We start from the raw sequence: 144,179 nt of genomic DNA on the forward strand, positions 1-144,179 counted from the left end.
TAGGAACAACATCTAAGTCTGAAAGCGAAACTTGGAGACCTTAAAGTAGCATGTAGATCTTATTATCTTTGGAGAAACTGACCAGTGTTGCCTTTAGTCTTATCCTTCTCTGACACACTTTTTTTGCTAAAGAATGTAGTTAATTTAGTATGAAGAAAAAGAAAGGTTTAATGCCTTCTCATTACACCGCACTGTTCTCGCACAACAAAAAGCTGTTTAGTTCTGCATTAAGATTGAAGAATATATTGTACCTTAAAGTATATCAGAATAAGCCAAATATATCAAGAAAACTTTTGTGATGAGAGAGTTAGGCCTTTTGTAAAATACCTGATTCATGCATTGCCAATCATATTCACTAAATTTCAAGAATTTGAGATACATATCCATCCCTAGAGTGTATATGGGGTAAATATTTGACAAGCGCAATGCAGACAGAAACTATTTGACAGTGGTATAAATATAAATTTTGCTGATACAGGACTAGAAAATAAATTCAGTTGGCAATATCAACAACTTAATGGGAAGCAAAAGAGTGAAATGTAAGTTTGGAAGAGAAAACAAGACTGGGTATGTGTGCATCCAAAGGTTTTCAGCTTGCTGTCACACGGGACATAAGCTTAACAAGTATAAGAACAAGATCGAACAAAGAAACAGAGACCGGCAAGTTGGAGTGAAAGAGTGAAAATGTATATTGCCTGTAGGCACTGGCATTTAAGATTCATTATAAGCAAATCATGTCTGTCTCAAGACAGAGGCTCACCTGTCACCCTGATGTATGATAGCAGTCTTTCCCCCTACTTTCTGATGGTCTAAAGTAATTTAATGCTTAACAAGTGATATTCATCTGCCCTCTTTCTCCTTCTCCCTTCTACTCTATGTCACAGCCGCACATTGATATTCTGGCCAGCTTTAAGGAGCTTGTGTAAATAAGTAAGATAAAGTCTCTCTGCCTTTGTATTTGAGAGTGAAAGCGATACCCACAGCCTTTCCATTATTTGATCTGGAGTGACATCAGCTCCCACCAGCAGGTAGACGGCGGCTTTCAGGGATTGCAGAGAACATCTATGACAAGACTTGACAATCGTGCTGCTCGTTCGGATGGGTGGCCTGAATTTAACTATCTGCGGAGCTACTTTGAGAAAAAAGTCAGTGTGTAAGAATGAGAATGAAATGTCTATTTAATACAGCTGAGTTTTGACTGCAAACTCTAACTGAAGGAAGTAAAGACAATTTAATTTTTGGTTTATCTATATTTCATTAACCTTATTACGAGTATTTAGTTTGCTCTGGTTCATAGAATCTCCAAAATGGCATTAAATTGACATTTTAAGCAGAACAGGGGCGAGAATTTGGGATGAAAAACATCAAAACATCAAATACCAGTAGGTCTGAAAAAAAATCAGAGGTGTAAAAACTAAAAAATAACACTCTTTTCCTATTCTCTGAAACATTAGGGGTTAATAACTAACATATTAATGCCAGATAGACTTTTTACCATATTGACATCAAATAGATCTGTGGCTCAACATTTGGTTTAAATACATGTTATAAGTTGAGCCATTTCACCCATAATTTTCCCTATATTTTTTTCCCCATATTCAAAATTGCTGAATTCCTGAGTATTTTTTTTCTTATGTTTCTGAAAATCATTAACTTAAATAAATTCTCCTCTCTTACTCTTACTTTTAATGGCTACAATGCTTACAGGCTTTATCTGTAGCTTTTCTGGGATATCACAACCCAAGCCTGGATTTGGCATCCCAGTATTTATTTTGTGATAATGTTAGCATAAATAAATATTACGACTGTGCACAAGTGCATGTGTGGCAGGACGACTGAGGTTTGCTTACACACATTCACTTGGCATGAGTGGCGGTAACCCAAAGAGGATGTTTGAGTCTGCAGTGACTTCCTCTTGAGCTTACTGCATTTTTGTCTGGTGATTTTTCCCAAAAGATCCTTGTACCTGTGAAGTAAACAGGGCTCAAATCGGAGCAGCTGCATCCTTTGCTGTGGGCTATGTGGCACAGATATGAAGGCAGGGCCATTGTTCCTCCAAACAGGCTGTTGTCATTAACCCCCAAGGAGAGTGTTGCATAGTCTGACATGGCAAATGTCTTCTGGTTGCCTCAAAATTTCTCATCATCATTCCTCACCTGGGGAGCTAAATCCAGCCATTGATGCAGAAATGAAAAGAGAGAAAGACAGATATGGTGAGAAAAAGATGAAACTTTCATGAGGTGCACCGTTGGTGAGGGCAACCACAATGAAAATGCAAAGAATGAACTTTTCTTCAGGATTGAGGGTGGTGTGATGAGAGTAAAGACAGCCAAAAGGCGCGGGGATGAGGGAAGGAAAGGCAGGTGAAGGATTTATTGCTGGGCTTTTTATCCCGACATTCCTTTCTTTTTCTTGTATTGTTTACCCCCTTTAATCTCTCCTTCTCTGTACTTCCCACTGGCTTCATTTTTCATTTGAACTCCTTACTATGTCATAATGTTTTATTCTTCACCATTGCTGTCAAGATGTAGTGCATGCAGGAACAAGAACTGTACCGCATGCTAGAGAAAGTGTCGCTGTAGTTTCAGTGGAGTTGGGCAGGATGACGCAGTAAAAGCGCTAAAAATTCAGACTAATGAATACTTGCCAGAGGCTAAATACTTATAGTAGGCTATCTCTGCCAGAATCAGCTGCTGATTTGTTCAGTGATAGGATGCCACTAGTTACCTAGTGGTTGGCAGCGGAAAATGAGAAGACAACTACTTATACAGTCGTGGCCAAAGGTTCTAGACATCGCCAGTCCAGGTTGGAGTCCCTGCCCATGGCTCTTAGTTGCATTTTCCTCTCCCTACTCACTTGTATATATATATATGTGTGTGTATGTATACATGTATAAATAAAAGAACACACTGGATCATCTATTGATCAACAGGGCATTAGCATGGAGTGACAAACAGCTAGCATCTCTAAACTGACTCTCTGGATTAGATACTGTCTCAGCTGGGCATTAGAATGGAGAGCTGGCTATTGGCATTTATAATGCCAAGGCTGACAACCGACTAAATTGTCTACTTATTAGGCTACTAGCTTGCCAAACTTGATTGGATTAAGTGCTGAGTTGGCCTGTCTTTTTATCTGTTTAGCAGCAGAAGGTGTGGTATGCTACCACTGCTACTGACTTGGCTGTTACTGCAGTCTGTAGCTGTCACTAGGAAGCAATTTCTAGTGGATCTCTCTTGCAAAAGACATCCATGATTTTAATGGGTGTTCCTACAAAGGCTAACAAAAAATACATCCCTAATTAATTTTTTTAGCATTGTTTGGATCAGCAGCTTTGGTAAGGTTATAGCCTCCTGCTATAATATCCTCTGCTGAGTGCTCAGTAATCTTAATTTTGGCCTTTTTTACTGCAACGTAGATGGATTTCTTGTACAGAAACATTACTGGCTGTGTGCACTGCCAGAATGCATACATGCAGTTTCATATATTTCTGAATGATCTTACCTGCTTGTTGACATTGGTAGTGTGGCACTGATTACAGTTTTGCACAGATTATATTGTCATTATCAAATATACTGAGAAACTACCAAATTGCAACACTCTTTCTGAACATATCAAAGTGAATAACTGCATTTCCATAAATAAATATGTCATGAAGAAGATTAGTGTTCAAGCAAAGGAAAATCTGTGTGCATACGTGTCCTTAGGTGCATATAAGTATGTTCACTGTGTTTTTACAAGAGTTAGTCTTATGACAATAGATAATAGTTTTGTAGTGGGAACTGCAGAAAGACTTTGCTGTCTTTAGGATTTACTGAACCGCAGTCAGTCTGACTTTTTTCTGTACTGGATCCACAATCTTATTCCGCTCCTAGCAAAGGGGTGGGATTCCGCCAGGGTACTGAACAATGTCCAATCTTTCTTTTTTGTGTGTGATTGGTACATTTAACTGCCTTATCATCTCTGTTTAAGTTCTGCCAAATAAACCAGGATGAGCACTGCATTTTGCCCCTTAGCTGCACAGAAACTTATCTATAGGGCATTGTCTCTGGACACTTCTGAGGACATTTCCAGGGTGTCTTTCTGTCCTCTGTCCTGTACACAGCACAATCATATACACACACACGTACACACACTCCGCTGCCCTCTTTTTCCACTTCAGTTTGCCTGCCTCTTCCAGGAAAAGTGTGTTGCCATGTTATGATTGATGGGTTACGTTTAGAGATGGAGCAGCCCCCACTGTTTGTTTGTCTCTGTTACGCCCAGCTACAGAGTGACAGCTGGGACCAATGCGTGGTTTTGCGTCTGGCTGGCAAGAAGTGTTTTGCTCCCTTAGTTTAACTCATCCTTAGATCCAAAGAAAAAGATAAAAAATTATATTTTAAGAATCAATTGACTTAGAATACTCGTTTATAAGCACTATTCACTCTGCGCTCTTGGGGTATTGTGAATGTTACAAACCACAACTTGAATTTTTGTAAGCTTATTTTTGTACGATTATGCAACAACATAACTTAAAAGAATGTTGCTGATGACAACAAGAAAAAAAAGGGGCAGAGGTGTGTTTAGCATGTGTGAAAAAATGATCGGCAGCAATAATAGCTCCTTGCTGTGTGTTATTCTGTGTCGACATACAGGCCATGCTAATTTGTGCATTGTACATTTGTGTGTATTTGCAGTGCAGAAGCATGAAAAGTCAGCACAGTGAAAAACACACACAGATATGTTTTTGATCAGGAAGTCCAACTCTTATCTGATTTAATCTAAAAATAAATTCCGCTATTAAAGACCCAAAATGAAATCCCAGCATTTCCTAATCATTACTGAGGATGATTCACTGATTCACTAATTACTCATTATCTATCATCTTGGCTTGGTGTATTGGAAATTAACCAAAACTACCCTGATAAAAGCCCACACAGCAGCCACTATTCTACAACTAATCCTATAACAACTTTTCCTGTGTCATCTATTTCAGAGACAGTTCTGTCTCTGGACAGTTCTGTGAGGCATTGAGAGATTTAACAAACAAGAACAGCCAGGTATGATTTGCTTTCAATTTCCAGGTTGGAATACACATTGTCAAAACATAGCAACATTCTTTTCATACTGTGCCTGTCTATATAAATTCCTCTCATAAATTTCATATTAGAAGAATATATTTGTTTATCCAGCAGATGTTTGAGGGCTTTGAGAAAAACAACTAACTTTTGCATCCAACAATATGGTTTACTGAATAGTACGATATCAGGAGAGCAGATGTGGGCTGGTCAGAAGCGCCTGTTTGAGCTGACCAATCAGAGCAGTTTTTCATGATTTGGGTTGCTTCCCCCACCGTCTGTTTTTAGAATGATAAGGGAAACAAATAGCACTTCATCAGCAGCCCAGTCTCATAAGAAAACATGAAATATGTACATACGAAAAATAGAAATAAGTGTCACGTCTTATTTTATCAGGAGCCATTTCATGGAAACTTTAGTTCTAAAAATGTCCCAAAGTAGTGTGTTGCAGAGGTGGTGAGGACCCATAAGCAGACTAGAAGCAAGCTGACGAGGCTGAATAATTTAAGAAACTTTAAAAAAGGTGTGCGGGAAGCACTAGACTATTTAAATCTAAGAATGTGGTAAAATACAACAAAAATAGTCATCAAAATGAATCCCATCGGAGCATGGGACATGCAGAGAATATAGCAAGTAACATAGCAAATAACAAAGCTTTTGTAAACGGATTCATGCAGAGGGAGCTAATGACAAGTGAAGGACAGGTGTGATAATTAGGAAACTAAGACCTGATGTGTGGGAAAGCAGAAAGCAAACAAACTGCAAAAAGCCAGGAAACAGACTGAGAATGTGAAACAGCAAACCCTATACAAACTAAATGAAGCATCACACAGAAAAACTGACAAAACAACACGGAAAAACTTAGATAGATTCACAAGATAACAAAAGTTAAAAAAAAGGCTGAAAGAGGCCAGAGTGGAATACATTTTGGAATGGTTTTTTTTCATTTATGCGTAACCAAGACCAAACTTTTACGCTGAAACCAGAACAGGATTATCCCGATGCACCACATCAGTCAACAGACTTGGGCTGAATTATTTACAGGATTTTGGATGAAGAATGAGAGTTTATATGAAGTTGTGCACCTTGAAATGATTAGTTTTTTGGGAAAAAAAATACAGAACAACTGAACATATCGGAGCTTTGAACAGTCCCATTCCTTCTCATACTCAGACAGACATCAAAGATTTTCTCATCACAGTGGGGAGCATTTTGAAGCTGGTTAAAATTCTACGGTTGAGCAGCAGTTGTTGTATCATCATATCGTCATCTTCATGAAACATACACAGAGAAAAAAGCCGGCTGCTGCAGGATATACCCTAACGTCATGGTTTCTTCTGACCGATAATGCAGAAACAGTGTCACTCTCCAACTAAACATCCTGTCACGGAGGGCTGGAGGTTGTAAACTTGGATATGAGCATGATAGATTCTGCAGTTTTACACAGTGCATGCTACATACAGATACAGCACACATGTATTCATTTTTCACCATATTACACACACTTACATTGATGTATTGCTTTATTTGAGATAATTGTAATTGATGTATATACAGATATCACCATTGCATAGGCACTTATGAACACATCCCATTGTACTCCAATGTAATACCTACAAAAGGAAATAGATGACCAACAGGATTCATACAGAAGAATATAATAATGCATAAGCATACAAAAAAATGTATACCTACATGCAGATAGTACCTACACTTTTCTCGGGCACACACACACTTGTATATGCAAATGAATCCCTCCTCTCCTGAGACTCCTAGACATAAATACTTGCACACATTGCAGCATTGCCCGGGGTTTTCTGTACACCTATCTTCTTAACCTTGATGTTCTCTCCAATTCCCACACAGCTGCTTAACACGTGTAGCCCTGAGCATTCACCTGCACCTGTCAAGTGAAAGAGGAGAGAGGCAGAGGGAAGGATTCTGGGGATCAGATATCTTCAGAGCCTCTGATTGCCATTCATAAGCGGAGACTCTCGTCTTCATGCCCAGTATCCCTTAGAGCATCACCTTTCCTTCACGTAGTGTGAGGAAATGGGCCTTAGTGCTTAAATGTACCTTAATGCATGTCCTCAATTTTTCTGTGACGCGAAAACCTCAGTCAAAGTGGTATTTAGTGAGTTGTACTGTGAAGATTTTTTGTTTACTGATAACCTGGCCTTAACTTGATTTAGTAACAGCTGAGTTTTAATGGTGAAGTTAATTTGAACAGATCTAATGCAGTCAGTATTCACACTTTGACAGAATAATCAAATAATGCTCAGTGCATGCGTGGTCTAGTAGTTCTGGGATTTATCTATTATTTTTATGTACATAACGTGCAATCACTGCTTTGACATTTTCTTCTTTGACAGAAACTGCTTTGACATTTACAGATATGTGGCTTCTTGGTGATGTGTAGGTGGACAAAGCAGTGGTGATGTAGCCATCTATGTCTATTTGAATAACCCCAGGGACTAAAAGTGTAGGAAAGTGTACATAGAAATAACTAAAATGTCAATATATGTGCTCAAATAATATTTATAGCTGTTTTAGTGAAAGAGATTTGTACATTAAAAAACATAGGCCAGCGGTGACATAACATAAGGGAGAACTGCCAAGCCAAGATTAACAATCAGAAATTTGGATTCTGTCTACAAAAGTTATGAACAAAATCCGTAACAAAGGCCAGGGCTTCTCTTTGACACAGATGCTGCTCAGGGGCTGGCAGGTTTCCAGTGCAAAGGAGGAGAATTAGTACCTCAAAATCTGAGGCCATAGTCCTCATTCAGGGTTGGGAGTGAGTTAAGTGACTCCTCAAGTGGAGGACTTAAAGTATCTATGGGTCCTCTTGAAGTCAGGGTAGAATGGAGATGGACAATGACCAGAAAATTGATCTGCAATGATGCAGATGCTGTTCTGATCAATTGTAGTGAAGAGACAGCTGAGCCGAAAAGCTCAGAAATTTAGCCCAGATTTCCATTGGTTGATTTATTATTTGAACTACTGTCCAAGCCTTACCTGTGGAAATGAGCTGTGGGGAGTGACCAAAAGAATGAGTTCACAGTAAAAGTAGGAGAAAAGTGCTGCTCTTCTCCATCGAAAGAAGCCCGTTGAGATGATTTAAGTATTTGTTTGGTGCCTTCAAGACATCTCAAAGGGGGGAAGCTTTGGACATTGGACATACTGCCAGGTGCAGACCTTGAGGCAGACCCATAATTCTATCATGTTATTCTATTATATATATGTATATATCTTTGCTGGCTTGGGAACATGTCGTCATCGGTCTGGAGATCTCAGCTTAGACTGCTGCCCTGGTCACACAACCTGGTCTCGGATAGGCAGTAGAAAATGGATGAATGGATCCTTTTTTTGTCTTTTAATTTTAAATTAATATGATTTGATTGGGGGCTGCACAGTGGTGTGGTGGTTAGCACCGTCACCTCACAGCAAGAGGGCTCCGGGTTCGGTCCCCGTCTGGGGCCTTTCTGTGTGGTGTTTGCATGTTCTCCCCGTGTATGTGTGGGTTCTCCGGCTTCCTCCCACTGTCCAAAAACATGCATGTTAGGTTAATTGGTGACTCTAAATTGTCCTTAGGAGTGAGTGTGAGTGTGCATGGTTGTTTGTCTCATTTGTCTCTATGTGTGGCCCTGTGATGGACTGGCGACCCTGTACCCTGCCTTTCGCCCAATGACTGCTGGGATAGGCTCCAGCCCACCCGCTACCCGATTAAGGAATTGACGGTATAGAAAATGGATGGATGATTTGATTGGACTGCAATGAAATAATTTAATTTTGTCGTAATGCAGCGCTATATAAATACTATATAAATACTCCATCATACAGATATTTCTTAGTCACAGTTTTAGAGTTTTGTACCTCAAATATTAACTGTCAAGTTACCTGTAGAGAGGTTTTTATTTTATCCATGAAAGACATCCCATTTTTTAAAGGTCAGAAGAAGGACATTTTTAAACACAGACAGAGAGAAGCACAAAAAATAACCTTTTGTATTTTTGCTTCTGTATGTGTGTGTGTGTGTGACTGTGTATGTTAGAGCTGTTATTGCTGAGGGCAGAAAATCAAAGGGAAGAGAAAACAATAAGGGATATTCTCATTGTTCTATCCTGTGGCTCTCAGAGACCTGCTTCCCTGTAAATGCACCCTCACTCTTTTCATTATTTTCTTCCTTATTTCTGCTATTTTCTCTGAATTTTTCTGTGTCTGCGTTATGAAATAAAAGGTAACCGTCCACAGTTATTTTAGCCACTGAATCCCTGTAGAGAGGAGATCTGTCTTTTTTTTCTCTAAGTTCTGTATGTAGGCGAATTCTGCTTCTGCTGGTAACTTAAAACATTTCTAAAGTGCAAGAAGTGAACAGTGACATTCAAACGCAGGCAAGCTAAACACAAACAACTTCATCAACTTATTATAAGCATCCACATTCAAGTCATGCACCGTTGTAACAACACAGCCCACGATTCTTTCAACCACTTCACCCCAACTTCCAGCTTGGATAAACAGGACTTGACATTTTTTAGTGTCCTCTATTCTTCTCTGTTTTGTGTCTGACTTTGACATGAGTCCTCATATCTGCATTCTCCCGTTCCTTCAGCGTGAGGTGACTTTTAAAAGACAACAAAGGAAGTGTACAGGGTCCTCATGGACAGATTCATTCCTGTCCAACCATTTGTGGCTTCCATTAGCCTGGCCCATGCAGCTGCTCTGGTTTCACACTACATTTCCCTTCATTCACTTTATCACTTCATTGGGTCACAAAAATAAAGGGGTGGGATGTAATTGCATTTTGAGTGATGTTTGTGTCATTACCTTGCTTCAAAGTCAGCTATAAACAACCACAATTTGGCAACTCTCACTCAGCCTACCTTTAAGTCACAGCTGGTAATTTGGTGCAGGGATAGTTTTAATAAAAAAATGGATAAAGAAATAATCTGTTTCAAGAGTCACTTTCAGCTGTATTTAATTCTAACATGTATCCTATAAGAACAGGTTAAAGAGAACGGCCTGCTTATCCCCTTAAATCTGCTGAAAGTATGTAAAGTCCCTGTTGTTTTTAAAATTTTAAACATATTCTCAGAAAAATAATCAAAGATTGTTTGTGATGTTAGGCTCATGATACATCCTTCCCATGTACATTTATGTAAAATTGTTCCTTTTTTAAGAAGCCCAATATCTATTTATACCCACAGATGTCTATTCTAATATAATTGTACAATTTCCTGTGCTGTTAAGTTAGCATTCTATTTCAAAGCCTTGGCTAGCAAGCTATGCTAACTAGTGTCCACTAGGTTTCAAGACCTCCATCCATCCATCCATCCATTTTCTATACCCGCTTAATCCGTCAGTCGGGTTGTGGGGGGGCTAGAGCCGATCCCAGCGGTCATCGGGCGAGAGGCGGGGTACAACCTGGACAGGTCGCCGATGGTGAAGGCTTCAGATGTGAGGCTGTCTTGGCCAAAAGGCCTTTTTCAACTTTGTGTGGAGGTCTGAGACAACACCTGTGGATGCCTGTGGAGTGGCAGACTGGGGTGTTGTGCCCCAATTTTATAAAAGGGGACTTTTTTGCGTTCAAACTGTCTACTCAGCTCAGGAAAGTTTTGGAAAGAGGCTCCAACAAGTTCTTGAACCTCACATTGAATAGGAACAGTGTGGCTTTTATTTAGGTCATGGAACAGTGGACCAGATCTATAAAGTTACAGAGCTTAGATAGTCTTTGTAAGTATTTGCATATTTATGCAACCTGCAAAAGTGAAAATGTGTGTTTTTCACTGTTTGAGGGTGGTTGTGCTGTGCTTTAAAATGTTAATCTGCTCCGACAACAGGACCAACTGTTTCCAGAGGGTATGGGTAAGGACAGAAGGACCTTGACAGCAGGGGGATGCCTCCATCCACACTGACTGTTCGGCTTCTCTCACCACGTGACTGTCAAGACAATTATGATTGTGCCTGCAGCAAAGAATTATATATATATAAAGCTCAGAGGAGACAACTGCTTGAAATATACAAGCATTTAATGTGTAAGCTCAGAGACAGGTTGGACATTTTAGCAGAAAGGAGAAGAGTTCCGTTTTTTACATTAAAATAAAATAATTGAGCTCAAGTGAAAGACAGAAAAGCTAAATTGAGTGACAAGACAGAGAACAAGATAGCAGCATGACAGTGGGTCAAAGATGTCACGGTTTATGATTTGAAATTCTTGTTCAAATTCAGGTTCCTCATGTTTCTATGTTAATTTCTTGTCACTTAGTTCACTCAAGTCACCTGTTTTCTGTTTCACAGCTGCAAATCATCACCAATCATCTCCCCACAGCATATAGTTTCCATGTTATCATCACTCAGTGCAAAATCCTCACTTTACCTTCCACACTCACGTTAAGCCTGGTTTTGCTTCATAGTCTTGTTATTTATAAATCATAATCTTGTTTTATTTTGCCATAGTTCTTAGTTTTTTTTATATCTGCCTTAGCCGTTCTGTTCTGTTCTTGCCCTGTGCTTTGCTTTTGGAATAAACCTTGTTTACCTTTTTTAAGTCTGCATCTGGGTCCTCCCTTCCTGCACCATCGAACCTGACAAAAGACAGTATTGTTTGAGATAAAAAGAAGAGACATAGAGATGTGGGATGGCAGCCAGCGGTGGATCTGGTGGTCTGGAAGTGCTACAAATTGAACATCAAGCAGCTGGTCAGTCCATACTATTTTCTATATTGGCCTTAGAGCACTGCTGAGATGAAAGTCTGCAACAACCCTCATAGACACACATACACACAAATCCATATGCCATCCCATGAGCACATGTATCTGCACTCATGTGGCTAAAAGGCAACTCCAATTATCATAAACCAGATATTTGCTCTCTTGCTGGAACAATGCCACCTGGAAATCAGATTAGTTGAAATTCTTCTTCTCTGTCTTCTTTAATGTAGCACAGAAGAGAGAAAGAATTAATAAAATAAAGAGGGAATAAAATAAAAAATAAAGAGTGAATAAAAGGTCCAAAAGGATTCACATTTGTCAGGTCAGTCCAGTATTAGCAGGCCACATCACAAAATCACATGCATCAACTGTAATAGCTCTCATTTATCACAATGTTTACTGAGGAAGACCAACCATATGCTTGCAGTGCTCCCAGCCAAAGACTTATTGCTTGTTGTCAATGTAAGGGGCACTTCACAGATTAGATTCATTACTGACCTCATCAAGTGCACAAAGAAAACAAATAGGCTGAAAATGTAAAATGTTTATCATTAGTTGACACATGCCCTATTTTCCTCTCCCACTCGTTTCTCCCTGATTTGAAAAATCACCACCACAGTCTGCCACACAACGCAAAGAAATGCAACAGTGCTGCTGCAAGAGCAGGGGTTGACTTGTATCTAGACAAACAAATCGATAAGCAGTCCACTCTCTTCCATTATTGTGCAAAAAAGTTAACCACCAGCACCAACAGCAGGAGCGCAGCAGCAGAGGGGAAGTGCAAGGGGAGGAGGAACAAAATAAAATGAATTCCCAATTTATGTGGGAAAGCAAACACTTACACTGGCATCATATTGATTCAGGACAAGATGGGTGGAAACTATTACTGGTTTAATGCTGAATTCAGCAGTGCTTCCTCTGCAGTGTTACCACGACACTGCTAAAAATATCAGAAAATACAGAAGGAAACAATAAAGTTTGGGCTTAGTTTCATCAAGAGTTCACTTCAAACTTCAGGTCTAACTTGGAAAATTGATGTGATCTTTTTTTTTTTACATATATAATTTACAGTCAAACTGAAAAAAGCAAAACTCTTTTGTAGTTGACCGACTCTTATCTGTCAGGATATGATAAACCATCTGGTCCTCACACGATCCTATATAACCTCAGATGAAGCAACACAACATATTACATTGTTTCTGGGTTGCAAGAAGAAAGTTTCTCCTTTCTAAAACTCATTTTTGGTTTGCAGAAAATCGGCTCAAACACCTCATACCAACTGTCAAGCACGGTGGTGGAGGGCTGATGATTTGGGCTTGTTCTGAAGAATTCTAGTCAAATATGAGGCCATCTGTCTGACAGCTACTGCTTGGGAAAATGGGTGGTCCAACACTACAATGATCCCAATGAGCACAGCTGCATATCTCCAACAGAATGTCTGAAAGAGAAAAGAGCAAAGGTGTCAAAATGGTTCTGTCAAAGTCAAGACCTCAACATAAGTGAAATGCTGTGGCATTTCAGTGCTGAAGCAACACTGTAAAGAAGAGTGGTCCAAAATTCCTCAACAACAATGTGAAAGACTAATATCATCATAAAGAAAAGATACTTTTAGTTCTTGCTGCTGAAGACGGTTTATGAATAAATTGTAATGTGACATGTGTTGTTTTTATCTGAGGTTGGACGACATAGTTTTAAGCCATGGTTTCTCTTTCACATGACTGTATGCTGAAAGAACTTTACCTACAAGAACTGATTAATTATTTCTTTAGAAGGAGAGGTATAAGGAATGGGTACTTCCTGGAGCAACCAGACAATCCAACTATTATGTTCAAATTAAAAACTTTATCACTTCAAAAATGATGTGAGCTGTGTAGCTGTGATTTAGATGCACTCCAGGCAGTTGTTTGCAATGCCGTTGCCTCTGTACAAAAGGTCATTGCTAATCAGTCAAACCAGTAGGGGCATATAATCTCCGTCACCTACGCAACAGAAAGCTGTTGTGAGGGCCTCCTAAGGTGGTAAAAGCTCTCTCTCCCCCATTACTTGCTTTGCTCTCTCTCCTTTCTTTTGTATTTTCTTTTCTTATAATCAGTCTCTTGCGTCTCTCAAATCATAGCTGGTGTTACTATTTTTACTAGTCTAACAAGGTTGCTTGGCCACAGAGGACTGTGGGGAGTGGATATGGAATGAAATGCTCACTGAGATCATCAGTGAAGACGTAGTACTTTAGCTATGTCTGCCATTAGAATAATGGCCCAGGGCCTGAGAGTTGAGTCCCCTGAGACTGAGAAAGATGGGGGGGAAAAGGTGACAGAAGGGCAAGAGCTATTTCTACAGCCCAGGCGATAGTTAGAAAAGTTATCCTTGAAGACAGATGAAAAGGATCATCCAGGAGCTGAGTGAATATTAAGAAAATCATCGTTTCAATGAGAGTTGTATTGTGTCGTTTGGGGAGGAAAAGTCTGAACCTTTGAAAAGTCAAAAATGGGTAAAGACTTTGATGTAGCTCCTGAGTAAAGTGGAACTACAATGAGCTATCTGAACTAGTCCCACCTTCTCACAATGTTAACTTTATCCAGAGGCTTCGGTTGAACCAATAATTGCTTTGGATTTGTATGATCTGTCTGTGAACTTGTGGTACCTGATTTTACCCTTTGACAGAGTCAGGCTGTTTCCTCTTGTGTTCACACTACGCCAACCGATGCCTGGCTCATTTAATGGGCAGACACAAGGACAGAATCAATTCCCAGCTACCAGCAAGAAAGTTTAAATGTGTATTTTGTGCATCATTCAGTACATTAGAATACGCTGTGCTGTGATTAGAGTATTTTCAGAATATAAATATAAGTAAAACTGAGTGTTTTGATAACATGTCCATAGTTACTGAGAAACTACAAACATTGAATTTAGTAAATAGAAAATACAAAATAAATACAAAACATAGAACATACTCTGAACAGACAGACACCTTTTTCAGTTTTCAGGGTTGTGGTGGTGGAGCGAAAGGCAAGTTACACCTTGGAGAAGTTGGCAGTCTGTTACTGGTTGTACAGAATGCTTTTATTTTCTTAATTAAAATACATGTATTTACTTAAATGTATTAAAGGAGGTTTCATATGAAAAAAAGGAAGTACAGCCCTAAATGTTTTACAAATTTAAATGCATAAAATCCTGCCCTCCAGATAGGATACCAGTGATTTGAACCTACTGAGATGTAGCATTCTAACACACCTTTAGATGTGATGGATATACTTCATCTTCCATAGAAATACCTCTGCATGTGCAAGCAGGCTTTGAGGGGGTAAGTTATATGAAATCCAATATCCTCCCATTGACACAGAGGTCACAGTGAGCGTATGTGATATAAGCTATTGACTTCCATGTCATATGATGCTCCAAAGAGAGAAGCAGATGTCAATGCATGAGAAGTAATTTTCCATCACAACTGGATGCCCATTCAAAACCATTTCACTGTTCTCTTGGTCTTGTCTTCAAATGTCAGTGGAAGCTAGATCTAGCAGGGATAAACAATTAATTTGCTTTAATGATGGCACACATGGGTAGATTTTTTTTCTGTAAAATGGTGTGTTCCCAGGACAGGAAGTTCATTGAGCGATTTAGAACAAATTGAGTAGCTCTAGGTCACATAATATCAATATTAATAGATGTAAAGCTACACAGAGCTGTACTATTCCTCAAAGGTTAGTACCACAGACAGGTTGCATGACATAGCATCCACACAGTCTGCCTCAGAGACAGGAAGGTTATCATTAAAGATGACCTTTTTTGTGTAAATAAGTATAATTGAATTTAATTTTAATCATGTATTGTATGTCTCAGATTCCAATAGATTTTTCATCTACTGTACAACCAAAAACTTTGTGTTTACGTTCATACCAATGCTATATCTCAATGTAGAGAAAGGTTAAAAATCTCTGAATATATATACCACCAACACACGGCATTCATACATATTGCACAGATTGAATTTGGATCAGTGCATTTTTTTTTTGGATTTAATTCTTTTGCTTAAGCACTGATTTATTCACTCTTGATCGACCTACACAGCTGGTTATCCTCGGTCATCTGAGTCATCCTCAGCTATGCTGTGTGGCAATTATAAACAATTATCAGCATGCTAACTTACCATAGTAAGATTACAACCCAATCTGATAAATAGCTACATTGGTGCACAAAATGTTGCAGTTTCACAGTGAAAGCTTAAAAAATACAATATGGACAATGAGGCTACTTTGTCATGCGGGTGTGGATAAACATACCAAATACATGTTTTCTGCTGATCCAAAGATGAACGTCATCAGAGCAGTGTGTTTGTGCATGTCAACATAACTAATTAAACATTTGCTGTAGCATAATCACCACACTATCTGTAGTCTTAGCAAATGGTTAGACAACTTTCCTGATTCACAGTTCACTTTGATCGCTGTTTGAATAATATTTCTGATCAGATATCTTCTTCTTTTTTTGGAAGAAATATTTTATCTCATATCTACAGTGCTGCTGCATGATAAATAACCTCAAAGCAAAGTCATTCCAATCCCGTGCTGTGCAGTTTGCAAGTTCTTTGATGAACAGTTTATCTTCTTTTTATTTACTTGAAGCTGAAGTTTTTAATTAATCTTTCCTCTTTGCACTTGATACATCTTCTTCAGATGTTTCCACAGTTCCTCTTATGTCTTTTATTAACGATGATGTGTTTTGATAACTTGTTCTGCTTTTTAGCATAGCTTAATTTAAGGATCCTCAGTTACTTGGAGGAGCTATGATTGCTGAGTGTTACCACAAAGATTGAAAAGTCAGATTTTTATCAAGCTGCACACTCAATGAGAGGTCATACCAAACAAGTAAATTAAGACACAAATGTTTTACAAGTAGAAGAGTATCAAACCTTTGCACAATTTATATTTGCCTTTGCACTGTTTACACAAAACACTTGCTGCAGTTGTATCGACCTTAATATCACCTCTAAAATCACCAAAATCTGAAATTTAGCTTGGAGTGCTAAACCTTTACATGTAAGTTGATGCTGCACTTAAAATGCCACGAGTAACTTCATTATATGCTTGCTGTTCCAGTAAAGCAAGGAAAACACATTCTTTCACTTTATGGACAAAATGGCTTACACTTGTGTGTAACAACAAATCAGTTATCAGAACAAAGAGGACCAAAGTCAGTATTTTCATTCAGGTGTGCTCTACAATTAGCAGTTAAGTCATTTTAAGGAGAAAAATAAGTGTTGATTTCAACAGCTTTTTTCATCATTCCATATATTCTGTATAACGATTCTACAAATTACATTAGAATTCAAACGTACACTGCCTATGAAGTGGGTTTCCTGCAGGATAATGCCGGTGTTGTTTCATTTGCCTACGATCACTCTTAGTGCAATGCTAGACTAAATGAAGTGATGTATTTGTAGTGGAGCCTCATTAATCTTTTTGAAATGAGCAGAGATTACCAGTGATTATGTTCTTCCATCACAAATTAAATCTTGTGAATAGGATATTACCTAGAACTGTTGAAGGCCATGTTCTCAGTTCATTCTCGTTATCTCTCAGAAGTTGATGCCTTGTGCCATCTGTCATCCTGAGTACCACATGCTGTTTGATAAAGCTACTATGGCTACTATAGCTTTATATAAGCCACGAAAGCAAGATATTTTTAAAAGTAGCTTCTGTCTCCTGGAATTGAATGTGGTTAGATATCTGCATACTTATTGCATGTATGAAGTCTCATGCTGGCTTTCACATTCACTGGTGGTGGTGTGAAAGCAAACATGCATACCCCCCCCCCAAATATTTATAGAGCTAGTATTCTTTTGCTTATTGTGTGTGCTTATTCATTGTATATTAAACTAATTAGTACTACTAAAAGAAACTATTGTCATATTATTTTGTTCAACTAATTTTTGCATTCTATGTACAATTTGAATTTCTCACACTATTTCATATTTTGTATACAATGTTATCATCTTGTATTGTTGTTGCACAGTTCTTTGTGGATATGCAAATTTGCGACAAATAAAGCTTTTAAAACATATAAATCTCTATATGATGTGCAAATATGTTTCTACATCGTTTGACCGTTTCCCACTTTATACAGTGGTGTTATGCACTTTGTTGTAGAAATTTTCTCTTGGCTGACTTCCCTTTTCCTTATCCATTTGCCCTTTTACAGCTATGGCTTCACAGTGGACTGGCTGGTCTGTTTTCCCTGGTGGTGATTTAAGCTTTGTACATGATAAGAAGTGCAGCATTCCTCCGGGGTAAACTGCTTGATGTTAGAGCAGCTTAGTACGCTGGAATATGCCTATTTCCTCAGGAAAAACACACTCATAGTCATGCACATGTGAACAGGTGATTATAAAGCTTTTCATCCTCTGGGATCAAATACTGATTTCAGATCAACAACCAAATAACAAAAGTGAGTGTCACTATGTTTTTTAAATATTCCTACTCAAGGAATGTTTTGAGATTTTTTATGCTCTTAAGACCCAAGCTTTGATTTTGTTTGCATTTTTTATTTCTCTTGGCTATTTTGGATGAGTATAACCTGATAAGTATAATACTTGAGCACTGCCATTGAACAGGAAGTAGTTTTTGAGAAAAGTCCTAATGTGGGGCCAGTTGGTATTTCATGATATCCAGCATGGGTTAATAATTTTGTAACCTTTATGATCCTGACTGAGGTTGCTGATGCTTTGACTCATTAGTGGTAAATATAAATCTTGGCTTGTCTACAGATCTGCAAGTATCCTATGACACCCTTCTTAAAGCCCGTACCCTTAGTTACTGTTGCTATGCCTGACAAGTTTTCCATTCTAATACGGCACACTTGCAGATTACATTTTTACACTGAATTTGATTACAAAAAGTGATTTGTAAGGAGAAAACAGCCTCAGCATGCAACAGGGTTTGTGAATTTGCAGAGCAGGATAGTCTTAAACTATTCACTCAGGTCAAAGAACACACTGGCACCAGCTAACATGTAGCTTTTAAGTGCAATGGAAAGTGTGTAATTGGCATTCAGCACAGCTTTAAACAACTGTACACTAGTTGTGGATATCAATTGGTTTCAGCACCAATTTGCGTGATGAAAATAAAGCACCTGGGTGCCACTTTTCAAATAAGGTGCTGATATCGGTCCTGCATCTGACTGTAACACAGAAACTGACAGCAGCTCACAGGTAAAAAGGTGGATCAATTATATATCAGCGCTAAACCATAGATTTAGTTTTCACATGACATAAATTGCTTAGTGGTTTTATACCGTATGCAAAGATATAACTCTCTACCAGAATCAACGTATCTGCTCATTAGAGTAAAAAGGTGATCAGTGAATTTTAAGATCAATTCAAATTAAAGACTTTGTTGTAATTAGATGATGTCATATAATTAAGAAGTTTTTACCTTCAGCTCTTCATGATTGGGACAATCTCAGTCTTTCACACAAGCCGCACTCATGACTTGTGCTTACACATACTATTTATAGACCACTTGTTAGAATGCTGCAGTTTAACAGTGATTTGGAGATTTGCAAAATTCCTGCTCCCTCCCTATCTGCCACTTAAGTCACTTGTTGTATCCCAGTGGGAGAAAAAAAAACCTCCTTCTGATACCCTGGGGCATCGCTGTCAAAGACACCTGTCTGCTGCTGCGTTTCTCTGTGTAATATTGCACTTCAGTCAGCACGCTGCCTGATTACATAAAACACTGAGCACATGAGAGTGTCCTACAGCAGGACGCCTAAGGCTTGAGCAGACATGTTGTGCAGTGCCCACCTGGGCTCCTCCTCTCCCAGACTCACTCCACCAGCTGGCTGCTCATCTGTGTCTCTCTTCTTCTCTGTCTCTGCTGCTTAAACCTCAGAAGACGCAGGTGGAGCTTTTGTGGCTGCATGCTTGCTTGAATCTCCAGGCAAGTTACTATGGTCAGTCAATGTGTGTGTGTGTCTGTCTGTAGGAGTGACATAGAGGCCGACTCTAATTAAAGTCAGCAAGCATTTGTTGCCCCAGGGAATGGTAACCACTGTCGTGGCGACAGTCATCCTACTTGGTCCCCAAAGCAACAGATCTGCAGCTAATGAGAGAGAAAGACTCTCAAGGCTCTGCTGCAAGAGAAGTGTGTGCTGTTCTCAGTCTTATTTTATGTTTTCTGGCTTTAATCTGTTCTGTTGAGCTCATAAATGCTTCTGTTTTCAACTGTGATCTATCTCTCTTGCACTTCATTGTCATGTCTTCTAATTTCTGACATCTAATTTTTGACATTTCTCATCTTGCGCTTCTTTAATTTTGTTCTCATTAATGGTTGTGTGAGCATTTTCTTCCTCACTGCCTTTTCTTGCTTGTTTTCACATCTATGTAACAAACTACTTGACATTTCTGTGGTTTGCCAAGCTCTCTTTACTCCTCTCATCTCTCACTCTTCTTGATGAAACATGAATTAACACTGATAGGATGCTCGAATATCTTTGAAGTGTCTGTGAGCGTTATCATTTTGAGATCTATCTATCTGTCTGTCTGTGATCAGCAGCTTTATCTCTGTCAAATTAGCTCTGTTTGTCTGCAGAAATACCAACAATTTTACAATTTCTGTTGCAATTCAAATGCTAAAAGTTAATGATAAGATTACAGGTTAGACACTTAATGTGTCTTAGTGTGTTTAAATTATTAAGCCATCATTGTGACAAACGCTATGCTTAGGCTCTAACAGTATAACATTCTTGTCCACCTAGCTGCATTTTAGCCTGTGACAAAAATTTGTGACAAAAACTATTCCCTTTCCTTTTTTTTTAAAAAGAAACATTTTAAAATGATAAACAAAGATTGACAGGTTTTAAATCTGTCCAATACTGAGCAATACATTTACAAGTGGCAAAGATTGTTCTATTAACAGGAAGAGATATAACATGATAGTTTACAAGGTTCAGTGAATGGATAGAAGTGTTTCTATCCATTTGTTGCATTGACTTTGGCATGCCTCGTTAAAAGGTAGTCTATGGCTTGTAATGTCATTGATGTCACCACCTTAATATCCAAGAGATGTCTGATCACTACTGTGATTTTGGGTACAGTGTATGAAAAGTTATGATGCATCAATGCATTGCCATGATCTGGAAAAGCAAACAGTGGAGCCACTGCTTGTATTCCAACTCTATGTGACTTCTCTACTCCTTCTAATATCTCTGTTAGGTGAGAAAAAGTCTTCTCTGAAAAAGTCTTCTCTTCTTCTGATACATGGTAGACACACACCAATGTCTGCGTTAATGCTATCCCTAATTCAGAGGCAAGGTCAAGGCATTTTCCTCAGAGAAAGTTCTTCAGACAGATTATATCACGATAGTATAAGAACTGCCAGTGACAGTATTCATGCTCAGAAATTAATCGAATCCAAACATTTGGGTCCATAATAATCCTTAATATAATCCATAATGATAAAGTTTCCTTTCAACTTCATACAGACCAATTTTACTACTTTTTGTCCTGACTCTTTTTCTATCGGAAGTGAAGTCTAGCTGAACAATATAAACAGTTAAGCTGTAATTGAACAGCTATATAAAAAGTCCTGATGGGATTTTGACAATAGCAGGAATGTCTAATTACACTGTTGAGTTAAGAGCCACAAGGTTAGCAGTCTGCAGTCTGAGAATGATATTTTTCTTTGTCTACTATCAAGCTGTTGTTTTGGACTCTGCATTCGCTTTGTCTGTGTGTCAGTCATGCCCTCCCTAAAGATGAAAACCACAGTGTGGAGCTCAAAATAATAATTCACATTTCTTTGTTTCAGTACCAACTGCAGTGTATAATTTACTTACCAATCCAATGGGTGATATATAGAAAATATTGTTTAGTGTCAGAATTTGTATTTCGCAATTTTATTGTTTTCCTCCCACAATTACGTTATTTTGCTCTTCATTTAATGTAACCAGTTATCAGTTTGACAGAAATGCATAGCTGCTGTCTCTGCCTGGTCTACAATCACAAAAAACATATTCATGGCAACACTTTACAAATCTGAACAAAGAGTAGGAAGTTGTTTTTATTTTAATATATATTTTCATATGCTGTCATACATGTTATAGCAGTGTTGAAAATGTTCCAGTTCATTAAAGGTACATTTATCTGATTCCACAAAGCCTTCTGGACATCGGTTTGCAATCATTGATGAATTAACCTGGGAATTAACTTTTAAAAATGGCACTCAGAAATATGCAATACAAAGAACTGAGAGAACACTGAGATGGGATATATTTGAATATAATTGTAGAGCAATTTGTATAAATAATATGACAAATGTGGGACAACGTGCTAGTGTAGAGATGTGAACAGCTTTGACAAGGGTCAACTTATCATGACCAGTTAGACTATCATGAATGTCATTTATCAGACTCCAGGTTTTCAGTTGTGACAAACAGATTTATTTTCTGTCATGAATTTCAAATAGCCTCAATCTGGGAAAATAACTGCTTGAGTGATATAGGTCTTAAAGAGCCAATCTCTTGGTAGGCCTAAGCTTTTCTGATGCCTCTTCTGACGACTAACAACATTTTGGCATATATGACCAAATGTCTCAGTGGGTTTTTCTTTTTCAGTCAGTTTAAACCTCTATAAACATGCCCTTAGAAACAATGAAGGTTTGCTGAAAACTACCAAACTATAGACATTTGGGTGATCTATCTGGAGCTTTGGCATTTTGCAGTATGTCTGGTACTTTTAGATGCCAGTCAATATATCTTTTGGGGAGATTTGATCAAAATGACTGAATGTTATGTGTGGCTGAAAAACCTCCATGGAAAATCTTTCCCTCCAACCTGTGATTTCCCTCATTTTGGTGTCTTTCAGCTCATCGCTGACAAAGGTGCATCAGTCATGAGAAACCAGGTAGCTTAAGAGGGTTAAAGTAAACATAAATATATCATGTAGTTATAGTTACATTAACTGGACATTGCAAAGCAACAGCCAGGTACTCATTTGATTGGTGAATACAGATAAGTCAGTGTGGCCCAAAAATGTTATCCCAAAGTGAAGTGAATGACCTCGCTGGGCATTTCAAAATATCTCATGGAAAATTGGGAAGATTTTCCATCTTTCTTTTGTCGACTGTTCTGAAGTGTGTCAACGGCAACTCAAGCAAGAGAGTTCCATGAATTCTAAGTCATCCAACTATCAGTACTATTCTCAGGTAGCCTGGCATGGATTGCAGTCTCCTCTTAAGGTGAGTTTTATTTCCTGGGGTAACACATGTGCAGTCATCAAAGTGAATGATAGCCTGCTGTGCAACATTATGATATGATTTGAGCTATATTTAAATAAAGCACACATGCCACATTTAACATTGTGAAAATGTTAAAAGCTTCTCACCTTCTAAATTATTTAGGTGCACAGCACAGACAGAAGCAGTTAGAAAATGCCTTTAGAAAAGAAGGATATAGATGAACCTATGTCATGGCTGCATCTAAATACCCCCGCCTGTGCTCTTTATCTGCTACCAGGTAAGTCTGCAAGCTAAGTACACTTGGCCTCCGGTTAAATATATATGCTTTGAGTTAGATGTTTAAAGCCATAATCAGAGCTACAAATATTAAGTCCTGAAATCTATCACGTACTGCGCCATACTGTCATGCTGTTGATGAGAAGCTGCATGGCAATAAGCTAATGTGTTGATGGTATTATCTAAAGTGACAAAGAAATTCATCATGTGTGGGCAAGTAAAATCATTACTTATTATCATTGTAAATGAATTGACTTATCAATTAATCTTTTCTTCTTATGCACTGGTTAGGTTTAGGCAACAAAATCCTGAACAACTTAGTTTAAGAAAACAATTTTGTCTAAAATTTGGATCTTTTGGCTTAAAGCAGTGATAATATATGTTTATATTAGGCTATATTATTATATTATATATTATTATATGAGGCTTTCAGAAGTGTAAAATGGCACCGGGTTGACTTGGCAGTCTATTTCTACTGTCTTATTTCTGCCAGAGCCATGGTCAGTGTTTTGAGTAGTGCTTTTCCAACCATGACCAGTCAAAATTCCTGCTGTGTATAAAAAGGCTTGTTGGAGGAGTTTCTCCCTGTGTTTTACAAACATGGGAACCATGGACAGCTTCAGGACAACAGGTGGAGATGCAGAGAGAAAAAAAATGACATGCCTTTAGCCCTCAAAAGCTTATGGAATTTTATGAAAACAGAAAAAGCTGTGAGTTTAGTAGTAATTTCTAATTTAATTCAATTGTTTCCTTATACTCATACTCAGTTTTCAGACCCTTTGTAGTTTTCTGAATCTTGACTTATGGCAGTCTTTTCTAATCTGTGCACACACAGTTCTCCACAATCACAAAGCAGCAAATTATGGTTTTAAACTGCCATTTACATATGTCTTAAAACCCTTTATCAAAACACTTGAAACAAAGCGCTGGTACATCCTAGTTCTAGGACTGCTCTATGCAATGCTTGTACAGTTTTGGGGCACCATATAGATCAGTTGGTTCAGCCTATGTACAGAAGCTGGTTAGTTTCTCAACTCAGTCAGCCTGGGCTCAAGGTCCCAGCCTGAGGGGACTTTTTTTTTTCCAAAAGGCAATTTTTACTTTGTTGTTGTGACAAATTGATGTTGGATGATTAGTTTTAAAAAAAAAGAGAATTAATTAAGATGAATCTGAGACATAACAGAAAGTAGAAAATTTGAAGTTGTCTATTATTTTCATATTTATCAACTGTCTTCCATACAGCCATGTCAGTGAAAGGAAAACAGGAGGACAGAAGCGAACAATGAAAAAAAAATTGTTACAATTTTGATCTGTTTTTTGCTAAATTTTAATGACCTTTGATACAGTTCTACATATTTTTAAAAATATTTTACTTTAACATTTGTTGAGTAACTGTTTCAATATGTGGGAGCAGCTGATCAAACTTCCAAAAGCCCAATAAATGCCTGAGATAAGACAACAAATCCTGACAATTTGATGAGGGGATGTCTAGGATGTTAGGGAGGAGCAAAACAGAGCGATGAGAGGAAGAAGTTTAAACCGTTTCTTTAATTGATTGTCATGGAAAAATCTAAGGTCATTCAGTCACTCATTAATGTTCCATACCCACTTTATCCACTTCAGGTTCATGGGGAGCTGGGGCCTATTCCAATTGCCATCACTCAAAAGGCAGGGTACAATCTGGACAGGTTGCCAGTTTATCACAGGGCCAACACAGAGACAAATGAGACAACCACGTAAACTGCCACTCCTAAAATCAATTTAGAACAACCACAGGAGAAAATGCAAACCACACAGAAAATCCTCACCAAAGACTTGAACCAGGATCCTTCTTATTGTGAAGTGACAGTGTTAAACACCAGGCAGTCATGCAGCCACATATGTAAGGTAAATGACAAATAAAACTGACAAGCTTGGAGGGTTGACAAGCACACTGTGGAAATATTTAGAATGCATTATGTTCCACAAAGACATGGCTGCAGGAAAATATTCTGAACTCTTATGCTTATGGCTTTCAGACTATATGGGTGGACAAAGACTGCAGACAGAAGGATAAGAGTAAAGGGGGAGGGAGTGCATTACCAACAGATGTTGTGATTCTGGACATGTGACTGAGAAGGAATGTTCCTACACACCACATATCGATATGCATATTGATTTCAGAGAGAGTTCACCTGTGTTACCTTCCAAGACTGTTACATCTTCAGCTCACTTGCTGTAACACCTCAATGTATTCATGGCATCTTTGGAGATTTTAACCCCACCTCTCTCTTTGTAGCACTTCCAAAGTTACAGCAGTTTGTCAACTGATTTTTATTATTCATCTACTTGTCCACGGTAATTTATAATGTACTGCAACAGTATAATTTCCCTTGGGGGATTATTGAACCTTTTATTCAAGTCTGCCAGTATGACATCCACGACACAGCTACAACACATTTACAAAGCAAAGGAAATGTTCCTACTGGATTTTGAGCTCTAGCAAGGGTTTTAAAGAAAGGTCGAAGAAGGAAAAAGATGGAATTATCAAGGCAAAGAGGCGCAACAGAAGGTTCACTGAAATGTATGAATTACTTACAAGCTGCCCGAGGCAATAATATATCTGAGAGCCTGGAGTGCCAACGTCCCTTGGCATCAGTGTCTGTCAAAAAGCCCTAAAGGCCCAGAAATGCTGCGATTTTTGCCTTCTAATAATATTATTCAGCATTTCAACATTTACAGGTACCTGTTTGATCAGTATCAAAATGTCTCCTCGGAAAGATGAAAAATTAGACTGTAATTTCTATCACGCAGGGAGGCAACTGAAATGCGAGCCGAGGTGCCTGGAGCATCGCGTTTGTCAATGAACACTCCGCCGAGTTTCACCACACGGTGGCCCTGTGTCTCTCCTTCTCGCCGCTCCTCCTCGCCTCCGCCACCGTGAAGTACAGCCTCTCTCGTCCTCCCCCTCCTTCACCACCACCACCTCCTCCTCTACCACCCTCTACTTCCACTCATTCCTCCCGTCGAGCTGCGGAGAGCTACAGACGTGTCCTCCAGCTCTGAGCAGCCCGGTGCGAAGATGGTTGGCGGCTTGTGTGCGCGCAGGTTGGCCCGCCGGTCGCGGTCCGCCTTGATCGCAGCCCTGACGGTGCTGCTGGTGCAGACTCTGATTGTGTGGAACTTCAGTACCCTCGACTCAGAAGAAAGAGAAAATGCAGGCTCCAACGTGCGGGAGAAGAGGGACCGGGTCGCAGGCAACAAAGCCGCTGGCAGCGACTATTTTCAGCACGCAGTCCAGCTGCAGCCGGGGCAGCATCATCCTCCGCCTGGGAGGGGGACGTCTCGCCACATACAGCAGCCGGTAAGACAGAGGCGCTGCCGATGTAGTCATATCATGTCCCCGCTAGAAAGAGACTCCCTCGCTGGGGATGGAGTGGTTGGCAGACAGGTCAAAACATTCCCAATTTACGTTTTTGGAGACAAGCGCTCGACAGGGCCTCTAAATGAACGTTTGGTTGTTGTCAGTTGAGTGGAAGCTCTCTTGTAGGACAAATGTAAGGATGTCTGAAATTAGACAGATGCAAAGCGAACCCCTTTTACTCCTACAGTGCAAGGAGTCGGGCATCCGTGGCCGAATGCTTGCAACGAGCAGGAGCCACACTGCGCCGTTTGAATGAATGTACTCCAGTCCAGACTCCTGTTTAAAATGCCAAAGCTGAGTGTGAAATTTGGGCTTGCATGCTCACTCTAGGGCAGAATGGTTGCGAGAAAGGGCAAAATATTTCATGTAGAAGTAGCTGTGAAGATGCCTGGACAGCGGAGTCACTGTCTGGGGTTAAAGCCGATACCTGTCATGGTCTATTTGGAATTTCAAGCCAGCAGTAGACTGTCTGCTAGCTCAGCAGCACTGTCTCAACATAGTCAAAATGAAAACAAAACCTAATTTACAGAATTGTTTTCGATGGTTTCACAAAGATCTGCGTGAAAACGCAAAGCTCAAGGTAGAAAACAGAAAAAAAAGACAGAACAAATCATAATGAACATAATGTTGATAATGAACATCTTGGAAGAACAATCAACAGATCAGGCTGAACTTTGCCATTCAGAAGAAGGTGATTTGATATCATGATTTGAACATTTTAAAACTGCCCTCCTAAAGTAAAAAAAAAACATGGTTTAAGTCCACTGACTAAAGACACAGCATAGATGAATATATTGAGTATGTTCTGAGTGCTTCCACACAGAATGTGATTAATTTTTATGACCTAAATCAGAGTCTTAAAAACTGAAATTCTCACTAATGGCCTCAAGCAGTTAGGCTGCCTTGAAGAGGTTGGACGCAGTTTATCAAGCGTGGAATCGAGCAACAATTTTCCCTCATAAAGCTGCCAGCTACACAGGTGTAGAGGACTTTTCACCATGCAATCAGCAGGTAACCGACTTTGATGTAGATACACTATGTGACAGTCACTCATTTGGAGCCTCTGCAGACAATGATTCGCTCACTTCAAGAGGTGGGACACAGAGTCCCACCTGCCGGCATCTCCGCAGTGCAAAGTCATGCCAAGGACGGGTTATATTTGAGTCAGGTGTCTATTTTTTTGATAATTTAATAATAATCTTCTCACAGAACACTACTTTCAATATCCCTGAATGGATGGTGGTGCTCCTCAATTTGTTTAATTTTATAGATCTATGATCTATACTTTGATCCTGAGGCAAATTAAGGGAAATTATTGTATGAATTATGTATTACGTGACAGGACCTATATATTAAGTATGTCAAATCCTTTTCAGTTTGCATCAACACCAATTTGTCCAATTGTATTTCACTATTAAAGCCCATAGTGGGTCTGTATATGACCTTTTTCATCTATCGCCTCAAGGCACTTCACTCAGCCTGTAAGGCAGTCAGTCAACCAGTCAGTCAGCTCGTCTGCTGCCTGTCAGATTGTCAACTTACTCTGTGCAGTTCCGTAGCTCCTGGATGCCACGCACTCAATTCATCGCCGCTGGCCACATACACATTTCCCTCTCTACTTAATCACTGCATTGTCATTCTCTCTTCCCTTGTGAGTGTGTGTGTGTGTGTCTGTGTGACTTGGCAAGGCAGCCTTGTCCAGCCCAAGGGTGACGCATAAGCGCCAACTGATGCTATATGAGGCAGCGCGTCTGAGCGAGGGGAGAGCAGCACTTTGATCCAGAATAGAATGAGCCAGGAGCTAGGCTATGACAATAGCAGAATTTCTTTGTGATAACTTGTGTTGGATAGGAACATTATGCATAGCTTTGGATGTGTCATCCCAGCAGGCAGGAGCTACAGCTGTCATTAGTCCTTGTCTCCTGTTGTTTCTCTTGAGGGAAATGCTGCACAGAGAAAGTAGACTTTTTTTCTCTCTCACCACTATCGTTTGTTGTTCTTGTCTTCTCTGCCTATATTTGGATTCAATCGCTGTGAGTTTGTATTTTCACTCTGGCTTTGACCACCTGTTGAACATTCATCATCCAAATATTTCTGCACTTATTGATTTGTCTGTCATATTTTTCCTCACACCACTTTATTACAGGAGTTTGTAACACAAAATCAACAGGCACTTGTTAAAGTGGTCCTTGTGACGGTGGGAAAATCTTGTTCTCAGCAGCAGACTGAGTAAAGCTTTGAAAAGCATCAGGCTCCGAGCTTCACATCTGGTCATGAGCTTTTTCTTTCCGTCTTCCCCCAGGAGTCATTTACTGTGATGATCCCCTTGTGCCCAGTAGGTGTCCGGCTTATTCATGCTGTAAAGTCTTCTGCCTTTAGTCATGGTAATATACGTAACATTACCTCTGATGTACATATTTTCCATTGCATCAAGTTTTCCAAGTGGAAATGACAAAGACCCTTCAAGGCATCTGGTACCATGTACTTTACTGTTCTACATGGTAGTGTCACATGACCTGTTTAAATACATATCGTGATATTATACAGCAAAATAAAGATTTTTGCCATATTTTTCTCCTGCATTGACATTATTTTTATAGTTGAAAGACATTAAATGACGAGTAAAGAGCCTCAGGAGCCTTAAAGATAATCAGAATGACAGTTAAAGGCATAAGTAGAAAAAAGAAAAAAACACGCAGAGGGAGTATTGTTGATCATTTAATTGCACAGCACAAGTAACAAAGACCTATGCATATGTGTTGCATTTAGGAACTGGGCTAAAATCCTTTGTCGCTATCATTTAGTCTTCAGCCACGACCACAACCACAATGTGATTCATTCCACTGTGTCCATGATCACATAGCTGACTCATACTAACACACACACGCACACACACACACGCACACACAGACACACACATACACACACACACACACACACACACACACATACCAGCACTCTTACAAAAAACTAAAACAGTGTACGTACATGGATGTAGGACGCTCTCTGCAAATACACCCTCCTGCATTTCCAAATATATAGTCACACACACGCACACGCACACACACATTGGGTATGAGTCTTTTTTTGTTGTTTTGAATGGACTCAAAATGCTAAGAGATTATGTTGCACAATACTATTGAATGAGCTTGTGCCTGTAGCCTCTCAGACTTTTCATCTTTAAGTTGGGCTTCAGAGCTTTAGAACATACATTTGGGTGTTTTAAGTCATTACCACCTCAAAACATCCCACATTAGGCGTGCCCTGTCTCTTTGTTCGGGTCTGAGAATGTCACTCAGTGAGCGGTTTAGATTCTGCCCACAACTTCACGTCATGCTGCTTTTGTTTTACCTTAAAATTTGAAACCCAGAAATCTTTACCTTTTTCTTTGCTCTAAAAGTAAATTCTCATCAGTAGTTCACATAACTTGAGAAAGAAATGCACTCATGATGCTCCAGAAGTACACTGTCTAATGTTTTATTAGATAAAGACAATAAGCCACCGCTCTAATGATTTAAAGTCAGGTTTATGTCCTTACCTGAATTCCTGACATATCTAACTCTGCTGCTGTTTTATTTATTAATTTTCACAAGTTCACAAGAGTTCCCATTTTGTCACTGATTACAGTATCAATAAGCATGCACAAGCACACAAGCGCAACACTGGAAAAACAACAAAAACCTGGTAGACATTTGTGATACATTGCCGGTACAGAGAATAGTTTCTTAGTCTCTAAAAACTCAAGACACATAAACGTAACATGACTGAATGCCCATGGTTTGTTTAGCCTATATGCAGAAGATTGCTGAAATGATTTTGGTGTTTCTGCACTTATTGCATGGTTGTTGCATTACTTTAGTGTTCCTATCTGTGATGCAGTTAGTGAAGAAAAGCCAGTTCTACAAATGTAGCTTAAGATTAGGCTAATCATCCTGTGCTCATATTCACTTGCACAATTAATTACTTTCATTGACAGTAATGGACCCAACATGTGTTGTATATTACACAGAAGTAGTGTAAAAGTACACTGCTGTCTGGTGTGACATTTCTAATCATGACATTATTTTAGGCCTTGCGTTCTCATTTGTCATGAAAGGCTTTCATTCACTTAGTAATAAACTTCCTTTTCACCTTTTCCACATGTCAGATTCCATTCTTTCTCACAACGTGCTCCTGGCATTGCTGTTTGTTCCAGCACTACTTCATGCACCAGTCACTGTCAGTGCTAGTTTTTGTATTAAATCAAAGTCACTTTTCCTGTAGTAATTGGCGGTTAAATTGGCTCTCCCCAAAAGTAAATTGTCTTGGAGTGTGAGCTGTTCTGCTTTAAAAAGGACCTTTGAACATATGTAATTACAGTCTGGACAGACCCAGAAGATACACCGATGCACTGTTCCAACAGCCCAATCTTTACATCAATAAAGTGTTATTCTGTAAAACCTATAATGAGGGAAGAGTAAAGTACAGCCTGCCCATCAGTCCATCCAGCTATAGTTGATTTCTGCACACGGAGAGACTCTTTTTCAAGTGTCGTTAGTCTGAGAGAGCAGTAGGAACATATTCAGATCTAAAGGAATAAGTATACACCTGAGACTTGAAAGAGACTCATCAAAAACCCAAGATACTTTGATGTTGAAGTGTAATTTGTATACATGACAGTATGCTTCTTCCTGGAACGGGAAAACATTTTATCATCATCATAATGCAACACCCTGTCATGTTTTTTCTCCAAGCTGGCCCTACTAATATGCAAGCTGTCAGTATGGAATCCTGAAAGTGTAGGTTATGTGCTGTATAGTTTGTTAAAAGAGTATCCATAGCAGCTCGAGCGCAGACTCTGCCCTGCTAAACACATCTTCTAGCGCAGGTGCGAATACTGCGGGCCTTTTCAGTGCCGTGCCATCTGTTTACAGCTAAGCCAGCGATCTTTTTCTGTCTTTTGTTTTCTGACATTGTGTAACAAAGGAATAGCCAGCTATTCAACAGGTGTCACAACATTGAAAATACTACACGTACACTCATAAACAGAAAATACAGTAGAATGACTCATGTAGTCCAGTCAATTACATTGACTCCTACTTAGGAGATAAGAGTGGAACAAGTTCCATTACCATCTTATATTTAATAGAGCTAATGGATAACCGCAGCATCAAGTTAAGAGCAAACAGCGTGTTGAGGGTGCAGTCATGCTACATAAAGTAACTTTGCAAGCGGTGCAGTTGTAAAAACTAATGCTTGCGGTCTTTGGAATTTCAATAGTTTGCCCATTTGAAAAAAGAGAACAGGAAATCAGATCAAGAGTTGACTGTTAATTTTCAGTATGTGAAATGATACACAGAAGAATGTTTCGCTTAGACCAGAACCAAAGCACTCTAGTTTCACATGCAATGTCCTGACCAAGCACAGAGCATCTGAGGCAAATTTTCTGTGAACACCATCAGAGGTACTTTGCATTGGGATTTAGCAGCCGGCACTCTTTTCTCAGCTTGACCAAAGGTATGTACTGGTAATCCCTCAGTAGAATAATAATAATAAGCTAATGTTATGTTTGTTGTGTTGCAACTAAAAATAGCAAGTATTGCCAGAAGTAAATTTATTTGGTAAATTCGTTTAAACTTTATTTTTTAAACAAGTGACAGCCCTAACATTAACGTCAGTGTTCACATTTGCAAACAATGACAATTACATCAAGTTACCTTGATGTTGGCAAAGAAATGTATACATTTTCTTGACACACCATAGCTACTTTCTTGTCTCTACTTCACTCTCTCTGTCTACCCTGCTCAGGAATTGGTGGGAGCACATTAAGCTGAACATAAAGCTGCACGTCTGAACAAGATTTAAATTTATCTATAAACATGGTCAAAGTCAGCGCACAGCAGCTGTCTTTAGTGAATTTATCAGACAATGTCTCAGTGACTGCTGGATAACTTCCATTTCAGTCTCTAATTCAGACTAATTCAGCCATTCTGTAACAGAACAGAACATAATGAAAACATGTTAATTGACATTTTAGTTGTATTAAAATACACTATATGAACGCTCATAGCAGAAGAAAAGTAAACATGATGAACAGGCAGATTGCTGTTATGGTTATTATAATATCACCTGGCACATAAATATCTACATCTACATTTATCAAGTTATTTTTAAACATATAAGTAGAGTCTTAAAAGAATTCCATACTTGCTTCCGAATTCCCCAGTGAACATATGCTAACCCATCTGTTAATTGTATTCAGCTCTGTTTCCCAGTGGCACTCTCCTCTTTCCTGATGTCAGTTTTTTTAATGTGCTGGAGTGACACCACCATCCGTAAAGAGAAAATGAATTAACTGCTTAAATCGTTGAAGAACTTGTTCCAGCATTTCGATTATGAGATGCTTCTTTTCTCTGCTTTTTCTTATTGTAAAGGGAGAGCCGGGAGTTTTACTCGGAGATCAAGATTTTAAAAACCCATAACTCAGGGCTTTTGGGACTCTTGACAAGCATAATTCACAGGACTAAACACGAAACCCAATCAGTGAGAATAACCTGTTGTAAAATAGAAAAATAACTATAGTTGGAGTTCTACTTATCTGTCGAGCATTACGCTACATCCTTAATGTCATGTGTCATAAAGGCAGTAAGCAAAAAAGAAGATTAGAAAGTTCTATCATAAAGAAGCTGCTGAGCCACCATGAGCCCCCAGAGGAAAATGAGGGCTTTTTGGGTGGCATATGAAGGAATTTGTTCTACCTTGTTTTAGGAAGGTAAAGTATTCACTTAAAAGATTTTCACTGATTTAGCATTTGGATCAAACTGCTGTCAAATATGTCCCTTTAAAAAGGGGTTCAGATTTGGGGCCTCGACAGGCTGCAACACATCTGACCCCTCATCTTCTGTGTGGACGCAGTTCCATTGATTATGTTTCCCTACTGCTTTGTTCTGGGTTTTCCTTCGACAGTACCTTGAGTGATGTGCATCTATGAAAAACGCAGTGAATCTGTGCGGGCCTGCATGTCCGTGTGTGCTTTGAGCTCAGCATGATGCCTTCGTGTATACTGCGCAATCAAAGACCATAAATACTGTTCATTTGTCTCTTGTCAAGTCTGCTCAAACAAAGCTTATCATTACCACCAATTAGAGTTGCAATGCTCTATCACAAACAAGCACAAAATCATCAGGCACATTAACTTCAGTCCTGCCATCCCTGCTGCTCTGATCTTCCCCTCATACTCCCATCATCCTCTTCTGCTGTTACAGATGGTTTAATTCCCCAACACGTTAATAACGCATCATCCAGATGAATGAAGCTATATAATACCTTGCAATGTCAATAATCCCATAGGTAAGAGGCTTAGCAGACAGTCCTGAGACACACACACACACACACACAAACACGCATACATTGAGACGTAGATGGAGAGATAGGCGGTTGTGGGGGGTAGCAGTTGGGGGAAGGGGTCAGTTAGTTTTATCTGAAGTTGACTAACATATGGAGGGTTTGTTCAGCTCAACTCACTTGCTGCTCAGTAGTTTCAGGGAGATTCCTTTAAATAGATACACTGTATTTACTCTGATGATGTCATAGTGATGTCATTATGTTTACCTGGGACTTGGAAAGTTCATAATCAGAAAGCCTGTGTTTTTCATTGTCGGTGTGGATGTTGAAAGCTGTGGCTGTTTAAGAATGGGAAGGGCCAGTGAAAAGACTGCTGTGGAAAATGTAGCATCCAGCAGTGTTGAATATTGACTCATTTCAGGTCAGGGTATCTCAGCTTCTGCTGTACTGATGCGGCCTCTTTTTTTTAGCCACTCATAAGTTGCCCACCTACTGGAACAGTAAAACACTAGATTCCCAAAGTTTCACTTTATTATTTGGAAACAAGTTTTCATGAGCTTTAAGATTACTATTACGTACATTTCTGTTCTAGTTCTCCTTCACAAATTCAAACATGACACTCATTTACTGAAAAGCGCATTTTTTTAACATATTGAGTTCTTATGTGGATGAAACATGCAGATCTTCCATCATTACAAGTGGAATGGCAATCATTTGGTTAAGTATAGTGTTTCATTTATTCTGTAGAGTAAGTGAAAGTATATTTCGGGAAAGATACTCTCAATTTTTCTGTAATGGAACATAAAATGTAAGTGAATTTTCCCCTCATAGTGTAAGCCATCAAGCTGGGGTATTTGTGGGTCAGACTTTGTGAAGTGGCATTTTCATGTAGTGTGCATTGCCGATTTGTCAGCCTTGATCACAGTGCATAATGTATATCTAACATCTCTGTTGCATCCCCTACAGCATTCATCACGAACAGCCTTCTGTAGGGGATCATTAGACAGTATGAAGTGTGTTTGTCTCACAGTCATAATGGTCACATCTCACTGAGGAAAAGCTTGACTGCCTAGATGAATGCGGTAGTCTACCCACTTTTCTGAAATGATCGCATGCAACATGCTGATTCACGTTTAAAACGAGTATGCATGTGAACATGTAATCACGTCCTCACAGACTAATGAGACTGAGCATGAGCTACTGCCTTTCTATTTCCTCCCGAACACATCATGCACTAATCTCCATGTATTATATTATTCTAATAAGAAAGGGAGGGGCTGTGACAGAAAGAGAAAGAGAACATGGCAGCATGGTGAAGAAGCACAGTGATGACATGTCTGCTGAGCAGATATAGGGGCAATCCGGCCTGTCAGGGAAAGCTTTTGTCCTTCCAGTCCCATGGAGCAAGAGGAGAGGAACTGACAGCGGTGCTTTTCTTCCTCTTTATCCTCCTCCTTCTTTTTTCTTCTTCTCACCACTGGAGCTGAATGCCAACAGCCCAGAAGACTTGTTTCAGTTATTAAAGGAGAAAGTGAGTGGAGAGAGAAAGAGAAAGACGGAGAAAAAGAGACATATGCAAAACAGAAGAAAGCTGAAGGAAGAAATATTTTTGGGGAATAAAAGAAAAGACAAATGTTTCATCCCTTCAACAAATCCTATGTTGACTCAAATCCTGGCGTAATCCTCAGAGGAACCGGTCTTGTTTGAAGGGCTGTTAGTGTAGCTTGGGCCTGGCTGGCAGAGACTATGTGGTTGAAGACTTTTTCTGGAAACTAACCGAAATCTAAATGCCGTCTGCTCCAACTGGGATCAGGTCTCTAATTTTCCCCTCTGTTGGGGAAGTTTAGGATTTAGAGGTAAGCTAGAGTCAAGACACTGATGAAGCTGGCTTTATCAAGCATTACTAAGTAGGAGCTGAGATTTAGGATTAGACAAATAAGTATTGTTAATGGAATCATCTCAACTCTCCATTTCTGCTTAAAACTTGTGATTCAAGTGGTTAAATTCTTTACTTGAATGAATAAATTCATCTAGTAGAAATAATCCTTTACCTAGGTATGGATGAAATTTCTGACAGGCAGAAGCTTTATAGTCCAATTGAAAGTAAAGATCTTTTTTCTATGCCACAACACGGATTGCTGTCCTGTAGATACTTTAGTGGTATCCCCTAGTAATCCAGATTAAAACAAAAAACTTGCTTTCTTTACTACCCCTTAATCCTTTATATGTCTCCAAAAAAATGCAGCGATTTCCTAAAATGTTCAAATCTAAATCTAAAAAATACAGGATACAAGACAAAAACAACGTGTGTACAATTCTAACGAGTTTTAAAATCAATATTTGGCACAATTTATTCCTCAGCATAGCCTGAATCCTCTCAGACAAGCTTTCTGCCATCTCTTTTAGTAGTCTTCAGGAATAGTTCTCTAGGCTTCTTGAAGGACATCCCAAAGCTCTTCTTTGGATGTCGGCTGCCTTTTTGTTCCGTATTCTGTGAAGATGATCCCACGCTGCTTCGATAATGTTGATGTCTGGGCTCTGGGGAGGATTCATCCCTCCATAAGACCTGCTGCCACTGATTTTCAGTTCACTTCTTGTGCCATTTGGCATAGCTCAGCCTTTCCCCCCAGTTTCTCTTCCCTTTCTTAAGAATGATATCTTTTCCACAGTAGTGCACAATAATGTTTTGCCTTTATGTGTCACAAATCAAGTTCCTCCATTCTGCTTTGAGGCAGCTTGTCTGACTGTGCATGCAAGTTAGTTCATGTTGATTCACTGAAGAAAAACCACAGTCCTACTGTAAAAAGGTCCAATTGAGGGGGAAATTGCTAAATTTATCTCTAAATAAGGAAATCTGTGAGCTGCTTTTAGGCTCCATGTTAGTTTCCACCATGGGTTTTGGCTCCAGTGTGACATCTAGTGATTGTTTGTAGCACCTTTAGGTCAGTGACATAAATTTCTAATATCCATATATCCTTTAAATCTGGCATATAGCATGGTAATATCAGCTTTTCGTCAGGGGCAGATGGTTTCAACCTCTTGAAATTGTCCCATTAATTAAATACGCAAGCATGTTTTGTCCTGCACTTTAGCTAGCTGAACGTACCAGCAAACAAAACCCCTCTTTGTTCAGAAGTCTTTGAAGCGCTTGTGTTAGTTTGCAGGCTAATTAATAGGCATGTAACGTATGTGAAACTAGACTAAATCAGTACTATACATGACCATCTTCTTAAGTCTTCCATTTCCCAAACCAACTGTAAATCACTGGTTGCACCATATAATGTTACTAATAAAGTAGACTTAATGATGACAATAATTATAATTTTTAGAATTACTATTGTAACATTATATCAGACATTTGGTGATACATTTCTGCTGTGAGAAAATCTTAAAGGGGTTTCTTTTTTCTTTTCTTTTACCTACAACAAAGGATACTATATACAAGAGAGCCATGGCTGCCCTTGTCGGGCAGCCACTTGAGAGGACATTGAAAGCTACACTGGAGACAGCAGGGAGATACTCTTAGATGCAAACACCAACATCAGATGCCTACATGCGCGTACACACTCCCACATGCTCTTCACTCAAAAGGTGCACACCTACAGAATGCATAAAATAATAAAATGCTCTCCACCCTAAATAAAAGAGCATTCACCCACACAGTCTCCCTCTCACAAACACACTCACGTACGCTCTTGCACAACACAAAGATCTGTATCTTCCTCTTCCTGCTCCCTTGACTTATGCATAACACAAAAACAGTTTAAGAAAAAATAAAATGATACAACTCTAAATCAGTGCCTGAACAGCGACTCTTCAGTGTTCATGCAAAGAACAGCCAGAGCTCGTAGTCATAACTGAGCAGGTGTTTTCTCCATCAGCAGTACATTTCGAGCCCACCCGTTCTTCCTGTCTGCCTTCACTCTACTGACAGCTTCAAGAGCAGAGCTCATGAGGTCTTAATGCCCGCATTAACGATGGCATGTTTGTACACCTTCTTCTTGATTATTTCCTCTACCTCGTCATCCTTCTCTCACCGGTAGCCCTCCCCTGCCTCCTCTTCTTCTCCCATCTTGAGTGGGAATGTCTCACCACACTGCTGAGTTGTTCTTGGGTCCTTTAGCCGCCGCGGGCCTCCAAATCAGCTTCAATGAGAAGCCCTGCAGAGGCTGTCGCAGCCAGGGAGAAATTGCGGTGTAATTGAGCTGCGTGATAATGATACGTTCTTCTCTCTGATTTCCTACCAGCGGTGAATCATCAACATCATCATCATTATGCCATCACATCAGCAACGCTCCACAGATGCTTCCACATCGCTGCCGCCGGAGTTGACCTGCTCCTTCACTTGATTCTCACTCCTGTCAATTGCTCTCATTCCACTTATTTTATTCCCATTGCCTGCCTTTTTTACTCTTCTCTCACTTTGTGCTCACCATTACTTGCCCTTCTCATCTGTCTCCAGCCAGCTTTCCAGGTTCCATTTCATTTCGTTGGCTGGCATACCTGAGAGGTGTACTGAAATTACAATGCTTGGAAAAGTATGTGTGTATGAGCAGGGAGGACGGGTCAGAGGAAAAGAAGATAATTAGGATTGTGTCTTAGGATTGTGAGTCCAGTCTTAAATCCTTTTTTTGCCACATACATAATAAGGTAGAATTATGCTTTTCAGGGGTTTTTTGTGACACACTCCGTTTTTGTTCAGTCAAAACTCAAAGTTAAAAAGCCTCAAGCTCACAACAAGGGGAATTATGCCCTTACACATTTTCAAATTTCCTATCCAGTGGCTAGTTTGGCAAAAAAGTACTGCAGACCTCTTTTGTCAGACATCGGGCTCTCTTGGTAAGCTATGAGCAGAAGTCTTCATTTGAATGACATTTGCTATAAATTTGTACAAATTTGCCGATTACAATTTAGTTTCTAAATTTTCACTCATATTAGATGTACAATACAAAGAGTGATTTAGAACTGTGCTCCAACTGCCACTAAATTGCTCTCCCCAAAGGCATCAGAGCCTCCAGACAAAAACAGTATTTTTGGAAAAAAAAAATTTAAATTTTTTAACTTGCGGTCCCTGTATGTTGCTACCTGTCTTTGAGTTTGGAATTGCATAACTTCGGTGTCAACACCTCAGTTGGGACCTGAAATTATATCTTATACAGTTACACCGACATAGACCAAGTTCTGCTGGGTAAAATTACAGTTTTTGATCAAAGAGTCTATTGGCTTTGAAGAACGTTTATACTGCTTCATTTGAGTACTTTAATTATTGACTTTATATCCCAATATATCTCCTATACTGGGATATAATATCTCCAGCAGGTCCTGGGTCAGGCCCAAGGCCTCGTCTCTGCTATACATACCCGAAACTCCTCCCCTGGGAGGTGAAAGGCATTCTGACTGGATGCCTGAACCACCTCAATAGACTACACTTGTTGAATAGCAGTGACCCTACCCTGATCTTTCTCAGGTGAGCAAGCTTCTCACTCCGATGAGGTCAGCCATCCCTCAAGAAGAGATATTTTGTGCCACTTTTCTTTGTGAACGCTTTCTTTTGGGTTCTACACACAGCTCGTGACCATATGTGAGGGTTGGAATGTAGAAGGAAAGCAAACTGACAACATCACCTTTTGGCTTAGCCCTCTGTTCACCATGACGTGACATGTCGGTACAGGGTTCGCATTTCTGCAGACCCTGACGAATCTTTCTGTGTATCTCACGCTCTGTTCTACCTCCACTTGTGAACAAAACCTAAAGATACCTTATACTGTTGCAGAATAATTTGTGCATTCCCACATTCATGTTTCACAGGGCATAAAGGCTGCTGTGCTTTCCCTCAATGGAAATTGTTAGCAGTTATCCCAAAGGACAGGGAGTATGCGTTTTCATATTGAAAATTAAACAATGGAATTGTGTCTGAGCGACTTAAAGAGATTGAATTATGACAAATAGTCATGTAGAAGACAGGCTGAGAAGAAAGCATTAATCTGGGCTAATAAATTAAGCTGAAAACATCATTTTAAAGAAGTGTGAGGGCTCGCCAGGATGGGGCTTAAACTGTGCGTGAGCAGGAGGGTAATATACACATGACTTTGAGCACTTTAACCATCCTCATGAGAATTGCCCTTCCATAAAAACGAACCATTAGGAAAATTATCGACTGCTTATTGGTGTCTGCACTCTACGTGTGTTTGTGTGTGTAAGCTTGAACAAAGAACAATGCTCCTCTTTTTTTCCCCTCTCTCTTTCTCTCCCCACCAAATGGCAAGTTTAACTTTTGCTAGAGCGGGGGGGGGTTAGAGCTTTTCTTGACTCCGCTCTTTGTCCTCAAGTTTCTCCTTAACTGCTCTGAGAGAAATCCGTTTTACTCCGGTAAATAAGCCTACAACATTCTCTTTATGTAACTCAGTTTATCCGGTGTACAGAAGAATTTTTTTTTTTAAGTCTCTCGGCATTCCTCCAGGAACGTCATAAATACTTAATGGTTTTCTGAGGTTGCCTCAACAAGGTTTTGCTGCTTTCTGTGGGGTTGAAATATGAGTACGCCAAACACATACTATACCTGCACACAGGTATTAGAATTCTGCATTACATTGCCTGTCATTCACATAATGTAGTTTTTTTTTTTTATTATATTTTTACTTTAAGTATATTTTGAGGTAGTGTACTTTACAGCTATTTCAGCTGCCTTTGCAAATTAATTTTCTGAGTCTCATTCATAAAGAGGCTCAACAAGTGAATTAAAATCATAAGCCTCATTTAAGGAACCATTAACAGTCAAGTACAAGAAAGATGACAGCCTTGTTGTGTAGGGATTGCTTTGTAGAGATGAATACCAAACCTCTGGGTACAGCCTGTGCAGGCATGTGCAGGTAAGTTAATTAAGTGTCACCGCTGAGTTTCCAAGATATTTGTGGTAACTTCCAGTTGTTTGCTCACAGGCCATTGGCAGAAAACAAGTTTACATGAAAATACTTTGTCATGTTTCGATATGAATCTCTTAATTAATTTTGTTATAAAGTTGATCAGTTGCATGTTATCCGTGTTTCCTTAGCCAGAAGCACAGGCCTTTATTTGATTAAACTGCCTACGGGACCGGGCCTTTGTTACAGGCGGATCTTTATTTCTGATCATCTTTGTTATTAAAAGGACTTTGCATATTTTTCTGCAAAAGCTCATTTTATTACCTCAAAAATAAATCTACAACACATGTGTCCACAAACCTGTGCGTTCTTATGGGAGTCCACTTGAAATCTGTCCATTCTTATGGGAATTTGTAATCTCCTGTAGGTGTGCAAAACTCTAAACGCTATTGTTTGTTTCCCCCTACCAGAATTTGCCTGGAGTATGTTGGAAAAGTTCAAAAGTGGTTCAAATTGAAGGAATCATATGGCCACGAATGCTTAAACGAGTACAACTTAACTTAATTCTCTCCCTGGCAGGGCTTTATTTGGGGGCCAACCTCTATTTGTTCACATCAACCTCATCCCTGGTCATTATAAGAGGCACTGCTTTTAACTGAATCATGTTTTTTTGTTTTTTGATGAAACAGTTTACTTACCAGCCACTCAACTAATGACTTACTCAAAGTACATTTAAATGACTTAGTTTATGCTTTTATTTAAGTAGATTTGTGCATGACTTTTTTTCACTTTCACTTTAATTTAACCTGACTAATTTAAAAGTATTAAATTCCATTCCCAGCAGCAAAGTTACTGGATTAAGATATACATAGGTGCAACAAAGAGATAAAACTTACATTTAATTTAAGACAGCATTCATTTGTCATGAGTCAGCGATCAATGATCATGAAATCAGTCAAAACGTTTGCAACATGATATCTGACTTCAGGTCACATAAAACACCTGTAAAGTCATTAAGTGAGACGATCGCCTGGAGATTTTTCTTCACATCTGTTTACAAGCAAAGAATGCAGTATACTTACACCTTTTATCCCTATTCAGTACAGGCTCTGGAAATAAGGAATGAGTCCTGAGATCGAAGACATTAAATGCCGTACTATTTTTTTAGGGATCAATTCTGTACTGTGATGAGATTTTAATAAATGAGGGAACCAAACCATGAATAACATTCCACGGATTATGGGGGTTATGGGGGTGGACAAGGCAGACCATCCATGGTGTTGCTGAGTGCTGCAGCAAGCCTCATCATTACTGGTGTTATTTCTATTATTACGATTATCATGCATTTATTTTATTTGATCACTTTTAGCAAGTTGCTGGATCCTTCAAGAAATCTATACTGACGGTCAGCCCTGAAAAGTGATTAAGGGAAGGTTCAGTGGCTTTGATTTAACATTTGAGAACGTGAGTAAGCAGTATTTACATGCTTAATAATAGCAAGTAGATGAACATACTTTATGAATTTTGAGTGTGGTTGCATATGTGACCTTCTACAAATATGCATATGCTCCAAAGGTATATAGAGTATGCAAACATAATTTTCTTTTCTGCTGAGAACAAGATTTGGTCAAGGCAATTAAATTTCAGCCATGGCTTGTCTGTTTGCTTAACACTCAAGTCTATTTGCCTGAAAGACACAAATGACTGCAATTTAGCAGTGATAGAAATGAACTGTAATGAGTTGGTATCTATTTGCCTGATGTCAGTCTGTTGCTGTAAGATGGGAGGAACAATCACAGAATTCAGCCTTTATTTTAGGCAGCATTATGTCCCGTAGCAGCAGAGTAGATTAATAACCAAGAGCACAAGTTTTTTTTAATTCTTTATGGTTTTTTTTTATCCTGGACATGGTTTCTACAGTCCATGTACATGTACAGGTGCAGACCAAACTCGGATCCATAATGCTCCTGTTTTGTTTGTGTTAAACAAAAATAGACATGTTCATTAGTGAAGGATTTTGTTACCAGTGCAGCGAGCTGGGATATCTGTTTTCCCTCCAGTTTACAATCTTAATGTCGAGCTAAGCTGACTGGAAGTGGCTGCTTGCATCAGTGATGCACTGCAAAGACGTTAAAGTGGTTTTAATCTTCTCATCTAATTCTCAGCAGGAAAGCAGTTTCCCAAAAAAAGTCCACCTATTGCTCTGAAAGTGTTGCCTGGTTTTGATTATATTTTGGAAGATGACATTTGCATTCAGATTAAGCAAACCTAATTATGGTAATTCATAACCCGGAATACATCTGTAAGTCATTGTCAAGGTTTTCTATCGGACTCTTACCCTCTTTGGTGTCAGGCTGCCTCGACATTGCAGCTTTCAGGATTGGCAATTTCAGAATAAACTGACAAAGGAAACTACCACTGCATTACATGACCCCTCAAGTATGGTGTTCCTCGTGGAGTTTCTGAATATCCCGCCAAGGGGAGAGCTGGAGCGAAGGTATGTTTTCAGTGTTGTTTGTGTCAGCAAAATTATGCAAATACTAACGGGCTGAATTTCATGAAACTCGGTGGAGAGGTGGAGCGTAACCAAAGGACAGATTAAATCTTGGTGCAGATCTTGAGCACTTTCCCTGGATTTAAGAAATAGGCCTTTACATAAAGCAAAAGACTGCTCTTTTGGAGCCTTTAAAGTTTCAGTGAAATTGTAGATGTCGAAACTACATGTAGAAGTGATCTACCAAGCACCATCTGCTAATGAAGATTGTTTGATACAGTGGAAAACACCACAGCAAATGAGTAGGTGGACCTTCAGCTGCGATTGTGCTGTGAGCAGGTCGACACAGGCCATTATATTAAAAGAAAACAACGAAAGCCCAATAATAACCAGGGTACAAGTCTGCTCGTCAACACATGAGCCACTGTGAAGCTGCTCATTCCAACCTCAGGAGAGCACAGCCATCACCATGGAGACACAGAGTTAAGCTGCTATAACCCTTGTTTATTCCACCCTAGCTTTTTGTAATATGACAATAATATAAACATAAGAGCTTCCCAGAAGCATTGAACTAACTTTTTGTGATTTAATAGGATATTTTTAGCATTTTCTTATAACACAGTGATTGTAAATGCAGTCTTTGCCCCTCAGCTTTTCTCAGATGTAAATTTTATTCCATCTCCTGCTCTTATTTGTGTTAAAGTGAAAACATTGTTCTAGTCACATCAGTGGCAATGATGTATTTTTCATCCTTCTTTCCTCTTTCATTCCCTCGTGCCAATTTCATGTAATCTATATTAAAAAGAAAGAAAATGAGAAGAAAACACACACACAGCACAGACTGACTACCACAGACAACAATCAGCAACATTACAATACGTATGAAAGATCATCATGACAAATATCTCCTTGTTTGCTTATGTAATATTAAAAAGTGTAAGCACTTAAAACAAGTTCATGAATGCAGAGAAAGAATCATTACTACTCATCAATGTTATATTCACTCATCAAATTATTATATTAGCTTTAACTTGCAAGTCATATTTGTCTTTCTTTTTTGGCATGATATATCTGTAGTGTATAAAGCTCCAACTGTGTGCTCCACCAATAACAGCAGTGCATGTGAAGGTTTCCAGCAACAAGCTTTTAGCAGCTGTAAGACCACCTAACAGCATGTATAGTCTTCTCCAGAGGGAAGTGTCATTAAGTCATCGCTAATGTTTCAAGTAAGGAATGGCTCTTTTAATATTATTTGACATGATCCTTGAGATATTCTTCCAAAATCTGTCATGCTCTCTGTATTCACCCTACATTGATCCCATCTTTCCATTTACACTTTGTGTGTTAGAGTGCAGTTTTTTTAAACATGTAATTCAACCAGTAAAGAGCAAGAACATGACTCCTCTAAGAAGACACAACAGTGTATTTGCTGAATTATGAATGCTGCGTGTATATATTTCGTGCAGAAATCCAGTACCATGTTACGTTACTTATGTTTAATGGATGAAGGGCTATGAGTGTATCTTGCCTTTGGCTTTACTCATCTTTACTCTGTGTGTGTGTGTGTCAGTTTGTGTTGCATTGGACATCAAAGGTCAGAAAAGGTGATAGTGCTCCATTGTTCTGTGCGTGTGTGTGTGCATGTGTGTGTGTGTGTGTGTGCATGTGTGTGTTGTAGTCCACATGTCGTCTCAGCCTGCAGCAGACCCGATGATTCAGAGGACACAGGCTGCATAACGTGCTCTGGCTTTGACCCTTTACTATAGCAGCTGTTAATGTAATTCTGCAGCTGTGTGTTGTTTTATATTGTTGTTGTGACACTAATAAACGGAGCTAAATATGTACGTTTGTCACACACTTGTCACAGTTCGTATGCACTCATTGTGAATGATATGTGCATCTTTTGGTATTTTGCATATCAGCGTATGGCTGTGTGTATTTAGCGCTTGTTGGATTCACCCCAGGTGCTCTGTGCTCTTGCCAGTGCCCTGTTTTGGCTCCCAGCAGCTTCAGAGTTTTTTTTGCTCGACTTTGCTGACAAATTGATGCTGCTAACTGGCTAACTGCTTCTTCTGTAGCTGGCAGCACTGCGGCGTACTCTGATTACCAAGCGATGGTCATGTGCATTCCCCTCTGTCTCTTTGTTTTCTACAAATACACACACACACACACACAATATGACATGATGAGCAAACCCAACTTTCAGATGGGCCTAGCTTGAGGAAAAAGCTCCAAATCCAGCCTAAAATCTGGATCAAAAACCTAATCCTCAGCTCTTGGGAGTCTGATCTGAGTTGCTGTGGGTATGGCTATCGGCCATTTCTCCATTTCACGTTGCCCTCTTTTCAGTTCTCCCCTTCTCTCTTGTTTCCCTTCAGCTTATTCTATCAAATTTTGGACAGCTGTTTCATACTGTGAGAAGGGAGGGAGGAGTGGGGTAGCTTAGATTTACCAATAATGCCTCAGTCTGTGCATCTGCTGTGTCAGAGTGATTAGCGCAGTAGGAGTTGTCTTTTTTTTGGTGACAAGCCCATATGGTTTCCATAAGTACAGTGAGTGTCAGCCTTGATCAGCTTTTTTCTTTTTTTTTGTTTTAGAATGGTAATGTTATCATTAAGTGTTCCAACAGTACAATGCGAACAGGGTAGGTTTGTGCGTTCGATTACAGGATGTGCTATGGGTCATATTTAAGATTATGAACAAACAACCTCAACAACTTTTTGATTGGAGTACTTCTTGTGCAGATCCCACATCTCAAATAAGGTAAATGACTAGCAGCGTGTTATTTTCTAGAACATATTTGCATTTCATTTATAAACAGGCGAAGGAAGCTGCCACTCTTCTAAAATGTCCAAGCAGTCTGCTCTGCTTGGTCAGCTCTAATGGCCCGAACAGGCATTTTCTACCATTCTGAGTGGGCTCTGCTGAAATTTGAAATTCAAGAAGGCCTTTCATTGGATGCAAAATTAGCATTCGCCCCCTAGTGCAGGATGAGTCATCTGCATGACACACTCTGAAATGCCATGAGCGATATCTACACAAGAGTTTTTTGTACATTGTTGGGCTAGATGCTGGTACATGGGACACATATATTGAAATACTGATCTTATTAAAACAAATACATCAAATTTAATTTCATGGAGGTTCGTGTTTTTGGGGCTGGATGTGTGTTTGGGGTGGATATTGGTGAGTGATTTAATAAATGTGTGGTAGAGATCTGTCTTTGTTACAGTGCATCTCCACATAATCCCCTACACACGTAAACATGTACTTGACACATACATGCAAGGCTATTTTTTCATTCATGGTGTCTGAACCCCAGTGAAACTCAACTATCTCATCACTCCTCAGTAAATGCACTCACTGCATCACACATATCCAAAAACACACACACAGAGGACGCTCTTTGTGTCTCTGCTATAACAGTTTCCTTTAAGACAGAGGGAGTGTAGCTCCTCACAGGTCCTGGTTTGCCACATTTTGCACCAGTGTAATGGGCTAGCTGAATCTTTAGTTTTCGTTTCTTCAGCTGTAGCAGCAATCAGCTAGCCTCCACCACTTGCCAAGGCAAACCACATAATTACTGCACTCATCTGACTAAATTGCTTTTCATTCCAGCGCAAAAGCATGGTCCTACAGTTACAGAGAGCTGCTTTAGCTGAACCCTCAAGCACACGAGACTACAAGGCTAGAGCTCAGCCCTCATAACCCTCCCTGCAATGTGGTGAAGATAGAGCTGGTTTTCTCAGCTTATCTCTCTTAAAAGGTCATGGATTAGCAGTCCTTGGGCCTTGTGGCTCTGACTCATTCGCATGGATCAGTACTGAGCATAGTCAACCAAACCGTCCTGGAGTTTGAAGTGCTCTGAACTGTGGTAGGAAAATCTGATCGTGGTGGTTGGGCTGAGGTAGAACAGGGTCTTGCAGGCTTTGCTTTGGAGGACAGAAGAGTCACTATTTCTTTAAATCAGACAAGGAGAAAGAACAGACAGAGTGAGCAAGCTATAAGTATATTATGAAGTGTATAAGAAAGGTCAGGTGGGTATGAGTTTGTTTGTGTGGCAGGGTGTTTATGTCTGCCTTGTCATATCTAATTTGTTTGTGCAGTGTTTACAGCATGTGCAAGTGGACATGGGTGAAATTCCCCTGGCTACATTCCTTTCCATGAAAAGAGAAGTATATACTGGAAGATGCACTTCTCTATGAAAGACTGAGATTTCCTCAAACTTGTGGGTTATTTTTCTGTGGAACTGTAAATGAATTAACATCTAAAGAAGACCAATTTAATTAAAGGAGCAATTTGTGCTTTAAAAAAAAAAAAACTCCTTCCAAGGAGTTCACATGGTTGGTACAGTTTGCATGTTTGTTTGGTAGCAAGATTTCTCCAAAACTTGAGGAGGGATTTGGTTGAAAAATATCTGCAGAAGTGGGACATGGCTCAACTTTGAAGTGTTCACTTTTGATACTGATCTGGGTCCAGCAGCAGCAATCTTTGACTGTCCTTGTTGTGTTTCTGCTCTTTAACTTACATTTTAGTGAGAATAAGTTATAGAATACCCTCTAAAAGTTATACTATTCTGCAACTGATATTTATTATCATTAATGCATTAGCGATTCATCAGGATTTTACAACCTTGTGTTAAAAAAAGTTGGTACACTTTGTATAATGTTCAAAAAAGACATTTCTGAACAGCTACCAGTCACTTAATAGGTGTTAGAGTCTCAGCTGTGAAGGTGTGTAAAAGCTTATGAACCATCAGGACATAGCCGAAGAAGGATGCAACTTGGAAGGACCCATCCTTCCACAGATAAATGTTCAACGTTGAAAAGCACGTACTGAAATATCATATTCCATGCGATGTGACTACAATACCCCTCCCCTCCGTCCTAATAATTTCTAACTACCCTGAATGGCATTAACACAGCTGATACCTGTAATGAGTAACAACAGACTGTTCTGAAACCCAGAAAATCATCATCCTGGTAGACACACTGTAGAAAACCACAGGTGACGGTCGCCCAAAGATGTTTAGCTACAACCCAGCGTCACCTAAAAGCAGACTGTCAGCGTGGCGAGTCAGGACACTTACTCCCACTGACTAATAAAAGAGAGCTACAACCTGAAAGGCACCACCTTGGTCTTATTAGACCCCTTCAGCAAAGCACTTAAGTTCCAGTATTTGTCCTGCTAAGCCATCGGAAAATGTTGAAAGGATTTCGCTTTGCCAGAAGCTGTGCAGAAAACTTTCCGGTGAGGCTACAGATAAGCCAGAACTTCTGCCGCACTGTGAAACAACTTAAAGATTATACAAATTTTCTCTGATAGTAGAAGGAAAAAACAAACTTAAACAGATGAAAGTAGTAGAAACTTTGTGTCGGGGCTCAAACATTTGATCCTACACCTTCACCTGCATTTAAAAAAAAGTCTGCAATACAGACCTTATACACAATAACCAAACAGCTTACCGGAGTGCTTCAACTGTTTTTCCTCCCACCACAAAGTCACTGAAAAGTGATTTCTTTATTTAAATCTTCCTGTGCATTTATTTGCATGATTCACTTAAGTATTTAGCTCCTGTGTATTTACTTCTGGCTGAAGCGGGATCAGCTGGTCAGAAAATCACCAACATTATTAGTGAGATAACCCACTGAGCTGAACCGACAAGGACAAAAAAGAAAGGAAGAGAGAGAATGAGAGGCGAAGGAGGCAAATGACAAACATGATGAAATAAAAAAGTTTTTCAGAATAACACTGCGTGGGAGGAGATTTGGAGTGACCTAATTAAAATGTTGGAATCCTGAGAGGAATAAATTAAGAAAATGTCAGTTAGGCTGAGCCGGAGGAGGGGAGATTAAGAAGCGCAAGCTCGAATACTGTCTGATTTTTCTTCTCCTTCTCTTTTATCAATACTGCAAGGGAACATTGGTCTTCAATGATGACATATTGAGTCTGTATTTTTCTGATATTACCCACATGAGTACATGGAGAGGGTTTGTAGTGGCATATAAAAGAGAAAGTCAGAGAAGTCTCAACTTAGGAAAGTTCAGAAAGAAATTAGTTGGATGGACTATAACCCCTCTTAAACAGCTGGTGTTCTTTCAGATATTGTTGAGAAAACTGTGAAATGAAAGTGTGATGATAAAACAGAAAGAGACAGGAAAGTTGTAGAGCTTTAACAAAAAAGTCACACCTTGCAGTTTAAGTTTGTGCATCATTATTGAAAAACTGTTTTTCATGAAACACTCTGGCCTTCCAGCCAACTTTCCAGATACATTCAAAGATACATATCTCCTGTGGTAAAACTCCATATGGGGTCAACATTTTTCTGCTGTGTTGGACAGGATGGGACCAAACAGGTGCTGTTGCACTCCCTGTAGCTTGTATCAGAGATGGCAGATGACATTGATGGTAATGTGGCGATTGACAGCACAGAGGGGGTGGAGGGATTGAATGAACAATGTGAGGCAGCAGTGGAGGGGTATGGGAGAAGAAGGAAGAAAGGACAGCTGGTGCCAAAATTAGGGTAAGTTAGGGATGACTAAGTGACATGTTGACAAGAGATGGAGAAAAGTGGACTCCATGGAACAAAGATGAAAAAAAGAAGTATCAATGGGTCTCTGATGCCAGCGTGCTTCAGTTAAGAACAAGATCTTTGATTCAACTTCCCTTTGAAGTGATCTGTGGACATAATGCCATGTGGCATGCATGATTTTCAGCACTGGATGAGTCCGGTGCTGCATCTCTAACAACGAGGCCTCACTGTCTTACATAGCCAGTGTCTGCATTGACAACATCAAATCAGTGTGAATCCTCACACTGTTTGCCCATAATGCGCTCTCTTTGCCTTCAGTTGCAATCAATTCTGAAAGCTGGATTCCATCAAAGTTTTAACTATGAAAAACTTCTGCACTGAAATGGATATTACATCTAATCTATTTGGCAGTAATCGCTTGCAAATGATCACTAGTTTCAGTTTACACTTTCAACTGAGCTCAAGTAAAAGTGAATTACCAACACCCCCCCACCCCTTGCATACCACACTCCAGCACTTAGACTTCAGAGACTGTGAAATCCAGGCATGTAGTGTTTGATCAGAAGGGCGTCTGTTTCAATGCTGTGCCCCAAAACAACAACAGCAGGTCATTTGTTTCATTCTGTTTTTTTCATTAATTTCTTCCTTAAATCTGACATTAGCTGAGGGAGATTTTACATAATTTCCTTCGTCATGACTTATCCCAGTCTCAAACCTCCAGAACTGTTGTGTGTGGTGCGCTGCTCTCCTGTGTGCCGTCATGCAGCAGCAGGTCTTGACTGGTGGTTATTGGTCATAGCGTTGAAGTGGCCGTGGGGTTACACTCTACTTAAGCTGTCACAGTTGTAATAAAGAGCAGATTTCAGTGTGACGCTGATAACATTGGAGTCTGAAAGAGAGAAGCTGAAAGGGAGTTAAAACTTGACGTGGAAAACGGGGTAGCTCACAGGAGAAGGTGCGACTGACTGCTCGGGCATCTGCTGGTCTGCTTCCATCAGCTTGTCACCATCCACATAAACTGTTTGTATCATGGTAAATCACAAAGATGTCAATGCCCAGTAAAATAACTCAAGTGCTGTTCTGCACACAACATGGTAAGACAGGCTAATACAGGTAAGACAGGTAAAGATAGGCTAAAGGATAGGCTGTTGTCACAGTAAAATAATGACAATGTTTTTAAGCAAAAATATGTTTTGTTTGAAGCTGTTAAAAAAATACTTCAGGGGCTTTTGTTATCTTATCTGTACAAGCACAAACATTGAATGTGATCTTTTGGCTGTGCATATTGACAGAAGGCCAGCTTTGTTTGTCAGTTCTACATATTTAAAGCATTTTGTGTCACATTTTGAAGCTTGACGTGCACAATGGTTCAAGTCAGGTTAGGAGTACAGGGTATGGTCTGTCCCTCAACAGCACATGAAGTGAAATGACAGCATTTAAAAAAAGAAAAGGCTATCCTGCATTATCCTCTATGGCTCAACATTAATTTTTTTTTTTTGTGTATTCCCTGACAAGGACAATGAATGAGGCTCCCATTCTATATTACCGGCACTGACACTGGGGACTGGCATGTGAATTGAAAAGATGTGGAGTCTAACCAATGATGCTGTTGTCACTCAGCTATTCCATAACACCGTCTTGATATGTGCAAAAACATGCTGATGAGGGGCTTACCCACCTCTTTGAAGTGTGAATTAGCAAGAAGGAACAGCAGCAGGTTAATGAGGACTTTTCTTTCTCCTGATTAGGTGCAACCATGTTCGAAAAGCTAACTGTGTTACTGCAAATATCGCAATGTAATAGATAGGGCTCATAAAGTCGAGTGCCAGACAACACAAAACATACGATTTAAAAACTGCAATAGCTTCACCATTTGGAAACGCATTCTATCAAAATGTAATATGGGGAACTGTTACTGTTAGTCCATCCTTCTTGGCTGATACACAGGAGCTGCAGCTAAACTTGATGATACACAAAACTATAGCTTTTGCAGTCAAACTGTGTGGAGACTTATTCATTGCCAATTTGAAAAGAAACATTAAGCCAATGGGAAAAGTTTTTGCCATGCCACCAACTGTAAAGGCCAAAAAAACGAAGAAGCAAAACAGCAGGGTGTTGATTCAGTGTTATGTTTACTAGAATTGAAACTTGCCTGCTTTAAGGGCCATTACCTTAGCAGCTGATGTAATCCAACATTCCGAAAATACAAAGCAGAAGATGTCTTACAGCAATGAGGTGCCAAGATTCATCACTGTTGCTCAGTTCATTTTGTAATTTAGTAACACAGTGCTTAGTACACAACACAATGCCACTCTTTGACTCTTTGTGTGCATGTATATTAGGCAAAAACAGAGCTTGTAGTGCGTGACCAAGTTTATTCTTCAACAAAGCTTTAATCATCTTTGACAAGTTTTATTGTAATTTCTTAAGCATGACTTCTTGACAGCCACCCTTCCATGGAGATCATTTCTCATGAGGCTCAGATGCATCTCTCAGATCCTACATCAGGTTGTTCCTGGATTTTTTGCTAATTTCTTAAGAAGATTGCTTTCACATACTGTTATTCTGCTGCACATAGCTTCTTAGGCCTGTCATTTATGTTTGTAAATGCGTCTGAATAAATTAGAATGTGTCTTTCCAAAAGGCTGTTTGTAAGGGACTGAAGATATCATTTAAAATTGGTTCCTTGCTAAGTTTCTTCTTATATGCAGACACAACACTGTTTCATCCCTTGAGTTAGGTGTCGTTTTTTTAAAATGCTTGAATGATTCAGAGTTCAGGTTTAAGTGCGTGAATAAACAAGCAATTTAATACAAACACGTCCCTCTGAAAATGTTCAGGTCCAAAGATTTGATTGAAATTTAGAGAGAAAAAGCAGTCAATGTCTAAAGAAATACTTTAAAAGACCTTCAGAAAGCCCAGAGACGTGTTGCTCATGACCATTTTAAAAGGCTTCAAGATATTCACAATTCCTATGAAAGGAAGCAACTGTTCATATTTTATCAGTGAGGCTCAATGTTGTTAGATTAAATATGTTGTTGCCTGGCAAAGTTCTAAAAGTCTTTATACCTTACCTTTAGTCTATTTCCCTGTCCTTTATATATACTTTTATATAACTACCATTCTTTTATATATATTACCCTAATATTCACAATTGTTTTCATCTTCTGTATGTCTATATCTCATTTGTTTGTTTTTCATCTTTTATGCTCCTGCTTACTCTCACAAAGTAGCCCTGTCACCTCAGCACTTCTTCCACTTTGTGTCTCCCGCTCCCAGTGTGTGTGAATATGTGTTTGTGTCTATGTGTGTGATTCTTTTCCTGGTGACATTTCTGTGCCAGGTGTGACAAATGGCAGGCAGAGAGGAAACATTTATTCCCTGTGGTGAGTTTAATTAGCCTATCAGCTAAGCCTTGGCACCAGCTTGTTTTGATAGCCACACACACACACACACACAGATTCACCAGCTGCACACACATTTATCCTCGAGTAAAAATCCAACAACAAGTGCACACAAAGCTAAAACACAACAGACAAATCATTTCAATGTGTGAGCCTCACAGATAATTGGACAGTACTACTGAATGATGTCTAAATCACTGCTTAAATCCTTATTTTTCTTCTCTTGCCTCACATCCAGAGGGACTTCGTTGTATCCAACCTCATCTTTTCTCTATTAAAAGGTTAAATCATTTACAAATTACAGCTCTCTTCCAGCCATTAGCATATGGTGGGGGTGTAGAGGCCATATGAGGCCAGCAGGCAAGACTGGAGGAGAGACTATACTGTATCTCTGCTGGATGGGATTTTGTGAACAGAGTATTAGACCAGTGTAGCTCACATTTCCATCTGTGTGTCTCATTGTCTGCATGTGTGTAAACATCTGTCCTGCCCTGTGAACCAGTGCCATGCCAGACAGCACATCTGTAGCTGTGGGATGGAGGTTGGGGGCTGATGAAGGAGCCCTGGTGTCCAGTAACCCTGCAGCCAAGAAAGATGGCTGTAACACACCACTGCTAATTGCACACACAGTAATAAACAAACACACACACACAAGCTCATAAATGTACTTTCAGCTGAATGAATGGTGTCTGAGAGCATGTGTTTGTCTCTTCTTGCCTCAATCTGTGGACAAATTACAGACATCATTGGCTGCAAAAGAGACCCCTTGTCTACCTCCGTCTTTTCCTCTTTCACACTGAGCCAGGACTTTGGCATGTCCCACTGCAATCCCACTGTGAAGAAGGAAATGAGAGCCAAAAATGTTGCTGATGTGTCTTTCTGCAAAGCTCTGGCTTTTTAGGCTTTGATGCCAGGTAGGGGGTGGAGGGCATATTAAGGTGCCCTTTAATGGAGGAAAGGGGGAGGTGAGCATTGTAATTTGACCAGATTGTGTTGAGACTTGTTTTGGGTGTGGCTTGGTCAGGCAGCCCTGCTGGCAACAAATACTTTTTGATGTCAGCTTTAAATGGTTTGGGTGGGATTTTGGGGGGACTCCTTGCTGTTTTGATATGTGGCTAATATTGGAAAGTCAGCAATGAGAAAATAAGGATGTTACATGCTGTTTTTCAGCACTTTAGCTGTAAGTAGATGATGTGAAAGTGTAGTGTACAGTAGAATTTGATGCCATGTGTGCTTGTAAATTGTGTTTATGTGCATAATTGGATTAGTTAGTGTGCGTTAGCCTGCTAGTGATAAGTAGCTAACTATACAAACAGTGGACAGGAGGGTACCTCTAATCCAACTACCTGGCCAAGCAAGTGTTAGCAATTAGCACATGACCTTAAGAGGAATGACGGTAATCCACTTTGTCCAGTCAGAGTTTAACGTTAGTAAAAAGCCTCTTGTTTGCTGTCAGGAGATTTAAACTTATGACTGTCTAAAATGCTGACTAAAATGCCCCCATATGTATATATAAATGCCTACAAACTATTTTCAGCCACCTCTGTAACATGGTAGTTAGGATGATTGGATTTTTATCAAAAGTTGTTATGCAGTTTTGTATAGACATTTTGAAAATTAAGCTGATTCCAAAAAAGTATTGATAAGAAAATACCAGTTACAGTATTACCTAATGAAAAGAACCTCAGTTGAGATTATAGAATCTCACATTAGAGTAGGCTGTCAAATGCCAATAAAAGCCACCTGTTTGTGAGGACATGTGTACGTGATTGCATTGAGCTGCCTGTGATTATGTTTTGGATCAGCAGAAATAGCTATAGTATGTTAATAACTAATGATTTTTTTTAATGAGGAGATTTTCTATCAATATAAAACTAACTTTGAAGTTTGAACGATAATTATATTCTTGAAGTAATAAGAAGTATCTGAATCGCAATTGATAATATTCAAAGAGTTCCCAGCCCTACACATGAGCTGTCCCATCAGGATACAGCTTACTGCCTTTGGCGATCCCTTCACTTTTCTCTATTTATTAGATGGACTTGCATTAAATGATATTCTCTTTAGGCTGAACTATAATTACCTTGATGACCTCTTAATTTATTTTGGTCTATGTAAACCACATACTAATTCCAAAAATCTCAGTGTGCTTTATTGACCCTAAAAAAATAAAAAAGTTATTGCGAAGCATATGTTAACATGCAATATCATATATTTTTGCTCAAGCTCCTGAGTGTGTTTGAGCTGCAGAGCTTTTTGAATTTTTATCTCATAGAACCAATTAAATCAAGCGAAGCCTCAAAAAAACATTAAAACGTTGTCCTCTTTCACTCAAAAAATGAAGCAACCGTGTATGCCCTTTTATCAAGGAGGGATTAGTGTCCAAATAATTAGCATTTAACATGAAATAGATGGAGGAGTTAGGGGGTCAAAAGTTTAATAATGGAGTCATGCATGGAAATCAAACAGTGTCTTTGTAGTTGTTCCATCCATTCAGTTGCTGTACTTGCTTAATCTTGTGGAGTATTAAAAGAGGCAGGATCCTGCCGCAGGATACTCGGTGGAAAGGTAGTCAATCCATCACAGGTTTAATACAAAGAGACAGACAACCATTCAGGCTCACACGACCAATTTAGAATCACTAATTACCTCACATGCATGTCTTTGGACTGTGGTACGAAACCAGAGTAGCCAGATAAAACCCGCACAGGCAAAGAGGGGACATGCAGAAACCATGCCGAGAGGGCTCAAGCTAAATAGCGCACTCAAAACATTTTGAGGTATGTGTTCAGCATTTAGCTCTCACAGCTGTCACAATTCTGGGTTTTGTAACCAGAATTGACTTGCAGAGGAGGGATCTGAGTAAGAACCAAATGAAACTACTCACATCCACAGGGTAACTCACCTGCCAGTCAGAGCGGCCCTGCCCATAACAATGCCCAGCTTTAAGTCCTGCGACAACTTAGACAGGAGTGGTAAATAAAAGATTAAATCGCTCTACAGCTGTCACAAAGGTGAAATTAGGCACAAAGCTGGTTTGAGTACCAGGTTGTAAACATTTTTATTTCTGCTAGAGGTCTGTGGGGATTGACTTGCTTTTGGAATCATGCTTAAGAGGTCATTAATGGTGTTTTTCCATTACATGTTACAGTGCAACTTGGCACAGATCTTTCAAGCTTAATTTTCCATTGACAGAATCCCCTCACTGTGTGTGGAGTCAGCTTTTAAACATTGCGTGGTGAAGCTGTCGTGACTCAGATAACTTTTCTTTGAGTGTTTCACTACATTACAGCAGACGATTTTATCCAAAGCAGCTCAGAGTGAGAACTGTAGAGGATTCTAGACCAGAAGAAGATTCTAGACCAAATTAAAAATCTTTTTATTTTTTAGGAGTGATCATAACAACTCAGGGCATGTAATACACACCTTCACATTCTCTGCTATCTTGGCTTGGTTTGGTTGGAACCTCAGATGAGATAATACCAAAGAAAACATCAGTATCAGTTACTTTCTATAACCCCCCCCCCCACTCCCCAAAAAAAGGAAGGCGTACTGTACCATGCAATTTAAAATCGCCATTAAGGAGCTAAAAATCTTATTCTGTTGGAAAGGAAATATTTTTGTTTTCTTTGGATTTATTTGAGGTTCTTAAAACATTAAAACAGCTAAAAGTTTGAGGTCTTTTCTCTGCCAGTGGATTTTCTGTGCTGGACTGTTGCCTTCAACCATTTTGAATTTTTAATGCTCAGCATGTCAGACCAAAATATCTTATCAGCCATCTGTGCTCTTATTATTGCCTATAGCTAAGATGCTTAACTTCTCACCTTCACTTTCTCCGACTCTGTGCTTTCCCTGTTTTTCTCTGATCTGTATCTTTCTGTCAGTCCTGTCACACAGATAACTCTACAGACCTTGATATCTTTTGAAAGTAATAAACTACATTTCTGAAAAACACAAGATTGGTTTTAGAGCTCACATTTTCGTTTTTGGGTAGCAGTACAACCATATTACACGGTAGCAGTGTGTCTTACTGTATCACATTTGTTTGGAGAGAATTCATTACTTATGTATATTTGTTGTGTAAATGCAAATTTGACCACATGATGTGACTTCCAAATGAATTGGTTATAATTATTTGAGAAATTATATTCACTACAAATGTTTAACTGCTCAGCATGCCAAACACATTAAGCAAATGTAAATGCAACAACTGAACCATTCACATTTCTGAAAAAGTCATTTTTAGAGTTTTTCTGCTTCAATAAACACTTACTGCACCCTGAGAGAGTTTCATTCTCAATTCTCTCAGCAGATACAGCACCTAACCAACAACTTCCTCCTCACGCTACTTGTGAGTCCTGCAACACAGCCTCAACTGTCTTTGTCTTGCAAAGAGGAAGTTGTTATAAGATTGTGAAAATAATTAGAGCCCTCATATTGGCTGCATTGTAATAACAACCAACACAACCAATTCAGCTGCAACAAAAATGCTTAGTGCCTCCAATAAAAGCTGAAGTTTAGTCATTCATATTGTGAAATCAGACTTATACTTGCACAAATAACTAACAATAGATATCAATGATTCATGTCTTACACACATGTGGCAAGCTGCCATACTGGAAAACGAAAGAATCGAAGCAGGTCTCACTTGTTTAAGGATGTGGAAAACCACCAATGTACAGAAGAACTTTTATAGAGAAATGTAAAGCGTACATGTGAATGTAAGTGAGAGCTGCGTCAGCTGATTACAGAAAAATGGCCCCTGTACTCAACAGATAAATAAATAAATGAATGAATAAATTGGACTGCACCTCCAACCTGACTGCTGACAGCAACTGTAATGCATGTCAAGCATACATGACATCTCGATACATGACTCAAGTAAGTTGAGCACATCTGAACACATCAGCATATGGATCTGTCCGACATCACTGACTAACCCACAAAATTGCAAAATGGCTTTCAAACAAAGTTCAGGGTACTGTGGACAACAATTTCTGTAGCTTTCGAAAACTGAAAATTTTATATGACTGCCTTCAAAAAGAAACTATCCAAAAATGTGAGGCTTTACCTCCAACTGCGTCAGCCTCATATTTGATTGGGGAGGAGCTGTAACACTTGATTTTAGCCCTGAGATGATTAAATTTTCTAGATATTTTTTTAAGCCCTAAGATCTGACAAAAATGTATGAAAAAAATATAATAATAATAATCACAAGCCTTTTGGTTGTCTCTAACAGAAAATACTCCCTTCTAATCTCTCCAACATATGATGATTGATATCTGAAGGAAGCCAAATTAATACCTACCCTTCCTCAGCAGGAAAGCCTGCCTGCACATCAAGATTTTAAACGTCTTATGATTCTGTCAACATACATGAGGTTGACGCAGAAACATGCTGTAACATAGTAACTAGGTCTTCCTCATCGTCTTAACCTGGCCTACCAGCATATCATCTGACATTTATTTTTCTCCACACACACACACATCACTGTAACTCTTTCTCTAGCTTTCCTAATATCCTTCAGCTGCCTGTGAGATTGCCTCATACTGTAAGACAAGCTCAAGCTTACACACATGCAGCCTCAGGTGATTATTTTTTGTGTCTTCCCACTCTTTTCATCATGTTTTCAGCCCATCGTTAGCCTACCACTGCACAGAAATTCATCTCCTTCACAAGCATAAACAAAGCAGATATGCTCCCAACGTCTGAGCACAGTATGTGTGTTCTTTGTATTAAAAGAGTGACACAGGTCTCAGTGATTTAACTGTGTGACTGTCTGGTCTTGACAATCAGGTTATTTTCTGTCCCTTACTGGGTTCTACTTGAAAATCAATGGAGATGAGAGAGTAAGAAAAATAAGATGTGACATAGCAAGAGACCCATCTAAACCCATGTTGAGAATATATGAATCATCACCTGGAAGACATAATTATTACAGAACGAGTTATGAACTCAAATTAAAGACGGTTATAATCTCTGTTTCTTTCCTTTTTGCTTATCAATAGATTGTAATTTTAAGAATAACAAGTACCTGTCATACATGTTCATCAGCAGAACTAAATAGTATGTAAAGTGTTTTCTCTGAAAAGTAAGAGTGGAGATTGTTTTGTGAGATCAAAAACCTGTAAAGAGAAGCTAAATGCTGTGGCTTAAAGTTTTACACTATTACAGAAAGGAACTCTTGAACTTAGCGCAAGTTTGCAACAACTGATGCAGAAACTTGGTAACGGACAAACATTGTGGCACCAAGTGGGTTTGTATGTATATTCATGATCCACAATAAAGTGCAAATGTATTCTTATTTCAGGTGTTGAAAAAAGATTGTAGTTTTAGCATGTAGATCCTATCTTATTTGGAATTGATTGGGTTGGCTTTTATTTTAGCTTAGTTATGAAGTTGACATTTGCAAATAAAAATTTTAACTAAAGCACAAAGTATGTCTGAGGCTGATGGGAACGAAGTTATCAGAATTTCATCTTAAACCAAAGTCTGTGTCCTATGAAATGTTGATGGTTCGGGATGAAAAGTTAACAGGAGGAGAACACGAACGGGCACATCATAGTAAATAGTTATCAATCAAACAGTTGTACATGCACTTCATGTTGTCAGACCCATGTATCTCCGTAACGTCCTGGCAGTACATTAAAATGTTGGTCAGCTTATGGTCTTTTTTCATTGCATGGTACAGAACACAGTTCTGATTAAATACTATATACTGTATGTTTGAGTTATTTCTATAATTAAGATAACAGGTCTAAGACATCGTTGAACTTTGGCAGACTTAGTTATTCTCAGGATTCTCTTTATTCTTCACTTGTTTGGTCATCTTTTACCATGTTAAAGTGCTTATGTAACAGAAAAATGTTTTCAGCTTAACTGTGTATCAGGATGTATTTTTTCACTTCTCTATACAACTTTTGTTACACAACAATGTGCTTTTGGAGGCTTGTCCAGCGTCACACTTTGTGATTGTACCGTGGAAGTGAAACCATAATGCGCAGCTGTTATATAGGCTATTTGGATGTCATTTGCAGGCTATACTCAGACACGGAAAAGGATGGCTTTCTTTTTCTTTTTTTAAACTCATCTCATACTGATGAATGAATCGTGCAGAAATCCAAAACGTCTTATGACATGGAGGCCTTAACTGACTCTGACCTCGTGGTCACACGGGGTCTTGCTGAGTTTATGTCAAACAGTTGCCTGACATCCCAGCTAACATCCTATATCATACCTTCACTTGTCTTTTCCCACCATTCATGCAGAAGAAAGGGGACCAAACCTGCTCAACTCACATTTTTTATTTTCTCTCTTCTACTTGTAATCTCTCTCATTCCCCCCTCTCCTCTTTTTACCCTGTTATTCTTGTCCCCTGGTCTGTTTGGGGCCTATGTAAAATGTTTAGAAAGGGCTGTTCGTCTCTGGCTTGAAAAACTGCACACACACACACACTGTTTTTTGCACCCCTATAGGACCCCACTGTGCTGTCTGGTCATTTGGCCTCAATGCATAGAGGGGACCCTGTGTTGCGATCCCATTCAGCGGGGGCCCATGATGTCACAGGGAAATTGCTGTCATCCCTCACTCTGTGAAAGTGAGGGACTGCACAGAGACGCAGCCCCTCCCCCACTCTCTTTTCTTCTCGTGGCCGTGGTGAATGGAATTGCATGGCTGTGCAGTTCAATCACTGTCAAGTGCAAAGAAAAGGGGTCTCTCGTGCAAAATTTCATGATTCACAATTGATTAAATAGGGGTGTCATTTCATGGCTGAACAGGGAGGTGTGCAGCAAGAGGAGTAAAGCTTTTTCATGCCCTTGTGAGATACGGCTTGGAAATTGCCTGATGGGCCCCATTGAAAGCTGAAGATGTAAAGTTCTGAGGTTTATCCAGAGGGCGAAAAAAGAGGCTGCTATAAGAAAGGGAAGGGCGTAAAGAGATACAGTAGAAGAATTGCCAATATCTTCTCATGGCTTGTTAAAGGGCTTTCATGCTCTTTAGAGATACAGTGATAATATACTGTATGTAAGCCATATGATTTAGATTCCTGTTGTCATCTGGAAATTTCCAGGGTTCACCCAGCGGGGAGGCAGAAAAAGAGGACAGGAAGTTGTTTGAAGATGGTTTTGAAGGAGTGAGTAGCATATATTGATCTGTCTGTATCCTACAAAAGAACCTTTGTCTCCAGAAGCAGTGAGGATGTAAAAATACTGTAAATTAGCACCATATTGTGGACATTGTATTGACATAATTTTGCATTGTAAGAATGTTCAGTTGAGCTACAAGAAGCTTTTTAGACTACAGACAAAGAGTTTGACCATTAAAGCCCAGAGGGGTTTTAATGGTGATGAAGATGGTGTAATAATAATTGCCGTTGAAGTCCCTACCCCTGCCCTGAACAGTCTAATGTCGCTAAATATTCATTTACAACAGGTAAAACTTAACATTAAATTGCTTTCAGTCCTTCTTTTAAATAGTGTAAGATTTGTTAGATCAGACATGCGGTAGATGCTGCAAGTGAAATGCACTTATTCTGTTTGGTGGAGTTTTTATAAGTAGTCATCAGTGTCTTTCCGGCTGCAGACAGCTGTCAGAGCACTCTCGGTTTTGAGAATCAGGAGGCTTACTGACAGGCGAGTTAAGCTAAAAGCTACTCAGAAAGGGGCCAAAAGAAGAGCAAAAGCTATATTTTGGATTTTTACACAACCTGGACTAAACCAATCACCGTGCACTTCACTGTCAGAACTAATACATCTACAGATGTATTACTCATCTTACTTGTTGTGTGAGAAGAGCACTTATCTTGGCACAAGAGTTATAAAAAGCATCCCATAGACTGATTTATAAGCACTACAGTTGTCCCGATGTGTGAACTTGAGTATCTGCTATGGCATTTATAGGAGCTCTGAAGAAGTTCTTTCTGTTACTTCTACCGTAATTATATCGTTCTTCTGCTAAACCTCTGACAGAATCCACCAGGAGCACTGCTTTCTATTCATGGGCCAAACAACGGTTAGACAACTTGTTTATTCACTGGGTGATGTACACAGGCCCAAAAAACATTTTCCGAACACTCAATCTTTGAAAGGACAGCAGCTAAAGTGCATAAGAAGGAGAAATGATTTTTTTTGCAGTGCTACATATTCAGTGTGGTGGACTGTTCATGGTTGTTATAAGGGATAGGCCCAGCACTTGAAAAGGCTAGCAGAGGAATATTATTATTTTAATGATATTACTTTGTGTATGCCTATTTGTTATTTTAAGTGGTAAGCTATACTGTGCTTTCTTTCTGCAAGAACGATCCTATTGCACATGCTTCAAGGAACAAAAGTGTTTTAATGTGCGTACGTTCACTAGAAGGGTTGAGGCACTATTGAATCCATCATCTAGTTCTCCTTCATACACACTCTGTGCATCTTCAAGCAGTACACAACTGAATCATGTGCTTCTTAACTGAAGAACAACAAACTTCTAAGACATGAAGAAGGACTTGAGCTCAACAATGTTTTTAATTGTGCAAACAGACTTACATTTTGACATTACTGTGTCTTTATCATAGTCAAGCGTACACAGAGTACGCTCTGAAATGGATTATAAACAGTTTTGGCTTAAAGTGAGAGGATTTTTAAATGAAATTCCATGTATGGAATTTTTGCTATTTACTGTACAGCTGAGGTGGGACTGATTTATTCAGCAGCTGGCTGCTTTGGAGGCTTCACTCCGATCGCCTCCAAACACTCGCCTTGCAATTTATGTCAGTGTAAATATTAATATGTGCATTATACAGCTCTGTGTACTCAGACATGGCCAAGATTACATTTACATTCCCTGCATCTCCATCTTTACTCATTGAACAAACAAAATATAGTGTCTTATATCAAACTGTAAGTTCCATTACACCATGTCAGAAGTTGAATATTTTATCTTGGAGGCCAGTGGGTGTTGCTTCTTCCCATTTAAAAATCAATTAGCTGCTTAGAAAATTAAGATGGGTATGATTAGGTTTTTTTTTTTTTTTTTTTACAAATTTCTATACTGTTCATGGCTACTGAGGCACATATGTTATTAAATGTAGTGCTATGCTAGGCCTCTGCTGCCTCCATGACAGTGAAATCATATATTACTTCACAGTCACGCCAGAGTTAGACAGGTGTGTGTGTTTGTATGTGTGTGTGTGTTTAATAATCCATCTGTGTAAGCTGCTTGGATTCCAAGTAATAATTTTGAAGGGGAGAAGGCAAACCAAACCTTGTGAGACTGCCTTACTTTTGTCACATGCTTTAGGGATTTTACCTGACATCATTAACTAACAAAAAAGCTAACAAAAGTCTTTCGGTGGTTTAAGGTCATCTATCTGCTTAAGTCATCCTTAATCCAAATTAAGGGGAAAGTTCCAGAAAATAACACTGTTGATTTCAGTGCGGTATTTTACACATCTCATATTTAATCTGAAGCAACGACATCAGTTAATTTACAAATTAGTGAGCAGATTTTAAATCAAATTGTGCCCATTAAGTGAATAATTTGCATTTCAAGTATTTATCTGACTCTCTGATCTGAGGTGACATATAGTAAATGCAAATGATGAACAAACTTTAACTCCCGGCTTTCACATGCACTAAATAGCCAACAGCAAAGATTTAAGGGTCAAGTGCATGAACCTGGAATACTAATGTGTGGTAATACATAGAGTGTTACTGACCAGAAAGGACAAAATACAGTTTTTGTACTACAAGACGAAGGTAATTATACACTAAAGAGTAAGTATCAAAAAAAAAGCCCTAAATCTGTCGGATGGCCAAAAACAACTGCCTGTAAAGGAGCCTTGAAAGGGGAAAAATCTCCCATTAAACTGCTATATTGTATTTTACTGGAAGATTTCTGAGATGTTCTATTTTTCCACTCCTACACAGTCAGCATGTCTACATGAAGTTAGGGAAAATCTAATAGTGGTTTTAGTCTGACTATAAAAAGGACATTTTAGACTGAATGAAACAGACCAAATGGAATATCTCTGTGTTGGATAAACACACCTAGATAATGAAAGATTAATTAGTCCTGTACGTATGTGCTGAATTTGACCAAATGTGGCCCAGGCGAACGATGCGTGCTGCACATCTCCCGTCCCAGACTTTTACTCGAAAGTAACAGAATAAGTACAGTAGACATAGTTTATACTTTGATATTAGCCTTTAAAAGATGACTGAGGCTGCGAGATGACTATCATATTTTACATCTCTTAATAAAGCATGCCCATTATCTTATCTTGAAAATACTTGTTTTTTTCACAGGTTATCTGTGAATAAGTATCACCACCGTCATTCTCACTCAGACATTTGCAGCACAGCTAACTGAAGAATGGGAGAAATGCCATTGCACATGCTTACACAGACATGAGACGCAGTCTAAAGAGCTAAAGTGATCATATTCACCTAGGCCCTATAATGTTATATCTGTCTTACCACAGGATGATTTTGGATAAGGCTACACAAGTCTCTGGTCTGGTGTCTGCACTAACAGCTTGGTGGGAAACTATGGCAACAGATCACAATAATCTGCATATTTTGCAATGAAAATATATTCAGAACAATGTCTTTAATTTCATCGGGGTCTTGAAGAAACTCCCCAGAAAGGCCTCCAGAGTGTACAGGTTTCTTAACATGGGTATTTTTTGTTAGCATCTCATGCAGAGTTGTGCTGTTTTTATTATTTAAAGAAGAGGAACTTGTGTCTGTGATAATGACAGCAGTGGTCTGAGTTGTTTGTCTCCTTGCCCAGTTAAAACTCATGCTTGCAAATGTATTCTGTGGAGCTGTATAATTACAACACAGGAATGTCCATCAGGAAGAAGTGGAAATTCTACATCAGTTTGTGAGTTCACCCCTGCCCTCTGGTCTTAGTGAATACCCCAGAACATTGTCTCTGAAGTCTTTCATCTTTTCTCTGGTTCCAGCCAGAAGTAACAGACTTCAGTCATTTGTCTGTTTATCAAGATTTCCAGAGGATAAGCTTCTTTTTTTTAAATCCATATTTTTGCTTTCTCTCCACACATGCTTCTTTTCATTGAATATTATTTAAAAAAGACCAAAAGCTTTGGTTGTATTTAGCTCTTCCCATTGTCTCCCTCCTCTAGATATCTTTTACACACTTACTCACAAATACACACTCCCTCTCCAATACTTTAGCTTCAGGGCTTGTCACAGGACACACAAGAGGCTTCTGTGCATACCGAACCAGGCTGTTCACTCAGAGTTACTGCTAATCATGTGTTGGCGTGCACACACACACTCATACTTTTAGATTACATGTGACCTGCATTCTCTAGTTTTAGCCTCTGGACAAAAAAGGGAGTTTAAAGGGATTGGCCGAAGGGAGAAAAAGAAAAAGAGAACACACAAGACTGAATGCAGTGAAAACCTTCAGCCCAGTCGCCAGAGAAAAAAACCTGCCAATTTACATTTCTAGAAGCCACAAAGATACGTCATCTCAGTGTTGTTCAACCCATAATCTCAATTTTTCAGAGCCACCACATACACTTCATGAGGAACTGCAAGCTTTTGAAAACCTGTATTTCAGTCCAAAACTTGATCTTTACCAAACTGTTTATTGTAAACCTTATGGGACTGTAAAAAAGGACCAAATTAAGAGTACTGACAAGTTTGCTGATCTACTAACTGATAAGCAGGGTCTGCTAACTCCCAGGCTGTTATCAGGAAATGAGAAGGTGACTACACGACGTAGATTGCAACTCGTGTCCCGTTGCACGTTGTGTGCTGGCAAATTGAACTCAGAGGGTGGCAGCCAACAGGATGGGCCTAAAAACTCTGCTAATATGTGGATCTCTTTGATCACCCATGGAACACATTGGAGTGGGCATTCAGACCTTTATGATACATGCATTGCAATTGCCAGATGTGAGCTTACATGTAGGGATTAGTAACTTCATTCTAATTTTTTCTAATGTACTTTACAAAGACAATTGTTGTCCAAAAGCAGATCATTTTGTTTTTCACGAAGAGAGGCTATGAAAAACTCAGCTGAATGAAAATCAAGCCAAGTAGGGAGTGGCATAAAGAATCTGGTTGACTATTCAGAATTTAAAAAAAAACAGCCTTAGCAGAGACTCCCCATCATAAATCAGTTCCTAACATCAGTATAACCACCGGGCCAGAAATCAATGAGTCAGAGGATTTCAAACACAGATAATGTGCGATCCAACAGTTGGGAAACACATATGACATCACATGAAGCCAACTATTTTTTTTTTTGGCTAAGGACGTCAAGAGAAAACGAAATGCAAAAACTATTTGCAGGCGTATCAGGGGTAGAAGATGAGTGACCAATTTCATACCACAGAAAATCACGATTTTGCCCAAATGAATGCAGCTTTTACAGTTGAGTAGGTGAAACCCTCCCGTTGTGATTGCATAAAAGATGGAATGAAACTGTGTCTCAGCTGGAACATGTCACAGCTGCATCTGCTGGAATCCAGGGGTCCGACATTAGTTGAATCAAGTGATCAGTCACAAGTTAATAGCGGCTGCTTATTATTGGCCAGATCATTTGCTGGCTTCAGCAATATTATAGCCTCTGATGCTTTCCCAGTAGTCTAAATTTTTTAGCCTTTCATTAACCAAACATCAAGAAAGACAATTTGAAAACATGCTGCAGCACATGGTCTCACCAGAGAGTAGAACCACAGAGTACAAGGTGAAACTAAGAAAGCAATGATGAGCTTACCGTGAAGTTTGACCTGCTTCTACAAGCCAAAAAAAAAGTAACATGGCAATGCAAGAAATGTTGGGATTAAATTCAGGTTTGAAATAGGAATAAATGAATGTTGCATTTTTTGCTGGTTATCGGTGTGCCAGTATAAGTCATTTAGTAATGATACGTGACACAACCCTTGTCATGGAGCAGTTGACATAGTATTATTTCTGCTCATAGTCTGATGGCCCAAATTCAAAGAGTCAGAAAAATCATTTACATTTAAAACATTCCATTTTATATATGTTATATGTTATATAACGTTCTAATTGGAAAAATATTTATTTTATCCGACTTTATCAAGCTTGGATGATCCTCTCCCTGCGACTACCACAACAAGGCCAGATTTGAGATTTTCAACTGATATTTACCAGTATGTAAGCACTGCTGACATGACTATATCAGTGTGCATCTCTAGATTAAAGCCTACATGAAAGACCTTTATAAGATCCAACCTTTTAAACATCAGAACAAGACTCGAGTCTCATCTTCATATGTCTTCATCCTGTTTTCTACATGGTTGTTCCTATTGACAGATAGTTGCAATTGGGAGTCTTTACTGTAAGAATTTGGTAAATCAGTTGAATTATTGCTTAGCTCACATTGCCACTGACAAACCTTTGTGGATGATAACTAAACCTTGAATCCTCCCTCCGAGTCACAAAGCATTTAGGCAGCTCCCACTATACCATAGCTCTTTTTTTCTATTAGGTTTACTCAGGTGATACAGCAGCTGTGAACCAAGTCTGTCTGTGTTTTGGTCTCCTGTGCAGTGCCAGACGCCATGTCTTCAGTGTTGTAGGCACTCAGTTCAAATAATTAATCTGAGCTCATTAGCCACATGGCGGGCAGGTAGTTGCAGCGCCCTGCCCACACACACTGCTGCGATGACACAGCACACACCTACTCACACACAGGATGTACTGTAATTTTTGATAAACCTCACTACATGGTATGTTTATGTACATATGGGTATGGTTGTCCACGTAACGTACCTGTCCATAAACGAACTTGTGTTGACGGCTTGTGCACAGGTGGCACACACAGTGGTTTACCTCAGCGTGGCCCCGCTGATATGATGTCTTTTAAAGGAAACAGACTGAAAGGGTGGGGTGAAACTGATATGTGCTGCTACCTTGCTCTCCTTCACATCTACCTTGGGACTGAAACAGCAAATGATAGCATTAGGGAGGGGGGGGGGGGGGGGGGGGGGGTGGCAGATGAACTGTTTCTCCACCTAGAGCGAGGGATGATGTGGCAGAGGGGAAGAGGAGGAGGAGAGGGGTGAAGCTGGACAGGTGCTGAGAGAGAGATATGTGGGTTTTTTTTTTCTCTGCTGCACAGGAGGCTGGAGAGAGGAACAGAGAAAAGGACAGGTGAAATATTTCCCCCTGTGGGAGAGGAAATGAGGGAAGGTAGAAAGGGCCAGCTCAGTATTGAGAAATGGACTAAACCATCCCCAGAGGGGGTGCTGAAACTCCCAGCTCCACAGGCCTTTCTCAAAATGTACCTACAAGTGATGGATGAATTTTGCGTTTACCCACTCTGCTTTTCACTGCTGGTGAGCATGTGTGTGTATGTGTGTTTTTCTGCACAACCACTTCACCGCACGCCAGGCAATACAGGCTTCAACTCCCTGACATTCCCAGGGAGTGGAAAACATACCCCCTGGAACAATCGATTGCTCCCCACTGCTCCCAGTCCCATCTGCAATCTAACAGAGGCCTATCTCCAATGACTGCCACCACGATTAATTCTGTGCCCCACCGCTTCCTGCTTAGAGCCCAGTCCCCAAGATTAAAGCGCAGCACAGCTACTGGAGTCCTTTGCTCACAGGAGGAGGGAGATGGAGAGGGAGAAGGGAGCACTGTGTGAAGATTGTTTATCCAGAGGAATCTCCCCAGTGCCAGCTTACAAATGCTACTAATTTGCACTTCAGGCCACATGGGGCTGTTTAACCCTTATCAGTTTCAATTCATTTGCAACATATCAAAGTCTAAGGGAATTAGATTAATTCAAATTAATAGTACTTTTTTCATAATACACTCTTCTGCTAAAACTAATAGACTGTCAAATGATCCAAATTAAACAAGAACAGTTTTAATCATAAGATAATTGATCATGACTTTACACAGTTCATTTCTCAAAACTTTGTGCCTTACGGAAAAAGTTGAAAGGTGATCTGTGGTCAAACTGAGACATATATCAAGCAACTTTGCCAATGACTTGCATGACCGCGGTCCTCAAATGTGACAGTTTGCGGTTACAACAGCATTGTAAAGTGTGAATCTTTTTGTTCTGGAGTGCTTGTGCTTTTCCACATGTGACACATGTGTCCACATTTCTAATGAAATACTGAAAGCAACCATATGTAATCAATCACTTAATGTACTCAGAGCTTATTGAATCTTGTCTTGCAATTAATTTAGTTGCATTACTTAAATTGCCATCAGACACAGAGTGTTTTTGTGTGATAATCCCATTGTTTATTCCATTGGAGGCAAATTAATAGAAATTTTAGGCATTTTGAAAATGGGAGAAGAACCTTAATGTCTTCTAATTTTGTCTGCTCAGATGAGCATATATCCACTTTGAGCAGTGTGTTCCTTACAGGTCAAAAAGCAGACCAGCACCAAAAGTCATGGCAGTGATATCACAAAGAAAACAGTTTTGATTAAGTATTATTTATTATTTTGAGATGCAGTAAGACCACTGAACAATTGGAGCCGGTTGCATAAACAGTATGTACCCATATTGTACATGGTTTCCAACACAAAAAACAGTATTTATAAAAGAATAATGTTCGGTGAGAATGTATGCACCTCACACATTCTTCACACCATGCACACACAGGCTTCTAGAGCAATTTCATTCTCAATTGTTGAGGTGTAAATGGAAATAAAGGTGATAGAATTGTTAAGAATAGTTGGATAGTGTTTTTTGATACTATTTATAATACACTCTTATTTAATCATGGGTGCTATAACTAACTGTACTGTATGGATGGCTGCTGTGGTATTGTACAGATTTTCTGGCACAATAAGATAGTTGAGTCATGTGCCACTTTAGGCTTCCAAAGGCTGTTTAGGAAAATACAGCCAACATACCATGCTCCTCTGTACAACTGTGTCTGCCTCCTGATCATCTCCTCCCAGTGCTGTATGACCCAATATACAAGCTATGTGTTTGTCCAAGGCAGATAAAGCAGAGTTTGCGTGTCCACCTCCCATAGCCCTGAAGCTATCTTTGTGTGAGCAGATGCGAGTTTTGGCCCTTTTGTTTGTAATAGAACCTTTTTTTAAAGACTTCTTTAGGGTTCTTTGCACTAAACGTACAGAGGTAATCTCCTCTGTCGTGTTTTCCATTCAGCAGCTTTTGTTCTGTTCTTGAACTGACAATCGCAAATAAGCAAATAAAACAGATTCACTTTGCTACTTCACTAAGGAGTGTCTCAGTTTTACTTTCAGTGGAAATTATTCTGAGCTGTTGGTTTCATTGTCCTTTCTGTCCAGTTCTGGTGCAAACAATGTTCTTATGTCCAAATGTGTTAATCTGAATCCATTCATTTCTAAATATTCGAATGGAAATCAGGCTTTTGTGTGTGCATCCAAATTGAGAATGATTAGGATGTATAAAAGAGAACCATATGTACACACAGCTTTGTGAATCTAGCAAAAATAATTGCAGATTTTTACCTTTGTGCGTATAAAAAATTTTGTCATGAAAGTAGAGTTTTACGCATCTGAGATGTAATGTTTCACCCCTGATCCAGCATCTGGTATCTGTTTGCAGATAAATTGAGGGACATGCTGGTGTTGTTCTTTTTTCCATGCATTTTTTTCCACTTTAACTGTGTCCCTCATCTTCTCATATCTGTCACAGCGGGAGTCAAAGCAGGAGTGTCTCCAGGGCAAATACATGCTGCTTCTACTTTACACTATTTCTCTCTTTAAAAAAAACACACGTCCAGATTACACATTTAGAACAAAATCTACAACAAGCATGAGTTGTACACACATAATCATGACTGCACACAGACTCATTTTACCTCTGCAAACATCCAGTGACTTGCACTGCATGGATTAACCTCCTAAAGTATTCCCTTTGAAACTCCGCAAGTAGGGATTTCTTTTTAGGTGATCACTGCCCTAAGCAGCTGTTACACGTGGGATTAGCAGGTTCTGCCATTCACACAAACAAGGTCTGTTTAAACTGGCAGGGTGAACAAAGCAGAGAGAGACGAAGCAGACAGGAGAAGGGGAAAGGTTATGATAGGCGGGAGCGGTGATGAAGTCGAGAACAATAAAAGGGAGGTGAGATGGTGAGAATAGGGAGAGAAGGAGGTGTGAGAGATGTGGAATAAGGCACAGATGATCAGAAAAGAGGAGTGAGATGTGGACCAGAAGGATAAGGGATGATCGGAACAGAGCAGAGGGGAGGGATTGGGATGTGTGAAAAGAAGTGTGAAGGGCAGGAGAGCGAAGAGGCAAGCATCTGAAATGTATCCAGTTTTGTGGGAATCAGACCTCTGCCAAGGAGGAAGTTTAAAGGAACTGACAGTGAGAATGCTGTTCTCCTTTTTTTCACCCAGTTGTGTTTCACTTGCATAATATTATCCCTTTCCTGCCTCTTTGAGTGTGAAAGTGTGCCACCTTTGTAATTGTGCTGGTACAACGTGTTTACAGAGAGGAGAAGTTGATGAGCTGATAACAGGTCTGGCTGGGTGGGAAGACATTTCCATACTGAGATGCTGGCTCACAATAGCATCTCACTTGGCTTTTCTTGTGCCGTTCACCTCTCCTATTTCCTATTCTGTCTCTCACTACTGTACTTTACAATGCACTTAAACACACTCACATCTCTGCTTTTCTGTGTTTTTTCAAGTGAGAGACACATCTGGGATCCCTTTTGTTATGAGCTTTGTGTTTCCTCTGGTACTATTTGTAAGGCCTTTCCTCCTCATTTTTTTATCTTTGACTCTTCGCACATTTTTCAAGCTATAGTCATGTGAAAAAGAAAGGGAAGCAGTTGATGCTCCCCATCACTCTGTAAAGCTCCACCATTCTACAGTGAGAAAGATTACTCATAAGTGGAAGACATTGAAGACAGTTGTCAATCTTCCCAGGATTAAACATCCCAGTAAGATTACCGCAAGGTCAGAGATTGAAATGCTCAGAGATACTGCAAAACACCAAAGAGCTACATCTCAGACTCCACAGGCCCCAGTTAGCATGTTAAAATTTAAAGTTCATGACAGTACAATTTGAGTGAACGAGTGAACAAGTATGGCTTGTTTGGAAGTGCTGCCCAGAGAAAGCCTGTTCTCAGGTTTGCAAAGTTGCATCTGAATAAATCATCCACAAGACTTCTGGAACAAGGTCCATTGGACAGCTAACGTTTGATTGAAATTTGGTCATGCAACTGGACAATGATGTTACAATGGTCCGGTCAAAGTCCAGACTTCAGGCTTACAGAAATGCTGTGATGGGACCTTAAGAGAGCTGTTCATAAACCAACGCTGCAAACCTCAATGAACTAAAATGACATTGTAAAGAAGAGTGGGCAGAAATTACTCCACCACAATGTGTTCTTTTTTATCTTAGATTTATCCAATTTTCCAGGGGGGTCCTGTTAAGGACCAGACAATTTTTCCCTTTTCTATGTTCTAATGCATAAAACCTTAGAATTAGATTTACTTTACTTTCACATGACTGTAGGTGTGTGACAGTGGTGTGGCACTGAGCACATCAACCCATCCTGGGAGTAGAACTCCTTTCATTTTTCACTCCCCAAGCACACTTTACCCTATTTTCTCTGTCTGCTGTGCCCTGTGCTCCTCCTTTGCTTTCAGCCTATTCTACTAGAAAGATGGAGAAAGAGTGCATTCAGATATTCATACACACAGACACTATCTCATATATGCAGACACGCAGGGCAAAGAAGTGCAGTCAGATGCCACGGCACTACAGTTTCTTTCCATTCTCATGTGTCTAAAGTGAAATAGAAATTGTACACATGGAGGCACACACATGCACATAAACACACGCATCTACGCTAACTTGCAGTCATATTCTAGCCCTTCATTGCCTTTTGGGTAATCTGTTTACGGAGCATTGGGCCCATTTGAGGAAGAATTTAATTGAAACCGGGGATAATCTGATGATGGCATGGAGCGACGTGCCTTCAGCCCTGCTTCACCTCCAGTTAGGCTGCACCTTGTAGTCCTAACACTCAATACCTTGCTACTTCATTTCATGCCTCACGGTTCACTGCAGCGCTGCCCATTCATACATGCCACATTGATTGTTAATCCGACACTTGATATGCACCACGCTCACTCAATTCTGATCTTGTTTTTCTTGTTTGTTTCCCCCCCTCCTCTTTCTCTTTCCCCGCTTCCCGCTGTTTATCCAATCTTTCCCTTTTCTGTCTCCTCCTCTGCCCATTATCTTTCCTCAGGATGGATATTACTCCCACCGGCCAAAGGAGAAAAGTAGAGTCGACAGTAACAATGAGAACTCTGTGCCCAAAGACTTTGAGAACATAGACAATAGCAACTTTGGTGCACGTTCACAACCACACCGGCAGTCTGTAGGGGGGACCAGCAGTAAGCAGCGGGAGCATCTGCAGGAGAAGGCCCATGCCCAGCAGCAGGCCTGGCGGGACAACTCCCCCACTCTGGGCCGCAGCTCCAACGAGGTTCTGCCTGTAGGCCACCAGTCGCTGGCAGGTGGAAACAATACCTCTTACCCTGGTGGCCAGGTTATCGTGGGAGGCTCACGGCAGCACTACCGTGCCTCTCAGGCCCAGCCTGCCCAGTCACAACACAGACATCAGCACCTCCACAGGAAGCAAGTGACTCCAGCAACACCGGAGGTGACATACGACCAGCCGCCCAAGTGCGAGATCAGTGGGAAGGAAGCCATTTCAGCTCTGTCTAGAGCCAAGAGCAAGGAGTGCCGGCAACAGATTGCTGAGGTGTACTGCAGACACAAGGAGGGGCAGTTAATGCCTGAGAAGGTTACTCGCTACTGCCCCCTTGAAGGTAAGTGTGTTATTCTACTTTGAGTATTTTTTGGTTCGATGTTACAAATAAAAGTGGTTTCAGTGAAGTAGACGCAGTCACAAAAACATCTTGTCAGTCTTCCCAGAGTGGGAACATTTGATTTATCACTCCTCAGTTGTTAAATACCTGTTTATAGCACAAGAGAGATATAGTTTCCAAATCTTTCCCTAAAGCATTTTTACAATTTTGTGAGCAGAAATCATAATTATAATTAGAAACAACTCCTGTTTTTCTGTTGATTCAGAATGTGACAGTAGTCTGCAAAATTAGGTCTCTGTGAGTTTGGATCAGATCCAACTGGCTTTGCTGGCAACATAAGCTACCTCATGACCGAAAACACATTTTAATTTAAAAATATCAAACGAGTTTGTGCATCTCATCTGCGTCCTCCTTCTCTTGTTAGACAGATCTGAGAAAGAGCTGCTATTTTGTTCTGAGACTTCACCTTTCAATACCCTTCTGATGTGCATTTGCTTTCTTCTGACAGCAGTGTTAAGAAGGGAAAACAGCCTCACTCCTTAGAGGTCCCTCAATCAGATGAACAGGGGGGGGGGTCTGTTTTTTTGTCATTCAGACTAAGTGTATAGCATTCAAGTTCAAGTATTTTGTTTTTTAATGAAGGTACTCTCCCCTAAAGTCTCACCCCAATTCTTCATCTTTTTAATATTGCCATATTTTTGAAGAATAAGAAAATGTTATATTTCCAGTTTACTCCAACATTGTACAGCCCTCACTGGATTAAGGGCACGAAGGCAATCAATGTGTCTTCCAAATTCAACATTTATTTGACAGCAGAAAATATAGATGAAGAACAGGAGCCACTTTCATTTGAGTTCTTTCATTATTTCTTCATCTCAAATTCTCAAATGTCAAACTGCTCACATAGATTTCAAATCAGAGGATCTCGAAACTAATCATTGAAAGAAAGTCTCATGGTTTGACATTTTACATTTTTCCCATTATGTCCTTAAGTACAAAGACAGTAGTCTGACAGTCAGGTTTTAGTAGATGGTGAAATATTTCCTGCTCTTGTAATTGCAATTTTTCATCAAAGTCAAAAAACATCTTCCTTTCTGATGAATAATCTGTGAAGAAAATTGTTGGAGAAAATTGGGATGCTGCTTGTATTCCCCCCAAATTGGTTTTTCATTTGTTTTGTCAAGCTGGCCACAGAACACACGTTCTCCCCTCTTTTTGATGTGCACACACACACACACAAAAACACACTTCTTTTTTTTCCGAAGAATTTATGGACATCTGCAGACTGGTTCCTGATTCTGTAAACAAAATCTGTTGCGGCTGCAGCCATCAGCGAACAGCCCGCATCAGCAGCCGTGTTTAAGTGAACATCCCATACACACACACTCACATAAGCACACACATGGGAGTGTACCGAATGCAGCACGGACAGCAGGAGAGGAGGAGAAAGCTATTATACATCCTGCCTGTTCTGGTAAGATACCTTCCCGGTCCTCCTGCATGTTATTCTGACTCGCAGAGGCACGGTGACTTTGCAACTTTTGTGCATTCCCTTTCCCAAGAGCAGAAGTATCGTTTGTTTGTGCCTAAGCTCTTGTCATCTCATGCAGCAGCTCACATCCCACTCAAGCTGACAGTTTGATCAAAAGAGAAGAAGAAATTGAAAAGGGCTTTCCCCTGGTGGCTGGGCTGTAACAACACGACAACTAAATTAAATCACTTTTCTTTCTCTCCATCTGCCTGCCTGCCGCCTGCCAACATGTTATCTTTCTCTTTCTCTCCTCCCTCCTCTGTTCCCCTTTCCCAATTCAAGTCTTAACCTTGTTAGCTGTAAATTGTCCAATTTGATTTGATCGGTATTCTGTCCTTGAGGCCTTAGCGAGATTCGTAATTGTGTTAGTTGTGTATTAGAGTCGTTGAATTTAGGAGGAATGTGTTCACTCTCTTTGATCCCATATGCTAAATTTTCTAACGATGATATGACTGGGTTCCTCCAGCAGATGTATCAACTGGCAGTAAAAATAGTGTTATGTTGAAGGACTTGTAGTGACAAAAAATGTGTGCATAAATGGAAACTTAAACCTTCCTTAATCAATATTCTCCATGGATCAAATCACTTAAGTGTGATATGCAAATAGTCCGATGAAACACTATGTTTAAACTACAAGCAAATTAGATCTTTATTACTCACTGTCTGCACTGTCTGCATTTTTATTTGCAAGGGATCCAGTCAGATTAGTTATCACCAATCTATCTGCATAGGTTGCTGTGGCAACACCACTGGCTCCAGTAACAGCGCAGCTATGCTGCTGCTGTGGCTTTCCAATGCCACATCACTGCGCAGAAATCTTACCCCAAAGTGTCAGCAGATCATTTATGTCAGTAGTTGTCCATGATATGTTTATTGCCACGAGGCCCTCCAGAAAGCTCTGTCAGTAAAAAAGGGGCCACAGTCTGGCCAAAAGATCAAATCATATAACAATCTTTGGGGTTAGACTTACAATCAGAATCACAATTCCTCCCACTAATTCAACTGAGCACATGATCACCTAATTAGTTGTGCATGTCGTAGACTGCATGATGCATTCAGCTGCCTGATTATAAAACCATTCACTTCAAGTTAAGGCTCCAGGCCCAACTTCCTGTTTTTGCTTTTCTTTTCTTCTAGATGTTCTGACCATAACTGTTGCTTTGTATCCATCATATGGCAGTTATTGACTTCCAACTGGAAGACTGACTAGATAGTTAATATTGATCATTAAGAGCTATGAAAGACCATGTAGTCCCAAGTTATGTCAAATCCCTTTAATTTAGAAAACAGCATATTAACAAACATTCAGACCATTGCTTGTTGCACAACTTGTTATTGTCACTAATTCATAAACCTGGAAAGGAGCCTCCTATAAAGCTGCAATATCTTTGGATGAACATAACACCCCAAAATGTGCTCCATGATGTTTTGAAATGACAAGTTTTAAATGCTCAGCCCTGAATAGCCCCACACATCACTACAATGACAGCCATATCAAATGTGGCTTTATTTACACATAAACTGGGAAATTATTCGCCAGAAATATAGCTTGAATAGAAAATAAAAAAAGCCATTGTCTTTAACTGCTGGACAAACATTTGTTGCATAATGTATCAGGTAAAGGATTAAACCGAATGCCAACACAGCACAGGAATCATATAATCAACATTCACAGTTAACATGAATCTTAATTGCTGTATCTACAGTCACAGTCCAAACAGTCTCTCATAAAAGCACTTCGGTCAGGATGGTTGTCAAATACCTGCTATAATTTTCCCGCCTTCTACTGTGTTCTGTTCAGCAAACGCCTCAGAGTGGGCTCAATTCTAACTGTTTCATAACCTGCCATGCTTCTCCTTAGCTCGGATGCTGAAGGACAGTTTTGGACAGAATTGTTCCTTATTTATTGAATCATGCGATTTTTGTGAATTGTATGAATTCGTGTGAAAGATCATATGCAAAATTAAGATCACCCACCTGTACTAGTAGCTCTATTGATTTCCCAGTCTTCAGTCTGTCATACATGTGATTAAGAGGTTTTTTTTTGATGGTCAGAAGATCTCAAATAGAATGCATCTAAAAACCTTTCCCATAGAAATCTGTGATTTGGGCTTGCTGCATCAACAACTATTATTGATTTAATTAGAGTGCTTTCACACCTACCTCATTTTGTTCAGTCTTGAATGCATGAAAAATCCCCCCGGGGCGGGGACACTGTCCAGAACAAAAAGCTGAAATTTGGTATGACAAAACAAGGGGGTCTTGATCTGTATGAAACTGTTCTGCTGTAAGGAGGAAAAATGAGCCACAGTAACGTTGTGGGAGAGCAGACCCTCTGAAATAGACTTCCACTTGCATGATGGCTAACAGTTTCTCATGATGAATATGTTCATTTGGAAGATTAGACTAATTAGAATTAGCCTTATTGCGCTTGAAGTCAGTGTTTCTCCATTTATTCAGACAGTGACAGGCCACCCATCAGCACGCCAATGCAGACAATCACTTGACAACATGGTGCACTTTCAGATGCTCAAATGCTCAAATGATGATTGTTCAACTGTTCATAGTAAGTTTAGCAGTAGTCATTAATACCCTTGGTGCTCCAGTGCTGCCAGTTGTGAAATTAAACAATTGTTTGTGAGCTAGTGGTATAAATTGAAAAAAAAAATAATTACATCATGTCAGTGTTCCAAGAAAAGGAAAAAAAAATGTACTCATATAAATTCAATTAATCTCTGTGATTTTTATCTGCAAACTTCCCGTTCTGGATGTTTTCAGGCAGCAGACGCCATCTGAGACATCTTCTAATGCAATTTGGTACAAGCCCTTTGGGATTTAGCTCGGCTCTTCTTCTAACCTCTTATATGAGCAGTTAAGATGGAGGGTGGGTAAGAGCTGGAAGTTACACAAGATGATAGAGGAAGAAAGCAGGGTGATAGCAGATGAGAGAAAGGCAGTTTAAAAGATTGATGGCAAGGGGAAGGATGATGAAGAGTGATGAGTTTGAGAAGAGGCCTCTTGTTTTTTCTTTGTCATGAGACCTGATCTTTCTTCAGGTACATAGTCTGCTCTAAAAAATACTACACACAAAGCCCCTCTACTGATGAACAGGTTGGTAAAATTGACAATAAAATTTCAGCTCACACACACATGCACACACAGACATGCTCATTAGTTCAGCTAGCTAGCATCGCACACACTCTCAAAGTGCTTTGTGAAGTGACTGGCCAATTATCCGTGTGCAAAGCAAACCAGTGAACCTTCTTAGCTGGCCACCAATTACTGTTCAATCTAATACAGGCCGCAGCAGATTTCCCTCAGAGCTCTCTCTCTCACACACACGCAAACATACATACACAGAGACACAAACAGAGAAAGAACAGCAAGAACTGCGTGAGTGGATAACAGGAGGTGGTCAATTGGAGCCAAGGCAGTGTGTCATTAACCTCACCTTGCTGTCAACTTCTTAACAAAGCCATGTTCGATGCCTGCCCCTTGAATTTGAATAAATAAGATGATTTGAACTGGAGGGACCAGACCTTCTTAGCCCAGCTCATGAAGAGAAGACATGATGGACACAGAGTAATTACAGGACCTCAGGGTCAAACCTAGAGAGGGGCTGTGTGGGTTTTTCCCCCTCAAATATCACCCCGGGGATTAAACTGTCCCAATGTCAGTATTCCCTCTCTGCAGCATAGACAGGCTCTTGGGAACCGAAGCCCCAAATTAGAGTCATTAATCTCCTTCAGGCTCGTTTTGTGAGCAAACATGTCTCATAAGCTTCTTGTGCACATTTCCTGTAATAATTTAAGTTTCAAAGTCCGACTATGTCTGTGATAATATTGGGGGACTTGACATTGCAGAAATGCTTGAAGGAATTCCAGGTTTATTTATAAAGTGCCAAAATCACTACAGAAGCCCTCTCAGCGCATTTTACACAAGTGTGCTTAGAAGAATGTTTTTTAAGCGTATCTGTTTTTGGTGGTTAAGGGTGGTACAAAACCACACCATGGAGCTAAGGGAGATTTTGAATGGCTCTCCAGAGGTTTCATTTGACAGTGGCCTGGCAGCCCACAGCAAGGGTGTGTGTGCCTGAGTTGTTATTGTTGTCATTTTTGCAAAAATCCAAGGCATCTTCTAGGAGTTATGCCTGAGAGGAATGATGGCACATCGTCAAAACATGCTCCACCCTGAGGGGCCCAGCAGAACTGCTTATAGGTTTCCTGTCTGTGGGAGGATAGTTGTTGCAGTCACAATTGTGTGGTGAAAATAACTGAAACAGTTCAGTTCAGTCAGATAAGAAATGGATGAGCCACTCAAGGCTTTTTTTTTCTTTTCTTGTGGTAGTCGCAACCATGAACACACAACTCTGTTTGAATTGATTCTTATTTATATATTTTATAAATACCTCAGATGCAACATTTCATCCAGATTCATGCCAATTTGCCCTTGTTAGAATATTTCATGCAGAGGTGGGGGAGTTACCCTTGTAATACACCTTGCTCCTGATGAAGTCAGCGTGAAGCAGAAATAAATCTACAGTCTGATTTTATCTCAAAGCAGACAAATGCGTTATTATTAAACCACTCAGACGACACTAGTTATGAAAAGAAATACCAAGTAAATTGAATTAAGTCTCTAAATCATAAAATAAATTAGCTCTCTACTCTCAAACACTGGTAGAGTCTCTGCATAAAACCCTCAAATCACAAACAAAAAAAATAAAATAACAAACACACACTGCATATATGAAATACTTCTGTAAACCTTCCAGCTTTGGACTAAGTTACCAACATTGGAAATCATGCAGCTTACATTCACATGGCTGGCATGACCTCCTGAGGATTCAGTCAGGATGTGTTCCCGCAGTTACAGCAGTGAACCAGTGAATCTCAACTGTCTCAAGGATAAGTTCATCGGACTACCAGCTGAAAAACATGGAGAGTGTTTGGTCAAAATCTCAACTCTCTGTCACCGTGGCTCTATAGAATATCAACCCACAGAGCGCTTATTGAATATAATTACTCCTGAAACTCTCATTCTCTGAATAGATGTGCAGACCTCAAACCTTTGCAGTGCACTGCAGGCTCTTCAAAAAATTAATCCACAGTGTGTAACTCCAGTATATGCGCATACAGTTCTCTGACAGCCACAGAGCATAAATTTGATTCTCTGAGCTGCTGTGTTGCCAGATCTGCTGTGAAGCTACATTTCAGCTTCACTCTTCACAAAGTGAATCCATGTTCTCATAATTACTCTGTAGTTTAAGTAGACAGTCCAAGCTCTGTGCATTTTGGCATCCAGATAAGACACATGTCAGTGATGAAGCAGAACCGTTAGCTAGCCTGTTGCTTGTCTGAGGCTAAGTCTGATTATAACATTTCATTATTAGGGGTGGGGTCAGCTTATGCTCACCTTGAATCCACTTTCTCACTGCATCATGGAAATGGGATTTTAGACATGCCCAAAAAATCCAAAAAATGAGATGCAGTTATGAGCCTTTTAACATGTTTTACGTTTATGTTTATGCTGTCTTTGCATCTGCATAGGCAAAGCCAATGTGAATGTCCAGTGGGATGAGGACTCTGTGGAGAGCTTTCCATCAAAACCAGTGAGAATAGCGTTTGTCTTAGTGATCCATGGACGTGCCTCTCGTCAATTCCAGCGCCTCTTCAAAGCCATCTACCACACTTCCCATTTCTACTACATACATGTTGACCAGGTGAGGTCCTGTAAACATGATCTACTTTCTGTTTTGTTTTAGTTATTGTTTTAGTAGTTTTCTTATTCAAATGACATTACCTTGTAAAATGTAATCTTTTATCCTCTCTTCAGCGCTCTAACTACCTGCACAGGCAGGCACAGGCCATGGCTACCCAGTATCCCAATGTGAGGGTGACAACTTGGCGCATGGCCACCATTTGGGGTGGAGCCAGTTTGCTGACCATGTATCTGCGTAGCATGTCCGACCTGCTGGCCATGAGGGACTGGAGATGGGATTTCTTCATCAATCTCAGTGCAGCTGACTACCCGATCAGGTAACGTAGCACATGTAACTTCTTCTAGATTAGTTCTCTATGGAAATAATGTAATATTTAGGGGCAAACCTCCAATATAGATCACAAACTTGGGCATAGAATATGATTTCATGCAATAAGGCTGTCACCATAGTAGTAGCCCACTCTCAGTCAGCATGGGAGAAATTCAATACACACTAGTATGAGCTCCTGTGGTCAACTGTGAGCTTTGAATAGTCACTTCAAACCAAACAGATCAATGAAGTAGAACCTCTGCTTTCTCAAACACTCTACATTCACACCTTCTCTTCTTAGTGCCTGCTTTCTTGCTTGCTCCATTGAATACGATACATGTTGAACCGATTGCAGTTTAATTGCCCAGGGTCAATACCTATTGACTCTCCGTTGTGGTCTGTTGTGAACCGTATGGTCCTGAAGTAATCTCTCCACTCAAAAACATCCCACTTAACAGGCTGTAAAATGTAATTAAAAGCTACAAAGTCTATGTGAGCTAGACGTGAAGTCATGGAAATAGCGTATTGGAAGAGACATTTCGTGACTAGTGTGAGTTTATAGAGTTTACTCCTTTGGGGAGTTGAGGGTCCGCTGGGTTTTTGATGTAGCGCTGCAGCAGCCAATTAAAATCCTCCTATTAAGGAGAAAGTTATCTCCTCTGCACAGCCAGATGTCCACCAGTTGAATTTAGCCAAGCTGTAATGGCCACTGGGTGAAATAGTTCTAATGTCTACACAGCTGGAGCTAAGATGTTGGACCAGATGTGGATTTGGTTTGTGGTTAGGTAAATCATGCTGTGTTAGTTGTTTTCATCGAATCAATGAAAGCGGCTGACATGCTGTCCGTTCGCCTCTGCCCGTTTGTCTCTGATCAGCACCGATGCTGTGTGCACATCTGAATTTGTATCTTGATAATTCAGTATGTCTCAGCACCTGTTAATAGACAGTTGTGCATATTTATCCTGTCTGTGAGCCTGTTAGGCTGTCTTTGTGTGTGATTAAAGGTATTTGTGAGTGTGTGTGCACTGAGACAATGTTTCTTCCTGTCTTTTGCCTCCTCATTTGAATGACGGTGATACTGTCGAGAAAAGGGCTGACAGAGGAGGTTTTAATCCCCATCTGTTGGGAAACCAAACGATTGATGGGGAGAAAGAGGGAGCCGAGAAGCAGGAATGACAGGGAGAGGCGAGAGGCGAGAGGCGCAAGAATAAGCAGTTAGAAAAGGGAAATGAGAGGGAACTGCATGTTTTCGATCCAGGAAATATGAAAATATGGAAATTGCAATTTCGTATCTTTGCTTAGCAAGTACATTTGCAACGACAGCTTGGATTTGACCAAGTGTGCACAACGTGTGTTTAGAAAGTTGAACTTGCAAATGGTGTCCTTTTCAAGTGTCAGGTCTGGGTTCAAGCCTCTGTGAGAGCAATTGTATCTCATAGTACTTAAGAGTCCTCAAGCAACAAACTGAAACCCATTCAGCTGTTTTTTAGCTGACAATCCTTTCCCAGCTTTTTAAGAAGGCATTCTATCAAAAAAGAGACATTATTCCTCAGAAATAAACATATCAGCATTGCATTAATATTACGAACTTACTAGCACTGAAATGCATTGGAATAAGCAGATGTGTTGCCGCAGCACAGCTCTACACAACCACATGAGTAACTCCTCATTTGTCAATTTATTACAAGCCATAACCCACTCCATACAGTACATTAAGCCCATTACACTAAAACTGCCCAACATGCACTATTATTTCCTCAAGATGCAATAATTTTGGTCACAGAATGGTGCTTGTCCATCCATTGTGACTGTGCTGCGTTGTTACAGTCAGGAATGCGGGGGGCTCCTCTGCCCTGTACTGCCCTGACTATTGCTGTTATCAGTCGGACTGGAGACAAGCATTATTTCCCCTCTAATTCCCTGATAATGTCTGTCCTGCCGCATGGATGGCTCTCAAAGGCAATCCCAGAGCCCCTCACACCAGCAGAGGGTCTGTGTGTCCATGGGGAGATATACCATGTGTGTGTTTGTGTGTGTTTGAGTCCGGAGAGGCCAGAGGATGAGTTACACGCCTGCTTTGTCTGAGAGCACAGGCCTCTTTCCCAGCTTTTATGTACACAGACTGCTTGCTTTTTAGCTCTTTTTCTTTCCTTTAAAGCCCCTTTCATTGACTTGCTGCTGCTTTTAAGAAGTCTGAGCTTTATGAGGCAACGACTGGCTGCAGCAGTCACATCCTCTAATCTCCTTCCGTGATGGCAAAAAAAAAAACATTTATAACTTATTACTTCAAAGCTTACTTGCAACAGGTCTTGTTGGAAACAAAAATGTGGTCCACATCTCCTAATTGTAAGTGCTGTTACAGTATGAGTTCATATTAGTCAGATCTGGCATTTAGGTGTTCCCGACTGGAATGAAAATCTGTGGCATAGATGTACAAATTAAGGACATTACAACAGTAAGACCATGGACATGGAGAAGGTACAGCCATTAAGTTTAATTAAGTTTTAATTTGGGGGGATAAAACTCACAGCAGTGCGTGTTTGTGTGAGCTGGTGTGAACAGCACTGTGAGATAGAGCAGCTAGAGGGCTGACAGTAAGCAAACTAGACCCAGTGGACGGGGTGACCACTCAGGTGGCAAATCTGGAGCTTGACATGAATTCTGTTTCTGTGTGTGTGTGTGTGTGCATGTGAGTATGCATGCCCACAGGCATTAGTGAGTCTCTCTGCACTGTATATTGTATAGTCAGTGTGCATACTAGCAGATACACAATGTGCATGTCTGTTTATGCAGGAGAAGAAGAGACAGAGTGCAGCATGCGTCTCTACAGCATATCATCAGTTGGTCTTTATGGCTCAGGACCTCCTAGGATAAGCCCCCCAGGCTGTGAAATTGCTCCTTCAAGAGAAAATGACATTAATATGCACTTGTCCCTCCCCACACTGATCCTTGAGCCTCACTGCTCTTTTAGAAAGACAAGCCAAGCCATCATGAAAGGCTCCGCCACAGATGAAATGTTAGAGCCATTGACTAGGGCATAGCCTGCAGAGCAAAGCTTTTAGCCTGTCTAGCCTGTGTATGAGGAAGTAGACTGCTCTACAGAGTAAGAGCAGCGGGAAGTCATTCATCAAAATCATGGATAGCGCAATCTTTTGTATAATCGTAAATAGCTTTAACAGCGCGAAGGGACTGAAGAACTGATACTGGGAGAAGTCGAGGTCTTTAACTGATTGGTGAGCAACTTAAACCTATTGAACATTTGCTCAGAACTTCACATATTTTCTGCTAACATTAAAGTCCCTCTCCGCTTAGGGGTGTCTTTTTGTCATTGTTGCTTCACTTGAATGTTGACATGATTTATGTGTATAGTTTGGTATTTGAAAGCTCTTTTCACATAATTCTGCAGAAGCATAAAGCTTCTCTGTCCTCACATAAAACATAAGATTAACAAGTTTAATTTTGTGGCATGACAACTACTTTGTAAGGTAGTTGTGGTTCAGTATGCAGCTTAGACCGTTGTGATGTGGAAATTTACAACCTCTGATGGGAAAAGACAAAGGAAACGTGCCTTTTGAGGCTGAATCGTCATAACACTTTAACGTTAGTGAGCACAGTCCCCTCGGATGGCTTTTTTATTACACTAACTTGTGTTTTTTTCACATCTTTTTCATTCATCTATCCCTCATATCCTCACTTGGAGGAGCGAAGACATTAGGAGACATGTCAAGTTTGAATTCTGGAATGATAAACATCCTTAGTCATTATTTTTAATGAGTTTATCCGTCAGACACAGCTGATCTTTTTAATGAGGGCAGTGAGTGTGGCATTATCAGAATTTATTGACAGTGGCAGCATATACATCATCTTTTTCGACCCAATTCAAAGGAGCAATAAGAGCTCAAACACAAGGACCCATGAAGGACCCCATCACTCATAGAAAAATTGGGAAAATACGTTTTCCAGACCTTAGAAGTCACAGTGACTCACACAGTGGATTTTGCCTCATTTATGTGCTGAATTTAGTTAAAGTAAACTACATATCAGGGGATTAAAATCATGTCTCGTGTATCACACATCTTAGTGCAGCTGTCAAGTAGCAGTTTCAGATATATATGATTGGCTCAGTCAGCCAGTCACTCCATATCACATTTAAGTATATATATAAAATTATATACTTGGTCCTCCACTGAAGATAAGTAATGAATGTTAAACATTTTGCTTTGAATGGACAGTAGTTGGTTTCCTCAGTTTTCAGTTTCCAAATGCATATTGTGGTATATGTACCTCCCAGCGTTTTGGGGATGAAACTCAAACGAGCACTGGGTATCTCTTCAGAAGACAGTAACATTTCTCATTTTCAAGTGTGAGTTTGTTACAACATGTTGTCCTTAAATGTACCAAATGGTTTGCAAATGATTGGATTCTGTATAATTCATATTTTATACAGCCCCTTTAAAACTGGGCTGTAAAAGATAAACCCATTCAAGTAAATGCCCTCCAAAAGTCATTACACCTATAATTTGTGCTGCAGAATCAATTTTCCATTACTAGCCAGGCCTTAACAGATGTTCACATTGAAAAGTAAGTCATTTTCTTCTATTTTAGAAACAACAACCAGCTGGTGGCCTTCCTGACCAAATACAGAGATATGAACTTCATTAAGTCCCATGGCAGGGACAATGCAAGGTAAGACACAAATTTTTAAACTTCATTTTAATTTTCCTCCAGTAGCTACTCACTGCCCAGCTCCATCTGTGTTTCTCTTTTACTCACTCATACACACACTCAGCACCTACAGTTTGTGTAAACACAGTGCACTTCTGCCAGCACAGCGTGGTCAATGAATCATAATACAATTAGCTCCCATCTGCGGCTTCATTAATTAACCTTCTTGGTGGGGAGAGCTAGCGTGGTCGGTGCCAGAGCACCCGTCGATGCTGACACCACCCTGCTTTCTGCACCATCACACCCTGACGGCAAACCTGTCATCAGGCAGGATAAAGATACCCCAACGCACAGGAAAAAATTGTCCAGCATGGATGGATGAGTCAGTGTGACTCAGCAATACCTTTGTGTGTTTGCAGTCAAGGTATTTTATATGGTTCTACTGTTGGATGAGAGTGTAGCTGTTGAGTTCCCGTATAAATTAAAATAATGTTAATACACAGATAAATGCATATTTTTATATATGTACTGTATACAGATTATTACATGTAATCAACAGACACAATTAAAAAATAAAAGAATATATATACATACATATGGATGGATGGATGGATGGATGGATGGATGGATGGATGGATGGATGGATGGATGGATGGATGGATGGATGGACGGACGGGCGGACGGACGGAAAATGAAATATTAAAACAGAATAAATAGGAATAAACCATAATAACAACAGAATTTCAATGAAGTACAGTACAAATGTTTATGATGTTATTCTCTGCTTGAGCTAAAAGCCAAAGACAATAAAGTAAGTAGTTATGTGAATATGTCCACCCTGTGTTGAAATCAAGATCTCAGAACATCTAAGAGAAACTGGCAATGGTCTCACAGGAGTGTGGATGTGAACAGGATCAGTTAAATAAGATGGTTCCATTCCATTAAAAGAGCTTAAAAGTAAGCAACAGAATCTTAAAATCAATGCAGAAATGGACATGAAGCCAGTGCAGAGATGCCAAGATTGGTATCGTGTGTTCAGGGTTTTTCAAGCCTGTTGAAAGACGAGCTGCTGCTTTCTGAACTATTTGCAAACAACAGAGAGAGGACTGATTTGACCCTACAGTACAGACAGTGCAAGGCAGTTGTTAAGTTGAGGTGATAAAAGCGTGAATAACTTTTTCCAGGTCGTTTGGGGGAAAGCAGCACATTGCACAATCACAGCTGTCTAAAATCACACCCACAGTGACTATATGGAGCGAAAGAGTCAAATGTGAATCTTATGTTCCAAACTAAATGCATCCAGTCTAATTTTGATTAAGACTAAGAAAATTAAGTTTCATTCATTCATGTTTGTATTTATTAGGTTTATCCGTAAGCAGGGCCTCGATCGCCTTTTCTATGAATGTGACACTCACATGTGGAGGCTGGGTGATCGAAAAATCCCAGAAGGCATCTCTGTGGACGGTGGGTCTGACTGGTTCCTTCTCAACCGCATGTTTGTTGAATATGTGATCAACTCCAAGGACGACCTGGTCACCAGCATGAAGCGCTTCTACGCGTACACTCTGCTGCCTGCTGAGGTAACACACACACATCATTTAAGGCTTTCTTAAGCTTAAAGCACTGCTTTGTACTTGCACTGCATCATTTATAGAACCTGTATACACTGTTTCCTTTTTATTGCTGCGAGGTAACTAAAAGGCAGAAGAAAAATCCTAAAGTGAGGGGAAGATTTAAGATGCTGACTTCACAAACGTAGACAAGGGCTGTATGAACACTGAAATCACTATGGGGACATCGAAAGTTTATCATGAGCTGTTGTGAATCTATTTTCTCTGCTCCCACTCTATTTCCTGAGTCGGACTGTGGACAAATGAAAAATGGGTGCACAGTTTTCTAATTTTCTCTTTGTGTCTTTGCCTTTTTCCCTCCCTTTCTCCCTGCCCGATAATTTTTCTCATTTCGCAGTCATTCTTCCACACTGTGCTGGAGAACAGCGCCCACTGTGAGAGCATGGTGGATAACAACCTGCGCATTACAAACTGGAACCGTAAACTGGGGTGTAAGTGTCAGTACAAGCACATTGTGGACTGGTGTGGATGTTCTCCTAATGACTTCAAGCCTGCAGACTTCCACCGTTTCCAGGTAACAACACACAGCACTCACTGAGAGGAATTTTGCTGGCAATGTCCTGTGAGTTCATTAGAAGCTTCAACTTCTTTAAGAGGTTCTCTGTGACTTGATGGATGCGTTTTAATTACTTTTTTTTCACGTTTTTCTCGGACATATTTTTTAAATGAACTGCGTCATGTCTTTTTTATCTTAATATTTTGATGTGCAAAATGCAGAAGAATATAGACATTACCTAAATTAACCTGTAAAATGTAAGAACAAACATTATGGAAAGAGTCACCAACTTATATATAAAGTCGCAAAAGAATTGTGCTTATATCCAGCTTAGGAGAGAAAAAGTCCTCTCTAAGTGTGAGGAAGAGGTAATTTATCAGCAGACTGACTCTTACTGGTAATCAAACTTAAGGATCCAGGACTGTACTAAAAAGCAGGATTAGTAGCGTATTGAGGTGACTCTAGGTCCAACTTTGGGTTTTATGTATCATGAAGGCCATGGCCATTTATATTGAAAACATAGCCTGTGTTTGACAGTAAAATTAATTTGTTTCTCATCATTCAAGACATCCTGTTCATTATAGAATATAAAAATGTTACAATGAAAACAACAAGGAAGCCATAGAACTAACTCACCATTAGATATTTCAATCAAATAGATTGACAAAGTATCAAGCATACAAAAATACAAGTTAGAATTTGTCATTTTCATGTTTGTGGCACAGACACTCAATATTTTGTAGAAAATCATCAGCAGTCAACCTCCAAATTCTTTTCCCTCGAGAACTGTCCTTTCAACCTCAGCATCTAGTGTGTTCCCACAGCTTTCACAGTCAATATGTGCAAAATTATGTCTCGATTAGTATGACCCTGAGAGGGGCAAAAAAAGCAGCAGCGGTAATTAGGTCCTATTTTCCCTGAGTATGTGAAGGAGAGGAGGTTTAGCTAACTTTTGAAAATGGAAGGGAATGAGTGGCATTGACACCAGGACCCCAAACCCCAAGTCTGTTTCACTATTTGACTTTTAATGTGCAGCTGAAAAGTAAAAGCTGCAGTACAAAGTGACTCCAAACATTCAGCCTCAGCCTAACATCACTTTCCCTCACATCCCTCGTGCAGTGAGTCACTTCATCTGTCCTGTTCTTTGCATACCAGCCGTCCACTGACCTCAGTTCTCCCTTTGCCAAACCGTCTGTCTCGCCTCAGTCTCTGGCAGCTCAGTGCCAACACATTACCCTAAGTTCCTTGGCATTGCTGTTGGGTCTGGTTGGAACCCAGGTTGATATCTGTGAAGTCCGACCACAGGAACAAAGCAGCCTTAATAGAAGCCAACCAGGTCCTGGTATTAAAAGGGTCTAATATCCCATTGAGGGATCTCATTGAACTTTAGCAAGGAGTGGTACAGACAAGTAAAGAAGACTTGAGTTTAGTTTGCAGATGAGAATATGAATTCACTTTGCAGCTGTAACATTTCCCACTGAATGATTTTGAAGTGCACTAACTGGAAGGCAGAGGGGTATGATGAGCCTTTTGGCTTGGTACATCTTCTTGGAACATGTTTCAGGATGAGATACATTTGGGGACTCTGTTGGAAAATAACGATGTGACGGATCAGTTCTTTCAGATCATCCTAGAAAAACCATGTTAGAGCCCACAAGACCTGTGAATGAATCATTTTCATTCAATTTGCCATCTCTAGGCTATCACAGAGAGTTAATGCATGTGGTAAGGTGTGAAGCCACACTTGCTGCTACATGAGAAAAATTGAACCCTCAGAAATATCTCCCTCTATGATTGGGTTTCCTTTTTTCTACAGTAGCAGGTAACACCGATGTGTTTGGTACAAGGTGACCATTGATAAATAGCTTGATGTCTGGGACTTAAAAGATGTCTTTGTGTATCTTCCAAGCTTTTGAGGCTGCAGGTTTCATGATGCACCATCAACCACACAAGAAACAACATGGCAAGGACAAAGATAGTGAAAAAGATGTGGATGGAGACGAGTAGGTTGAAAAGACAGCCTAACAAAATTAAAGAATTGTTAAGAAAAGAAATGATGGATTGATGAATGAATCACCAAAAGTGAAAAATATGTGAGGTCACACTGCTACTGCACAAATTTATAGGCAGATGCTTATGAGGCACAGTATTTGCCTCCTTCTTACTTTTCTACATTAAATAACCTTGGCTACTAATATTGACTCTTGTTCCTGTAATGAAGCTGTCTGACATTGATGCCCTGTGTGAATTCCAACTCCAGGGCTGCACCCAAAATCCTCTCATCAATAGCAATTGCATCATGATGTGATTAACCTTTTAAAGACCTCTCTCTCTTGGGGTATTGGGGGATGTGCTGGAACAAGTCAGATCCATTTCGGCTCAACTTCACAAGTTCCAGGACTTAAAGGATCTGCAGCTAGGATTGGTGTCAGATACCAAAGTGCATTACCATTATGATCCCTGTCTGATGTAACATGGGTCCTTTGCTGACCAAAATAACTCTCTGAGACAAAGGCTCCACAAATGTCTAGTTATTTACCAAAAAAGCAAATATTGGAGGAAATAAAAGCATTACTTTGTATATTAGAAAAGTTTTCCTTTTCTTTCTTCTAGTCTTAAAAGGATCTGTGCTTATTTTACATTTCAAAGCCTGTTTACAGGTCTTGGGACATGCTTGCCTTGTTGTGGGAAAAACTGTTGTATAAAGGCTTATATGGGTTTATATTGAGCTTCATTAATTCATGTTACCATTTGTTAGTAGCAGTTTGAAAGAAGTTAACTCACAAACTTACTGTTAACAACTGTTAATGGTAATGTTGCATAGTTGGTAATGTAGTTCCATTTTGATTATGTGATGCAAGATTTACGGTGTAATATTTTAAACTCTCCACAACACCTACAGATCATTTTGTACACCCTGGGTGTTCTGACCTGGAGGTTGGGAACCACTAATGTATAACACTCACTTTGTGCTGAAAAAGAAAAGAAATGTGAGACTGAGGAGATGGTAATTTCAATTTAATGTATATTCTAATCCAGTCAAAAATCTCTATGGCAAATTATTCCCTATTAGTTATCTGCTACCTTCAACCGCCGCTACTCCTCTTATCTGCACTTTGTTTCTCTTCTCTGCCCACATATCACTTCCACACACATCTCACACATCACATTTGTTCCACTGACGTCCTGGCACACCACCATTTCTTAATCCTCTCCTTTTTCTTCTCTTTATCTCATCCGCCCCTGCTCCGCTCTTCTGGTCCCCTCGCTCCTCCGTCTGCCTCTGCAGCAAACAGTGCGGCCCACCTTCTTTGCCAGGAAGTTTGAAGCCAGTGTGAATCAGGAGATAGTAAACCAGCTGGATGCCTACCTGTTCGGACCACTTCCCCAGGGAACACCGGCACTAAACTCTTACTGGGAGAACATGTACGATGAGCCAGATGGTGTGGCCAGCCTGTCGGACACACAGCTCACGTACTACCATTCCTTCTCACGACTGGGCCTTGCCAGGGCCGCAGCCTCACTGCAGGGGAACCCAAATGATCACAGCTGCAGGTGAGTTTTGTGAAGGTGTGCATGCACACCAAGGTGAACAGGCAATGCACAATACCCATGGAAATTCCCCAATATACATGCAAATAGTTCTCATGTTTCACACTGTGTATCCACACCTACACCTCCTGTTTGCAGTATGTTCAGGTGCACTTCAGTTTGTTTTAGTTTGTAAAGCCAGCCATGACCATATTAGCACAAGGTACCACTACATGCTGCTCATAAAAGGGCTTTTGTTTTCATTCTCACGGATCGTCTCATAAGATCATATGTCATGGAAGTGGGATGACAATGGCTAGCTCCAATAAGCAACTGGGAACTCTGGACAATGCTTTTCATTTTGTAACATGATATGACACTTCATCAATTTATCCCTGAGAAAATGAGCCCATATATGACATATTACTGAAAGCTGGCCTTTCGGCTAGTCTATTATTAGTGGAAATGAATGAATTCCAGAATGCCGTTGACATATTATATGTGGTTAAAAAGAAAAGGGAAAATCCCTCTATGCTTTCATATTAAATGGAAAATGGAACATTTCAGATTCATTTACTAAACTTTTGGTCTAATCAGCATTTGTTTTAAGTGGCATCTGGCATGGGAGCATTTAAGTTTAGTTTTCCTTTGTTTTTTTTTGCGAGGTGATGAGACAGATACGCAGCGATTAAAAAACACAATATCTATATGCATCTTACCTCAAAACACAAGTTATTGCACCTACAGTAGCAATAACTGTATACTAAAGATGACAGCTTTATGTTCACCTTAATGACATCAGCAAACAATAAAATCACTTTCCCTCTCACAAACCAGGGGGAAATAAACTGACTGGAAAACAGCATGAAGGGAACTTGTTTTAATAGCATAAGCAAACAAACTGTGATTTCATTTCCTGTAGTTTTTTCTGGAAGTTCTCCAAGCTACCAATCTACATTGCTCAGCTTGGAAACGTTTCAGAAATCATGACAGAAACTGGCTGTCAATGTCACTGAGAGCAGTGCACTTGATGTTGTACAGTAAAGCTAGACGGAAACACAGAAACAATCGCCTAAGCTAGAGTGCGCTTTGTCTGAACTGAGATGGTGTCCTCCTTATAAGCAGGACATTCAGTGCCAGAACATCACCACCCTTCCCCCCTACTGCATTGTGGGTGTTCCATAAAATCTTGCAGGTAAAGGCGAGCGATGAAAGGAAGCACAGTTTTATGGTTTCCATCTGTCAAACCTTAAAAACCTTCTATCGGCTGCAGCTGTTTTTTTATTCGAACGCTGCGTCAGTTAAAAAAGAGAGCCGATGCATTAAAAAGGTGCCCATACGTGTGTGTATTTCGATCTGTAAGAAATAAAATGAGGGCCTCAAACAAACAACATGTTACAGTTTTGACTGAGTGTAAAGCCACAGATTACAAACTAAGAGAACATGTTGAAATGTGCATGTGTGTTTTCAATGATAGAACTGGACATTTCTTAGTAAAAATTAATGATTTAGGTTGTAGGTGCCTATCTGTCTGGAATGACCTCCAGACAGATACTGCTGGTGCACATTGAAATATAGACGTTTTGTCTACATTTTCACAGAGAATGATGAAATTCGAGAAAAATAAACTTGGAGGCTATCTATTATCAAACCCTGTAATTATTATTTCAGTTGACATTGAATTATTGTTAGATTTTAGCCTTAATGGATCTGTAGCTTATCAGTTAATCTGGTTGAATTTTCATTATTCATTGGTTTTAAATGATACATTTACAGCAATATAGAGATGCTCTTACTCGACAGCACTGGCTGTTTCCCTCTGTTAGTCTTTTAACCCGTGCTGTGTTCTTTGTTGTGGCAGCTGGTCTGGCCACACATGCATATGAGTGCATGGGAGTCACTGTTGTGCAGTAAAAATCTAGCAAATTTTCAGGTTTTGTTCAGTAAACTCTCAAAAAATAAGTACTGCAAATTCTAGTCTTACTTTATTCTCCTCCTCTGAGGACTGCGATTTGATTTTTACAATACCTCCTCTGCTGAAAAATCTTCTTCAACTAAAAAACCTCTCACACAGGCAGGGATAAGGCCACATTTATTAGGTTCTCCTGAGACAGATATATCTATGAGCTGCTTTAAGGGGCCACATTATGATTTCTTTAGGTTAAAGCACCTGAGGTGTGTTCTGGAGGGAGATTTTGCTGCTTTATAACAACAACTCTTAGTTATCTAAGCTCGTGTCATGGACCTGTAAGTCAAATTGTTCTTTTTGTGCTCTTTTCTTATAGTTGCACTTTTTCTCCACATCTCCTATACAGATAGAGCATTCTTAATATTTTTTATGCTTTTTTTATAGATCTTGCAATTAATATTGGTATTGTGAATTCTTTGTTCAAAGGACTGATTTTTTTCCTTTCCCTTACTTATACTGTCATATATCCTTTAGTCTGATGTGTTCTACATTTTTCCAAAGCTTAATATGTCACAAAAGTCCCAAAATTGTGCTTGTTACTGCTTCGACAGTCATAAACTGATCTCAGCGTCATTACTGGGCAGAAGCATGAGATACGTTTTTGATACTATTTTATCGTACGTTTATAGCACATAAATCGTGTGAGTTACAAAGACTCACACTACTGAAGTAAGACATTACTAAGATCAAGCTCAAGAAGAAAGGAGAAATACAAACTAATTGCCTTGTGATTCTCTTAATTCAGCCACGCTGTGGTTTATTAGCGTAATAATTGAACACAAAATGTGTGTGGTGGGGCCGTGCAGGGCCTGCCTGGAGCCATCTTATTAATGCTTTATTGAATCGGAGTTTTACTGATCAAGCCAAGTAATTAATACCGATCAGGATTTTCCTTGAAGTACGTCACACTTGGAATTTTATCTTATTCAAGTTCTCGTCTTATGTCAAAAGCCAGCTCACATATGGCAAGTGGGTGTGTGGCCACATATTTTGCATGCATGTAGAATTTAGATGTGTTCCTAACGGATGGGTCAGCCTCAGTGTGAGACTGTAGCAGAATAGAGGAAAAGGACACAGAGAGCAATTTGACGCTTTTAGCAGCTCACTGTGACTCGGTTGGAGATACTGTGGAGTAAATGCCTGAATGGAGCTTCTGTGCAGGTTACGATCCAGCCCCTTCTCACTGCCTCTCACTCTGGCAGTCACTTCTCTTTTAGGAAAGATGTGTTAGAGGAGATTGAACGCTGAGGGGTGAGGACAGAAAGCAGGATGAAATAAAGAGGAAAGCCAAAAGAAAGAGGCAAGTGGGAAATAAAGGAAATATAGCACAAGAGAAACAGAGAGAAATAGACAAAGAAAAGGGGAGCGGGAGAGGGGGGAAGTGTGCAATGCAATCCTTGTGGGTGTAAATATTTGCTGTTCTGCTTGTCAGGGTAGCATTTACCAGGACGGGCTGACTCCTGGTCCTTTAGTGGAATACTGATGAGGCTGTGGGCACAGGGGAGCAGGGAGAAACACTATGCGTTTGTGTTTTAGCTCTGTGTATGTGTGTGTCTAAAGGAGAAGAAATGAAGAAGAGTTTAGGAAGCAAAGGGTTGAGAAATCTGAGCAGAAAGGAGTCAGGATGTGTGCAGACAGCAGCTGTGGAGCGTTTCCCAGCAGTGCCCATCCTTGCCCCTTTTTTGTTTTTCCAGAAGTCACTCCGGCTGGCTGCCCCGAGGGCCGACCCTCTGCCGCATATGAAGTGAGGCACAAATAAACAGCAAACTAATCAGAGGGGCAAGACCGTCATTCAGCTTCAGCTGACTGGATGACCCAGTTTAACTTTGTTTAGCAAACTCATAATATGCTAAGTGTGTGTTCATAACAAATCTGTATTTGCTGCCAATGGAGCATGTGACTATTGTGGTCCTGACTATCACATGTCTTCTTTAAGCATCCCTCTAACTCAAGCTCATATTGAAGTAACTAGCTCATTGTGAAGAAATCATTTATACAGAGCAGGTTTGTTATTTATTTAATAAGTAGGTCTCAAAACTTCTTAAATGGTAATTAGGCGTTCAGCAGTCACTAACAGTGCGAAAGTCTTGAGCCATGCTTCATTTCTTTATAATTTACGTCCAAGCAGCCAGACTGTCTTGCAATCTCTTCAAAGTCATCTTGAGCAATTGTTCTCCCGCCTATCTGAAAGTTTTTCAAAGTTTTTCCGTAGCTATTAGTTTTTCACTCATTTTCAACCAAGTCCATGTATCAGATCACTTCCAGTCAAATATGCTTTTTTTCTTTTCTTTTCTTTTTATTCTTAAGCCACTCAATGCTGACCTATGAATTATTCAAAAAGGCTAACAATCTTAGGGATGAACCAGTGTTGTGTCTACACTTAACAGAGAACATTGTTTGTTTACATTTCTTTAGTTGGATCAAAAAATGTCACCAATAACAGAGTTTTACAGACATGAAATAGCATTTTTGCACCAACAAGGTGATCCTCAAAGAGCTATTATGGTAAAACCTGCCATATTTCAGCATGTGTCCTTGAAAGAATTATAGTGCCAGGCCAAAAATATATATATATCTACAGCAGATGAACAGTATCTGAAAGTGATGTCCTTAAGAAAACCCATCAAAGACCTGACGCAGGACCTGAGAGAAGCATGTGACCCTGTTCAATCTACTGTTCAGTGAATCAGAAATGGTCTCCATGAAGGGTGGCTGACAAGAAGCCATTCTTAAAGAGAAACAGGGAGAAAAGGCTGAGGTGTGCCAAATGACACAAGAAGTGGACTGAAAATCAGTGGCAACAGGTCTTATGAATCCTCCCCAGAGCCTGGACTTCCACATTATTGTTCAAGATCTGTTTTAACTTAGATACTGCACTTACATTTATGTTTTGTACATGTCAACAATTGGCAACAGTTTGATTGCTGCACATATATTTTCTGTTTCCCAGCAAACATAAAGACATAAAAATGATGAGCACCTCAAGACTGGGTGCACAGAATTGCATCTCTGATCTACTGCAGTAGCCAAGCACAGACATTGAAACTGAAAAACCCCAGTAACCAAAGGATAGGCATAGGAGCCCACAAGCAGCACTTCACGGAAATTATCTGCATTGTCGACACATGTCTTTGACCGATTGTATTTCTGTTAAAGGTCATTGAATTAATGTCCTCCGTCGCACACAATTAGAGATCACATTGACTCCTCACTAACCTTTACTGAAGGCACACATAAGCATTCAGCTAGATTTGCATGTGCATGGCCGGTTCTCTCCAGACGTTATCCAGACGAATCTTGATATTGTTCTCTTCTTACAGGATCAGCCCTGAAATGTAGAACAGAAGGTAGACTAGTAGGTATCGTGTTTGCTAATGGATTCTCAATTTCTCAATGCTCTGCCAGGTACTTCCCTATTCCCATGGGCCACCCAGTATCAGTGCATCTCTACTTCCACTTAGACCAGTTCCAGGGCTACCTGGTCAAGCATCATGCCACTAACCTGGCAACAAGCAAGCTGGAGACCATGGAGACCTGGGTGGCACCCAAGAAGAACTTCAAGCTTACCACACCACCCACTAGCACCTTCAGCAGGTTGCAGTTTGCCGAGGTGAGTCTGCACATTGGCCTGTGTATCAGAGCTTTTCTTCTTAATTTGCATTTAGGTCACGGGTTTGGCATGAGACACAAAACAACCAGTCAGTCACTGCCAGCATCAGGAAATGAGTTGTATTAAAACTTTGAGCACCACGCAGGAAAATCACAGCTCTTCAGTATATAATTAGAGGTGAGATATACAGCTCATTGCCATGGTGACCTCATATTCATTGCTACGACGCCCTTACTGAGACTTATAGCAGCAGCACATCGCCACACAATTAAGCTGGTGCCTGTAATGGCCTTGTAAAATGTAAATTGACTGAATTCATCCAAGTTTACAGGGATGAGCGCTTCATGTGCTGCTTATTTGTTGTTTCCTAATAGAATGTCTTTTCACCTTCACACTGGAATGCTTCCCTTGATTGTCTAGTTATGTTAATCTGTGTTTCTGTTTATCACAATGCCTGTTTAGGATACAGCCACTCAGCTATGATGTGACAGCCACAGAGTGTCTTTTAAAAAGGACAAAATTAACTGAGCGGATGTAAATTGACCTTTTTGTGTGCTTTATCCTGCACGGCTTTGTGGGAAGCAGAAATGTCAACAAATTTGTTTGTGAGTTTGTTTGCTTTGTTTGAGCCTGTGGAAAGCCCACCTGGGCACACCTTGACCCAGTTTCACCTCTCTCAGCCATCTCAGAGCAAACACAAAGGGATCCAGACACCCAGCCGCCATGCGCTCCCTCTTACTGAGCCTTGTTTGTGTGTCTAGCCTATGAAACCATGAGTGACAGAGAAGTGATGCGAGCTGTGGCTTTTATCAGGATGCTCAGTCTGAGAAAGCATTCGCTGTCTGGCACAGTGCACTGGCTGTCAGTCAGTTTGTCCATCTGCCATTCAAAACATCCACAAAAAGAGCTCAAATGAGACAGCACGCCATTGCTGCACTAGCTTTGTGCTTTTGTCAGCTTAGCAGATATGAACCATATTACTGAAGCTGTACACTGAAGTTTGCTAGATAAACCATATGGTTGGCTTAACAACGTGTTCCCTGTCTTCTTTCAAATATAAAGGAAGACAGATATGTCTTTCATTTCACTCCCCCGTTGCTGCCTCCTGGCTGCCTTTATAGGCCTTTTTACAGCATGATTTAGTATAGGACCACTTAAAGCCCACACAGTTAAAATTAGTATTTCACCTCAAGTCGGACTTGACATTGAGAGGTATATTATGCTCTGCTGTGTAAATCTTGTACAATAGAACAACATTGACTTTGACTTATGGTTAAATCCTTGTTCTACAACATTATGCAAGATCAGAATTTCTATACACATGCTGTGTATACATGGTACATGCAAAAAGCAGAAAGAATGCATTTTAATCTTCTTTAAACCCCTGAAGAAAACAACAACCTGTCGTTTGATCCTTCTTACTGATGAAACGACAGCATGTTTAAAATACATGATGAGAGCTTTACACAGAGCTGAAATTTATTCTTCAAAAATCTCTAATTTAAATAAAAGAAATGTTTTACGTTAGTTTAACTTTTGCTCAAAGTATTCTCGCGCAGTGAAAAACAAATTCACTACTGATGATGCCGTTAAGTAAAACAGGGAGACTGATGTCGCACAAACAGCTTTGAGCAGCAAAGGTTAAATTTTTTTAAACCAGTATAGAGGGAAGTGAAAGCTTGGTGCTGTATGCCCCAGAATCTGCATAGCTAGCTCATCATAGCTGGTATTTGCCCCCAGAACAGCTCTGACTCCAAGCTGAAGTGAAAAGTTGGCAGCCCAAAAACCCAAATAGTTATGTAGCAATAAAAATATTTCAGTGAGCTAAACTTTCGCTAAACCTATGTATACATATATACACACACACAAACATATATATATATATATATATATATATATATATATATACATACATACATACATACACATATATAGCTAAGCTAGCCAGTGATGTCCTGTAGTTAAGTGTTGGTCTACTTATTAAACACAAGAAGTGTATTCCCCACTATTTTAAACATTTTATGTGCTTGCTTTTAATTACATATTTTCATGCTAACAGTGGCTGCCTGCCTTGTGTATCCCAAAACATTTTTGAGCATTGGATGTGCATGTCGTTGGATATTACCGCTTCATGTTCACAAGATGCAATGTGCAGATGGAAGAATGAGGCCATGTCTGGGCAAATGTGACCATAAGTCCTATGTAAGTTTAAAGGGCTCTACATCATGTTGCCTTCCCCGTCGCCTTTTTTCTGTCACGATTTTAACATCAACCAAATTTTTCTTTTTTTTTTGTTTACATCCTGCAAATCCTGCAGAGGTCTGAGTTCTCTGGAGTGCCCCCTGTCAGAATCTTTTGATAATAGGCTTGCCTACATTGGCATGTTGTTTAAAGGCTACTGTTCCTCAGGCCTACAGTAGGTAACAGAAAAAGTTTTGCACTTTCTGCCACCCGTCCTTCTACCTTCACTCCAGTGTGAATATTTATTAGCATCCATCCATCTTACCCAGTAGTGTAATGGGTGCCCCAGGGGAGTCCTTTGGTCTTCCTGGTGAACACCTGTGTTTAATTTTGCCCCTTCAAAAAAGTGCTACTAATGAGCTTCTGAATGGACCTTCCAGGGGTGTTCATGCCCTAAGGTTTTAAACAGGGCCAGATGTACAGTGGGACTGTCCATGCCCTTTCCTGATCAAACTGACCTGCCTTATTTAATGGAAGTGTCAGACTCCAGGCGCCAGCAAGCCGGTGACGTGGAGAAAAGGTTTGCAAGGTCGACAGGTCATAGTGAAGAAACGTAATAGCTAGATTATGAGATGGGAGTGTTTTATGTTTTCTATTAAGTAAGGCACAGACAGAGCAGAGGATGAAACAAGGAATATAGGTAATAACTTGAATGATGGGGCGTATGTGGAGAAAAGTAATAAATGTGAAATATAAGTCATAAGTAAGTCATTATCAGATCAGGAGTTTTTCCTTCCATTTGTCAAGTTGACAGCAGAGGATAAATGAGGGTTAAATTTTTTGTAAATAGCAATGCATGTCAGTAAGTGCTGTTTAAGAACGAAAAAATATGAATCTAAGTCAGTGGACAGGTCCAGACCTGGAGAAGAATGGGATAACTGACAAGAATGTGTAAAGTCATGATACGGTTTTCAGATTAGTATTAGTTTCTCAAAAACTTTGTGCCTCTGTGCAGAGCCATAATCAAAAGAAGGTCATAAGTCTGGGACTTTTTGAAAGCTTGTAATTGGTTATTGGTCTTAAGCTGAAGCTTATTTAGTAGACATAGTGGGAGGCAGATTGATTTTGGAGGTCAATGTAAGCTCTAGGCTGAAGCTGAGAAGTGCCACAAGTGAATCCCTGTTTGACCTGCTTTTAGACTGGTAGGAGTTTAGTGCTACTCTAAACTCCATCTTTAACCTGCAGATAAACTGCCTTCTTTATAGAAGTAAATAATTGCAATATGTAAAGTAATAAATTCAGGAATATAATTCAAACGATCCTCAAAATATTTAGCTATAAAGTTAAATTAAAGCAAAGCAATTAACAGTCACTACGTTCACATGAGAGTCAAATCAGTCCGACATGTAAAGACTCAACAACACTCAAACTGACCTTGGTGCTCGACACATGCCGCACAGTTCCTTTCCAGTACATAGAAGACACAGGAGCTGGTGACAACTAAGAATAACCATAAGGAATAGCCTGCATCTTTTCGTTTTTTTCCGTGAGTCAGAAATTGTGACTAGAAATTGTACTGACTGTGTGGGCAGTATATGTGTACTGTACAGTTATTGTACATCTACGTAGTGTAGATGTACAGTACCCGTAAAAGTTTGGACACACCTACCCGTCCATTTTGAATAAGCAGATGTGCCCAAACATTTTACTGGTACAATAACAGGTTTATATATATGTCGCAATAATGTTTCTTTTTTTATGCCCAATTTTGAAAAAGAAAAAGTCTTCTCCTGCTTAGTGCTCCTGTGTAAATCAGGGTAGTGATTTGGCAGACAGTCTGTCAGACAAGCTGCATGTGTATCTTATTAAGCTGTTTGTGCTTCTAAGTGAGAAAAAAGCCTGTTGAATTAAGAAGGGGTGCTGCAGTTTCAAGCTGCTGGTCTGAAACTGCTTGAAAAAGTTAAACTCGGACTGCAGCATCACCAGCTGTGCATATTTTACTGTAAGTTGTGCTCAGTTAAAGCTTGTTGCTGAACAGACTGCCAGCAAGATCCAGTGGCAGGTCTCAAGGGTTTCCCTCCCACCCATGACGTGAATATTGTCAGAATCTTCCTCTCACAACTTTAAGTTTAGACAGCAGTCTGAAGGTTTTTACTGAAATGTAATGAGAATCTTAGTTTAATACTCCGCAAATTTATTTCTTGTTCTTGAATTTGGGGTGTTGTGTGTGCTCACTTTGAACAATATGTTAAGCAGAAGGGAATTAATAAGTCATTTAAATGAGAAATAAATATGAGGTCCTGGAGGTTGGAATGGTAAAGGTCACTCCAGTAATTTAGATGAAAACAAGGTGTCTTTAACAGATCGCCAAGAATCAATCTTTTGCTGTCGGCCTAATTTACACAAGCGATGTCTATTTTTACTGTGCATTGAAATCTCAGAGGATATAATCATGAGTCAGTTCCAGTCAGCCATTGATCCTTCAGCAGGGTGAGGCTGCGTTAATCAGCTACCATTGTAAGGATGTGTGCTTCCCAAAGCTGCCATCCCTCTCACATTTCTGCCAACACTCTAGACATCTTTCCTCGTCGGTGCTTGTATGTGTGTTTCCTCTGTTCCTGTCACCCTGCCTCCCTCATCAGTCAAGTCTGCCGTTTTGCATACCGCACATTTTTTGCAGTACAGCACACTCAGATCACTTCTCTTCAGCTACAGTCTTAACCACAGAGCAGATATTCAAGGCAATTAGCTGCACTCATTTACCTCACCTAATGGTTGTCCATGTTTTTCATTTTCAAAAATACATTACCAGTAATATGCAAAAATGTATTGCTATATTAAATCCTAAAATGTAAGCTTACAAGGCATATTAACCTTCACGTGGTTCTTTGTTCCTCAGGCACTCTTCCAGTGTTATGTGGGGTGGCAACAAGTTCCATGTTCTACAGCCTGAGGCACTTTATGTCTCTTAATTCAACTAGAACATACTTTACTCACTACTACTGCCTGTTCTATTTTTAAACTCGCTTCACTTATCTCAGAATTGTCACAGGGAATGCAGTTTCCCGAGTCTTCGATGGAGGCATTGAAAGCTCATTTTTAAGAGGTGTCCAACCTAGAATCCCTTTTTCTTTCCCTGTCAAAAAGGCTGTGATTGCGGTGTCTGAATATACTCAGCGTCTGCCTCTTTTTTTATATTGATGGGGAGTTGTTGTCTTGTCTCTGTGCTGACTGCTTAGGATAATTATGCCTAACCCTAGATACTGGTTTTCATGCCCTCTGCCACTCTCATCCCGTGACCAAACTATTTGTTCAGAAAGAAAACAGGGGTGGATTTGATCCTTATATCTTGGGGGATATGTTTTGGGTGTCATACGCCCTCCTTGGCATGCCTCCCAGACTCGGCCACTTCAGCAGCTGTGGACAAATAAATTCAAATGTGCAAATCAGAACAAACAGCTTCTAAATAATAAAACAATAGATGACAGCTATGTTGAGGGATGAGCTTGGGAGTGAAACTGTTTGATGAGGAATGCATGCTGAGCAGTACTCATGATATGTGTAGATGTTGGTTATCTTAATGCTCTGTTTAATTAGTGAGTTTAATTTTCTTGATTTCTGTGCTTTAAATGGAGTTGTAGAGGTGAATTTACAGTCTGTGCCCACGCGGCACGTCCTGAGCGTTTTGCTGTTACTTCTCTCCTGGCCTCAGATCTTACCCCATTCTGTCACACACTCCCTTCATCCCTATTTTTTCTCTCCTCTGTCAGATTGGCACAGAGTGGGATGCCAAAGAACGCATGTTCAGAAACATTGGCGGGCTAATGGGTCCCATGGATGAGACGGTGGGCATGCAGAAGTGGAATAAAGGGCCTAACGTCACCGTGACTGTCGTGTGGATCGACCCCACCAACGTCATCGCAGCCACCTATGACATCCTGATTGACGCAAACGCAGAGTTCACCCACTACCGCCCACCGCTCAACCAGCCTTTGCGACCTGGTGTGTGGAGCATCCGCATCCTGCACCACTGGAGCCCTGTGGCTGAGATCCGTTTTCTTGTTGCCCCGCTGGCGTATAACAAGCACCAGCCTATTCGACAAGGTGAGAAAAGAGATTCAGATTACCTCTGTGGTTGTTATGAGGCTTTATTCGTAACCAATGCTTGTCATTTGTTTCAGCCTTTGGATAACACTAAATTACTATTGATTGCGTTGCTATTCCTCAACAACAGAGGACTCCAGAAAATACTCAAGGTGCTATTCTAAAGACAAAATGTTTAGTGGAAGTCCCACATTGATTTTGTAGAGACCTTCAAATTGTAATTTAATACAGCAGCATAGTTTGTTATGCTTAAATATTGAGTTTTGTTGACACTGTGTCATTGAGGATGATAATTTGTTCGGCTGCATTTAGTGTTTTTTTCACTAAACAGTATTCTGATATGTAGTCAGAGGTGTAAAATAATGTTTACGCCACTCGTGTACAGTTCTCAGATACTGTACCTTTTTCATGCTTATGATCATTTTTTTCCCTCTAGTTTTCAGAGGGAATTACTAATGATGGGACACGTGAATTAAAGCTTTGAAGTGTGTGTCGAGTGTGTGTTTGTCAATGACAAAATAGGCATCACTTCCAACAGTCACACAATGGGTTCATCTGACTATTTGGATGGATTTGTGTCTCTCTTTGTTTTCCTTCTGAGGATTTTAAGCCAACATTTTATTCGTAAACATCTTGACATTGTAATATTGCCCTAGTTCAACTGAAACAGGTGTAAATAAATAGAAACAGATTCACACAACAAGCTGAAATAAAATCAGAGGCAGGCTGGTCATATTTATCTTGCTGAAGACTGGGATATCATACAAATGGGATAGCAGCTCCATGTGGTGTTGCTAGTTTGATGGTTGTTGTAGATGAGATAAAGCAAGTGATATTAACTACTCAGATTAGGATTTGATAAGATTTCATTTGTTCCTTTTAACCAAAAAATATGCAAATGACAAAAACTGGGCAGGAGGCACAAATACATAAACAGATTTTGGGACATTAGGACATTCATTTGGATTGAAATTTCAAACACTGGTGTATACATGCATATTGCACCATTTTTCAAACCTCTAATCCGCAGGTGGCTTTGCTAAACATTCAAAACTTAATTTGCTGAAAACTTCATCGCTTGAAGAAGCTTCATCTGCCCATCACTTGCTGCAACATTCTGTGACTCTCGGTTGCACAAGAAAACATTTTACTTTGTATTCCACGCTAGTCTTATGTTGTTCTAAAAAATCAGCCACTGTCTTGTGATGATGATAAAATGTCAGGTTCTAATTCCCAACCTGTTCCCACGTGACTGTTAAGGTCTTACTTGCTAAAAAATTGCTTATTGTGTTTAGTGTTTTACTTCCCACTGACACCAACATTTTGCCACAGACAGATGCTGCATTCGTTGTGACGTAATGATTGCTGATTTAGGTGTTTTAAAATGTCTGCAGACACACTCACAACCCTGCAGCGTTGCATTTGCAGCGATGCCCTTTCTAATCAAGCCTCTGGGCCTCTGCAGACCCTGGTTATTTGTCATCAAGTCACCCCTAATAACCCAGCGAGCAGCTCATACATACTAAACAGACTGTTAAACAACAGCGCACTTAGCCCTCTAAAAACAATGACACAATTAAATCAATCAGTCAGCATGGATAAGGGGTAAGACTGCAGAGTTTTAATCCAGCAGCCCGTTTGCTTTGAAAGCAGCATGAGAGCCAAGATGCCAGCTTCAGCATAATCATGTCTTTCCCAGTTTAATAATCTCCCTAAGCCATTTAATGATGAAGAGAAACAACAAATAAAGTTCCAGCTTTTGTTTTAACCTGAGTCTCAGTGGGACTGTTGTGCAACCACATAAGTTACATCTTAATCACTGGTTTATTGTTGTTAAGTTTGTTTTTGATCAAACTTTCCTTTCGCCTTTTTATGTTCTGGCCTCCTATTGATGAATAAATCAAGCTGGTTTCCAGGTCCACTCCATACATTTTCAGTAATATAGTGCTTTCCCATAGAGGGAATACTTATGATGTCATCTGACATGTGACTCTACACCCACAGATTCAGATTCTGGGTTTTCTTTTTACAAGTTTATGCAAGTAAAGGGAAGAAAGCTAAAGGTATGTGCAATACTTTGTAACTGGTACGTTAGCTTTCTGAGTTTATTATTGTGCAATATTTTGACAAACTATGGACCTGTGACGCCTGTGTAACCGCATCAGTTTTTCAATGGATGAAAAAAAAAAAAAACACTACTTTTGCATTGTGGATGAGGGTTAGATCGCAACAAACTTGGTGGAGCATTTAAAGTTTGCTCCAATATGTTCATATTAAGCTTATTATTGTCATTTTTATGGGTGGTTAAATTGAATATCTAACCTGCCTTTGTAGCCCTGGATCTCAAGTGTACAAATGCCAGTGTTTTAAAAAGAGGAATTAAGCAGGAAAAATCTTATTGGAGACCACAACAAAGGGGTAAAAAGTATACCCCAAGAACACATTATCTGTCTAACAACTGTGCTCACATATAACATAGACTGCACAGTGAATTCTACACTATAATTTTGTTGATTGCTCAGAACTGCTTACAGTTTTCATTACAAAAGTTTAAACAAAATGAATACGAACTGTATACAACCAGAATGTCGGTTTGGGACCATTTTAATTTCACAGACAAATTCTTCTGTGTAAGACCAGGCATCCAGACTTTTATATTCTTCCTGGGTTTGCTTAATGCATTTTTACAGCATGAAAATTAGGTATTTAAACATCAGGAAACTCGATTTCTGTCCAGATGTTAATGCCCATGGTCCTCAGATTGTTTGGAGGGTTACAAAGATCCCTGTCGAGACCAACAGCCTTTAATTTCAGAAGATATCCATTGTTGCACTGCCAATCACACAACTGGTGGCGGTAGCCATGTTGAATGTTTTCGCCGCTTCGGGGCTGTCAGTTCAGGCTCTCTTGGCACGTGTATGTATATATAAGTTAACATTATGGCTACAATTGTAATAACATTACTTCTGTACATTGCCTCAAATGCAGTAAATACTACAATACAAAAATAATAATACAAAAAAGAAACAGCTACCTTTTACAGTATCTCCAGAGTTTGGGGGATTTTGGTCCCTTACAAGGAAGAAATATGTGTCATTACGGGTTCTGGGCTCGCTATGAGCACTTTCCCCTCAGAGGTTGTTAAATTCATAATCTTAAAATGTCAAAGTATAGAATATCTTCCCGATCCTTAAGTATGAATTTTTTGAATGATGAGGACTTTAAACTCTGACGGAAAAAATAAAAATTTGAGATTGAGAAGAGTTGGGTTTTTGCTGTGACTTTGCAACCCTGTGGACATAGAATCTGGTGTGAACCCCTCAAATGATGTTGTTGCCCAACCTGGGAACCATTGCAATGGACCATGTTTTGTAAGCTAATCAAATATTCTACTGTGAAAACCGACATGTCTGCAGCTGTGGTTCACTTTGACAATCAACGCCCTGATTGTTTCAATATGGTAGAGGACTTGGTAGAGTAATTCCATTAAGGTTGTTGCCATGGCTGTTAGAGCACCTCTTTGCTTCATGTTTAATCAGGCATTTTGAGTCCTGAATTCATACATTTCATATTCACACAATGACATATAGTTAAATTACATCTGTATAGTTTACATATCTATGATGTAAGGATACAAAGAATATTAATTGTATTTAAATTGAGATTATCATTATGTGGGTAGTTAGTGAGTGCTTGGCTTGCTGTATGCTTGTTGAAATGTGCTTTGGTCTTAACTCCTCCATCTCCCCGCCTATAATTTACTGCTGTGTCTGGCACCAGGTTTCCCTCCTACATGCAGTGCCAGTAAAACTTTACGATGTGGCAGCAGCAGGCACATGCACACATACACACTCATATCTATAACTGCCCATTTTATTCAGAAGCATGAAAACTCCCCAGAGGCATGACTTCATAAGACTCACTGGAACCACAAAGCTGGATGGACATTGCGCTGACTGGTGGAGCACCTCATGTCTGACTGAATCATTCTGTCACCAGTGTGTGAAAAGCGCTGATGTCTGCAAACATCTGGGTGAGAGGGAGTTTGTGTTCCACAGCCACACTTAGAAGGGATGGCTAGCATCCCAGTTAGAGGACCAGTGAGGAATTTAAAGCTTCACTGGAGCTCAGGGTGGAGAAGGCGTTTTAAGGAGAAGCTGCGCCTTTGATTGCAGTCATCCTCCAGGACTTTGCTGTAATGAGAACAAGGAATGCGAGCGAGTTTGAGTATTTCTGACTGTTTTCATAAGTTCGACAATGCAGTGACCTGACTTACAACTTCACACAAGGGAATTAGAAAGTTCAACTGTACAAATCAATCCAAGCTTATCAACAGCCAATTTAAACTTAGAGGACATGCTGACCGATCATCCACCTTTCTCTACTGTCCAGTCTGTCTTTCCACTTATCATTCACTGTCTTTCCCTTCTCTGTTTCTCCAGAGGACACACTAAAGCTCCACAATGGCCCAGCAAAGAACAGCTACATGGAGCAGAGTTTCCACGGCCTCAACCCTGTGCTCAACATCCCTGTCAGCCTGGCATACGTGGAGCAAGCAAAGAGGAATGCGGCCCTCACTGGTCTAGATCTCGAGCGCTGGTTAGATGGCCTTGTGGGCGAGTTGTGGGAAGCGGCTGACATCTGCACCGTTGGCCCCACTGCTTGTCCTGTCATGCAGGCCTGTGCCAAAAGCCCATGGAGCTCCCTGAGCCCAGATCCCAAATCCCAGCTGGCATCACCACGTGCTAACGGTCGCATCAGGTAGCAGTGAGACCTCCAGCTGGACAGGAGGCCATGGCACTCTTTATTTTTATTTATTTGAGAGGTTTCTTGCAGGTTGGGAATGGGTGAGTGTCCTTCCTCTGTCTGTGGGGGAAGAAGGAAGCAAAAAAGTGTATTTTTTTGGGTGGGAAATTGGTGAGGCTGTCTGGACAGAAAGTGAGAAGGAATGAGTTTTCCAATCCACCCACAGGGTTCCTTCTTTTTTTTTTGCTAGCTTTGCTATTTCATTTTCTTTGTGTATTTATTTCTTTCTTCTCATGGCTGAGGTTTACGGTGATCACGCGTTGCATTTTTCAAGCTCTTATTTTGCTTCTGAATGAAGTATGAAGTCAGCTTTTAACGCCCTGAAAAGGGCACCGTGGCCATGTGAGTTTGGCTTGTCGACACTGCTTGCAGCCTAGGTAGTGCTGCAACAAAGCCTTAGCTGTATAACCTTCATGAGGAGATAGCTGGGTACTGCATTAAATGTGCCTCCTTAAGGTTTATGTGAGCATCGTCAAATGAAACAATATCTGCGTATTCAGCACAACCCTCAAACAGTTACAGTACAGCTCATACAGCATCGTTAAAAGCAAAGTTATTATGAAAACTGATTCAGTGATGTTTATAAATCAGTAGAATTATTCTCACATTTCTGCAGTTCAGTGCCTGAGCAGGTTGTGCAACTGCTGTAACTGTCTGTGGTGTCTAGTATTAAAAAGGGGAACGCCAATACAAAGCTCTTTTTAGAATAACTGGAAAATTACAAAAAAAAAATATTATTTAAGAAATTACATGTAGACACTTTAGTGTTAATTGGTTTATGGCTGTTGTGCGATAGTATTTTCAGATTTAACACCTCCCTAATGTAGATTTCTTTAATAACACCCAGATTGTTGTGACAGGCAGCGGACAAAGAGAGAACTGATTTGTCTGTCTTTTTTTCTCAATCAACCTGCCTCAAACTTGAAACAACTTAAGTTGACCTTAAAATCCTTGTTCTTTTTTTTTTTATTCCAGTCATTTCAGCGACACTTAATATTGTACATAACTATACAAGAAGTCTCAAAATTTGTGTGTGTGAATGGGGAATGGGGGGAGTTGATGAGTCACTATTTATTTATAAGTTTATATGAATACTGATATTTTTAGTCAGTGACTAAATAACTGAGACGCTGCCTTGGCAGCATGATGAATATCTTTTTTGTAAAGAAAGCCGCCTTTATTTACAAAGGCTAACACCCCAAACTTATGCTGTACCCTTTTTATGGTCTGCACCTGTGTGTTAGTCAGTGTTGTCCCGTCTGAATAGATCCTCTTGTCCTGGTTCCTTACACGGCTGTTTGCCGAGTCTGTCACAAGAGAAAGCCACCCTGACCTGTGAGGTGAGAGGTCAGCAACCTTACAAACCTCACCAAAAAATCTTCACAAGCAAACACACCGGACAAGGTCTGGACTGAAAGAGAAACTGTGCTTTTTGGTGTTTTCTGGTTCTTGTCCGTTTCGGAATGACAGTGGGTGGTCATGATATTCATGCTGTGACAATAATGTACAATTTCAAGTGAATATTATATTGTATCTTGATTGCAAAATTAATAATTTATTAAATCAGTTCTACGGCACCTTGTCAGCCCTATTTACATTTGAAGTACCTTTTCTGCCATCAAGACAATCTCTGGACATTTCAGACATGTTAATTACATTTGCAGTAGCACTGTACCGCAACACATCCTGAACGAGGTTTGGTCACATATTTGTTTTACCTTGAAATAAGTTTCATCTGAGGCCAATTAGGTTTTCAATCTGTGACTGTCAGCATCGTTTAGTCAACACATGAGCTCATTTTTTGTTTTACACAGGCTAATGAAGAGACATTACTGTTCATTATTGTCAAGTTCACCTTGCCTCTCTGTCAGATGTGAGTATTATAACTGCTATCTCTCTTTCCCTGTCAAAGCTACACTGTTTCTGGGGTTCAAATGTAGAGGACATCTTTGTTTTCCCCCCGGCAGCCTCTGCTGCCATCTTATTACTTTTAGTGCCATCGTGCTTTTAACAGTTACATCACAGAATACATATTTAATGTAAGCTCAATGACCGTTTTGAAAAAAGGTGAATTAATTAAATGTAACTAAATGTGAAAGTCCTATTTTGTAACAAAATTATTCACAAATGAAGAAGATGTACATAGGTATTTTGTATTGACATATTGTTTGAAAAAGTATTGTACATGTAAATACAGATGTGGTGAAATGACACAGAATTATTTGGGGTGTGTTTTTGAAATGTCAATAACTGGGCAAAAAGAGTGAATTAATGGTGTTTATTGATCAAAGTACATAACTTGTTTCAGTGTTTTGGACAGCTGTGACAACAACTTTGTGCTATTTGCCTTTCAGAGAAAATCTGATTGTTGTTGTTCTTGCTGGAATGTATTGTTGAGCAACTGTTGCACAAATTTCTCTGACTGATGTTTCCCCCATTACTTTTTTTCCCCGGGGAGGCTCTGTGTGCCTTAGCTGACTTTTAGAACCTTCTCTGTCCATAAAAAGAAAATCCTTATTTTGTTATTTGTTTTAATCTTACGTGAAGACTACCATGAGTCTGTCAAGTGATTCATTGGTACTGCAACACCAAAACGATGTCTGCTGTTGTATATATCATCAGGCCTTCTGTCATTATCAGCTTTTATTTTTTTTCTGCCCTTTGTGGGATTTGTTTTTGTTGTACTTGCTTGTCTTACTTTTCTCTGACTGCTTTTTGGAAATAAAAGTCTACTGAAAAACAGCTTGTGTGGATCTGTAACATACTATTGAAGATATTGTGGCAAACAGCAGTGGGTAGAACTTCAGCCTCATAGCGTGAAGGTTCCTCATCCATCCTCGTCTCAACAGGCTCATGTTTGAGTTGAATATAGACCATGATTGTTTTTTTATCTACATAATCAACTGATCAAATGACTAGTCATACCATTATCAGTGCTATTTTTGATAATGGTATACTCCTGGGACTGTATGGTAGTGTGGTGGACACCCCACAGCAAGTTCCTGGATTGAATCATGGGTGGGGAGTTTCTGTGTGTAGTTTGCATGTTATCCCTGTGCATGTGTGGGCTCTCTCTGGGTATTCCAGTTTCCTCCCATGTTACGGTAACTGGTCATTCTGAATTGACCTGAGAAGTGAATGTGAGTGTGTGTGGTTCTTTGTGTCTGTGTTGGCCCTGCGATGGACCGGCCAGGGTGAACCCCGCCTCTCGCCTGATGGCAGCTGGGATAGGCACCAGCCCCCCTGTGACCCTGAATTGGATTAAGCGGGTATAGGAAAGGGATAGATAGATGACATACACCCCTTAATTCAACTCCAACTTCCCTGTTTTGGTCAATCTAGTCACAATATGGTTCCCGATGCAAAAAGTAATAGTTTTATTACTGAGATAAAAAAAAATTGTAAAATGACTAGAATGAAAGTTCCTGAGCTCCAAACTTATTACATGCTTCCATCTGCCTTTTAAAATTACAATATGCCTATGTTTTTCATTACATGAAACTGTCACAAAAGTAATATTGCACTATTATAACAAACAAAACAAAAACACTTACAGAACAGAAAGATAACATGGGGCAGACAGTGGCATTACACCGCAGACTGTCATGCCAGAGAACCAACTTTGAGCCCCATCTGTTGGGTTTGTAGTTTCAACTTTTGTACTTAGTTCAGTCGTAGTTGGTTAGAGTCAGAGTTAGAGTTCGGCATTTAAACAATACATGATTAGACATAAATATATGCAAATACAAATTTGCATCATGCTGCCCTAAAAATGTAAAAGTTTTCGCATTCTTACACGAACATTTTTAAGACAAACTTATCTTTAAGATGTTGTCTTTTGAGATTGGGTTGCACCAAAACCGTTTCCACTTCTAGCAAGTAGACATTTTCAGCAAAAATAGATAAACAAAATAGAATCAAAAGATCTTCTCTATAAATGAATCTACTCTACCTTACCTGCTGAACTCCGGACAACAGAGAGACAAAGTTATAGGTTGGTGAACATGATGCAGCGCTTGGCAAATGAAAAGTAGAAAGTCTCTCTCGTAGTTAATGGAGTGAAAATTAAAGCCTGAGGTTGAAGTCAAAAGTGAATAATGGACATTCATTTTAAAGGTTACAGAAACAGGTGTCAGACTGCAAGCTGGATGCTTAAGTTATTGCTCACAGATTAGATGTTTCTACTCAGTGAAAATTTACCCCAGAATAAGATTTTGAAGTACAGTGAGGTTAGTTATCATAGAAATAGTAGATAAAAAAAAAAGATTCATATATTTAGTCTTATGTATAAAGTGTGCTTACTGTATTTTCAGTGTTCCTCTGCTTTTCTATGTCCATAAAATGCTTGGCACACCCTTCAGCATGATGTCTTTTGTGTTTTCAGAGTAATACAGTTTCTGTCTAAAGAGCTCTATCCATTGACAAACTTTTACTTACCGACTGATGTCCACTTCTCACCTTTAAGTGTTACCCTCACTGTAACACCTCTAACACCTTGGCTACTTTGGCCTTTTTTTCCAAACAATTTACATGTTCTGGGGACAATAGTGTTTCAGGAGGGCAACTTATGAATAATTAGAGTCTCCTTTTTAATGCTAATCTGACAGAAAGGGTAAAATATGTCAGTAAGTGGCAACAAAATAGCTTCTAAAGACTAAAAGTGAAGAAAAAAAAAGGTAAGTGATGCAGTGTGAGACATATTTATATGATGTTGGTTTGAAATGATGGCTCTGAAGCAAGGATGTGTCAGTTTGTTGTAAATGCCTGTAACCTTGACTCCTCTCTGCTCGTTTCTGTCCTCTCTTCCTCTCCTCTGATCTTCTGGTGGGAGGGACTAAGTCATTATTGTAAACTCACATCAATAAATTTAAAACAGCAAAAGGAGCAAATCATCTAGACTAAAACTTCAACAGGACAGAAAAATTATTCCATCAAATCTCTCTTGTTAAAGTCTCTGTTTGTAAATGACTTGACTGGTGACCATAATTTTGATTTGTTTTTCTCACAGACACCTGACTGCAGGGGGAGGATCATGTTTGCAAAAATGAGCTCTTTAAATTTTCGCATTCCTCAACCACAGACTAAGGAGAGGGAGGGAAGCTTTCTTCCAATCAGGGTTGCATGTCCTGGACCAAAGCTTAGTTTGAACTCTTGAATGCCTGAAGCTCAGTTTCTCTCACCCACAGTGGAAATCACAAAAATAATTTCTGTTTGTTGTCTTTCTGGTTCTGATTCTGAGTTCCTTTTCTAAAATTTTTAGAGTCTTTATCTGAGTTAGTGCTGAATATAGACTAACTCACTGTAGTGGGTGACTACATCATCCATGTCAATGTTAGAAATTAATTAATTATTATTGCCTTTAATTCTATATTAGACTCACTTGTCTTTTCTCCAAAATGTACACAGACCTACTCACGTCCAGCACAACCTGACCGACATTCTGTTTGCAGCTTGAACTGAGGGTGATTCATAGCATTGTATAAAATCTGCATCAACATATGTTTTTCTTTTAAAACTTTATTAGAGTAACACTGTATTAAGGTTTAATTATAACATAACTTCAACAGCCCTAATGAAGTTACATTTCAAAAGATGTTGCAACCTCCATTAACCCTTGAGACACACTCATTACAGATAAAATCATCATGTGTCTCACAGTTGGCAATAATTTGAGGCTTTAACCATAATTTGACCAAAGTATTTTCATCTGTACTGCGCATATGTAGTTGCTTCCATAACCTTTCCCACCAAAATAGTTTCAACAACTCAAGTCTTCTTACTTTTTTTCCATTCTAATCAGTTCTTAAATGCATGGGTACAGGGCAAATGAAAGCAATGGCCTCAGTTGGTGTGCTGCTCCCATGAAAACATCTACAGTTGCATGCAAATCTCACATTTCTTTTCTTTTGTTACATTAACAGCCTTATAATTTCAACCAGACGGCATTTTGTTTGCTCGGTGCTTAAACAGTTGATACAAAGCAGCTGCATCTGTGAAGGGAGCAGGTCAACTGTTTCAAAAGGAAAAGCAGAAATTTGATGACAATTTGTTTTGTCTGATGAAGCCGTATCTGTATCTCTCACCTCTGAACAAAGGTGTGCTAACTTTTAGTCTATCTGAGCCTGCTTTGGATACAGCTGATCCATTTTCCACAAAAGGTTTATGAATGTCATGCACTTCACCCTTGATACATTCAGCAATGATAAGAAAGTCTTCTTTGCTTACAATGATACCACCTCTGACTTCTTACAGTTTCACTTATTCCATTATTGCCGTACTTTCCACGGTCAGAATGCTGCTCAGGCTGCAATGTTCCACTGTAAAATATGTATGTTGGATGAACAACAGATAGTTCAAGCCTCGAGCAAGGCAACAAAATCCACCTTCGTGTCATCTGAATGCTGCCTCAGTGAAAAACATACAACCAAGTCCAGTGTGAGATGACTGATTTAGTGATTTTTTCTTTCATTCTCATTGCTCCTTGGTTAGTTTGGTTTAACAAAACAATTTAGTTATAGTTTGTGAACAAAACAAAGCAAAAATTAGATTTGAAAAAGTTTACACATTCTTCACAAAGTGTCATTTGATAAGGTGGGAGTGACATCTGGAACTTTTGGTTAAGAACCAATGAGATTCTTGATATGGTTTATAGAAATATAAGAAATGCTAAGCTCGTTCGATGACTTGATTCTTAAACATTCTTGTGTTTTATGTGTTTCTAAGTCCTCAAACATTCTGATTGTTCTCATGTTTACATGAAAATTGACTTTGTGTGTGGACCTTTCAACCCTGCTCAATGGCCACAGCATAGAAAAGAGAAGAACAGAGTTTAGAATCGTTTGGATTTTATGTGACTAACACAGCTCAAAGAAGCCCTTGCAGTATGCAGCTGGCTTTGGAAAGGATATAACCTCCATCAGCTTGTCTGTAGTCTAAATTCTGTCCCTTTCTTTTCCCTACACTTGTATTATCCAAAGACTCCTGCGCTGTTATTGCAAGGCTAGTGGAGAGGCAGAGGGTTGTAGCACAACTCTTAAGCACTTAGATAGATTTTTCTTTTGCTTTAGGCCAGTGTTGCAACCAGTGGCACAAAAAACACAGCACTCATACATAAAAGGATAGAGTCCAGTCAATTAGATATCAAAATCTTAAAGCACTACCATCAGTACTTAAATAGAAAGTTTTTCAATTTAAAATTGTTTTTGTATCGGAACATTAAAAAGGAAAAACAGCATCTTGCTCTTACCAAGTCTTTAAATTAGATAATTACAGCCTCTGATGAATAACAAAACATCACACATCACAAAACACCTTATATAACAACAATTAAGATAAACTTAACTATGTGTGAAAAACTCAGTACTTTCCATGATTCATTAGCTCATAGAACCACTCTTTGAAGCACTGACTTGCAGTAATAATTTTCTGAATGATATTGTCAGTACCTCACACGGTTGTGGAAGCATTTTGGCTTTTTCCTCACACTGTTACTTCAGTTCATTGAGTTTTGCAGCATTTTTTATGCACAGCTCGCACATGTCCCATCTCAGTATTTCAATCAGGTTGAGGTTTGGACTTTAACTGAACCATTGCAACGTCTTGATTCTCTTCTTTTTCAGACATTCTGTTTTTTGCTGTGTTTGGGATTATTGTCATGTTCTGTGACCCAATTTTGGCTAAGCTTTTGTCCAAAGGCCATTAATCCAAGAGTCTTGTGGGTTGTTTAGATGCAAATTTGCATTCTAAACAGTGCTGCCATGTTCTTTTGAGAAAGAAGAGGCTTTCACCAGGCAAACCTTCCAAAGTTCTTCGGTCTTTTTCTAATTGTACTGTCATGAACTGTAGCATTTAACATGCAATCTGAGGCCTGATGATTCTGAGCTGTAGCTCTTGGGGTTTTTGCATTGTCCCTGACCATTACATTTGGGGTGAACTTTTCTGGGCCCTTCAGTCCTGGGAAGATAAACAATGTCTTGAATGTTTTCCACTTGTGAATAAAGAATGATTAACTTATTATTGGTTGAAATATGTTTATCTACATATGTTTATCTACGAAGTCGTCCCAGTAGAGTGCCTGTGTAGAATTCCCTCCGTTAGCTCTCCTATAGCTGCAAGTAGCCACATAACAGTAGCTATGTGCTAACAGAGCTATGGTACACGTTCGTTCATTCATTCGTCATTCGTTAAAGTATTGGTGAAATAAAAACAGATAATGCCTTATTTAGAGACTGCACCATATTTGCCCCGTTCACTCTGTTATATGGATCATGAGTTATCTAAATAGCTTCTCATGGACGCAGACTTTCGCCAAACTGTTCTCGTGAGTAGATAAACATAATTCATGCCAGAAATAAGGTCTAGGTTTAAAAATACCGGAGTTCCCCTTTAAACAAGTAAGGGTGTACTTTGTTTTTTTCAAACTGCTCCTGCATTTTGTCTTAGTTTTTGGGAAATAAATAATAAAACTGTGACATATCTTATTATTCTTGAGGTTGTATTTACATAATTCTAAGACCCAGTAAGGACTTGATAATTTATTTTTCGTTATGCCCTGGTATGTTAAACTTTAAAACTTTCTTTTTTTCGCCTGACTATATTTCTTTCCACTTCAAAAACTGACAAATGATGTGAATTTACATATCGTCCACTTATAGCATCTAAAAACAAAAGCAAAGGCTTGTCAATAGACTAAAAGCAGTGTGTGTGTGTATGTGTTTTCCCAGAGGCTTTCTAACATAAGGCAGCTCTGTTCAGTGTTTGACAGACATTGATCAAAGGACCAGTATGGCTCCCATCTACTGTCCCATAAGATAGATTGGGCCCATTGGGACATGTAGCCTAATTAATCCAAACTTTCACAGCTGTATGTTTGTCCAAGTGTGTGTGTCTGTACGTGTGTGGAGTGTACACGTTTCAAGAGTAAGCCAGTGCATTAGTCACTGAGTGAGAAAATTGAAAAAAAAAGGATGGTACACAGGTTTACATACATGTGTAGGTGTGCTGTGAAAGGTGGATGTGAAGTGCTTTTGCTGCTGAATCCAGCTGGAACAGGATGAATGTTATCATGTTTGTTCAACTATAATGTAAAAAACATCCTGTTTACAATGTAAGGAAGTAGCAGAGACACTGATGATAATGTGTTGCTTTTAATACTAACACACATTGCTGGAGTAATTATCATCCCTGGAAGAAGGATTTGAATAACTGTGATAGCAGGCATCTTTCTCAACACTGTAACATCTGTGCAAGCAGAAGCTTTAATAAAATTATAAAGAGCAACCTCATCATTGTCATTTCTTAATTACATACCCGTATTAATGATAATACATAACTGCACCATTTCCCTGAGGATATCGCTGTAGTTCATGCTATTATAAAAATGCAAATGTTGTTATTTACAACACAGTCGAATTAGGATTCTCCTAAAATTGAGTGAAGAAATATATCTTTGCCAACAAAGCTCTTAGAAACAAATCAATTGATTCTACTATTGCCTTTGTGTTAAATGTTTATGATATTTGTTATGGGATTTATGATACTGTTCTGGTTCACCGCTTCTATTGTTGTCCTAAAGGCAATTAAAAATACATTAGTGAGTTGTACCAGGTGGCATATTCCTTCCTTGAAATAAATATTGATACTACATATATATATATATATTCTTTTACAACAACAAATGCATTGATCCAGAAGCAAAATAGTCCAAAACATATTTGTTTTTACCAGTTTGAACAAAGTTTGCAAAAGAAAACAGCAGTGCCCAGCTCTTTTAGGATATGATCCAGCCTTTGCTTTTAGTTTGGCACATATATGCTCCCAGGCCTGTGGTGAAAATTGCAATAGCTTTATGAATAATGACGCATATATTTATAATTTAAAGGGTTGAGGAATCATTTACTAGACACAAGGTAGTATGTATTTTGCCCTTATAGTTTTAGACCTTTATTTTCTCTGTCTTACTGCACTGACAATCCGCTGTTTCTAGCTTTGGTTGTCAACCAACTGTTTAGTTCACAGAATATTTTGCGATTCCTGATTTCATTGTTGAGGAGATTGTCTGCCAAAAGGTGTGCTTTCTTTTCTTTTCCTATGAATAATTTGAACTAAATCCTCATTTAGTACTGGCATTAGATGAGGGGGAATTACAAGGAAGGTGCTTTCGATTTACCTTGATTTCAGATTTTTAAAGCCAGCAGCATGTAGATTCAAAGAGAATTCTTAGAACCTGCTATCAATCATAATTTCAATTCAAAGGTAATGTCTAAAATGGGAAATGAAACTCCAGTATGTATGAGAAAAGTAATATCATAATTAATCAAATATTTAAAACAATGTTCCTCTAAAACAGATTACAGGGGATTTGGATATTTCTCCTTCTACAGAACACGATATCAATAAACAATTCAAGAAATCTGGAATAACTGGACATTCATCGATGGCTGATATAATCACATGGGCAAGGGATTACTGTGAGAAACCTTAAAGAAGGTTAGCTACAAGACTGGGAAAACAGGGCATCCTTGTATCAGAAGAAACATTTTAAAAAGTTTAGTTGAACATGTTCTAAATCGGCTGGTAAGGAGACCAAATTAAATTTGAGTCTTCATCAGGCATCATTGACCATCTGTGGTTTGTTACTTGACTTACATGTAGCTTTCTCTACTTTCCTCTTCCTTATAAATCTCTAACTTGCTGCTGATGCTACTTTCTCTCATCTTTACTTTGACTGAGTTCTCCTGTTTCTGTCTGAAGCACAAAACGTTTTAAACTTGGCAAACTCGGTGTGCTCATCATTCCATGTTATATATGTTAAAATATATTCAGTAAAATATATTCAGTCATTCAGTCACATAGTTTATATATGTGTATATATATATATATATATATATGTACACGTCATCACCTAGTCATCAAATTGAAAGATACTTGTGTTTTCCTTTCATCCTTCATCTTCCATCGATGGAGTCTGCAGCTCTGAAATACGACACATCAAAATTTTGCATCCCATCTAGACTGCTGCTCTGTAGTCAAGCTTAACTTTGAGCTAAGCCAGTCATCAGGGTACACTGAATGCAGTCTGTTAATATGTATAAAAAATTATTTTCAAGACTGAGACTAAGAATAAGAATGTTAGTTTTGATGTTTTTATTCAAAAGAGTAATTTAACATGGTCTGGGTGCTCAGGACTGTTGGACCAAATATTAAAAGAAATTCTGAGAGGAGATTAATTTGAAATATGTTGACTGTACAGACCCTGTGCTCTGCTTGATGTCCAGATTTTGAGAAATCCACTTTGTGTTTGGCAACAATGAAGACATTATCAGCAAAGCTTGCAGCCCTTTAATTATAAAGCTCATAGCCAAGTCAAGTGTCGGTCTGAGAAAGCATTAAGTGGCCATCTGGCTACTGGTGCCGCTCAGAACAAGAACACACTGTGATGATGGTTTTTTCATGTTTGCAAGGTTTTTTCCGTACTTCCCAAATACTTAGAAGAGTGCTACTTTTTGTTACAGCTTGGTGTTTCTTTCTTTATTATGTTCAAACCTTATAGCTAACTAAAGCAATTTCTTCAGCCAACAAATGGCAAATCCCTCATGAGTACACACACATGCATATAAATTCATTAACTGAGCCAGGGTTGCGCCTCAATGCACCCAAGGCTGCATATTAATGCTGCCTCATAAAAACACCAGAATACTGAAAACTGAAGAAGAACTCCTCCACAGTCATCTATGACTCCAATCCCTCAAAAAGTTGGGATGCTGTGTAAAATGCAAATGAAAACAGAATGTTATGATTTTCAGATCTCATAAACCAATAACTTTATTCCAAATAGGACATAGAAAAAAATATGAAATGCTGAGTGTGATATTCTGCTATTTCATGGGGAAAATTAGCTCATTCTGAATTTGTTGGCTCAGAAACGTTTGATCAGATCCATGTCACTCTGTTGCATTCCCTCCTCTTTTAACAACAGTTAGTAAATGTCTGGGATGTGAGGATACCAGTCACTAGATCTTTGGGAGAGGAATGTTGTTCCATTCTGGTCTGTTCTGGTCTACAGGATTCTAGCTGCTCAACAGTCACGGGTTTCCTTTGTTGTATTTTGTGTTTCATGGTGTGCCAAATGTTTTCAACTGGTGAAGGGTTGGGACTGCAAGCAAGACAGTCCCACAGCCGGATTCCTCTACCCTGAAGCCGTGCTGTTGTAATAGACTCAGCATGTGGTTTCAGCATTGTCTTTCTGAATTATGCAAGGCCTTTCATGAAAAAGACGTAATGTAGATGGGAGCGTATGTAAATCTACATTTACCTTTCAGCATTGTGCATGTTGCCAGATGCAAAGGCAGTAATGTACCTCAATACGATCAGAGATGCAAGATTTTTTTATCTGATTTCTAATAACAAGCTAGATCACATCCATGATTAACAAAAAGTAACTAAAATTTAAATTTGCGTAATTTGTGGATGGTATGGTGAACCGTGTTCACTGACAGTGATGAAGTATTCCTGAGCCCATGCAATGATTTCCATGACAGAATTATGTTTGTTTTTAATGCAGTGCTGCCCGAGGGCCTGAAGACCACAGAAGTCCAATCTTGATTTTGATGCCCTTGATTTTCAGATTTTTTTTATGATGATGATGTGTAATAAATTTAAACATTAAATTCCTCACAATTTTACACTGAGGAACATCATTCATAAATTTTTCCAGAATTTGTAGACACACTTGTTGCAGATTGCTGAACCTCTGCCAGTTTTTACTTCTGAAAGACTGCCTCTCTGAGGTGCTCTTTTCATATCCAATCATGTTGCTGATCCGTTGCCAATTAACCTAATTAGTTCCACCATGTTCCTCCAGCTGTTTCATTTCAGTTCCACTTACTTTTCCAGCCTTTTGTTGCCCCTGTCCCATCTTTTTCTGAGATTTGTTCCTGCATTCAAATTTTTTTTTTTCATGAAGCAGGAAAATATTTCACTTTCAGCGTTTTCTATGTTTCTATTGTGAATAAAATATTGGTTAATAAGACTTTCAAATAATTCAATTATACCTTTATTTACATTTGACACAGCGTCCCAACTTATTTCTTCATTGTGCAACCAAATAAGATAGCACTCAGCTCATAGCTGACACATCAGATGTGAGGATTTAAAAAAAACAAGCACACAATGAATACTGTCTGTAGCCACATAAGGTTGATCAAAATGATTGCACATTGGGCTAAAAACTAAGTTCTCTTCCTGTCTATACATACATCTTTCTTTGTTTGGGGGATATGGGTGGTGTGTTTTTCCAAATCCACATGGAATCCTGATGAATTTATTGTTTGTTCTGTGATGTATTTTTATATGTATTTGGACAAGCACATATAAACTCACTTTTAAACACAGCTTTCTGTGGTTGTTTAGAATTTCTGCAACAAGACTGTTTCATGTGTTTCCAGAGGGCTGGTTAAAAAAAAAGCAAACACAGCCATGATCTATCTGTACATCTGTGTCCCTCCTGATCACCTCCACACAGACTGTATCTTGTTAAGATGTATGTCCATCTACTGAAGATAGAACACGAGTTGTCAGTCATTCACTGTAGCCCTGATGTGATGTGCAAGCAGATGTTTAAAACTAGCTTATAATTCAGCCATTTCCTTTTTACCTCTACAGGGTTTTGCTCTGAACTTACTTGCATGTTCCTTTTTTAATACCACAGTCTTTGTACTATATGTGATTACAAAACTGATATCACCAAATAAATGTAATTTCCTTCTATCTGCTTCATTGCTGAGTGTCTCAGTTTTATGAACAGTAAAACCATGCTTCTTCTTACTATTGCTTAAATTAACATGTCTCTTTAGGTATGGTGCAAATGTCATTAGCAAATCTGGAATTATTCGTATCTATTCATGGGTAACAGAAGGTTGTACTCTAGTGTTCTGTTTGAGTAGCAAACGTGGATCACAGCAGTGACGTCCCTGGCTGGATGTAATTACAGCACTTTGATGCCAACAACTGCAGAGTTATCTGCTAATGATTTTACAAAGTTTTAGGGTTCCTACAGACTTCTTTTTGTGAATATTTAAAAGGGCTACTCTAAGGCTGAATTTGCTCCTGTGTGTTCAACCCAAAAGCAGTTCTTTTTTTGGTGTGGATTTATGTCTTTAGAATTTTAAAAATCTTTTTAAATCCCTTCGTAGACTTATACGAGTCTAGCATTACATTATGCTATGCTATGCTATGCTATGCTATGCGAGTCTAGCTACATTAAAACATTAGCTTTGTTTTAAAGGACTTAGAGAGCATTTTTGTATTTTGGCATGATGACATAAAACACTTTGATGACCCTGTAGATGTCAGAGGTTTTAGTGAAACAGGTAACTCTGGATTTAAAGTTTGTATATGTGAGGATGTGATAAATGTAGAAGTATGACTGATGTATTCATTATCATTTTAATTAAATTTTTTGGCATTTGTTTAAGTACGTCACGTTTATTGGTACGAACAGTTTTAAAGAGAATCAGGTGTTTTTTAAATATGTTGAAAAGATCAATACTTTACATACAATGATACTAATAATATTACACCAATATGCCTTTATGAAGAATTCCTTGCTGCAGCAATCAGCTGCATTGCTGATTCTTTTTCTTGGTGACTTTTATAAATGTATACTGAGGCGAGTGAGATACTCAGGCCGAGATGAGAATCGATCTGAAACAGTGAGTTGGGGAAACTACCATTTCTTACTGCTATCACAAGCCACTAAAAGATTTAAATTAAATGGGAATGGTGTGACTTTGATCACAAACTGTCTGGTAATGACACTTATCTCTGCAATCGTCTTTCCAGTGGACTGAATAATGACTTCATCGTTAATCTCCAGCATGCTCCTGCTGCTCTGTGGAGAGCTGCAGACTTTTAGCTTCACATCCATCGAACATGAGAAAAAGATCCCTAACAGTCAAATCCGATTGAAAGCACCACCACACTTGCACAGCTCCAAGTTCAACTGCCAAGCCAATATATATCCCACCAGGCAGAAGGAAGGGAGTACGTGTTTGTGAGCTGGAGTGGCTGCTAAATATTTCAATAACAGCTCACCAACAGTGAGAATGGAGGAGAGTGTATGAAGATGCAGCAGGGCTTGGTGCTAGACACTGTGGGAGCAGCAGTGAGGGGTGACAGGCCGGCACTGGTGTTACATGAGGAAGTGTCTGGAAACATCAGCAATTGGACAAATAACAACACCAGGAACAATAATAGCGAGAAGGCATCCTTGGATCTCTACTTACACACCTGCTGTTACAAGGTGTGTGCATGAGTATTACCAAGGCAGCAGGAGACAAGCTTTTACCCTCCCAGACAAAACAACCGCAGGCGAGGAAACCTAGCTGAGAATGATGTGAGTTTCACGCACCGGATTCATAAATATATGTATGGAGGAGAAGAACTGGAACATCTGCTTTTCATTAAGGAGAAATCCCCCAAAAATGTGGAGGAGGTTTTGTGAAGGTTGGACAAAGATTCCATTTCCTTTTAAGAAATACAAGCGGCTGCCATTTGTTATCGTGCCAGCATGCTCAGTGCTAGTCATGCATTTCAAAGACTGAACCCAAATCATAAAAACCAGTGGGGACACCAGCGAAGAAACACGAGTCAAGTTCAATTCCTGTCCATGTCTTCCCATTCCTCAGCCAGAGTCAGCCCTGCACGTCCCAGAACAGTGACCACAGGATGCTAGCATACTGCGGATCACATATTTGTCCGTGGATTATAATCACAGCATTCCAACTAAGCCAAATGTTGTTGTTTTTTTGTAGTGGAGAAATAAATGTGTAGAATGCTTTTCTTTCATACCGCTCTTCCATCTTGTGTTAATATTCTTAAACCCAGTATTGTTCAACTAAATAATACATTTTACTGCAAGTACTTTTATTTTACACAAGTATTATAGCCACAAGCAGTGATTTTACTAACAGGTTAAAGTTGGGATTTGTCATGTGGGACATTCCCCGCGATTCCATGTGTACATCAGCCGCAGAAGCAGAGAAGATTTATACATACAAAGTCTTACATTTTAAAGAAAAACACTTTAAAGGCAGACCTATGGTTTGTATCATTTTATGGACTAAACTGTAATATCTGATCTGTTCTGTATGTGTCAGTGTGCAAAATGACAAAAAAAAATTGCAAAAAATGAAAAAAAATCAAACCGCCAAGCACACCCTCCCCTGTACTAGTGCCAAATATGGGAGTTATGGTGCTAGGTTGGTGCAAAAGGAGGAGAGAATATCAGTAAGAATGCACTAAGATTATGGATCACAAATAGTTTTTTAAGTCTTCAGAACTACTTCTCTAAAATGAACCCTTTTCAAAACTCCTTGCATAAGTGTGTTAATTTTTTCATAGCAATAACCCAGATGAACAACTTAGCGCAGCACATACAGCTTGTGCAATTGTTACATTACAAAAGGTAGATCTGTGAAAAACTGTAATATGGGAACATCTGTCACTGCAAGCTGTTTGTAGAAGAAAGAATTCAGGTGAAGTGATGTGACTCTGTAAATGCATATTCAACCATATTTAACCATAACCAAGTCTTTTTATCATTGGTCATAATATCATTACTATTATTATTATCAATTATATTTCTACTTTCACCTGAAGCAGCTTATAATGAGGGAGCACATCAGTGGCAGAGCGGAGATCAGTAACCTGCAAGGAGGGGGTTGGGGCTCAAACCAACAACCCTCTGATAGAAACACATCCACTCCTCAGATATTTATTCATCATTAACCCTAACCATACTTTTATTAATAACCAAATATAACTATGTACTGTATTGTTTGTGCCCAACCCTATTCCACTGTGACTTACAGTGCAGATTAAAGTGAGAAAATGTTCTGCAGTACTGGGTCAGATGGGACTTAAACTTAGTTCACTTATATAACAGTGTGATTTAATGACAACTTCCCCCTTCTACCTTCTTGTGTTTTTGACCATGTAATAGTTGTGCAATACAACATCTGTGACAGAACGTTTTCAGAGCCTTAAAAGTATGGTATAGTATTTTGAAGTTTTTGAATAACAGTTTCAGGTAATGAGACATAACACATAAGCATGTAGTGATTTTTTTAGCCCAGTAAGTGATATGATCTAAAAATTGACTATGAAATTTTGTGCTAAAGTAGCTGTTACGTATTCTAATTTTAGACTGCGTTGGCACAGAACAGCCAAGAGACCAAAATGCACAAATACACAAATATACGGCTGAAAGTTATGCCAGAGTTTTCCGTGACATTGATTGATTAGCTGACTTTATTGGACCTTTCTAGGGCTGTAATTGCCCATCATTATGTAACCAGGATTCGTATACACTAATGCGTATCACAATGTGTCAAGTGTCCATATCTGATGTCTATGTTATGTTCAGTTAGCCTACATTTAATGAGAAAAGCAAAAAATGTAATGTCAAAGCACAATATCATACATACATGTGTTGAGTTTTTATGGAGTAAAATAAAGCAGATATTTCATTACATTAACAAATCAACATATTAACATTTTTCTTCAGTTGGAGTGAGGAGCCTGAGGTTGGATTTAAAATGTTCACCAGCTGAGTGTTCGAGTTAAGATGTAGAGCTGAAATAAGTCAAGAGGACGGGAAAGGAGGCAGAGTGAGATCGAGGTGTAAAGATAAGATGGAGAGAAACAGAGAAAGAGTTGTGTATGTGTGTGAGGAGAGTGAGGTAATCGAGAAAGAGACAGAGACAAGGAGACAGCTCCCAGCAGAACTCTAAAACAACAGCATGTCTTGCTGACGGATGATACGTAGAGGCCTGCTGGCCAGCCAAGCGAGCAACCCATTCCCCTCTGAACAACCCGTCACAGAATAGGATCCACATCAGCAGCACATGAGAGTAGAGGAGAAAGCAAAAAGGAACAGATTGGAAGGTCAGAAGAGGAGAGAAGAGAATAAAAGAGGAAGAGGTGAGATGTTGATGGCACAGTAAGGACAGGAGATGGGATGGAGGAAGGGGAGAGGGAGGGAGCAAAGTGAATCAGAGAGGAGGCCATGGACATTTGAAAAGAGCAGTTAAGCCATCTTTCTCAATTATTCATTTAGAAATCAATACAAATCCTGCACAGCCGTGAGGGAAATTAAAGAGGAACATCAGAGGAGAAGAAGATGAATGTTAGAATATCAATTGATTTTGCTTTTAATTTAATTTATTTAGCTTTGGATGCCTGTGATTTTCAAGCAAAGAAAAAGCATGTAACTGACATGGAGTGAGAGGTCAGACTGCCCTCTACGCTGGTTTATAACTCAGTTCGGGTTAGTGCTGAATGCCAGTACTGAATGAGAAATGCATTTGTCAATCACTTACTGCATTGGTGAGAACACTGTAAAACGGAGACGGTTGTAAAAATAACCATAAAATGACGCCATGGTTTACCTTCCAGACTCACACTCTTAGTGGAGTTTAAAAGCTGCTGACTGTTGCATCAAGAAAGATTACACATAAGTGAGGGCACAAGCCTTCTGTGTATGGTTACATCAACCTGTTAAACCTCCTGCCTCATCAGGTCGCCGCAGCCTTATATTCAAACTTTTCCTTTGTGTGCCATGGCCAGACGGATGGAGGGATATATCTCTTAAATGTCATGAAGACTGATGGCGGGTGTGTTTAAGTGTGGTGACATTACTGCCTGTGCTCTCCCTCTTCCTAAGTCAGGCTTGTCTGCTTTCCGCACTGACATTTAGCCGGCCGTGTTTACGTGAGACTCACTGCCCAAAATGTCACTCCAAGATTTATAGCTGTGAAAGCTGGCTGGTAGAGTGGAGAGAAGGTGTGTGCAACCAGGTATGCAGAGGCAGAGAAAAAAAATCATTTTAGCATTCATTGGCTCTCAGTCTTCTTGCTTAATGTTTTTAACTTCCATCTTTTTTCTCTTGATATCCCCTGTCATATTCTCTCTACTGCAAGATTGTCGTATCCTTTTTATCCTTCCAGTAATGTTATGTACAAATTCAACCCAGTCTCACCAGTAATGGTGAAATAGGAGGGTTAGGAGGGTTGTCCACGTGTACCATACATAGTAGTTTCACAATAACCCTGGTCTTATTTATTTAGAAAATGCAAAGTCATTTCCTAAACTTTTTTGGATTGTTAAGTTATGAGCAAAGTGTAAAGAACAGAAATTAATCAAAATTAAAGAAGTCTCACGGAAAAACCTGAAATAATCCCCAAATCTTAATCTATTGGTTGTCTACAGACATGACTTTCACTGTTTTCTCATGATACCAGATAAGAAAATAACTCTGTGTCACTAAGTTTATTAAATATTCACAAAAAACTGTTGCATCACATTTAAGAGGCAGCAAAATCTGCAAGTGGAGGCTGGGGAGTGTGGTGAACAGAGCTAAACAACCGACTTCTGTCTCAACCACTGATAGATAAAAGCAACTTTAGTTTTGAGTGGTTGACCGTTTCCTTGCACTTTCGGCCATTGCCTATGTTTAAGTGTACAACAAAATCCTTTTATCAGACCTTACTTTGAATAAGACCCTGTAAACAGTATTTTCTGATTACCGTAACTCTAATAAGGTCATATTTGAAGCAAGCAACAATAGAATTAAACTATTTGGGGCCCCAATCTCGGCTGATACGGCTATACCTTAATCACAATATGACGTCCTACCCCATCTTTCATAGCTTCTTGCAAAACTACAGCTTTACAACACAAGTTTGAGGCTCCAAGTTGCCAGGTCTGCTAATTATTAAACACCATAACTGGAATAATGTCTTATTTATATTAATTTCAACAGCTGGAATATTGCTGTGCATGTGCACATAGCCAGTGTTTCATTACTGTTTTATACATTACATACCACACTTGGTTAAGGTGAAGAAAACATAGTGGCTCACATCAAAACAGACTCCATGATAATGCCTCGAATCAAAATATCCTGGGTTATTTGCTGCTCAGTCTCACTCCCTCATCTAAACACTCAAGACATGTTGGACACAATACTTTACTATGAATTAGTGCTGGGTCGCCCAAAAGCATACAGAGTTCACCACAAATACTACATTTTGGGGTATCATTGTACCAAATGTGCATTTGGTACATTAAATCTTGTAATCTTGTAAACATAAAACCAACATCAGTAGACATACTTTGTCTTTGAAGACTGATGCAGGTCATCGTAATCCTAAAAAGTTAAGTTAAGTCAAGTTAAAAGCAGCTAGACTTGTGATGGTCTAAGCCCACCCACCAGCTTCTTGAGTTTCCATGTTTGATCTCTTTGTGTTTGATGTGGGCCTCTCTCTTGAGTTGTGGCCACTTACAGACCTGCTTTCCAACTTGGCACTAGAGAATCAAAACTACAGGGCTAAGGTTAGAAAAGAACATGGTTTGGACTTAAATACATTCTTTCTGAACTCTATTATAACATGTTATTTTGTTGGCTTCTTAGTTGTTATACCAACTCAGGATTTGAACCAGTATGCTGAGAAGGAATCTACTGGTACACTGACAACATATAGAGATGTTAGCAACAAGACTGGCAGTGGCGTGCTGCATTTTTCTGTTTTTCAAAGTTTCACTTCTCTGAGAGACTTCCTCCACTGTCTATGACTAATGGGGGGTTTCTTGTGAGATCACTTTAAACACGTAAAACTGTTCACACCAGAAATATTCTGAAAGCTGGTGATGTTGGACTGAAAAGTAAAATGGATCTGATGAGCTAACTGATGGTGATAGCTCTCTGAGAGCTCTTATTCATCCTGTACTTAGCTAATAACCTCCACTGCCATTTGCTTGCAGATTGGACATAATTTTTTTTCAGTAAAGAGTTTCTGCGTGTAGAAGAAAAGCACAAAAATTATTAATTTTATGAAAAAGTTTAGATGTGGAAAAGGTTAACCGAAACTATGGTGACGCACAGCTTGCTTTTTTTTTTTTTTCTATTCTGAATTCAGGGGTTGTGTTGTCCTGTAAAGGGAAATGAAAGCATGTAGTTTAAAATTAATTAAACTAATGAAGTATGAGACAAAAAGTTACTTGGCACAGACTTTTTAAAAAGCCCCCTCCTTATATAAACAAGGCACAGAAAGAGGCATGTGTATAATAATAACTCAAATATCTCTTTAATCTCGGTTTTAAATCTTTGTGGTCATTTTGGAATGTAAAGGCACATTCATCAAGCATCTCTAGTTAATTGGTTCTAGCTCTCTGTTGCCATTTTGCACCCTGTCTGGACCTTTTGTGAGTCCTCCTGTTTTCATTTTTAGAGTGGATAAAAAGGCTGCCACATTTTTACATTTTGAAATGTTGGTACGAGCACTATATTCTTCAGTATGATCATTTTAAAACAATTTTTCAGCTTATCTTTCCATTTTTCATGTTTCAAGGGTTTTCTCCCTTGTTTTAGTTTCCCGTCTCATAATATTTAGTTGTCTCATTGTCTGTGATAAAAGGTGTTGATGAGAGCAATATCATATATCCCAGTAACTCCTGGCCTGGATTCTTTCCTTTGGAGAAAAATAAACCATATAACAGGAAAATCTGAAGCTTACAACTTGCAATGCAGCTTCATTTTTGCTTTGCACACCATTTTCCTTCTTGTTAAATGGAACTTGTAACTTTCCTGGTTAGCAAAATGAAAGGAGGATTGTCAGAGTGGAAAATGTGACTGAATTCACATTGAAAAGGGAAGAACACATGATAGTTTATCTTCTCCTATAGGTTCAATGTCATAGATGTGCATCACATAACTCTGCCTGGTGATTTCCTGTGAGACAAGAAGTCACATCTCAAGGGCATTGTTTGGTTTCCGTTATGGGCTGCATGAAAAACGTCCTTCCTATCCCGTTGTGCCTCAGTTCGCTGTGTGTGACCCACATAAAACAGTCAAAAGGAACAACAGCCCCATCCTATGTGCTTACTGTTTGTACACACATCATATGTCACACTGCACTGAGTGTCATCAGTGCATTGTAGGGACATCAACTTCCTCTGTGGGAGCAGTTCTGCTGTATAATATGCGTATGCATCATCCCTCAGCCTCTGCAGCAGCCTCCATCCACCACAATCTCTCAGTGTGAAGACATGATCTGTCATGCTGCCCAGGTGGCACACTGAGTCCCACAGAAATGTGTACTGTGAATTTTTTATTTTACTCGATGTACTACATTTAACTGACAGCATATCTGAACGTGTGCTCTGAATACATTCATCATGCAACAGCACTTGAGTGCCCCCACATTCCTCTTTCCTGTGGTCACCTGTCAGGAACTAATAATCAGCTTTAATGTTACTGGGATTAAATTTCTTATATGTGATGCTACAGAATCTGGATAGAATAACAAAAAAGAGGCACACACTTGAGATGAACTTCTTTGTGGTGAACTGTTCTCTGATAGACACCTATTATCCAGCTGCCATCCCACTGTGCTGCGCTGCTGCCTGAACGCACACACTAATCAGATACTAAATGAGTAACAGTTAGACCACAATTGATTCTCTATATGTTGCTGAGTATTGCTCTTTATCTTTGTGTCTTGTCTTATAATGCTGTCAATACATCTCAAACTGGGACAGTAAAATTATTTTCTGCCACTTTATTTCAACAGTAAGAATTGTACTGGTAAATCCGTGGACAGCATCACAAATCACTGAGTATGGGAATAAGAGACTAGAAAAAAAAATAAGCATTGTGTTTCACCAACCAAAACCAGACTTTTTAAATACTAGTGAACATGTTATTCTCATGATACTCAGAGACAATCTCTGTGCAGTCAGTTTGGTCATACTTACACTCCACAGCGACATTCTGCTCCTCTTCTCACAGCACTAGGGAGTGAGAGCTGATTTCTGTGATTATCCTTTTGTTTTGCTATTCTTTAACAGAATTATTCTTTCTAATGGTCCTCCTACCATTCCATACCATTTACATGGCATGCTTTTGGGATATGATTACTCACAGATGGCAAAAGTTTTTCATCAGACAAATAACTTTTACCTCTTTCCCTCCAACAATTCTCCAAACAAATCTATTTCATGGTAAAAATCAAAGACGTGGTCATGGTAGCAGCAGGTGAACTGAGATGCTGTCTCCAGTGGCTTTTCTCCAGCGAGTCCCGCTTCAGCCCAGACGTAACAGGTTCTGACCCACCTGTCTTCAGAATGGACAAGCAGCATGTCTCGTCCTCTAAGCAAGGAAGGTAGATGCACAAGTAAAGATGGGCTCAGCTCCTTTTCAAATAAATCTTTGGGGAAGCTGCACCTACCAACCATAAATCTCAAGATTCAACATTCACTACTTTTCTGCCATGTCAACATAGTCAATTGGAATTTGTCTCAGTGAGTTTCATGCCCTGAGAAAGAAACCCAGACTCCAGTACATTACAAGTAATCTGTTTTTTTTTCCCCAATCACTCAGGAACTCCTCCACCTGAGGTAAACAACCCCCCTTCACCTGAACGATGCATGTCATCCTATTCTGGGAGAAAACCAAGGCTTCGCATTTGTGCTGATCTTCATTGCAGCTGTATTACACTCAGCCATAGACATGTAAAAGTGAGGGCTGGAGGTCCTCCTGTTATGGCACTTTCACTTTGGAAACTTTTTTAGCTGTCAATAATGCTTCTGAACTTCAATCAAAGACTTGTCAAGAAAAAATTTGGTTCTGTCATCTTCAAGTAATGACATTCTCCTGTCATCTCTTGTTATATGATATAATTTATCATAACAGGTTAGTCTTGTAAATAAGGCAGATGAATGTCACATCCTCCTCCAGCTTTCCTCTCTTTCTTGTCTTTCCTCCTCTGCCTTCCAACCATCTTTCAGTCTTGCCTGCTCTCCAGACGCACAGGCCCAGCCGGTCATGATGAATGTGGAACAGGGCCCAGCCCAGGCTCCTGCCATTACCCCGTGACAATTTATTACCCTTTATCTGTAGGCACAATTAACCCAGGCCCAGAAAATAGGGACTTATCAGTCCTTCATTACCAAGACCTGCCCATGTTCCCATCCCTCTCTGTCACCTGATGTGGACACACATACATACACACCTCAGTCTGTGTGGGCCTTTAGTTTCTCCCTTTGTGTATGGTTTTCTGGTTTTTAGTACCTCCCCCATCAAACAGACTCTGTCTCTCTCACACACACTCTTTCTCATTCCCTTTCTCTTCCACATGTTCTTTTCTTTTTCGTCACTCCCACACACTGACTTTCTTTGAGATTATGTTTTTAACATAATATGATGTGCACCCATTGTGGCATTACAGAACTGGTGCTTTGATTTGTTTGATGATCCATTACATTTACACACAGTTGGTCTAAAATAGAAATTGAAAAAAGAGAAATATCTCACTGTGGACAGTTTTTATTGAAGCTGCTGTCAACTTAGGGATCAGTTCCTGAAAGAATGAAAAATGGAGACGTTCTTTCTGAAAAAAAGATGTATGAGAAACTAAACTCATCATAGTTGTATTATCTGATAGGCAAACACTTCAAAATGTGTACATATGAATCCCAACATATATGCATGCCTGCATAGAGGTACAAAAGTGGACATTTTCTGTAAAATTTGAGACATTATTTTCCACAGCTACAGCAGTCCTGTTCACTGTCTTTAAGGTGGATATAAAGTAAGGTATTTAAACAATCCAGACTGATATTAGGCCTTTATAGAAGATGAAATGTTGATCAAACTGGATTACATTTTCAGTCTGGACATCTAGACTGGACAACTCTATCCAGCCATCAAGCACATTTGAAACAAAACACTTAAAATATTGCTAAATAGAAAATGTGCATTAGGCATATTTCCTCTAACAAATTTAAAGCAGGCCCTGTAGAAGCAGGTGTATGAAAATGGATGGATGGATGAATGGATGGGTGGATAGATGGATTTGGACCTAATTACGCTGTGTAGTGTCAGCAGAAGGTAGTAGTAGTATAAGCCATATTGCTCATGACTAAGATAAACAAAATAGTAGAAACAAAAACAGGAAACAAACAAAAGTCAACACACGAGAGACAAATGGAGAGAGCCGAAATAGCAGATCTCAGATCATTTGTTAGTTAAATCCTTGCTACACAAGAACTCACTTTTGGAAGGTCCCCTTCCACCCTTACGTGTATTAAATCTATCTAATTAAAGGCATATTAACAAAATGTGGCCATTTCTGTCAAAGTTTTCTAATGAAATTATTAATTGAATAACTGATGCAACAAATGAGAAGCTAAAACAGGTGTCCGCAGCTTTCAAAATCATGATATTACAAGGAACCAGAATTCCAGAATACCAATGTATTATATAATCATATTGCTCAAAAACTGTAACATACCCTGCATAATTCTCTTTGAGTGAATGATTGGACTAATCGGTTCTCATTATCCATCCATGTCTTCCTAATGTGCTTCCAGCCATCAGATAATGGCCTACCACAGTATGTACATCACAGACCAGGTTTCTCTTCAGGTTTATTTGAATCAGCCCCAAACTCTGAGTGGTTGCCACTGGCACCACCGACAACTGGCAACTGCTGACATTTTAGATTACACTGCTGCTCTGCAAAATAAAGGGACATATAAAATTCCCCATAAGTTGGATCCAAGGTGAGCCAGCTCTCCTGCAGTCACATAAACCTCTGCTTGTAAATATTATATAAGAGGATGAAGATGACTAATGAATGCAGGCCCTGTCCTGTTTGCCACAAGCAGGAGGATGATGGCAGCCGCAATTAACAATAAAGACGTTTAGGAGAGCTGTTGTGTGTTAGTTTGTCAGGGGAAAAGTTTGAGAGGTGTTCATCATGTGTAGCCTTACAGGCTTATAAAGTGAGCAGAACTAAATAAAAACAAGATATGATGGATTATTATAAAATCCATCTTTTCTTTGCTCTTTGACTCAAAATGTCAACCTTACTGTCTAAAAAGTTTGCTTCTCCAATAGAAAACATCACCCAATGAATGTATGTGTCAGTATAATAGTGTTCCCCTTTTCAAAGTGGTGGGCAGCAAGATCAATGTGGGGGCTGAGCCTCAAGATGCAGAGTCGGTGGGAGCCAAGACTCCTGCTTTTAACAGATAACAACATATACAAATCTCCCAGTTATATTGTTTGTGTCCTTTTTCTTTTTCCACATCTTATATTCAGTTGTATGTGACTTCTCGAAATGAACAAATTAGAGGATACATATCCCATGTATGTTAAAATTCATCCAGATTTAATGCCTTAAAGCAACCTATTCAATAAAAATGGCATTAAAGGATTTACCTTCTTCCCTCTGTGGGCTGCAGACATAGACAGACAGTGATCTGAGAGCACAGGCAGTCAGTCATCTTGGATAAAAGGATGATTTTAGCACGGAATATATTCAACCCTGAAAGGACATTGAGACATAGTTTGTTATTCTAATGGAGATGTTTCCTCAAAAATGTAGTTTGCAAGATGTAAGTTAGTAAAAATATCTCAAATGTCGTCGTCAAATAAATGCGTGAAACGGTCCTTTCAATGCATTCCCATCTAATGAGCTTTGAAAATCTGGAGTCTTCACAAAAACGGGGACACAATCTTCTTTTACGTTCCTCTCCCAGAGGCATACAACTAAAACTGCAACAGCTTGCGTGTGACTTGCCAGGAGAAGAAAAGGTAGCAGGCATCAAGGCATGCTGGAGGCAACATGCCCAAACAAATGCTCACTGGCAGGCAGCGCTTTCCTTACAACTTACAAACTTCATCTTTAAGCAAAGATTAGCTAAAGGATTATAGGACTGGATGCTTTTAGCTCCGCAAGAGCGCTCAATGTCTTTCCTAAGAGAATTACCCTTCCTCCATTTTCACCCATCTTTTATGCTCATCAAACAGAATGGAGATGTGCGATAGAGCAAGAAGGGAAAGAGGCAAAGATAGGCAGAAGGAGAGGGTGAAAAGGAGAGAATTAGATTCTCTGACACTGCGCTAATTGAGTGATCTCCTCTGTGCCCAGCTCAGCCTGCCAAGTTTTAATTAGCAACTAATCAAATCAATATGGACGCTGCCAAGCGAAGAAGAAGGCACCTAGATCATGGGATGGCAGCCGGGGGTCATAGCTGTATGTGACCTTTGCACCTGGAGGTTGTCTTTTTTAAGGCTGTTAATGATGATGGTGCTTCATCTTCTCTCTTTGTGAGAGAAGGATGAAGCTATTCTAAGACAAGCAACGTAATGATGCATTACCCAACTGCTTCAATATAATTAAACAGAGAAATACAAGCTGATGTTCACAAGGTTATGTTGTCTTTTTATATGGTCATATGTAGGAGAGGAAATTTCCCCTTTTAGAAAAAGAAAGTCGACACTCTTTCCAATCTAAATGTTTACATATTAGGACAAAATTAGCAAAATACATCATCTGATAAAGCTCAACATGTGAAATATTACACCACTGTAATTATCAATTTTTCCAAGTACCAAGACAAAATGCAGAAGCAGTGTGTCAAAAACTACGTACATCATGACTACTTTAATAGGAATTAAGAAAGTAATTTGCATTCAGGATTTGTTTATGGAATGCATTTGATTAATTGATCATCAGCAAGTGTTAGCAGAGGTTTTGGCAGTTTGCTGTTCTGGAGCCTTCAGGTGTGTTTTAACACAATGCCAAGAGGAAAGACATCAGCAATGATCTTAGAGAAGCAGTTGTTGCTGGACAACAATCCAGGAGGGGTTATAAGGTAATTTCCAAACTATTTGGAGTACATCGTTCTACAGTGAGAAAAATGTGAAGTGGAAAACATTCAAGACAGCTATCAATCTTCCCAGGAGCGGATGTCTTAGCAAGTTCAACCAAAGGTCAGATCATGCAATGCTCAGAGAGACTGTAAAAAAAAACAAGAGCTAAAGATGAGACTCTACAGGCCTCAGCTAGCATGTTAGATATTAAAGTTCATGAAGAAAAGTACAAGAAGAAAAAGACTGAACAAGTTTGGCTTGTTTGGAAGGGTTGCAGGAGAAAGCCTCTTCTCTCTAAAAAGAACCTGGCAGCACAGCTTAGGTTTGCAAAGCTGCATCTGAACAAACCAAACAAAGACTTCTGGAACAATGTCCTTTGGACAGACCAGAACAAAGTGGAGATGTTTGGTCATAATGCACAGCAGCACGTTTGGAGAAAACCAAACACAGCATATCAGCACAAACACCTCATACCAGCTGTCAAGCACTGTGGTGGAGGGCTGATGATTTGGGCTTGTTCTGCAGCCACAGGACCTGGGCACCTTGCAGTCATTGAGTCCACTATGAACTCCTCTGTATACCAGAGTCAAATGTGAGGCCATCTGTTTGACAGCTAAAGCTTGGCTGAAACTCAGTCATCAACAGGACAATGATCCAAAACATAGCAGCAAATCTATAACAGAATGTCTGAAAAACAAACTACATAAGTTGTTATAGTGGTCCCGTCAATGCCCAGACCTCAACCTGATCGAAATGCTGTGGTGGGGCCTTAAGAGAGCTGTACATAGATGAACAGTACCGAGACAGCCCTCTTAAATATTTTGAATGATACCAGGTGCAACTTAGATAATCATAAACTTACAGTTCTGGTACTACTGGATCTTACCGCCGCCTTCGATACAGTAAACCATCACATTTTATTAAACAGACTGAGGAACCTGGTAGGCCTCTCTGGTACTATTCTTAACTGGTTTGTTTCCTACCTCACAGATCGATACTTCTTTGTAAGTAGGGATACATGTTCCTCAGGAACCCATGAGATCAAGTGTGGGGTTCCCCAGGGGTCAATTTTAGGTCCAATTCTTTTTAATCTGTACATGTATTCCCTCGGGGATGTCATCAGGAGGCACGGCTTCAGCTTTCATAACTATGCTGAAGATACGCAACTGTACATTGCCATGTCTCCTGATGACACAGGCCCACTTGATGCCCTTTTTAACTGTATTTTAGATATCAAGTCATGGATGGCAGCGAACTTCTTACAGCTCAACCAGGACAAAACTGAGGTTTTAGTCATTGGTCCTGAAGGCCAGAGAGAGAAACTTTTGACAAAATTATAAAATCTTAAACCAACAAAAACTGTAAAAAATCTGGCATGATTTTTGACTCTGAGCTTAGTTTTATTCCACAAATTAAAAACATAACAAAGATAGATTTTTACCATCTTAAGAATATAGCCAGAGTCCGCCCTTTTCTCTCTCAGGCCAGCGCGGAGGTGCTGATGCATGCTTCTATCTCTTGTCGTTTAGATTACTGTAATGCCCTGCTTTCTGGTCTTCCAAAAAAGACTACTTTTAATTTTCAGCTACTCCAGAATTCAGCCGCACGAGTGCTGACGAGGACCAGAGGGCGGGAGCACATTACACCAGTTTTAAAATCACTCCATTGACTCACCGTACATTTCAGGGTCAATTTGAAGGTTCTTTTACTCGTTTTTAGATGTCTTAACGGTCTTGGGCCTTCTTATTTATCTGACTTACTTTTACCATATGAATCCTCATGGATCCTGAGGTCTTCCGGCACTGGCCTTTTAACAATACCACGTGTTCAATTGAAAACACACGGGGAGGGGGCTTTTAGTTATCATGGCCCCTGATTGTGGAACAGCCTGCCGGATAACCTCAGGGCCGCAGAGACTGTTGATGTTTTTAAAAAGAGACTCAAGACTCACCCTTTTAATCAGGCTTTTATTTGATTTTATTGATTCTTTTTATTCCTTTTAAGCAAATTTTTTATCATATTTAATTTTTCTTCTATATTATTTTAATTATATGTTTAAAACTCCATGTTTTAGTTAGAGGTTTTAATTTCATGTTGTAGTTACATGTTTTAACTCCATGTCTTAGTTAGAGGTTTTAACTATATGAGCTGAAAAGCTTTTTATCTATTTTGTTAATTTTACACCTTATCATATTTTACTGTTTTAGTATTTCAGTTTTTAGCTCCAGTGTTTCCTCATGGGGGCCTACCACACAGGGCGCTGCTTTTGGTCCACTGAGGGGGGTGCTGTTCTGTGGACAGCTCTGGCCCAGGTGGTTGGAGGACTCTGCACCTTGTTGTGGGGCCTCTTGTCTGCCCGGGTCGGGACTGTCTCTGTGGCAGCACTCCCCGTGGTCGTGGGCTGGGAGCCCTCTCAGTGTCGTCATCCCCCCCTAAGGTAGCTCTTTCCTTGCCTTAGGTCTGGGTGCCCGGCCATGTCTCTGTCTGATAGGTGCAGTGGGTCTGAGCTTGTGTGTTTGTGTGTGCATGCGTGTGTGTTTGTCTTCGTGTCTCTCTGGGTATTTATGGGGGTGGGAGGGTTGGTATGTTTTATCATTGTTGTTTTTAGCCTCTGTGAGGCACTTTGTGTTGCTTTTAAAGCATGAAAGGTGCAATATAAATGAAATTTGATTTGATTTGATTTGATTTGAATGCCCACAAACCCTGATGAACTGAGGCAACATTGTAAGGAGGAATGTGTCTGCAACAAAGTAAGAGAACGATAACATAATACAGAAAACAGTTACCTCAAGGTTATCGCTGCTAAAGGTGGAAGATGTTGTAAGACAGTGTTTTTTAAAAAGAGTTTTTAAAAAGTACATTCTTTTCACAACACTGTACAGAGCTGCACAGCTGACTTTTGGCAATTCCATTGTCAGTACAATGTAATTTACACATACATACAATTAAAAATATTTTTAAAAAGAGGTTTTAAGGATGGACTTCTATCCGAGCACAAGAAATTCAAATAAATGCTGCTTGATGACAAATGCTACACACACAAATATATTCTCTACCTTCCATCAGATAGATGTGCCTTCAACAAACCCTTGAAGGTGATAATTACAGAGAACCCTGATGTGATGTGTTGTTCTTAGCCATCCTAAGATAACTCCATATAAGCTGGAGATGAGAAGCAAAGCCACTTCTGCTCTTTCATCTGCCCTGAGAAGCTGTCAACACATCCTGACCTCCCCTGGAGGCAGCCAGCTGGGCCTTATGTCTTCTGAAGCCTGGGGGCCCCTGTGGCTCCTACAGCTGCTACAGCTCCCTCTATGTTAAACACACATTAAATACACAATCACACATGAAAACACAACATCCTTCTGGTTCTAGCAACACGTACAAGTCTTGTCAGAAGGGCCCTTAGACTATAAATGTTCTTTACTCTTAATCAAAGTCAGAGCAGTTAGTGGCTGTACTGCCACACCAACATTCATGTCATTTCACAAAACCCTGCACCACAGAAGCTAAATTGTGTAAGGATGCTAGCTGAAAAAAAAAAGCCTCTGCATTCCAGCCCGAAGTGGTTATAGACCATAAAGAGAGTTCCCATATTTTATAATGCCACAAATATAAAGTGTCATCAAACATCTCACTCTGGCTCACTGATAAAAAGCAAATTTCAGATTACTTGCTAAATGCTAAACAGCTACAAGAGCATCTACTCCCATTTGTTGAAAAAGGAAAGATAAGACAATATGGTGTAAAGTAAAGGAGTTTTCCATTTATTTCATCACCTTTTGAGATAAAATTGTGTATTACTTTATGGCCGTGAATTCCCCAGATTACATAGAGGAATGTCAAGTAAAAATCCTCAGTTCACACAAGGCTGCTTTTTATTTCAATAGATATTTTCCTTGTGAACTAGATTCTGTTGTTCTGGGGGCATGACAGAGAAAAAAAACAATTTTATTTGGGAAATACAGAGAATGCACAACCTTTAAAAAGATGATTCACCACCTGTGAATAATAAAAGGATCCCAATGTTAGCAGATGGCTGCCTGCAGCAGTGGCTGCACAGAAAATCTTCATCAAGTATAGAATAAGATAAAGCTTAGGAGCTTTGTACTAAACAAAGATAATGGAAAAATCATGTAGTACAATCTGACGTATGCAAATTCTAGTATTTGATGATGTAGAGTAATAGAAATTAGATGCAATGCTGCTTTTAAATAAATTAAATATTTATGCAACCACTGGAAAGAGGCCCATGAAATGTATTAGATATATTCATGTTCCCTTTAAGAAGTGTCATAAACTGGAAAAACATATCCAGTGCCATAATCAGGTCAAAATTTCACTTTTAAAATTTCTCCACTTAGGCCTTTTTTGTGTACCTGTGCTTGTGTTTACTGTGTTTTATGCTAATTAAAAATCACATTACAAAAATGCCTTAACCAAAATAGAGTTAGATGTCACTTGAATACCTCTAAATAACCAGAAGCATGGTGAAACAAAACAGTACAGCTTAGAAAATGTTATCACGTGAACTGTGAACATGCTACTAATCCTTTAATCATGCAAATATGCATACATTAGTATCTAACTCACAGCAAAATTGTGCTACAGCAGCTAACATAGCTCTCAACAACAATCTTTCTGTAACCTGGTAGCATAAGAGACACAACTGAGTCACTTCTATTTAAAGATCACCTATGGCAAAAAATATGTATAATAAAAAGACTAACCTTTAACCCTATGTCTAACTATCTCATTCATCATATGCACACCAGACTCCTCCACACCGTGAATACACCAACACACACCTCCCACACCACTCCCAACTCACCGGCTCGCCCTAATAATAAGGTTTAAAGTCCATGTAAATTTTTTTTTCAATGCTCGAAGACACAAGTATAACAAGGAGTCAACACAATATGATACAGCTGCAAAGACTGTCAGATATTTAATATGCTGTTGTGACATGGCAATGATTGTGGTATTAAAATAATTAAATATTCATCTCATGTAAATTACACGTGATAATATATATTTGCATCTCAGCTGATAAAATAGAAACAGTCCTGGTTGCAGACTGGGGTTGTTGTACAGTCCCTTACTTCCTTTTTTGAAGGTAATTCTATTGCCAGAAAAGGAGATGAATAAATGAATAAATCTGATAGAAACAAAGATTCAAAGTTTTCTATTGATATAGGAATATTATAGTTATTGTGAATGCTGTTGGCCACAGTAAGCAGGTAGTGAACCTCTCATATTTAAACACGTCTAATACATGACAAACCTAAAAAAAACCATTACTGTCAACCTGCAGAGTGGGGCAAACTAAGAGCATTTAGGATTTATCGGTTATTAGCAACAATATTAGCTCCCTGATAACAAGTTAAAAACAGCAGACAGGGATGAAATGAAGCAGAGGACAACTTATCGTGTTAATATGTGAGGAATAAAAACTTTCCAATAAGAAATGAAAATATTTAATTTGTGATAGCGGTTTTGTTTACTTTTAAATGTGTTTACTTTTAAATGTGCTCCAGTCATTTTTGATGTTTTGATCCTTTCTGTGACTTTTTCTCCCCTCTGATGTTTTTTGATCCAGTTGCGGTAAACTGGGCAGTGTCTCGCTCCTTTGAGACTTTACTGAGTAAAGATGAAGGTGAAGTAGGGAAGGGCACAGGAAGGGCTAATTTGCATATTCATATAACCCTACATAAAAAATCAGTAAAAGGTATATAATGAGAATATTTTTGTTTTTACATTTAATTGATCCCTAAAAATGGTTGTTTTTAGAAATAACTCCACAGGGAATATGGGACATTCTCAGAAGCAATCACAATAAGCTTATTTGTTGTTTTGTTTCAAGAACTCATTTTCCAATTAAATGCAATGTGACATGCTTTAAGTCACATTACACACTCACTCATAGTTAATTATTTCAGGCTAAAGGGTGATTACTCTTATTTACTGCAGAGCATACTGCACATCATCCACATAGAAGGCCAAACTGTGCTGTAATGCTCAAGGTGATCTATAGCGGACAAATGAGAGGACTAATTAATAAAGGTGGACTCTTGCCGGCACCTCTTGGCCTCCCCGCTATTACATGTACATTAGCAGCTTGTGCTCACTGCCTGTTAATTAACCATTACTTAACATGCAGCGAGGGGAATGAGAATGACTGCTGCATCGTTTACCTGACAACTCAGGTGTTGTCTCCACAGCAGAAGCAGTAGTGGGATCCTAAGACGGGACCCGGTGGAGCACATTGCCCTTGAGGACAGCCAGGGACTGCAGGGCAGAATGGATGGCTGCATTCACAGCCATAAATTCACTGCTTCCTAACTATCTCATTCATCATATGCACACCAGACTCCTCCACACCGTGAATACACCAACACACACCTCCCACACCACTCCCAACTCACCGGCTCGCCCTAATAATAAGGTTTACAGTCAGAGATAGGGCAGAAAGTGAAAAACATTAGATAAGTGTATCAGTGAAATGACCATATGACAATGCTCAGCCCTTTATTTCACCTTGGAATGTATAAAGTCATTCAAGCTGAGGGAAACAACTGTGCAAGAGTCGTCTCCATCCCTACCAATAATACATTTTCATATCTTCCTCTCTGCCGGTCACCATTTATTCCAGAGTTTCCTCAGGTCTTTGTAGATATGGCATAGCTATGTTGGGTGGTGGAATGAATCACATGGTTGGGAGAGAAAAATAAATCCAGTGTATGATCTCATGCAACATAAAGGAAATGTTTTTGAGTTGGTGCAGAGGCAACGTAGTTTAAGAATGTATATATACATATATGAATAATCTTAAAAAAGGAAATCACTTTCAAATTGTGTGCTCTGACGGAAAGGCTGGGTGTCGTCTGGTGTTGATTTTCAGTTCTGATTTGACTTTTTGCTTGATAGTTCTCACTATAAATGTAGATTGATTGTGACAGGGGACAGTCTTGATCAAAGTTTAACAAATTCTCTTTTTATGACGTTCTTAGTTTGTTGGACAGCTTGTTGTTTCTTTAGTTATATTTAATATCCAAAATCCTTTGTTGTGGCTTGAATGTATAAATCCTTAATGTATAAATTCATTAAGGAGGAAGTGCCTTGATTCACTTCTATTTTGACTTTTCTGCCCAGCAAAGTGATGTAAGGCAGCTGAAGACACAGAGCTTAGTAAAAACAAATGTTTCTCTTTTGACTGAATCCATGCTTCAAAATTTTACTGCACTTTCAATATCAATTCTCTCTCTGAATCAATCATAATTAGTCTTGGTGTTTGCCAACCAGCCTGGCCTGAATGCAGTATGGACCAAAAGCAGAAGAGGAATGCTCAAAATAAGGCATATTTCTACTGCCCTCAAGTGTTCGGTGAAGGAACAATAAGGAATCCGTAAACTAGCAGGTATTAGACATACTGACGCCATCCATTACCTTCTGGACTGTTGTGGGCTCTGTGAGAACTGATGCAATAGGAAGCAGATAATATATTTCCAGACTCTGATGGCTAGTCTCTCAGTTTTCTGTGATAATGGATGAGATGTTTGTGCAAGGACCTCTACGTGTACTGCAAAATGATTTCCTCTTGCCACGAATTTGCAGCATTGAATTGCTTTGCTCAAGCTGCATCACCATCACATTGAGGAAGAACACTGTGAGACAAGATCATTTCACAGTACTTTCATTACTCAGGCCAACACAGGGAAAGATTTACTTGAGGCAGAGATTTTTTCTACAGAGTGGCAAAGGTTTGCAGGCAACAGTAAAATCGATGTGTTTGGAA

The 144,179-nt window shown here is 39.5% G+C and overlaps 1 protein-coding gene across 1 annotated transcript; it reads left to right on the top strand.

Annotated features, from left to right (window-relative positions):
- The first annotated feature begins 26,287 nt into the window (after nucleotides 1-26,287).
- Nucleotides 26,288-111,405, top strand: LOC140305491 (xylosyltransferase 1-like). Its single transcript, XM_072384382.1, has 11 exons — nucleotides 26,288-26,623; nucleotides 73,523-74,108; nucleotides 81,189-81,361; nucleotides 81,475-81,677; nucleotides 86,276-86,356; nucleotides 87,699-87,915; nucleotides 88,304-88,480; nucleotides 91,752-92,017; nucleotides 97,368-97,572; nucleotides 103,524-103,857; nucleotides 108,300-111,405. The coding sequence occupies exons 1-11, from the start codon at nucleotides 26,342-26,344 to the stop codon at nucleotides 108,620-108,622; spliced, it is 2,847 nt and encodes a 948-aa protein (XP_072240483.1). The 5' UTR covers nucleotides 26,288-26,341; the 3' UTR covers nucleotides 108,623-111,405.
- The last annotated feature ends 32,774 nt before the right edge of the window (nucleotides 111,406-144,179 follow it).

The sequence above is a fragment of the Leuresthes tenuis genome, unplaced genomic scaffold (genome assembly GCF_036924035.1).
Source record: "Leuresthes tenuis unplaced genomic scaffold, fLeuTen1.0.hap1 SCAF_4, whole genome shotgun sequence".
In the NCBI taxonomy this organism is placed as follows: domain Eukaryota; kingdom Metazoa; phylum Chordata; class Actinopteri; order Atheriniformes; family Atherinopsidae; genus Leuresthes; species Leuresthes tenuis.

Bases quoted from the DNA above. Each gene is read 5' to 3' on its own strand.
- LOC140305491 (XM_072384382.1), top strand. From the start codon at position 26,342: ATGGTTGGCGGCTTGTGTGCGCGCAGGTTGGCCCGCCGGTCGCGGTCC. The intron at 81,678-86,275 runs GTAACGTAGCAC...CTTCTATTTTAG, and splicing joins GCAGCTGACTACCCGATCAG to AAACAACAACCAGCTGGTGG. The intron at 87,916-88,303 runs GTAACACACACA...CTCATTTCGCAG, and splicing joins ACACTCTGCTGCCTGCTGAG to TCATTCTTCCACACTGTGCT.